The 113,283-nt window shown below is 34.6% G+C and overlaps 7 protein-coding genes and 2 long non-coding RNA genes across 10 annotated transcripts; 5 read left to right on the plus strand and 4 right to left on the minus strand.

Moving 5' to 3' along the window:
- Positions 1-4,850: 4,850 nt before the first annotated feature.
- On the minus strand, positions 4,851-10,608 carry LOC128557732 (uncharacterized). Its single transcript, XR_008371350.1, has 3 exons — positions 10,484-10,608; positions 7,063-7,148; positions 4,851-5,131 (listed from the first exon to the last, which is right to left on the minus strand). It is a non-coding gene; the product is annotated as an uncharacterized LOC128557732 (long non-coding RNA).
- A 4,651-nt stretch (positions 10,609-15,259) lies between these two features.
- Positions 15,260-29,961, minus strand: LOC123540588 (lysyl oxidase homolog 3-like). The gene is made up of 13 exons (XM_045325740.2): positions 29,821-29,961; positions 28,128-28,272; positions 23,073-23,242; positions 22,813-22,969; positions 22,447-22,616; positions 21,881-22,055; positions 21,430-21,620; positions 20,848-21,162; positions 19,944-20,258; positions 18,283-18,477; positions 17,684-17,702; positions 17,089-17,234; positions 15,260-16,834 (listed from the first exon to the last, which is right to left on the minus strand). Exons 1-13 carry the CDS (start codon positions 29,867-29,869, stop codon positions 16,767-16,769), a joined length of 2,115 nt encoding a protein of 704 aa, XP_045181675.1. The 5' UTR covers positions 29,870-29,961; the 3' UTR covers positions 15,260-16,766.
- Positions 29,962-32,440: 2,479 nt separating this feature from the next.
- LOC123540585 (lysocardiolipin acyltransferase 1-like) lies at positions 32,441-48,712 on the minus strand. Of its 2 annotated transcripts, none has more exons than XM_045325724.2 (5): positions 48,368-48,701; positions 46,559-46,757; positions 44,390-44,502; positions 36,776-36,926; positions 32,441-35,940 (listed from the first exon to the last, which is right to left on the minus strand). In XM_045325724.2, the coding sequence occupies exons 1-5, from the start codon at positions 48,590-48,592 to the stop codon at positions 35,489-35,491; spliced, it is 1,140 nt and encodes a 379-aa protein (XP_045181659.2). In that variant the 5' UTR covers positions 48,593-48,701; the 3' UTR covers positions 32,441-35,488. The 2 variants fall into 2 exon arrangements, with proteins under 2 accessions (XP_045181659.2, XP_053401840.1); XM_053545865.1 differs by having other exon boundaries at positions 35,809-35,940; positions 36,841-36,926; positions 48,368-48,712.
- Positions 48,713-51,798: 3,086 nt separating this feature from the next.
- On the plus strand, positions 51,799-64,525 carry LOC123540577 (protein dpy-30 homolog). The gene is made up of 4 exons (XM_045325712.2): positions 51,799-51,872; positions 58,943-59,019; positions 60,395-60,540; positions 63,898-64,525. The coding sequence occupies exons 1-4, from the start codon at positions 51,863-51,865 to the stop codon at positions 63,959-63,961; spliced, it is 297 nt and encodes a 98-aa protein (XP_045181647.1). The 5' UTR covers positions 51,799-51,862; the 3' UTR covers positions 63,962-64,525.
- Positions 64,526-75,875: 11,350 nt separating this feature from the next.
- LOC123545637 (neuroligin-4, Y-linked-like) lies at positions 75,876-80,151 on the plus strand. The gene is made up of 2 exons (XM_045331956.2): positions 75,876-77,545; positions 79,843-80,151. The coding sequence occupies exons 1-2, from the start codon at positions 75,981-75,983 to the stop codon at positions 80,030-80,032; spliced, it is 1,755 nt and encodes a 584-aa protein (XP_045187891.2). The 5' UTR covers positions 75,876-75,980; the 3' UTR covers positions 80,033-80,151.
- Positions 80,152-92,729: 12,578 nt separating this feature from the next.
- On the plus strand, positions 92,730-93,639 carry LOC128555198 (cholinesterase-like). Its single transcript, XM_053536817.1, has one exon. The coding sequence runs from the start codon at positions 92,783-92,785 to the stop codon at positions 93,302-93,304; it is 522 nt and encodes a 173-aa protein (XP_053392792.1). The 5' UTR covers positions 92,730-92,782; the 3' UTR covers positions 93,305-93,639.
- LOC123523087 (neuroligin-4, X-linked-like) lies at positions 93,334-94,720 on the plus strand. The gene is made up of 2 exons (XM_045300717.2): positions 93,334-94,148; positions 94,525-94,720. The coding sequence occupies exons 1-2, from the start codon at positions 93,334-93,336 to the stop codon at positions 94,718-94,720; spliced, it is 1,011 nt and encodes a 336-aa protein (XP_045156652.2).
- Positions 94,721-95,496: 776 nt separating this feature from the next.
- On the minus strand, positions 95,497-98,248 carry LOC123540570 (uncharacterized). Its single transcript, XM_045325690.2, has 3 exons — positions 98,089-98,248; positions 97,305-97,407; positions 95,497-96,118 (listed from the first exon to the last, which is right to left on the minus strand). The coding sequence occupies exons 1-3, from the start codon at positions 98,246-98,248 to the stop codon at positions 96,013-96,015; spliced, it is 369 nt and encodes a 122-aa protein (XP_045181625.2). The 3' UTR covers positions 95,497-96,012.
- A 5,882-nt stretch (positions 98,249-104,130) lies between these two features.
- Positions 104,131-107,571, plus strand: LOC123540571 (uncharacterized). The gene is made up of 3 exons (XR_006684208.2): positions 104,131-104,233; positions 104,765-104,955; positions 106,253-107,571. It is a non-coding gene; the product is annotated as an uncharacterized LOC123540571 (long non-coding RNA).
- Positions 107,572-113,283: the final 5,712 nt, after the last annotated feature.

Raw genomic sequence — 113,283 nt, forward strand, 5'->3', positions numbered from 1 at the left:
AACTTTTAATAACAGTACTGGATGCTTTTGTCAGGCTTTGAAAAAGGTATTGTCAAAATAAAGAAAATGTGACTTGCTGTAATCTGTATTCTACAATGTACTATTTCTCTTGCAACAAGAACAAATAAACAAGAGGGCCATGAAGGCCCTGTATCGCTCACCTGACCTACTGACCTAAAGATCATCAACATCAACATCAACATCAACATCCTGACCAAGTTTCATTAAGATATGATCATAAATGTAGCCTCTAAAGTGTTAACTAGCTTTTCCTTTGATTTGACCCGGTGACCTAGTTTTTGACCCAACATGACCAAGATTTAAACTTGACTTAAAGATCATCAAGAGTAACATTCTGATTAAGTTTCATAAAGATATAGTCATAAATGTGGCCTCTAGAGTGTTAACAAGCTCTTCCTTTGATTCCACCTAGTGACCTAATTTTTAATTCCACCTGACCCAAATTTAAATTTGACCTATAGATCATCAAGATTAACATTCTGACCAAGTTTCATTACGATATGATCATAAATGTTGCCACTACAGTGTTAACAAGCCTTTCCCTTGATTTGACCTGGTGACCTAGTTTTTAAACCTAGATGACCCAATATCAAACTCGTCCAAGATTTTATTAAGGGTAACATTCTGACCAAGTTTCATTAAGATTGGATCAAAATTGTGACCTCTAAAGTGTTAACAAGCTTTTCACTTGATTTAACCTGGTGCCCTAGTTTTTGATCCCACCTGACCCAGATTTAAACTTGACCTATGGATCATCAAGTTTAACATTTTGACCTAGTTTCTTTAAGAAATGGTCATAAATGTGGCCTCTAGAGTGTTAATTAGCTTTTCTTTGATTTAACCTAGTGACCTAGTTTTTGACCCTACATGACCCAGATTCAAACTGGACATTGAGATCATCAAGATTAACATTCTGACCAAGTTTCATAAAGATATGGTTTTAAATGTGACCTCTACAGTGTTAACAATCTTTTCCTTTGATTTGACCTGGTGACCTAGTTTTTAAACCCAGATGACCCAATACTGAACTTGTCCAAGATTTTATTGAGGGTAACATTCTGACTAAGTTTCATTAAGATTGGGCCAAAATTGTGACCTCCAGAGTGTTAACAAGCTTTTCCTTTGTCCTGAACTGGTGACCTAGTTTTTAATCCCAGATAACCCAATATCAAACTCGTCCAAGATTTTATTGAGGGTAACATTCTGACCAAGTTCATTAAGATTGGGCCAAAATTGTGATGTCTAGAATGTTAACAAGTTTTTCCTTTGATTTGGCCTAGTGACCTAGTTTTTGACCCCAGATGACCCAATATTAAACTCGTCCAAGATTTTATCAAGGGTAACATTCTGACGAAGTTTCATTAAGATTGGGCCAAAATTGTGACGTTTAGAGTGTTAACAAGGTTTTCTTTTGATTTGACCTGGTGACCTAGTTTTTGACCCCAGATGACCCAATATCAAACTCGTCTAAGATTTTATTAAGGGTAACATTCTGACCAAGTTTCATTAAGATTGGGCAAAAATTGTGACGTCTAGAGTGTTAACAAGCTTTTCCTTTGATCTGACCTGGTAACCTAGTTTTTGACCCCAGATGACTCAATATCGAACTGTCCAAGATTTTACTGAGGGTAACATTCTGACCAAGTTTCATTAAGATTAGGTCAAAATTGTCACTCTAGAGTGTCAACAGTCAAATTGTTGACGACGGACAGATGAACAGACGATGACGGACACAGGGCGATCAGAAAAGCTCACCTTGAGCACTTTGTGCTCAGGTGAGCTAAACACTAGAGTTGTCACAGGAGTGACGAATTATACCCCCATGATATGGCCTTATCACAGAACTAAGCCAATGCCAAAGCTGCACTTTCTTGAGCTTGACCTAATGACCTCAATTCAATACAGATCAATCTGCTGTCAGATCAATCTCCATATGAATTTCATGAACTCCGCCCAATGTCTCAATTGTTTAATGGGTGGTTTCAAATAATGAAGCAAAGTGTGACATAGGGTTGAAAATTCAACTTATTTCTATGGTGGTCACCTATTTTTTATTATTGCAAATACTGTCAATTTGAAGGAATATCTTTGGGAATGTTGTAAATGCCAATCAGAAATATGACACTTAATTCAATAGTTCATGAATTTCCAGTAGGTGTTGATAAATGTTGCATGTGTTATGACAAGGAAAAAATGTAAACACGAAATTTTTTCAACATAAATTAAATAATGGTGTATGTGTATGGTTTATAACTTATTTAATCATATGTTTGTGGACATTGGTTTTTAAAATCACCCTTTCGCAAAATTTGACATGAAAATAAAACTTTACCTAGAAAGTTGTTGCTGAATGCAAAATAACTATCATATAATGTATAAAACCACTTTTTTCTGACATGTTGCAAGTTTATAAACAACATCCAAATTTCAAGAATGTCCAGTATTCTAATTTCTAAATTGTCTACTCAAATTGAGTTATTTTAAAGATGCACAGGGACACATTCTGAGATACATGTAATATTCATCATTATTAGTTTTCTATCAATAAAAAGACTACTGGTAATAAGTTCAGACAAACACTATCAAAAATGTTTATTTCACAAATATACTACTAAATTGATAATTTTATCACTACAAAACATGAAAATTCAACAAATGTAATGCTTTAAATGAAAATAAGTGACTTTATACATAACTAACAAATTGAAATCATTTAATTCATGACTGCTTATCAATTAGAATAATGACAAAATACCATGCATGATAAAATGGAATGTAAAATTCATACATACTTAAATGTTACTAAAAAGGGTGCACAGGGGACAAATTGTATCAAAATATTTATTCATAGAAATGTTCATGGTAATTAAACATTCTTTTAACTAACATATTTACTATAAACATTTAAATTTAGGTAACTTAAGAGCTTAAGAAGCAATAAAATGATTTTCACTTTAAAACTTGAAAATTGGCAACTTCGGTAAAAAATGCAAACAATGAATTTTTTAATTGTCCAGGTTTCTAATAATGCTAAATTATCAGTAATGCCTAAATTTTGCATACACAACTGCTAAGAAATAGAAATGCACCACAATTACAGTAATGCTATGATAATTGATATATGTCAAACAAAAGGTGCACAGGACATCACTTTGCCTTTGGAATGTTTAACAGTCGTAATATTGAAGTTGAGGCTGCTTTTGTATCTGTTCTAACTTCCTTTCAAGAAAATAAAGTATAATCCCATTTTATTTAAGAATAAAAGAAATCTGACACTTAACAACTGAAAAGGGCACAGGACATTTTAGGAGTATAGACATTCATCAAGTTTCTGAGAAAGTCGATTTATTAAGAAAAAAATCATACTGTGCTTTCACAGCTGAAGGTAATACATCTTAGAAAAACTTAGACTTTAGAAAAAGTATGGTTATGAAATTGTAGTGTTCAAACATTTAAATTTAGTATTTTTTTCACTATTTCGTGAAAAGGTTCCATCACAAGATGTGGAAAATTGGTAACATAAGATGTGTTGAAAAGAGTATTTTATTAAATGTGCAGTTTTAAGTTACATTAAACGCCAAAGCTGTAACAATAAATCATGGTTTATAAAAGTAAACCTCAGTTGAAACTAATTTCATGTAAAATGTCACACTTTTTGGGCACAGGGACAAAATAGCTATATAATTTATATAACTTTAAACTGCTTGACCCAAATCAGATAAAATTGCACACATTTATTGAAGTACATTGATTTGGATTATTTATGCTCCAAAAAAACATTCTAACTGAACTGAATTCAAGTAAGTGGAGAGAATAAAAAGCTTCATTAGTTTTGAAAACCACCCTTATGGAAAAGGTTTAAATGTTCCGTGTCATCCTGACCTTTGGAACTCAAAATCAATACGGGTCATCTGCTGGTCAAGACCAACCTTGTACTAAATTTTGTGATCCTCATCCCAAGCGTTCTGAAGTTATTGTCCAAAAACAGTTTTAAAGAACTGTTATTTATTTTGTTGGATTTAACATGACACTGACACATTATAGGTCATATGGCGACTTTCCAGCTTTAATGGTGGAGGAAGACCCCAGGTGCCCCTCCATGCATTATTTTAAAGAACCGGGTCAGTGTGACCTTGACCTGTGACCTACTGACCTCAACATCATTAGGGGTCACCTTCTGGTCATAATCAACCTCCGTAACAATTTTCATGATCCTAGGCTCAAGCATTCTTAAGTTATAATCTGAAAAATATTTCACTGTTTTGCCTTATTGTGACCTTGACCTACTGACCTCAAAGTAAAACTTGACCTGTATTTCATGATGTGTCACCTGTGTACCAAACTTTATCATCCTAGGCTCAAGGTCTCAAGCTATCATTTGGAAACGGTTCAACTGTTCAGGGTCACTGTGACATTGACCTTTGATCTACTGACCTCAAATTCAAACAACCTGTATTTTATCATGTTACACCTGTGTTACAAAAGCTATGATCCTAGGCCAAAGCGTTCGCAAGTTATCATCCAGAAACCATTTACCTGTTCAGGGTCACAGTGACCTTGACCTTTGACCTACTGACCCCAAAGTCGAACTTCACCTGTATTTTCTGATGTTACACCTGTGTACCAAAAAATATTTAAATCGGTCAAGCTTTTCATTAGTTATCATCCGGAAACCATGAAAACAAACTGACTGAAAGACAGACAAGCTTACTACACTGGGGTATAACAAAACATTCTCTTTAAAATTTCATGGGAAATATTACTTAAATATAACTATGTTAATTAGTAGACAACCTTTACAAAATAAACCAGAAAACAATTATCTAAAATAAGATTAATGAAACTTTAGTATGTTTTATGAGCATAACAAAACCAATGTGATAATAGTACTTTATCTCTTAAAGTAACAGAGCTTAGTCAATCACTGCTGTTCTCAAAATAGATTTAGTTTCCAAGTAAATCCTGAATTCCTATCTTTAAAAGATTTGTTTTATTCAGGTTCACTTGTTCTTCTGTCTTTTCATATTTTCTGGTGTTTCTTTCTTGCTTTTCAAGTATACTGGTTTTGTTGACCTTCCATTTTGTAGCTGCCTGCTCCCAAGAAGTAAACCTGTAAAACACAAATCAAACAATGTAAATTGATAAAAAGAGGCCCCAACAAAAAAGATATGTTTTCATACTCAAAGCTTTCAGAAAGCAGGCAAATAAATATAAAATTTCTATTTCAATTTGGACATTATTCTGAACAATTTGAAATATTTTCATCTGTTTCAATACAGAGTTGGCCAAAGTTTTTCCTAAACAAGTCTGTGTAAACCATATAACCAAATGGCAGGGCCATATTTGACCCAAGGGGGATAATCTGAACTAACTTGGTAGAGGAACTTGCTTTTAACCGAAACAGAATGGCTAAGGCAATTTTGGTAGAGGGTCACCTAGAGATCACTTCCATAAAATATTTTTGAAATCCAGCCAGGGCTTTTCACGAGCAAACTGGATAGAGGCTCAGGCCTTTAAAATTTGGAAATTTATGTGCGATAACTGTCCAGTTTGGGAAGAAATGCTATTCATGGAAAGATGGTGTTAGTGTATAAATTTGAACAGTAATAAATATTTTCAACTCTAATTTTTACTGTAATAGACTAGAATACAGCATTTTTCAGACTTCAAGTTTTACAAATCTAATCACAGGCCGTTTCTTCAGTGGTATTATTACCCGTACCCTCAAAGTTACGCCTTTTTACCCCACGGTCGAAAGATTACCTCCAATTTCTTTTGATACTGCCACGTGTTTAATAGATTTGCAGTAATATTTCCCGTTATATGACATTTTGTCAGGAAAATAATCAACCAGAAGTAAACACCGAAAGACAAATTAAATTTATCTCCCCTGAAGCACGGACTAAAATATAAATTCCGGGGACATGGAACGTAACGGATTATACTGGTATTTAAATGCATATAACACGCAGTACTGTGCGCTATAGTAAGACAAAAAATCGATACCCGAGAACCGCTTCTTCCGGTAATACTAAAACGTAAACAAAATTAAACCATTTGTTGATGTGATTTTGGGGAAATGTTACCTTGCATTTTGGGATGTTTCTCTGCCAAAGTTCGGAAAAAATGCAATATTTTTGGATTGGGAAGTGGCCGAATATAGGCATCTGTCATATAAGGATGAAAAGCCATGCCGGCAAACAATTTCTTACAAGAAATCATTTTCAAAGTTTTTCTTTCGGTTGCCATGGCAACCAGAGTTCTACATGGAATTAAATTCTTTGGGCAATTTTGAAAGAGAACCACCCAATGATCATTCCTGTGAAGTTTGGTGTAAATCTGCCCAGTGGTTCTGAAGAAGAAGATTTTTTACAAATTGTTGACACATGACAGACATCAACTCACCTTGTCACCCTGTGACAGGTGAGCTAATAATTGTTTAAATTTGCATACATGTATAAAATTTTATGGCTTTGTCCAGAAATGCTTTTTCATTCAGATACCATATCATGGATTTTCACATCAAGAAAATGAAATGAGTCTTAACTAAGGCCTAAAAAAAAATCTTTGTTTCCGGTAACATGCTAAAAAAATTAGGGTAGGTAGGTCGGAAAAACCTTTTTTGGGGATTTTTTTTTATTAATTAAGGGAGACTTTTGGAAATTATTTTTGTGTCAAAAAATGAATACAAATAGGGGGGTTATGCCTCTAGAGCATCAGTAAGTTGATTTATAACATCACTGACCATGTTAAAGCATAAAAAGTGCAGTTTTGCAACTTTTTGTCAAAAAGTTGAAAAAAATGTTCTCCAAGGCCATAAAAACATTTAGGGTCGGGCCAAATATTTAGGGTAGGATACCGGAAACAATTCTTTTTTTTAACGCCTAATGTTCCTTGATATTTGATTCTGTGCACTGACTCAACCACAAAAATCTATGCACACAAATACTAATGATTTTACAGTATACCATGCTTTTTGAATGATTGAAACTGTTTCCCACAGCTGCAACAATAAAGAAATAGAAAGATAGAAACAAATACCTTATGAGCTGCAAGCAAGTGGTTTCAGTCTGTCAACAAGCACATTGGAGCAGTACAACAATACTCTGTATAATAGACCAAGATGTCTGAAAATAGTGAGAAGTGAGCAAATTAAGAAAATGTGGACAACCAGCTGTTTTGAAATTTTTAAGGTCTAAGGGCTAACATCTGTTTCGAAAAAGCTGGGTTTTTTTTTAATTTTCATGCCAATAAGATGACCCCTGGATTTATATCATTGGCATGGCGGGAGAAATTTGTTAAATAAAACTTTTTTCAATGAAAATAAAACAGTAGCAAATTTTGTCAAAATGTATAATGAAACAATGTACATTATTGTACATTATTGTAAATGCGGTTAAAAATTTCAGTTTTGAAAAAAAAAATCACTGTATGAGTGGGTTTGTTTACACGACTGACCAGCCAGAACGGCCAAACATTACTTTAACCCAGTGAATTCCATGTACCTTTTTGACTTGGTGGTCTATGACCTTCACTTTGCTCGATATCATTAAAAGGCAAAAACAGACTGGTAAAGCAGCTAGAAGAACTAAATGTTCTACCTTCCTCAATTTAGTATGAACATAGGAGTCGACAAAATGCTACAATTGTTTATTGGTATCTGACGGCCATAATTCATAAACGTATAACTTTAAACGTATTTGAGTATGCGTGCAGTCTACAAAATTCAGATTTCAACTAACCCATTCTGGCAACCAGAAAGAAAATTGTCCAAGCCTGACACCAATTTCACATGCCTAAACTTAAAGCACCATAAAATATCTTAATTTTGCACCATAAAACAACTGGTCTCATACCCTCAAAATACTTCATCATATTGTTTAGGACATGCTCGATTAGGAATTCCTAGGAGAACAGGAATTGAATTCATCGGAACAGTCTTCCAACAAGTAATGTGAGCGGCTTCGGTTTGCATTTGCAGAGCTCAAATTTAACTTTTTTGACCAATTGTAAATTTTAGCACGTAGCTTTTTTTTCTTGTTGCTAAATCTGAAAATCTACTTGCAAATTTAGACTTTCAATTAAAGATGTTAGAATATCCTAAAAAAATCATGATAGAACATCAATATTGTTTGCACAATTTTCCTTGACGTACAATTTTGTGCGTTATAGCTCAAAATGACCCTCAAAGGAATTCGGAACGCATCATTGATGGCGTAACTTAACTACTGGCTGAAACTACGGCAAGGCAAATTGTCGTACCTAATATCATAAGTACCAATTCAACCGTATGTACGAAGTAGTCAGGTAGCCTGCGTTCTAGATTTAATCATCAGATAGACCTCTACATCTCTTTATAATCAGTAATTCATTCAACAAAAAATGGCTAACCAACAAAAGATGTTGTGTTTTCTGTTATCTGCACGTGGGGAAAACACTGTCACTGCCTTGTCCTCAAATGAAAGCGAATCTACAAACGTTAACAAAAACCGCAAAAATTTTGACTATTATTTGTATTTGCAAAATAAATTGTGTGAAATTTTTATCTTAACTCGCATTCCATGAAACCGTCTTGCATTTAGCGAGTGCAAAATTTGAGCTCTGTGATTTGTGAAAGTAATTACATCTTCTGCATGATTGTGGTTCTAACTCTTAAACTCTTGCATTTATGGAACAGTTTGTCAATGAATTCAATTCCTTCATAATTCTGACCAACTAATCGAGCATGCTTGTACAGTTTCAGTAAATCAATAAGTGTTCCTCAACCTGTACATTGTGCAATGCATTCTTGAAAAAAAAAAAGTTTTATAAATGGAAATCATATTAAATCACCATGATTTACGCATTTAACTAGCATGCTTTTTCAATCACATTAGGAAATAAATGGTAGCCTGGTCGAGGTTGTATCTGCGGCAAATCAGTAGCATGAGCTGAAATTCTGTAGTCATTGGCTATTGAACTACCTCTAATTTCGAACAATGTGCATTCACGGTTACGGGTAAAAGCATGTATATGCCTGGGACTCACTGACCTATTTTTAAATCAGATGTGTGAAATTACTGGTTTAAATGATTTCTTATAGAAAAGCTGATTAACAAGGTCAAATGTGTGTCCAGTCATGAAAAATAATGCAGTATATGCAAAATTCTGAGAACATGAAAAACATCTTTTAAAATCTATATTTTTTTCTATAAGCCAAAGAAGTAAAAAATACACAGAATGGCAACTGGCTGTAATCTCGCATGATCTCGTGTCAGAGCGTGAATCGGCGTTATTTTAGTAAAAACAAACATCGGCGAGCATGGAGTCACAATTTGTACCTTTAAAACTACATTTAAGATACATGTTAGCTTCTAAAACAACATTAGTTTAATGTGAAATAGTCTTAAGACACAGAGTACACGTTTCTTACCATCAAAAGAAGCGTGGTCATGCGGTGATAATTAATTTACCGATGAATAATTGCTTTTGCATACAAAATGGCGCGTGGAGAACGCGTCACTTCCGTTAAACGAGATCTCATTCAGTTGTCACGTTTGTTTGCGGAGATTTGCTCTATATGCCTTTCAAGTTGCCGATCTATTTATTTATATAGCTCCTTGTATAAGCCGATCCGATTCCCTATATTTAGGCTGAGCACAGGTTATGGGCAGAATCATTAGCTCAACTTAATTACTGTGTATGCAGTGAGCCTTAAGAAATAGTAAAGGCCCATTTCAAATTTATGAATAAACAAGAGCTGTCAGTGGACAGCACGCTCGACTATTCTCAGTACTTGATAGTATAATATAAGCAATGAGTAAAACTTTAACATTACAATAAGCATATTCTAAGTCAAAAAGGGGTCATAATTCAGTCAAAATGCTTGATAGAGTTGCCTCCTCCTTTTCACAGACTGGGGTCATGATGGTAAACAAGTATGCAAAATATAAAAGCAATATCTCAATGGACTTTGAAAATATTTGGGGTTGTACGCAAACTTAAACATTTATTCTAAGTCGAAAAGGGGCCATAATTCAGTCAAAATGCTTGAAAGAGTTGCCTCCTCCTTTTCACAGACTGGGGTCATGATGGTAAACAAGTATACAAAATATAAAAGCTATATCTCAATGGACTTTGAAAATATTTGGGGTGGTACGCAAACTTTAACATTTATTCTAAGTCGAAAAGGGGCCATAATTCAGTCAAAATGCTTGACAGAGTTGCCTCCTCCTTTTCACAGACCTGGGTCATGATGGTAAACAAGTATGCAATATATGAAAGCAATATCTCAATGGACTTTGAAAATATTTGGGGTGGTACGCAAACTTTAACATTTGTGTGACGCTCACGCTCACGCCGGGGCGAGTAGGATAGCTCCCCTATTCTTCGAATAGTCCAGCTAATAAAAATGTAAAAATAAGGAATTTCTATGCTTTTTATGGGTGGGGTATTTGTTTACATTGGAAAGTTAGTTACTCACGTTTCTAAAAATGTCAACAGGTCCAACCATGTACATGCTGTACTGGAGTGCCATCCATATTCTATATAAAAGTAAAATAATTCCATTAATCAGTCATGCCTGCAAGTAAAATCACAGATTTCTTAATTTTTAAAAGCCAATATAGGTTTAGTGAGTAACAGAGACGTTCCAAGGAATTAAAGTACCGAAAAGGAATTAAAATACGAATTGAAAAGCGACACCAAGGTTAATCTATTCTCTCATTCCCCGAGCTAAAGAACTCGTTGGAGAAAGTTTTTGTTTTCTCAAATTTTCAAAATGTCGGCGCCAGTGTAACTGTATCTACTCTCACTGTAAATCAATGTAAAGCTAAAAATGTTCAAAATGTCGCCGTTTAAAAATGCTACTCAGTAATGAATAAAACATGTTTGTATCACAAATTCCATCAGTGTAGTCATGTTACCGGCTGATTAGCTTGTGACGCAACAAAATTAACAGCTTACTTCGAATATTCTTTCGTGTCGCAGACATCTTATTGTGCGGATATTGCGTTTGGCCTACTGATCTGACGGACGCTTATTAACATTAACGAAGACCGTGATATCCCGAATTTCATCGGGGTCGTCGCACGCCCATGGTCTAAACCGGAACTCCATATTTTTTTATTTGGATAGTATGTGTTGTTTGGATAACCTCGTATGTTACCGTAGTGGGATTCGATCCCGATTTTCGTCGCTTCGCGACGAAAATCGATAGGATCGATTCCCTATAAGTATTAGCTTTTATTAGAGAGGGATTCAGAACCTTATGTACTTTATGTCAATTAGCAGTGTTTTTTCTAGCTAATTTTGCTAAACGGTACTTTGCATTTGGTTTAAAACATCACACTTATTACGGACATGTATAACTAAACACAGTATATAATTTGTACTAGCACTAAAATGCTGGAAGTTTTTATAACAAAATTGATTGCATGTCATTTAGTTTTTAATGTAACTCGACATACATAATTACTTTATATATCTAGTTTAGATAAATACATTTGCATAAGACTTTCTACATTTCAAGTAAATATCTCAAGATAAAATTCTTTAGTGAAAGATGAGCACTGGATATCTTAATGCAAAACTTAATACATTAGGAACATGGGTATTACTCCAAACTTCATTGCGGCACATTGCGGAGAGCATGCTGTCAGTTGCAAAGCGGGTCTTATTATAGGTGCTACTGCTGTATTTAATGAACAATATACCTAATGTTTTGTTTAAGCCCTATGTCCACAAAATATTTTTCGGTCTCAGCTGAGTTTGAGATTGAAACTTTGATTTCAAATTTTACAATAACTTCAAGATTAAATTCCAACTGAAACTGACTCTCAAAGCTGGGTAGTCAATTGAAAATAGTAAAGAATTTAACATATATTTATAAACATGCAGGGGCCTCCGTGGCCCTCTCATCGATGTGGGTTCAAGCCTCACTCGGGGCGTTGAATTCTTCATGTGAGGAAGCCGTCTAGCTAGCTTGCGGAAGGTCGGTGGTTCTACCCAGGTGCCCGCTCGTGATGAAATAATGCACGGAGAGGTACCTAGGGTCTTCCTCCCCCATCAAAGCTGAGAGGTTGCCATATGACCTATAATTGTGTCGGTGCAACGTTAAACCCAACGAACAAATAAATATAAACCTACAATTTTTATATAAATGACAAATAAAGTTTCATTATCAAACTCAACTGAGACTGAAATTGTTTTGTGAACACGGGGACTGTGACATTGCATTATGATATACCCTGTATGTGAAAAAAATTAACGTCTTGGACTGAAAACTACCTGTGAATATTAATAATAGAAATAATATAAATGATACTTTTTCTACTCATATAGTGACTACAAAACTACCTTATTGAGATAAATATAATTACCTTTGCAATAAAGAAATAAATCTGTGAAAATTAAAATAATTCCAAGCATTTTGAGTTTTAAACGGAAAAATGTAAAAAACGGAAGTTTAAAAGCTTGTTATCTACATTTGATAAGTGTTCTCAAGCTTCCTCCATCAAAGATAAATTTTGTTGCAAACAAAACAAGACTTAAATTAGTAATTTACGTACGCGATGATAAAATTTCATTGCAAAGTGATGATAACGATCACACGGATTTGTGTGTGTGTTTTTTTTCTGTTTGGCGACGCAGTTAAGGCCGCACAACATCTTTTAAGAGTTAAGATCCAGCAAATCAGGTAAGGATAGACAACTACGTTACATATTTTATGTTTGTCTTCAAAATTTAGTTCCTTTTATGAGATAATTTTGTCTGGTATCTTATTTCTATTTACTTTTTAAAAAGTGCAACAAACCGCTCAGCAACCAACGTTACAATTACAATTTTATTTCGTATATATGAGTTTTCTGTTATTTGAAATACTTTATACAGTGAACTGGTATATTTAACTCTCATCTCAAATCATCTTGAATAATTAAACAACGAACTTTCAGATTTTCAAGCAATGGATATAAAGTTTAGTATGAATAAAATGTAAAGTACTCTAGACGTGTACTTGAAATGTCAGTATGTATGAAAACAGAGCATTTACACTCACATACACGCCAAGGATACGAACAAAGTCATTAGAAAAGCTATTTTTTTTTTTCAAATAATCTGTAAAGCATACCTCATTTGCTTTTCATTTACTGCAGAATAAAGACATAGTATAGTATCTACTAATTATCTGAAAATACCAAACCCTATCCCGTTGTACATTTTACATCAATTTTAGGCAAATGCGAGCCAAGAAAAAGGGTGAAAGATTTTTTTGCATCTAGAAGAATCTGTTTGGTTAATTATTAGCCATATTTTAATTATTTAGCATTAATTTTGGCATAACTTTTTTCAGAAAGAGATACCCGAAAACATTTTTCAAAATGGATATCCTAGGGAAAAAACGCTCGTACATCCCACTGGCACCAGACCAGAATGAATATACCTCTGTACATGTTATACCCTACCCCCTAGGTATTCTATAAGAACCATGGTCATGAACGGGAAAGTGCACTAACCCATTTCAATCGTAAATTTCTCACCTAAAACGCGAGTTCGGTAAATGGATACCCAGCATATTGAACAAGCGGTAATTTATCTTTCATCATGCACCAGTCTCATTGTCTCAATATTTCATATTGCAGAGATACTCACTATATTTTATGCTTTCGTTACCGTTACAGAAAAATTTGCGTGAACTCCCCTAATGAACATCCGGTCTAGAGGTCACAGCAGTGTCCACATGTTAGGCGAAATGTAAACAAACAAAAACAGAATGCAAAATATTCACCGTCATACAATAAAACTCGAAATGATGAATGAAATTCATCTTGTATATGATTTTGAATTTGAAATCATACATTGCTAAACATCTGTTCTGTTTATTTCATTCATTTTTGCACATTTATGCTGCATATACACATTTTAGCGTACACGTGTAGTAAAATGACGACTGACATACATTTTCACATCAGCCAATCAGAATGGTTAAGTATTCTAGACCGGAACTTCACCAGGGAAGTTCAAGCAAGTCTTTTCGTGTAACGTTGAAAAACTATAAACTACGCGTTGTTTTTCTAAGACAAGAAGTATTGAAGAAATGTGACCGGTACAAAATTGAAGATAAATTATCGCGTATTTAATATCCATAGTACACATTTACCGAACTGCGTGTTTTAGGTATGAAATGCGCGATTGAAATGGGTTAGTATATTTTCCCGTTCATGACCATGGTTCTTATAGAATACCTAGGGATAGGGTATAACAAGTACATGGGCATTTTCTTTCTGGTCTGGTGCTAGTGGTACATCCTGAAAGCATACAATTTGCTTACATGAGTACACGCTATTGTTCTTTAAACGTTTTCCTATTCATAAAATGTACCATTTCCTATTAGAAGTAACGTGGACAAGCAGCAATCGAGAAGATATTGCTAAATTTTCCTATATGTAACTTGACTTTTATTATTCATGCTGCGGGAAGTCGTGATTTGAACGACTGAGTATAGTGCGAGGTAGGAAAATCTAAAATGGTAAATGAGCTGAGATATAACACTTAATTAAGCTGATTACCAAATAATCGTTATAAAATTGGGTTAGAGTGTATGCTGAATTCTGAAAAACATTACAAAAGCGAGTAGTGTGGCCAAACCTACGGGAATTACACTCATTGTTCGTAAGATCTACAACAATTAATCAACAAACATAAAGAACGATGTCATCCAAGGTAAGAGATTCTCTTGGAACATTAAGCTGTGTTTTGCTCAGAATTTAGGTTCCAAGTTACGGAGAATCGCAAGGCTCATCAGCTCAACGCTACACAAATCAACTAAAAGGTATATGTAGTTGTGCTACATAAGAAAACTTAAAATCTTTGGCGAGAGACTGAAGATCATTATAGTGTTTCTGTGCAGCAGGATTTATTAGTTTGGCTAGAGTCTCATTTCAAGGCAGTAGTATGAGTCGAAGTATCAACAAATAAACTGAACCGACCCAACATTCTTATATAGAAAATGCTTTCTATTTATGCGTAATCTGTTTCCAGAAGATTTCGCATAATAACACTGATGAAGAAAGTCATTTTTATAAATACCGAAAAATGGATTCCAAAGCCTCTGTACGCAACCCTATTAGCATGTGATATATAAGGAATCCTATAGAGTCAACTGCTGGAAACGCACTATAAAGACCCCTAAGATGACTTGAAAGTACTTTCTAAGACATATATAAGACACTGGATCAAAAACTTTTAACATAACTCTAAATATTGGATAATGATTTATTACTGTAAGGTATCCCATATCGAACATTTCTTTCAATAACATATAGCTCAGTAAACATATATTCATAGTTGTAGATTGAGTGTACAAAATAAATCTTTATGATCAGGATTCGATGTATTGGGTTTATTTCCGTTTTTTTTTTTTTTGTTTTTTTTTTTTTTTTTTTTTTTTTGTCAAGAATAAAGGTAGTAGTCTTCTAATACCTTTCCTTTGTGGTTTCTATAAAAGCAAAAGCAACAAAATACACTAGAAATAAAATGTCAGAGATTTGATTTCTAACATTGTCGTCTACATATGGTTTCCACGTAGCATAATACAAAAAGTATTAGACTCTGCCAAACAAACATTATGGAGCAAGTATGATAAAATTCCATACACAAATATTTCGTTTGGACTGTTTGGTGTAACACATGTATACACGAAAGGAGATCCGTGGTAGCGATATTGTCAAATCTACCTAAGTATTAGAAATGACCAAAATTGTATTATTAAGTTTTGATAACAGCAGCTTCAAATGACATGTTGATTTGCACATTTGTTTGGTAGCATTATGTTTAAAAAATCAGTTAATACATCACCCAAAACTACGTGTATTGTTTTCGTTGCTAAGCGACGCAGTCGTTTGTAAAAGTATCACATTTTGTATTCAATTTGTTTTCTTTTCGAAAGTGAGAATTATTTCAGGGGTGTGGCTATTTGAATGCAAACGTTCATATTTAACCTATTTATGAGCAGGTTTAACTTCTGCATTTAACTTCTGATTTGCCCACGATTGTTAAGAATTTACAGCAATGTGTACATTATATATCGACTGACCCTTGTGTATCTTCCACGAAGAAGCGACAAAAGACAATGTTTAATTTTATATCATGTTACCTGTTTAAACAGAAGAGATATAAAATATGCAAAAGGATATACGGATCTGTGTCAAAGTTTATAAAAATGGGACGTCTCGGAATTGAATCTTGCCATTTATCTATTTCGAAATTAAAACTCAGAATACAAAATCAATTTCTAGAGTTCTGAGAGTGAATTTAATGTCAACATTATCAGTTTTATATATACAATGGACCAAGTTTTCATTACGCAAGTGATGCATTTAATCATCTGTCTCAAATCTTCAAACGAAAATCAGTTACCTAACCAAAATTACAAAAATATTAACAATAAAGCGCTACGGGAGTACGCAGCTCATAATAATTATTATACAATAACAATGATATGGCGTCCCGTCAAAGGACTGGTGTCTGAATAAAGATTGATTATGTGATAAACAGAATGTTTTGAAACTTTATTATATATAATAGATATATTCTAATATAGATATATTCTAATATAAACATATGTAACAGCAATAATGTCCTTCATTTATTGAATACTTCTCATTCTTCTGCAGAAAGTGTCTTGTGATTTTTCAGTGAAGAAAGCAAGCCTCAGTGTTGTTCGTAATGTCTTCAAAATAACATATATTTTACAATAGAGGCATCAGTTAATTTCTGAAAGCAGTATTCACATAAAGTTCCTCTTCACTTTTTCCTGCTCTGTTTTTCTTTCCATCTGCGAAAATAAAATTGAAACACATATTAAAGTGAAAACAAAACGAAGGCACATGTGGAGGTGTTTGTTGTAATCGTAAGTAACAACAGTACCGAGTGACAGTACCGTCTCTTCTAATAACACCACTAACATATGTGTTTGATACCCATGTGTATAGACATTTACGTTTGTTGCAATAATGATTCACAATAATCATCAGCAAATTTATGGTCATTCAATGTGTTTATGGATAAAACAATATCTATTATACTTACCAACGTCTCTAAATTCCAGAACTTCGTAGCGTTCTTGGTTGTCGGATATATTTTCAATTGACATACCAGAATTTTCATACGTCTCTTCTTCGAATGTCTTATCTAAAGGTGGAGGCAAGCGCCGTCTTTTATCATTGTCCACTGAACTGAGATGTAAATCAGACGATTACACATTTAATATATACTAGAGTATTTACTTTCCTTCTTACATATCTAGATTCTTTCTTTCTTCAACATTATGTTCCTGCATGAGATTACCTCATTTCAATTTACTAATTTAAAAGTGTAAGAAATTCGTCTGCAAACAACGTTTCAGTTACAAAATAGACAATACAATTCATTTCGTATATGAAATTTCAGTAATTTGAAATACTTAAAGATAAAAAATGTGACGATGTTGTTTATAGTATTAATAAAATCTAAAATACGCAAGACGTGTACTTGACATACAAAAAAAACATATGTACGAAAAACAGAGTTTTGTATGCGAGCACAGATGTACGCATGCATGTACACACCTGCTAAAAATATGAACATTACTATAAGCAAAGCTATTAAATAGTTGCATTTTGTCAAATAATCATTGAATGCTTACCTATTTTGCCTCTGATTTCCTGCAAGAAAAATAAGATATCATGTGGTTTCTACTACTGACCCTGTATCAACAGAAAAGATATAAACACTATATTCTTGAGCCTACGAACTAAGTTACACAGGATATGTTGTGTAAACCATCATTTATGACCATAATTTTGTAGCTAAACTATTTGGCATGCTATCTGAATTTCGTCCAAATTTCAGTTGTTTTTGATGTAAGCTGCAAAACAAAACAGCACGAAAGTACGCTATATATATATATATATATATATATATATATATATATATATATATATATAGCTGATTGCTAATTTTAGAAAATACAAAGCATCAATCACTGAAAAACAAATTCTACATTGAATATATGTTACACAGACTTTCAAAGTAGTTTCTCAATTCGAAAACTTCTTGACCAGTAATTTAACCCTGGGTCTTAAAATTTTCGGTTTAAGATGAAAATAATACCAGTTTATGTTAAAACATTTAAAGAAATCAAGAACCTTGGCCTGCAGCATCTATGTCATACATATAGAAACAGTAAAGAGTACCATACTCTGTTTCATTACATGTATCAACGATCACAATGATCAGACTTACCGGCCTGTATTCTTTTAATCCTCAAGACTAAGGCTACTATGATAACAACACATATGAAGAAGACCGCTGAGCCAAGAGAGATTGTTAAGTATGTATATATTGGTATGTCTCTTGCTTCAGACATGTCTCCGGTTGATAGTAATGTGGAATTATCTGCCATTGAGTTATCTGTAGTTGTACTTTCTACTGAGGACGCTGAATTTAATGAAACGGAAATTAACTTGCATTCAGAAATATAAGTATAAATTAAATGAGAAATTAAATTTAATAATATACAAAAAAAAACATAATAGCATATTATTTTTAAGGCATTGAAAGCTATGGATTTATTCTGTTGACTAGTTTTTCCAGGCAAAACATAAACATATACCATTTCGAACTTAAAGAGATACTTATATGGGCTCCCTCCACTCACAATTTCATTTGTAACAGCCATCAGGATATCTTTGCAAAATCAGGATTTTGGCAAACTTCCCTACAATTTCTAAGTGACTTAGGAACTTCTGTTTCGGTTTGGATGGTAGTTTAGAGACCATGGAGCAATGAATGACTGAGTTTTGTAATATTTCAACATTATTTATGCACAAAAATATCAAATAAAAAATGTTGTCCCATTTTCCAAAATCCGATTGGATATATGGTGCGCCAAGATTTTATGAAAATATAGTCGGACTTTTTTCCAACATTTCGGCGTGCTGGATCTTTTTCCGTTCAGGAAAAAAATCAGATTTATTGTTGGCGGTGGTTATAAATATGATAAAATAGATACCCTTATACATAAAACGTTAACTATAATACTCTGTGGGCAGAACAAATTGTTTTTAAAAAATTTAAAATCCAATTGGATTTTTTCCCAATATAAATGCTGGACCTTTTTCCAACTTCAAAAATTATAAAAAAAAGTGGGTCTTTTTTCCAATTTTAAATGTGTATTTAATTCTAATGCCAAATATGTGACTTTCTGAAATACATACATATATATATATTAAGCTGGATGCAAATTTTAGCGCCGTTACCATGTATGTTGTTCTTAAATAAGTAAACAAATAAATTTACCATTTTTGTCTTCATTTTTGAACTGAATTTTTATAAAATTGCTGATCAGTGAGCCACAGGATATGGTTTGATACTCCCAGAAAGTAAGCTAATGTGATTTTCTTCCATTATATACTGCGGATTTACATCATTTTATCATATAAATGTATACAAGCTGCTCATACTGCTGATGATGATATATGGTAATAATTAATGGAAATAATAATGACTGAATAATATGTTTGACTATGAATACTTATGATGACTTATAATCATAAAGATGAGTAACAACTATGACGATGTTGGTTAATATTTATAATGATGGCTGATGATAATAACGGTGAGTATGTTTATAATGGATAAGACAGATCATGACTGATGATTGGATAGACGGCGATGATGTTTGATGATATACTTAACGTTTAACAAAATTATCTACACAAACCTTTAGTCAACCACCTTTCAAAATTTCAGATGAATATAACTCACTTTTAATCCTTTTGAAAGTGCAAAACACAGCTGTGCTAAAGTCGTCTTGCACGACATTTTATTACTGTGGCGACGCGGTTCTGGTGCCTTTTGTCAAACACGCCCTTTATCTATTGTAACAAGTATTTAAAACTTACGTGTGATTAAAATGACGACCACTGAAGATTCCACGCTGTTCACTGAAGGAATATTAAAAGCCTCACAGTGGAAACCAACAGATGTTGACGAGGTATCATTTACAGTAAAATTCAGTTCGCTAACAATCTGGGAGAGATTTGTCTGTCTGTCAGTGAACACAGTTTCCCTTGAAGACGACATCGAATGGTTGTTATTGATAAACCACTGAACTGTTGGAACAGGGTCACTGAACGAAGTGATACAAGACAAATTTATCGTATCTCCAAACGATACACTTTGTCGGCTATTGTGTATGGACACTTCCGTCACAGCAACTATAACAAAACACAATTATTTCACTCTTTTGATATAGATCTACACATAGTTTTATGAGCTATTTCGTTTTACAAAATGTACTAAAGTGTAGTTTAACAGCTCCATTGACTACGCTCTGTCGAACGAAGTAACTTGTTTTATATGTGAAGAATAAAGTGCCTTTTGCTCGTTTGGCTTATTGATTTACACTAGAGAAACATTTCTGTAACACAAATATTTTTAAAAATAGTGGGAAGGTTTTATAAAAACGAAATAATAGAAGTGTCTCATGTTTATTACAAGTACAATATTCACTCATATTTACACACTATGAAATTGTTTAGCTAACTTTGGCTTCAGATTGAAGTCAAAACGTATGACCTTTATTGTCATGAAGTCACGATTAAATTGTTAATATTATAACTGACATCTCATTTCTGTAGAACAGAAATGACGATGAAAGTAAGAAGAAAGTTGTCCCACTGGGAAAAGCCTTAGAACTTCAGTACTGTACAATTACACTGCCAAATAAAATGATGCGAGTCTATTACGTATTTGTATAGAAAGGTGTTCAAAATAATGAAAAATGTATACAAAATACAACTCTACCTCCAACGAAGATTCTTACACTTTCCGATACAAATCTGAGGGCACCATATGTAGATTGAAGATGACAAGATATAGTTGAACCATTATGTTTTCCGACATCAGGGATAAAGGTTAATGTAGATATTGTCAAAAATTTCCCTATATTACTCATCTGATAGGTTTCGGTGACATTGGATTCAGAAATAAGATTCCATCTGATGGCCTGTCTTGGTATTGATGGACCGGCAACACAAACAAGATCTGCTGGAACACCGCTTTTGACAATAACTTGGTCAACTGTTTGGGAACTATTGAGGAATTTCAATTTACCCATTCCTGCAATACAATACTGACTATTCAGATATTTTTAAAGTTAATATTTTGGTTGTTCTATTTTCCTGTTTTTACGTAATAATGCGCCTCAAATAAGAGTTTTGAAATTTTTGTTAATATACTGAAATATTTAAAATTTTACACTGAATTTCTGGCACATGTTGTTTTCGTTGTGGCGGACATATATTCATTCCGAATACTGTATTTTTAACGATACTAAGAATATTTAAGGTGACAAAAGTATATACCCTACAAAATTATCAAATTTACCGGTTTCTCCGCAAACAAGGTATGTTGCGGTATTAGCGTCATTGAAACCTGATGGATTATAAACTACACCCGAATCTGTCACAGTGAATTGACAGTGACCAACGTTTGTCTCATTTCCGTTACATTTGACAGACGTTACCATTTGTGCGTTCTTGAAAAACACACTCTCATTTTTCACTTTGTAAACATTTCTGCAATATTAAAGAATATCATTTAAAGAAAACATACATGTTAGTAAAACAAATAAATGTAAATAATTCTTGTAAGCGCTTTCAGAAAAAGACGTCATAAAATATTCCCGTTTAAATGATATAATTATATTTTAGATAATGATATACGATCTTGAAGGAATAACATTTATACTTTTCCTAAATACTAAAATTACATAAAAGTTCTTTTTAATTTATGCAAATATATTGTGATGTCTATGATAATGAAATAGATATATTTCCTTGATGTATTTGTAGTTTTGAATCCAAGTTGTCGACAGAGAACTGCTTGTTCATTTGTAGTAAGTGCTCCAAATCTGACGTTGACCCAATGGCCTTTAAACTTAATTTGAATCATCCCGTCTCTGTTGTTGTTTCCGATGACCTCTATATTTTTTAAGCGAACTTTGAGATCATCTGAAAATTAAGCATGTTCTTCAAGAAATATTTTTTCAGTTTGTTCATTCGTGAATGAAATGTTCTTGATCAAATTTAAAGAGCATGGGTGAGTAACATAGAGGCGTTTGCAACAAACTTATACAAACAAGAGACATTCCTATATTGTTCAGGACGCACGACAATATTGGCATATATGGTCTAGATATTATCATACCTTCAGCTTAACTATAATATTGATACATTATCATAAAAATAAAACAGACTTTACATACTTTTATCATTTTGTCTCTCTTGAAACCAACGGTCACATTTGGTATATGGAATTGCACGAGTGCACTCATACTATAATCTCCAAAAATGTCTAAGAACTTAAAACATTGTAAATCAAATTGTATAGAATGTTACTTACATCCACATATTACACCAGCGTCCTCTTTATGTCCACAGTCATGATGTCCCAAACTATTTTTAGAACACGAGTACAAATTTGCTTCAGTGCCTCTACAGTTAACATTGTCCAGCCATATAAGTCCCGTTCCAATACCAAAGTATGCACCTGACATTGGCCTCGCGTTTAACCTGTTTAGGATTGAAAAACAAGATTGGAGTAGACGGTTTTTGTCTTGGGAACATACACATATTTTTTTTTAATTTCAGGGCATAAGAAAATGATCCTTATTTAAGAAAAAGCATTGTAACACTCAATCTATCAAACATTTGAAAAGTGTGTAAATGAGTATGAGTCAAAATATGAGAAAATCAGGTAATGCTTTACGTAGGATGTCCAAGTTGTCGACAAACAACAGCTGCATCTTGTTCGTCCCATTCATCGTCACACACTGTACCGATTGACGTATTTCTTCCAGTTACTATCTGAACCCTTCCAAAGTTTGTTCCATGGTTACCGCCGAAATATATGGAAATATAAGTCCCTGCGAAAAGAAAATGGCAACGGGTTTTTATTGAAGTCCATTGATATGCTCCAGTAAAAGAATCACGAGTGATACAGGTTGGTCTCTATTTTAGGGACTTTACCTTGGCATAAAACGGCAGCATCTTCGCCATGACCACAGTTGTGTTTTCCATATCCTGGAAAGCTGCAGGATTCAATTTTGCTTTCTGTTCCACGACACTTTACATCATCCATCCAGATTGGCCCAGAGCCTTGACCCAACTTGGCAGAACTCAAGGCTGTAGCATAGGACCTATAAAATGAAGTAATGGCTGAGAAGCACGAACGGGGAAGATTATTAGAATTAAAACAATTTATGCTATAAAATAAATGGACTCAAGTATTAGCGTGTACAATAAATATGAATAACCATTTATGATAGGTTTTTTTTGCTATATATAAAATGGCATTGTATTGGTCGGCTGTTCAGTGTATTACTTCTTGCTGTGGCGTAAAGTGAACCTATCATCTACAAAGATATTTACCGACCAATACAATACTTCAATTTGTACCTTTTGTATGCTTACGTAATTTGCTGATTTTCATTACAGGTCCATTTCCTTAAATAATTACATGGCTATAGTTAGTCGGTCCTATTACGATAAATCCTGTCCGTACATTTTGTTACCAGTATACACTACATATGTACTATATAGATATGTATTTTACTTAGCAGTTATGATTTTCTTATATATCGCATCTAGTTTTATGGTGCTAAAACATCAAAAATATATATATAACTTTTCCAGCTGAGACAAGTTCAAAGACAATGAAATAACCAGTATGCCAAATGCCAGTTATCTACCTAACCTAAAATTACAGTATGCACAAAATATTTTTGCATATAAAGGTTCTACAATATGTACCTTCATAGAAACTGGATGATGCAACTTTGGCATCATTGAGCTTTTTGAAATATTCAAGATGGCCGCCAAGATGGCCGCTAAAATGCAAAATTGACTTATCTCCTAAATTATAGAAGATTTGGACTGGATTATTAATGTATATATTATTTTTGTTGTAAGAGGTAATAAAAGAAACATTAAATGTATATTTCAAAAAAGAAAATCATTTGAAAAAATCAAAATGGCGATCAAAATGGCCGCCAAAACGGAAAATCCCTTTATTTTACATTAGACACTCTAAATGTGCAGGTTTTCTTACTGTGTATAATTACTTCTAATAACTGAAAATGTTTATACATGTTACACTTTAACTTCAGTAATTTTATAACAAAGAGGTGGATAAAACGGATGTTCTTATTCAAAAGCATTACAATTTGAACACAAAACATATATATGATAATGTGGTATGATTTGTGATCAGTTTGCTACAAATAACAGTAAGGATACACCCAAGGACTTTAAAACGCCCAATCTATGCATTCAAGAAGATTTCCGTAATGCACAATTACAATGGTGGAAATGTGTCTGTGCGTGACTACTGTTCATAAAGCTCATATTCGGATAAGAATTATTCGGATATAGGTTGCTGTCGCTGGATAGGAATAGCAAATAACTGTCTTTAGATTGATAAAAGATAAACAAATTGGCCGTTTTGTCCAATGATAAAAGGGTTAATTTATTTTTTACGTTGACGTAATGTAAAACGTTAACATGGTGGTATTAAACAAGAAATCCTAAAGCCGCAGCCTGTTCAATATAATTTTGGTGACTGACTCTCCCATCGATTTGTAGCGTTTAAATAAAACTTTGGAAAACACCTTTAAATAAAAGTCGGGAAATTTTGATGAAAACGTTGCTTATGATCTCAGTATCGACACCAACATAATAATAACATTTAATTATTATAGATGCGTGGTGTGAACTTTGTATGTGAGATACAACACAGGCTACACATGCATAGGCGGCAATGGGCATGCTTCAGGTCTCACAGAAGGAACCACAATATTATATCAGATTTAATGATTATTAATAGGCAAGTACAAAACTACTTGAATACATCTTGCAAGAATGATATTGGACACAGGATATAGACTGACTCAGTTCACTACATTCAGTCATAAAAATGTAAAATGATATATCATAGTCCAGGAGCTAGTCTTTAGTAGCATTCCTGCAATATATTGAAAGATTCAGGTTTTATGACAGTTACAGAATATTGTGTAGCGAGGTGAGCTCCGGGATGTTGCAAATGGTTATTCAGATGCAAAATTACAACTGATTTGGGGGAGGAATGTTGTCTTCCGGGATTGTCGTCAGTACAAGCCTCTAAGAATTTGGATCATTGCTCCATCAAAAAGGGATGGCATCAAAGGTTGAAGGGTCTGGGTCCAAAGCACTCCTCCATATGCGCGTCTGTATGTGTTTCCTTAAACGTTATCATAGAAGAGTGGTGTGTGTGAGAATGATTGTAGCTTGAGCATCATATAGTAATTAGCCAAAAGTCATATCTGATATACTGTCAGCTCCTGTCTTACCCTAACAGGCTGCATTTAAACAGCTTCTTCAAAAACCGTGTTCATATCTGCGTATACATGTCCACTTTTGTTCAGATTGAACTCTGTTGTCAGCTGTTTGGCAACGGCTGTCTTTCCAATGCCACTTAGCTTGGATACATTATCGCATCCAGACAGACAGGGCATGAGCAGCTAATAACTAGGGCAAAATAGCTGAATTTTCTATGTACCTTACAGGTTGCTGCAGATTCCTCTATCATCCACTAAGCACCGGTTCCTTCCGTCCGTATTAATATTCTGCTCCCTGAATCCTGTGTTTGTCAGGACCATATGTGATGCCTGTAATTATGTCATGGTATTCAGTTTATGATTAACAAGGTTCAACTGAAAGAGCACCACAAAGACAAGGCCATGGGGTTACCTGCAAGCTTAAGTCACAAGTTGACAAACACAGGCTTCTTAAAGATACAAATGGGAGTTTTCATTGGTAGAGTAGATTTAAGGACTAGCAAGGAGGAAGCTGATGTCATAATTCCACAACAGTTGGTGTGTGAGCAGAATTTGTGACAGTGACATAATTATGATGACACATTCAGATTTGTTTTGACGATGCACTTTCATATTTTGTTGATGCACGTTTATGCACTGAAGGATTTGTCATGCTCTCTGCTGATGGAGGGAACTGTGTTCAGCAGACAATATTGTAGCAACATGTAAGACTATAAGGATGTTATATGACTGCCTGTGTAAGACAGGGTTCTCCGGAACCTTAGGGGCAGCGTGGTATGGAAAACCGAGCACCAGCAACGGTTTTTAACCACGCTGTCCCGAAAGTTTTGAATCACCTGCCTTACTCAGGCAATCATGTGAGATCAATTTTCTTGCCTACTGTTGATATAACGGAAACCTTTTCAAAGGTTTATACATTAAAAATTGCTCAGACACAAGGTCATCATAATACGACGTCACAATATGTTCTCCAGCCTGTCTTTCCCCGCGTGGTGGCAAGAAACGTTTGAAGTTATTACATTCCAGCTCTTAGCATATGATACCCTGTCAATTAAATGCTCTATGTTGCACTTGAAATGCAACCGTTGTTAAACAGGTGAAACGAGAATGCATTCTAGACAAACTTGGAGATGTAGATGGGATATGAACATGGTCTTTGGAGAAAGTATCAGTTGTTGTCGCCTGTTACGAAATGATTGGACCTAGAAGGCTTTACGATATCAGGAATGATATCTGGACAAGTAAAATGAGAAACAAAACTGTTAAAACAACAATCGTTACCACTTGTATTGAAATCGTTCAATGAGAATATTCAGAGCACACATACATACATGCATATGATGGAAAGGTTTTGGACCATGACACCCTTTAAATTCTGAAGCTATCAGTTTTAAATGGAGCAAGGATACAACTCTTAAGAGGCTTGTACCACCGACAATCTTTGAAGTCAACCCCCACCCCGGCACCATCATTGTCCTTAAATTTCTTCCATTCTGGATCAGAACAACCATGTGCAACATCCCTCTTTCGTACTGCAGCTCACCTCGCCTGTACAATATTATGTAACTGCTGTTAAAACAGTAGCTGTCAAAAAAAGATTAGCGAATGGTGTAGATGAAATACTCAGTGATGCAGATGGTGAATCTTACGTTATTCTGACGGAGAATACGAAAAGTTTACAAATACATACATGCCAATCGTTCAATAGCTCTTTGGGAAGTTATACACAATATATACTATATAGCTAACAGTGTACTTTTTTAACATACATGATACGAAGAAAGAACAAGGATCAGTAAATTTTATACAGTAACATTGCAATGACACTCGATATATAATTGCTGGCATTTATAGCAAATTATTTTGCAAATCATACCTACTTCCTATATACATTTTATGTTCAAATTGTTATGCTGTTGAATCCATAATTGCCGAAAAACATTTAAAGTGTTGTAAACATTTCTGATTATTAGAAGTACCTATATACGGTCGAAAAATATGCACATTTAGAGTGTTTAATGCAATATATAGGAATTTTCCGTTTTGGCGGCCATTTTGACCGCCATTTTGGACTTTTCAGATGAATTTCTTCTTTGAATTATACATTTGATGTTTATCATGTTATCTCTAGCAATAAAAATAATATATACATTGCAATCCTGTCCTAATCTACTGTAATTTAGGATATATGACGTTTTTGCATTTTTGGCGGCCATCTTGGCGGCCATCTTGGCGGCCATCTTGAATATTTCAAAATGCGCAATGATGACAAAGTTGCATCATCCAGTTTCTATGAAGGTACATGTTGTAGAACCTTTTCATGTAAAAACATTTTGTGCATACTCCAATTTTGGGTTTTTTGGTTGGCATACTGACTAAAACGTGAAATCGTGAATATTATTTCTTTCGAAAAGCGACCGTATGATAAAACTGTGTTTCCACTTTGATCCTACAATAGAGTTTTGCTTTCAGCTTGTGACCTCAACCAAATACGACTCGATGACAGGGTCGTAGATAAAATATACATTCATTAACATTATAATAAAACCAGTGAACTGCAGTCGTATAGAATCCCTTATTTGCGCATTGTATTTTCTTTCTTAACATTTCTAGGACAGACCTTAAACAATTTAATATTCGTAAATATATAAAAACAAAGAAGGTTCTTTTTTCTTAACACGAGAATTTCACCTTTATTTTTGTCACTTACGTCGGAAGACCAAGCTGTCTGCAAACTACTCTTGCATCGGCATTGTCCCAGCTATCGTCACAGATTGTCCCTCTCATATTATTTGTATATATTTCCACTCTGCCGTAATTTCTAGCATGATACCCGGCTAAGTAAACATTGATACCTGCGAGTATTATTAAAGTCATTTATAATTTTACACTAAACAAAGAGCACTACGAGAGCCATTCTAAACACTCACAATATTTCTGGAATATTGAGCAATGTCTATCTACAGACTGCAAATTTAGTTGACCCCTTCAAAGTGTTCGCCCTTGACTTCCATTCACTTCCACAGTCAGAAATAAATGTGGTGAACGCTGCAGAGTAGTCTTCCCCTAATAGGGTCTTAAGTAACTGAAAAAAATACCACTGCCAAGTGCTTTATTTGATAAATATTTTCGCCCAGCCAGCATCTTTTTCAGCCTTGGAAAGAGGAAATTGTCAAAAGAACTTAGATCGGATGAATAAGCGGGATGATTGATTTGTACCACTTTTTCATCTCTCAGAAGCTTTTGAACGATGGCACTTTTGTAAGCCACAGCGTTGTCATGGATCAACTGGAGACCGCAAAGACCAGTCTTTGGACGCATTTCTTTTGTAATTTCGTTAAACAGCTTTCAGTACTTTGTTTCTTTAAAACTTTCTAGTAACTGACTGTAGGAATTTGTACAGCAGTAACCCCCTGAGTTAAAGATGATGAAATACAAAAACCATTTGGACACTTAGTTCCTTTAGCAAGTAAAGGTCTACTGTCATCTTTTCGCAGCCACTGTCTGTTGTCAAAGCAACGCTGTGACTCATAAAAAGTATATCCAGGTGTTGTAGAAGCTGTGACATTGTGCAGTCATGTAAAGTCGAGAACTTTTTCAGCGTTTCTTTCGCACTTAAAATTTACCCTTTCTGCACAAGCCTTTCTAAAACCAATGTTCGCTTTTATAGCTACATGTAATTTGCTTAGTGCGCATGACTTCATCTTACACAAAACTAATACAACATGTATCTCCGAAAGTGTACCTAGAGTTTTTAATAAAACTTTGTAGGATTACAAATGAGTCATTCATGTATCATCCATGCAAAACACGGGTCTCTTGCGTGTCAAACTTCTACGGAAGTGCGCGCTTGTCAATATTGTTAGAATGGCTCTGGTGTGTACCTAGGTAGCGCAGTCACTAAAGAGCAAGAGGTATTGCAAGATGTTACTGTTGCTTCTAAAGTATTATATGCTTAACCCTTACCCTGCTAAATGTCTATAATGAACTGGTCCATCTTTAGATTTGGACAGTACCAATAACTGTTAAAGGGGTGCATACCAAATAGCTACTGACTGAATGGCGAACAGTGCACGAATGTGCAGGCTGATCTTGGTCTGCACTGGTCGCAAAGGCAGAATCACTTGTTGCAAGCAGGCTAAGGGTTAATGTTTAAACCTGAATAATAGGTAACACATAATAGTTAACACAATTTCATTGAGTTAATATTGGTTTAACAATATCTGTTTCAAAGACATGAATGACGTTGCCTTAAGCTGTACTGTTTCATAAAAATGAATGAAATTAACGTATTGAACTGAAAAACTACATATGAATAAAAAATATTAGAAATAATATAACTGATACTCTTTGTACTCATATAGTGATTACAAAATTACATGTATTGAGATAAATATATATACCTTTGCAATAAAGAAATATATCTATGAAAATTAAAATACTTCCAAGCATTTTCAGTTTTAAACGGAAAAGTGTAAAAACGGAAGTTTAAAAGCTTATTATCTACATTTGATAAGTGTTTTCAAACTTCCTCCAAAAACAGATAAAATTTGTTCAAATAAAACTAGACTTAATGATTTACGTAAGTTTATCAGTAAGTGATGATAGCATTCATTTGTATCCTTTTTTTTTTTTGTTTGTTTAGCGACACGATTACGGTCATATATAAACATTCAAGCGTTAAGATTGGAGAAAGCCCACAGTGGCTCCTCCATACATTTCAGGTACGGACGGACACCTAGGTAGAACCAGGGTCTTACCGCAAGCCAGCATGAAAGCTTTCTCATATGGCGGGAAAGTACTGCGTTGTACCTGTTGATATTTGTTTATTGCTCATTAAAAAGTTCTTTCTTGTTTAGATGTGTTTAATGAATCCTATATGTATTTCTTAAGCACTCTGTTTCATTTCCTCTGAGTAGTCTCTGGTGAAAATAATATTCCATACTTGTTTCTTGTTTTCCTAAAGCATCTGTTTCATTTCATCCGAGTAGTATCTGATGAAAAACGAAGCGGCTTTATGCATCTATGTCATAAATGCGCCATTTGAAGAGGGGGAGACTATAAAATCAACATTTTTTGAACGTCAAGAATAATGAGCGGGATTATTTAAGATATCTTAAGACTTTTTGAAATATACCGACGTTTTTTGTGTTGAGTGATCATGATACTTTGTTGACAATGGTTGTCCATAATTTATGGCTGGTGTAGATAAAACCTGTAACGATAATATATTGTAAAATCGACTATTTTAGCTTTTTTGCTTTCTATGATTGACATTGTATATCTGTTTAGTTTTTAATATATAACATCGTGTCTTTGACTTTTCTTTAAATTAAGTACAGTTTCTTGTAACAGGTATTAAAAAGTATTTCAGCAAACGAATTTACTTTTTTTGAAATCTGTGTAACATCTGTTGATAAGGACCAAACATTTTGCAAAAGCATGTGTAATTTTCACTTTAGTCGGAAGACTGTGATGCCTGCAAGCTACACTTGCATTGCTATTGTCCCTACTGCCATCATAAATTGTCCTTCTCGTGTATATATTTCCACTATACCATTATTTCCATCATGATAACCGGCTAAATAAAGACTGTCACCTGCGTATTTTACCATAAAAAATGAAGAAAATGTATCTAGGGAACTTTGCCAAAACTGTGTTCCGAGGTCGAATACATTTTTCTTAAACATATGACAACCGCGAATACATTATACGGGAAAGTGTAGTACACCTGTGATAGATAGATAGTGATTTATATGATTAAATCTCCTTAATGATACTGATGATAACAATAACGAAATAAGTTATAAATTAAGATTCTGAATTTTCAATTTTGAAACTGTTCCGTAACAGTTCTGACATTTTCATGTTCCAGTAGTCATTAGTGTGGAATAGTCAATATATATATATATAAATGTTCAAATAATTCATAAGTTCCTCAAAGAAATATTACTAAACTTTAAAGTCACTGAATATAGTAAAATAATAAAAACTTATCAGTATATTCCTAAAGCTGTTTGTAAATTTCTATTGAAGTATAAATAAACAATATTTTAAACATTTATTAGCAAAACAAAATGATAAGAACTTACAATTAAATCAATCTGACTAAAGTACTTGATCTTCTAAACGAAGATCTGAGAACGACCCATTCACATTCGTCTTCTGTATATTTTGGATTTCCACTATTGCTATTTTTATGTTATCCAGTCAGACGACTTGTTCGATTGTCAAAGAGTAAGAAAAATATGCAGTTATCCCAGGACTCGAACCCGGGACCCCTCGCTTACAAAGCAAGTGGCCTACCGACTGAGCTTACCGGCTATCTGATACATTACGACATAAGAATTGTAAATATCGAAAGTCAATGCTACAGGTAGATTTGCAAGATGTTGTAAGCTAGCCTCTGATTGGCTAGTGAAAGGGCCGTCAGAACGAGGCAATGAATAGGTCGTTTTCAGATCCTATGCGTAGCGTAATAGGAGATGTACTTTAGTCAGATTGCAATTAAATTAAAACATATTTTTAACTACTGAAAACTTATTGTCAAATCTGTACTGTCTTCCTATCAACTATAACAAATGCTGATGTGATCTTATAGCTAATTGTCTTCCAAGTTAGCTTATGACCTTATATGTTGGAACTAAACTGTACAAACGGCTTAGCCCTGAAGCTGCAATTAAGTCCTTGGCCCTCTCTTTGTTTGTTTTAGTTTATTTATAATCGCCATCGATAACTCATATAACTCATATTATAGTTGATTCTTCTAGAAGTGTGTTAGTGGAAGGATAGTCATGATACTCAAGAAACTTCCCTGTTTTTAGCGTGCCAGTTGTACAGCACCTATACACGGGACCCTTTTCCCAATGTTAGTTCTTCTTTATAGTTAGAGGAGCGCGGACTCAAACTCACTATCTCTGGTTCTACGACTGGACCACTGTTCAAGCTCTTGTATGCGATTCTCTAAATAAAAAACAAATAAAGGGAGACGTGCAGATAAAGTCATTATTTGTGATAAGTCTAGTTGTTGTTGTTTTTTTTTTTTGTAATGTTAATGTAAACGAATGTAAAACTTATCACAAGAGGAAATACAACTAGATTTGATTAATGCTTTAGTGATAAAACAATGTGCAATTTTATCTTTTTAAAATTAATGATAACATTCACGTAGGTTTTTGTGGTTTGTGTTTTTGTAGACGTCGGCACAATTTAGTTGACAATATAAGCTGGGGAAATTTTCAACATTTCAGCTTTTTCAAGCAACATTTTTCATAGTATCCGTCATATAAAATGCCAAAACCTTCGGTACACGCACTACTTTGTACTAGTTCATGCTTGTATATTTACATGTAGTGGGATCCCACACTTGCTATACATATCCTGGTTCCTGTTGTCTAAGAATTTATTACTATTTCTCATAACCTCTTATCTGTCTTTGAAGTAAGACCCACGTAATTTATTTAGCAAACTATTCGGGCAAGTGTTATTCGGAAAAAAACAATCATTTATAAACTCCGATAAATTACAGTAGAAAATGAAACTTGTAGCTGTGCAGCGCAGTGCCGCTCGGTTCGTCAAGGGGGATTACCACACTACAAGCAGCTCCATGCAGATGACTGCTGACCTAGGCTGGCCTTCCCTACAACATCGACGGCAACAGGCAAAGCTTTGTATGATGTACCGTATAGTACATGGGCACATTGACGTTACAGTTCCACAGAACTTGCACCATACATCGGCAACTACAAGAGGACATACCCTCCGTTCCATCGTGCCATTCTGTAGAACAGACTATTAGTACCTCATACACTCTTTCTTTCCCTCAGCTGTACGCCTGTGGAACCAGATGCCAGAGCACCTTGCCATTGCACCCAGCTTGGTGGCCTTCAAGAATGGTTTGGTGACAAGCTAGCACCCCGCAGATATTGTAAATAGTTTTATAATGCACATCAATTGCGCGTACGTCACATCTACTTTGTACATTCACTATGTACAACAATGCTCCAGAGTGAGCCCCGTACATTAACGGAAGAAGAAATGTATATGCGTATGTAATATGAGCCGCACCATGCAATTAGAGAAACCGTTAGCGAACAGCATGGATCCTGACCGGACTGCTCGGATGCGCAGGCTGGTCTGGATCCATGCTGGTCGCAAAGCCACTATCTTGGTTTTCTCATGGCGCGGCTCATATAAAAAAAGTTTTGATCTGCATTAAGAAATATGCAATTGTTCTTTCGCGGAATGATATTGCGCTCCTAAAGTCGCGCAATATTTCCGCTGTAGAACTCATGCATATTTCTCGGTACAGACCTAATAACCTACAAGTATCAGCTATTATTAGAGACAGGATTCAGAGCTTGTGTAATTTTTGTCATATAGCATGTCATATTTAAAATATACAAGAAAATAGAGCGAGCAAATTTTAGATTTTAGATATTTACAAAACTGCGAAACAGTCAACGTGTGTACCAAACTTTTTTTCATGAATATCCAAAATATACCTGGTTACAAAGCTTCTTTTTAAATTTTCATGTGGCGATTGTAGAGAGTCTATGAAACCAGCTAAGTTCGGTCTGTACATTCTGTATGTTGGAAACAACGTGTACTAGTATATTATTTCTTTGAACGAGTCTTCACAATGTTATATCATAATAAATGTTACTATTATACGTTGCTTACTGACGTGAATGGTGTTGCAAAATCAACAGGCTAACAGAACGAACTGCAGCAAAGAAAAATTGATAATTACAGAAAACTTTGCACTTTTAAATTTTATGATTAGCTTCTAGCAATGTTTTGTTTACAAAAAATACATAAACCCAAAGAGGTAGATTATTTAACCCGCTGTATCAATTTTGTAGAAAATGTATTTTAGTTAAAGACAAATATCTGCTAGGTGTAAGTCTTGTCAAATTCTGTTATTTTCCATTATTGTCACGGTTTAAGTGGACATCTTTACAATTTTATGCAATGTAAAATATGAATAAAAAGAATACGTTACATGTTTGGGACTGTCCTTGTTATACATTAAAACAAAAAACATAAATATAACAACAAATATGTCAAAATATATTAAAGTAGCTTGTAATAAATCTTGTAACAAACTATATTTAATTGACATATTACTGTGAATTTAAAGAGACAGATAATATAAGTTCTACTTCTCTTAAATTATGCACTTCTCTAATATTATTCATTTCTCTAATAGTTATACACTTGTCCAATATTTATTCTTCAGTAACTTATAAGACGTGAAAGTATATGTGTGTATTACAATGGTTAAGTACATCAGTCTTTTACCATTTATATAATCTGGAACATGCTATAAAGTGTTTAAGGATCATATTTAAATAATTCACATATAATTTCAACAAATATACAGCTTTTTAATAAGTACATGAGTAAATGAAACGCCTGAGAAAATAAGTACCTCAGTCAATGAATTCTGTATAAACAGTATTCAAATAAAGAGAATGTTGAGGTAATTAAGGGCTGACTGGTGGTAGACCAGTTGAATTACCTGATATTTTCTCCGTAAAATGCTGAAAATTTCCATAACATAGTAACAACTTCTTTACGTCTTTACATGAACACCTGAAAACACTGGAGGATCCTAAACTATAGAATACAAGAAAAACAGTGTATTATTATTGTTCAAATACAGAAAAGTGTAAAGAACACTACAAGTCATTGATAAAAATCACCAAAAGTCTAACATTTTAACCCGTCATGTTATGGTCAAAAATAGTCTTTAGTAATGATCACAAATGGGAAAGTAATCGGGAAAAAATCTTGGATTGAAATAAACATTTCATAGTCTAACAATTTGGTCAGCTGTAACTATAAAGCGGGTCGTTAAAAAATCAAATATATAATAGCTGCACGCAAAAATAGACCAACAGAATGCATACATACACATTTATCAAAGGCTGCATTTCCATTGTTTAATACATGTTTATGCATAACGAACATGCGTCCAATACAGCCACGAGAATGTATAAGAATTACCATCAATACGTTCACGTACAAACATAAAGGGTAGCTTAGGTAGTTAATACATAGATTTTATCAAATATTCATTGTTTTAGCAATAAGCAAGTTAAATCCGTGCGTGTATTTTGATACACAGACATACATTATGGTACACACAATAACATATAACCATAACACAGGGTAACACCACAGCATATACGTAATAAATACATGCCATATTGTCCAAATCGTCCAACTATAAAAAGACAATGCTGCGATTAAACTTTCATTTGTATAAAGCTCCTCCCCGGCTCTCTCAAATGACTTCTTTTCATAAAATTCTCTTAGGACTGCCTCCTTTTTACTCCATTTTTCTTTACACCAATTGTCAAGGTCATCCTTGTGCATTGGTATTTCTTTATTAGGATACCAGTCAATCAAGAAACAAATTTCCGACGGAAAGTTGCCCTTGATTATGTCTATTTCACTGTGCGGAATTATTCCAGGATAAGCTATAGTTATATCTGTGATACAGTCCAGTATTTCATCTGAAATAAAAACGAAACTGATTTTTGTATTCACACACACATCGGAGCTACTTTTGGGTTCAATGACAGTGTACAATGACAGTGACTCTTTCAGATATCTAATGCTTAATACACAGTCATTGAACCCAAAAGTAGCTCTGATGTGTGTGTGAATGAGTTAAAAGGTAACAGACATAAAAGTATTGAATATTTACCTATAGAGTACTCTAGTGATCGCATGGAAATGAAAGAATTGTTCACTTTATTTTGAAACTTCTTATTTGACGCTGATCATTGCCTTTTTCTGTGAGTTCTGGCCAAGATTTGAACCTTAAATACCTCAAGTTAAAATATCAACAATGTAATATATGGCAATTTTGGCCAATTCAAGATCGAAATTTTGTTCGTTATCTCACTTTCTAACAAGACCTGATATATTGTCCTATTAAACAAAGTCGGGAACTATATAATGTGTTATCATGAAACAAAATCAGTGTTTGTGCGTCACAGTTATGACGTCATAGCGTCAAACGTCTTAGCGGCGCATTTGAAATGAAAACCTTACAGAAAAGGCAAATATTTGCTGGATATGGTCAAGAATGTAGAACCTAAATAACGTGTTTTAGAATCTAAACAACGTATCACAAACAGTAATTTTCTCTTGAATATTGTTGACGTTCAGATGCATATTATTATATCACTCGTGATATAATTCCTTCGCTTCTGAATTCAAAACAATGATTTTATTCAACGATAAATCGCTGTTGGGCCGTATTATTTCTTAATTCATATGCTCTTTGTTTCACTACGATGTTTCCTCCTTTTAATCTTTAATCTCAGCCATTTTTAAGCAAACCTTTTTTCATTTCTTGTACAAAATGTGTAAATCCTGTGGTTCTTGGATGCAGCACAAAGTCATACTTTGGTAGGTTATATTTTTCAGCGTAGGCGTCACTGCGCTTCTTTGTAGTCTCGGTTAGATCCGTACCCTCTGGAAACAGCAAGATCTGAAAATGACAAAGGTTTTATATAAAACAGAAATCATTCTATAAAGTTATATTTCTGCACTTAAAACTATTTCAGACAAGATCACCCGAGACAAAATCATGTAAAAAGAAATGTTTGTCGCAATTAAAGAGGTTGGTATTTATACATTTAATTAATTACAGCATATGCAAAACTTCTCCTCTGATCTGAACTGCTTAGTTCGATAATACTTGTTGCAAAATTTGTATTTAAAAATCAACACTTTGCAATGTTATCTTATTTCACTAATTTCAAGTTTCTTTTAATAATCTCACATGCTGTGACTGTAAGAGGAGGTTCTGATCTGAAAAAGGCAAAATTAATGAAAAGAGTATAACTGTTTGTTTCAGTTTAAGATCTAAATATCATTCAAAGTGTGAACAATAAGTGAAATTATTATTATTATTATTATTATTATTATTATTATTATTATACCACATTCATATAGCACTCTTTTCATGCACATGTACACGTTCAAAAGTGCTTTACGAAATGTTTGTACGAATAACATAACAACGAGTAAAAATGTAAATATGCTGATATCTTATTTCACATGTAGAACAAACTAATTTATTCTATATCATCTCCTGTCAATGTTTTATTGTTAAAAGGTTATTGCACTACATTGCATTCCGTCGTTATGATATTTTGAGTATTTCGGGCTGTCCATGTGATATTTGCTCAAAACACATTTTACTGTCACACTCCTTAACGTTTAAAGTCCGCAATTCAGACGAATACTTTATATGTTGAATTTTCGTTTTGATCTGTAATTCTTATATCTCTGCATGAATGTGCATTCTGCCGCTACAGACAATTTTGCCGCTACAGACTATTCCGCCGCTGTAGACAAAATTGCCGCTACAGACAATTCCAATTCCGCCGCTACAGACAATTCTACTGCTACAGACAATTCCAATTCAGCCACTACAGACAATTCTGCCGCTACAGACAATTCCAATTCCGCCGCTATAGACAATTCCAATTCCGCCGCTACAGACAATTCCGATTCTGCCGCTACAGACAATTCCAATTCTGCTGCTACAGACAATTCCAATTCTGCCGCTACAGACAATTCCAATTCAGCCACTACAGACGATTCTGCCGCTACAGACAATTTCAATTCCGCCGCTACAGACAATTCCAATTCTGCCGCTACAGACAATTCCAATTCTGCCGCTACAGACACTTCCAATTCTGCTGCTACAGACAATTCTAATTCCGCCGCTACAGACAATTCCAATTTGCCGCTACAGACAATTTCAATTCCGCCGCTAGAGACAATTCCAATTCTGCCGCTACAGACAATTCCAATTTGCCGCTACAGACAATTCCACTTCTGCTGCTACAGACAATTCCGATTCAGTCACTACAGACGATTCTGCCGCTACACACAATTCCAGTTCTGCCGCTTCAGAAAATTCCAATTCTGCCGCGACAATTCCACAGAATACCATCAGTACATAAACTAAACATGAATTTATAGCAATCTGAATACTTGCGGTCTAAATGACAAACTTTAAACGTTGTTGAATACGGGTCTAGGTCATTTGAACATGGTGCAGAGCTTTCAAGTATTTATCTGTATCGACTTAAACTATATAACAGTGGCTGTTATACAGCGGAACGCCTCTAAACCAGAACCGCTGAAAAGGGTTACCTTTTCAAAGCTTAATATAAATTCTTTGTATCTAAAAATACCTCTCTAAACTGGAAACTGAAAGTTTTCTTTGATTTCAGTGCTGTTCGGTTTAGAGGGGTTCTATGTACTCTATACAGAACCGAATTTTTATGCAGTGATTTGATTTACTTTTACTTAAAAATCATTCATGTAAATAGGGTTATATTTAAACAAAACACACATCTATACGTTCCGACAGCTATTCTATTGTTTGTGGGGGAAAGTACAGTGAGTGCACAGAGGTTTCTTCCTTAATTTAAAAGACAATGCATTTGAGAAGAACCGAATCTATATTCAGTATTTTCCATGTATTTCTATAACATATTTCAAATGTTTCCGGTATTTTGGCAGGAAGAAAACCCTCCCAAATTAAAATAAGCCACATCATGTGATAAGTGAGACCCATATTCAAAAAGACCCCGCTATTTGGCGGAGTTTAATATTTTACATGAGTGCCGCCTACAGGGCAATAACAAGCCCAAGGAATGTGTTTTCTGTGTGAGGGCAGTAACTATAGAAACAAACAAAAAATGCAAAGTGCACAGACCACAGGAATCATAATGCGCCAATTTATTCCAAAAGCAAAGAAATATAATTCCCAATATGTGATTTAGTCTAAACAATATATAAAATGTGAGTTTGCACACAACGGAAGTATTTCTAAGCCAACTAATGGGAATGAATGGGTAACAGGTATATTATACAGGAAAGGAAAATGAATGCATACATACCTCAATGATTTCCACATCTTAAAATGTTACAATATCAAAATGAGCCGTGCCATGAGATAACCAACATAGTGGCTTTGCGACCAGCATGGATCCAGACCAGCCTGCGCATCCGCGCAGTATGGTCAGGATCCATGCTGTTCGCTATAATGGTTTCTCTCATTGCAATAGGCTTTGAAAGCGAACAGTATTGATCCTGACCAGACTGCGCCGATGCGCAGGCTGGTCTGGATCCATGCTGGTCGCAAAGCCACTATGTTGGATTTCTCATGGCGCGGATCAAAATAATTCAGGCTGGTAGTACAGCCGTACTGATAATCGGAAACGTCCTTTAGACAACGTGTTCTATGAAAACTGTTTAGACTTTCTCGGCTGGTTCAGGAATGAGCTAAACTAACGTTCCGAGAATGTCACAAAAGCAAGATACAAAAACACGTTATCACACAAAAATTGCTGAGTATAACAACAAAAAACATTACCATTTATACTTAAGTTTTGTCTTAATTTTATGAATTATTTACAATATTTTCTATACTTTCTATACCATTAGCAGTATCTTCAGGTGTTTTTTATTTTTTGCAAAATATTTTTTTATAAATATTTTTCTCTTTAAAACATATAGAACTATTAATACCACTTTCGACAAGTTTCTGATATATTTTGGGGTCACGTGCTGGCCCAGTATATTTCATATGGTGTTAGTTATTGCATTCCCGGCTAGTGGTCATCCAAACCGAATTTTAGATATATAGTTGCGTTAGTAATGTCCAAATGCAGTAAATACTCGTACGTATCTAAAGCGTAGTCGACAAGTATCGCATACGGTGAATCATGTACCCGTTCAAAAACAAATGAGACTAATGTGATTATCATATAATCATGCCCTTCCCGTTGTTGGCTCGGCTCCGAACCATATATTGTTTTCGGTTGTTTAGCACCCCTGTGTAAAAGGAGAAGCTAGGAAACAAAATCCAAACATGGAGGAATATGTTAAGACTCCAGCGATTGGTCAACGCTTCCTGTTTCAGTCCAACGGGTGGTTCGCTTTCAACCAGACTCCCTGTGATGTCTAAAAATAGCACAGTATTTGGTTTTGTTTTTTCGTTTGTTTTGTTGTTGTTGTTTTTTTACTGTCCGTCGTTGACGTTCGATATTTAGTGCTTCCTGATAGTGTTCGCTGACTTGTGTTATCAAAATGAATATCAAAACAGACGACAGTAACATAAAAATATGAGATTTGCCTCTTTATCAAATGTAGGGAAAAGTAAAATCTTAAATGAAAGGGTCCGCAAGCTTCCGATACGAAAGAGTAACTAGATATACTTATGACTATTTTAACTACTACATTTGATACTACATTTGATCAAATATTGATTCTACTATTTTGCCTAAAAAGAAATTTGATATAATGAAATAATTGTTGACTCTTCAGCCACTGAATATGATGTGATATTCTACAAGAAGACAATATTGACCGAAGAGGTGAAATAATGTAATCTGCTAAACAGGTATCGTGAAGAAACTTTTGACAAACAAACATCATGTACATCATGAGAAAAAATAGGTAACAAAAAATATATATATTTTTTCAGGATATCGTGTACATATACTACATTTTCAAACACCACACTAACTAGCCTAAAACAATTCCTTTCTCTGGACTCTATTTCCTCTAGCCAAGCCATTCCTTTTTAGGTCAAAGGGAACTAAGTCAATTTCCATAGGCCCACATTGTAATGTTTCCTGTCATTGACCTTTCCTTACATTTAAACTTTTGATGCCACCTACTCAGGATGAAAGAACTGTCCAAGAGCTATCGAAAAACTGCAGGAAGTGTGACCGTTACCAGGCGCGTAGCTAGTGCATTTTTCATAGTACGCAGAGGTAATTGGGGTTGGGGTATCCTCCCCTTGATTCTTAATTAATGTGAGAACGGCAAATGATGAATGTTAGCATGTACTAGTATTTGAAGCAAAACGATTGCACGAAAACCGTATTCTTTGTGGTTTATATATATATATATAAAAGTTTTATTTTACTAGGTATGTGCGTAATATTGGAGTTCAATCTTTGGTTTAGTGATTCAAAACAAATGGCTAGTGGTGACACACTTTGAAAATATCATTATGGTTGGATATATCATTCAAAAGATGTGTCTGTTAATATATATACGATAGCTGTTACAAGGAATTTGCCGTTACTCAAAGCTCAATACTAGACTAGTCAACAAAGACATGCTAAGTTTCATGATACTGATAAAAATGTACCAAATCTGAAACTGATACCTTGCATAGGAAAGGCATTCCGGCAAAGGTCAGCGTCGTCTACATTACGTCAACTTCGTTATAGGTATTTCACTTATCTTTTTTCAACTAAACCCGTTTTCTGCAAAATGTTTCTTACACCTTTTAAATTATTTCGCGATCTCGTGCTTCTCGCTTCATACATCGCTTTCTCAAGCGATATGCAAAGCGCGAGATAACGATGGCGAACTGCAAGATCGCGAAACTTCAGCAATTTCGCGTTTTGCCATTATGATCTCTTCGCGTATCACCTGCGCATGTGAGCGAATCGTGAAGCGCAAAATCACGAAGGCAATGCGAAAAAGTACGAAAATTCTCGATTTCACTCTTCGTCATCGTGATCTCACCCTTCGCCAACATAATTTCGCGCTTTGCCATCGTGATCCCGAGCTTCGCGTATCGCCTGCTCATGATGGAGAAGGGTGAAACGCGAAATCACAATGGCGAAGCGCGAAAGTACGAAAAAATCACGCTTTAACATTAGCATTGGGTAGACATTTTACTAACAATATTGAATCATAAAAAATACTAAAACCATAACCATAGCGTGATTGTTGATATATCTCAACGACATATTACTCAACGACATATTAAACCAAGTATTACACTGAAATCCTGATTTGACAATTTATTAGAACGTTGTTTAAGGTCTTCTGAAATATAATACATATAATCTAGTTACCATTTATGTCACTGAAAAAACTGTAATCACCAATTGTAAAGAAAGAACATATTTATCATAATTATTATCTCGCTGTGAATGTAATATCGTATGACTTGTACCAGTGTCAGACCTGGGCAATACATACGCGTAGGATTTAACTAGGTGTAATTATTTGATTTCTATTATATTTTATTTTCTACAACATTGGGACCATGGAATAACTGATAAGTACAATTATAAGATATATCTATGATATCTGAAAATAGCGTAATAATTATTATGCGTGAAAATTACGTCTGCAGTGTTATACAAAATATCCTAAAAGCTTTTAGGCTTGGAAATGTCTCTTAATCGATTTCTCAACCAACATTTTATCAATTTTTGACATTGTATTATAATTTTATTATAGAATTTTGCCTCTTTAAACCGTTAGCATAGAGGGCATATGATTGTAATATTTCACAAAATTACAAAATAAGCAATCAAATAGTAGGATAATGAACTAAATTGCAAAACTTTGCCTAAATTGTTATAAAACTACAAAGACAATTGGTGAATTTCAATGTACGTTAAATCAACTAATTACATAAAAAAGTTTTCTATACACATAATTCCTAGATAAGGAACATGTTCGCTATATGTTTATAACAAACTCAGGCTATGTCGAACACATTTTGCTTGTCCCGATGAGTTCGTTATAGCCGGAGTTTACTGTACTTCAAACAAATATGAAGTAAGCAATGATTGCGTATACGGCAATCTCCGTTGCATGATATAGACCTCTTTTTGCAACCAAATAAATTAGTCAGTTTAATTGTGTATGTTTGCCAGATTTTCACTACGCAACTGCGTATCTGCATAAAGGCAGCTACGCACCTGGTCACTTCTGGGCACTTTTTTTCTCTTTGAACTCGGTTACCCATAGTCCGGCAGTATTTTTTTTATTATTTTTCATGAAAATGCCCTATTGGTAAAACATGCATATTTCTCATACAAAATGCATCATTCCATATAATTTTAGCCAGTAGTCATGAAATAATTAAGATAGTTTTCAAACACATCCAACGTATTTTACTCCAATGAGAGATCACTTTACATGGTAAATATACAACGCGTAATACCATATACTTTTTCAAAAGGTCAAAGTGAGTTGCTTCCATTTAACCTAAAAGGATTTTTATTTTTATTTACCACAGTTCAGAGGTCAGGTGCGTAGGAACTGAACCGCGCGGACGTTAATTAGTCTGAGTGGTTATATAACGGTGGACCGTGGTAAATCATACATCAAACAATAATAAGGTCTTGCTTAATTTCATTCTGAAATGCTCATTGAAATATTATGATAAAAAGATATGATGAACTCCATCCGTCCGAGTAGTAATGCACGAGACGTCATGCGGCAATTTGACATCATGGTGTTCTCTCAGCGAATGCATGTCAACGGTTGTTTATTGCAAACTTTAACACGCTTGACTTACTTTTCTGTTTAAGAAAGTTCTGCACGATTGGAACAAATAACAAATATTGTATCATTGTATCCGCAGGAAATTCAGCCATGAAAAGGATAGGGTCGTGTGCTTGATACTTGAAAATACTGGTGTTTTTCCGTCAATTTTTCCAATGGGCTTCTAAGGGAAAATCGCACTTTTGATGTAATATTCGCAGGTTTTAATGAAACTTTTCATAGTTATATATCAACCTATTTTCCATCATATACTAGTAACCAAATAAACGGATTGGTCCATGTGCTTAATTAATATTTCACATTTCGCCAAATGTCAGTTGTATTCCTTACATTGCTGCTTATTTGATGTTCATGGAATAGTTTAAATCAAACCTGTCTATTGTCAAAAGTAACATTACGAAAGAAACTAGCAGTGACTGTTTAACACTTAATACACGGCATATAACAGATTCCCGGCAACATTTATGCTACCCGTAAAACGGCTACCAGGCATTATTCTAGGTCAGACGTAATGCCGATCAAACACCACCATTTTATAAACAAAACGTGTAAAGCTATCTTAAAGCACTATGTTATAATGAAAACATAATTTTACCACCCTACCTGGGGTTTGTAATTGATGTGTTCGAAGACTCCCAGACATTTGGATATGGTTCTCTGATCATCTTCCCATTTCCTGTCCAGAAAAATAAAACCGCCAATTTGCCCTGCCCAGCCTGACAAAAATGAATGAAAATATTACACAAAATATTCAAACTGTAGTATAACTTAATGTTTTCATGCACTTTTCCAACAGTATTTCATACCAGTACTTACTTGTTTTATGTTATACTAATGCGACTGACGACCATACACGCTTTTCACGAATATCACTGTCTTCATACTTACTAATTTCTGTCAACTCATTTCAGTGACCCTTCGCCTTAAAGCCCTGCTCCGCGACTATTCAAATTCTATTGTGTGTATGCAACCCATGATTACAATAGGTAACAGTTAACGGTCACGCGCCACACTTTAGCACGCAAAACCACAGGTATTTTGTATAGAATTTTATATAAAATAGACTCTATTTTGACAGGCGTCACTGTTCATAGTCAGGATTTTCATGCTTTTTCAGTGACAATTTAAGGTTAAAAGGTAGGACTGGAGCAGGTCTTTAGCAGGAATGGATAAATGATGCATAACTAAGAGACAACAGATCAGAATCAGTATACCAGTATACATAAGGATACCGGCAACTATACAATTGTGTTAACTTATTAATATGTCCCTGTAATATTTCGAAATAAATTTTACACCACGGCCATTTTCTTTGAGCGATAACTTGACAACTTGAAATAATAATTGTTAAAAATGAATTATTTCTACAAAGGTCATGCATTTAAAATATTGATAATCTTTTTGTAATACTATAATACTGAATTTCGATATGGCATTAAAGCTATTCATATGTTTGTTTAGATTACCTTGAATAAAATGAATAGTCAAATTAACACTCGTGGTAGGATGAGACGCGGGTTGTTAATGTGTGACAAGATGCATACCTATATTCTGTAATATCTAAACTGTTGAAACACCAACGTCTTCGAATGTCTTGTCAATAATTATACAGGAATTGTGTCAATAAGTATACAGGAATTGTATACTTTGTTTGAACTTTCAGTGTTTCAAACGATTTAGGAATCCACCTACCGGCTCTGTAAAGCAATTTCAGCATCTGTCATCAGGTGGATACCTATATGCTGCATATGAGCCGCGCCATGAGAAAACCAACATAGTGGGTTTGCGACCAGCATGGATCCAGACCAGCCTGCGCATCCGCGCAGTCTGGTCAGGATCCATGCTGTTCGCTTTCAAAGCCTATTGCAATTAGAGAAACTGTTAGCGAACAGCATGGATCCTGACCAGACTGCGCGGATGCGCAGGCTGGTCTGGATCCATGCTGGTCGCAAACCCACTATGTTGGTTTTCTCATGGTGCGGCTCATATAATTGCTTGGTTTGAACGCCACGACGTCTTGTATAGTTGGTGCCGATTTTGTGAACATAATCAATTAAGTATGATTGATGAATACACTGACAGTACAAAATAGCCACCTAACGTTCAAAATTAACTAGGAATACGCCGTATTAAATCAATTATTATTAAGTGAAAACAGAAAATAAAATCAAGCACCATTGATTTCTAAGATGCTTATATATTAAAGAATATGGACAGATAATTTGTGCAATATGTTTACAACTTCTCATCCCACCAAGGGTGTAAACTTGAACAGTCTTTTCATTCAAGACCATCGAAAAAAGAAACATTTCTGATTGGCCTCAATGCCATATTAATATTTACAATTTCGTCATAACTTAACATACAATGAGAAGATAAATACTTAAGAGCTGTATCACTTTTGCAGAAATTATTCATTTTTAGCATTTTCTTTTTCTCGTTGTGCAGTTATCGCTATTAGAATATTGTCGTGGTTTGCAATATATTTCTAAATGTTATGGAGGTATATCAATAGTTAACGCAGCAGAACTGTAAGTAGTGCAGTAAACTTTGCTTTGGGAATCTCTACAAATCCGTTTCTAAAACTCCTACCTCTATGTAGATCTCTGAATTCTACTAAATCATATGTATCTTTTTATATGTGATGACAATTATGTTTAGAAATGTATTACTATATACCAATGCCATTCTGTTCTGAAATACTCAACCTGTTTAGCGATACTAAAAATGCTATACGTGTATATTTGCACTATAAATTGTATTTATACTAACCTATACCAGGCAAAAACTTTAGAATATTTTTCATGCTGATGATGTAGCGCCTGACCGAGGCGTGTCTCACTTGGTATGAAAACAGGTAGAGCCAGTCAAGCCTTGTACGGTGATTCATTATCATCAGATTTGCTGCTTCATTACTTGGAACTTTTCCATATATTCTGAACTTTGTCTGGAAAATTACTTCTAAAAGGGACTGAAAATGAAACAGACAGGTAAATAAAAGAAAGTATGACTGAGTGGATTTATAATACAGATTTTGACAAATTATATAAACAAATAGAAAACGAACGCATTACAGTAAATATGTGCAAAGATATCTCCCTTTCGTAAAGCTACCCTTCTGTTTGAACTCAAACATTTTATTACACAGTTAGAAAGCAAAGACTCAAATACTCGTTTATCTGAAGACTGAAAAAGTAATGCTATTATTTTTATAATATTCGGGAAAGACCACCCTTCTAATGGTGTTACAGCTAATGTGCCCGGCCCTTTTGCTTTTTTATATATAATTTTGATACCAATGCATTTATTGTTTTACTCATTTCACCATTTGCATGCATGTTTTATAAATTTGTTTCGCTATGTGAAGAAAACAGTAAAATATTCCTTTTGTTATTTTAACACCTTCCCTCATCCCTGAAAATAGTTTTAAGGCTCTACTCTTTTTCCTTTTCCAGTTTCTTGTATTTATTGACATTTGACTACGTATCCCTCTCCGTCCCCACCCTTCTAATGTTTAATTGTTTATGAATCTGTCTGTGTTGACGACGCACATAGATATTAGTTTAAACATTTTCATTTTTCATATCAGTTGTGCTCTTAATAAAAGTTTTAGTTAAGAGTTTTCGCTGGATTGCACAAGAGTAAAAAAACCATTCTAGTAGTATTTCAATACAGTCATTATTAAATGTTACGAGGAACTGCTTTTAACTTAAGCAGGAAATGCTCTTTAAAATTTCTATATTGTATTCATTTGCATGCATGATACTGTGCGAAAGTTTTTTATTCATAATTTAGAATACGTTTACTGATATGTCTCAGTATAGTGTAAAAGTTATGAAAATTTAGTTTCTATTTCGAAATATACAATTACTTTGGTTAAATTATTGGCTTAAAATCATTTTATGTAGACAAATTATATGTTTAGAATAGAACTGACGAAGCTGTAGGTAATATTAATTTATTTAAGCGCATCGGTGATATCTATTGGAGTGCAAACTTGTGATGTTGAAATAGACATTCGTGAATAAGATGAAGCATGAACTGCAAGCAAGGGGCTCATCTCAACATAATTCAGTTGTATTATTTGTGGTTGGTTAAACGAACCTATCATTGTAAAAAGGTTAGGCTATTAAAGCTCCCACTTTTCTGTGGAGCTGATATAGATTTGCATTTGTTGGTCAATCCGTTTGTCGTTCCTTCTGTCCCTCAGAGATAAATTCGTATCTCAAAAAGTATTTGACCTACCGTCATTACACTTTACTGGAATGTGTTTCAACATTAGGAGTTGTACGTGACCCTGAGACAATGCTTTCAACGTGAGGTAGTGTGAGATGAGCCCTTTTTTGAAATATCGATCTTCCAAGCAGAACGCGCCACCAAATATCTATCTTTACTACCATTTTACTAGTTTATTGTTTAGTATAGTTTTGAAATCAATAATTGTATACGTGTATATGGTGTCATATATAATAAGTGCTTCAGATAGTTTAAATTTGTAGTCCTGTTTGGCGCCATATAACCTATACTGTGTTGGTGTGCCGTAAAACCCAAATAAATAAATAAATAAGTTTAAACACTTACCACTAAATATAGTTTCCAACACCAGATAATCTTATCTGTTATATTCCTTGTAAATACCGGTGCAACAAAGAATAGTGGGAGGAATGGTGTCAAAAGAAAAATGGTTCCAAAATAAGTTGAATAAAATACTAAAAAGGCAAAACTGACTCCCCTAAAACACCGCCAGTAATTTATGTTAGCCATGACACTCACACATTTATTTAAACGTATTTTCAATTTATTCATTGACAATGTAAAATATCATAACTTAAACTCGCCAACCACGCGTTCCAAAACCAATGAAGCGGGTGTAGCTTTATATTTGTGTACATTGATTATTCAAATTACTTCATTGTCGTATAGTAAATATGAATGTTTACTTGTTTATTCCTTATAGCTCTCGTAAGTTTCAAATAAAAACCATGATAATATGGGTCAGAAACCATCAATTCAAAATAAGTATTGGGTATACTTTACTGCTAAATACCCGCTTAGTCCACTTTTATTGATCAACAAGTGATCTTTTGCAAAGTTTAAACTTTTAACTGCGTTTACAGTATTTTATTATTACGCTTTTCTGTCGCCATGCCAACGATGTAAAACAGGGGTCGTATCATTCACTGAAGTATTAATAAAGTATCACTATTCATATGCGGTTCATTTAGTGTGTGTATGTGCGTGTGTGTGTGTGTGCATGTGGGACTAAACTAGTTATCAAGAGAACATGTTTCGATTTATAGAGGGCCGTACACCCTGTATGTTATGATGGGAGTTTATGAGAAACAACTTGTGGCCTTTAAAATTAATACCGACACGCCTACTAACCAAAATCCTATTCCCTACGCACAATCTTCAACAAATGTCCAATAAACTGGGAACTTTTTTTTTAAAAAAAAACCTACTGCTTTTAAAACCAGATCCTGTAGTATCATATTTCTTCAAACTCAAGGTCTCAATATCATATGTCAGGTTACCTAGGAAAGAAATAATGATAACAAATATGATTTACAGGATATAAAATGTAAAAGGGTTAAACACCCATCAATGCATTAAAATACCTATTCGGGAAAAGCACAAAGTGGAAATTGTTGTACTTTCTTTCAACTACAGAGACAAATTCCTTCTGCCATAGACTGAACTTTGCAGAAACTACAAAACACATCAGATTGAAAACTAATCAATTCATCAGAAGTGCAAATCAGTAAATAAAAACATTTATCTTAATAAAATGCAACTCCCTTCGTAAAGCAAAGGCTGTACTGGCCCCTCTCACCTTCTCCGAGGGGCAATCATATCACATATGCGACATTCTGGTATGTTCTCTTCTGATCAAAGCGGCTCAGTCTCTTATGAATAATAATCAATAATCATATTTTTAAATAATATCATCAACTAATGCTCTTAAATAAAATCAAACACATTCGCGTTGCAGAGGCTATCATCAATTCTCATCCGAGGGCAGTTCATTTTCATTCCAATCTGCAGACAGTTTGCAGGTTCAAAAATCATTCAGCTGCTTTTGGACATCTGCTTATGGTGGCAGACTCTGGACATTCTGCATATTCTCTAAGTCAACGGAATGAAAAGAGTGTAATGTAGTGTTCTGGGATTTTAGAACAGTCAATCCCCCACTCCTCCAACAACTAAAATTACTGATATTTGGATATGAGATGTATGGGGTGTAAAAACATCTGGCACATTAAAGAACCAGCAAAGCTTCTGGAATTGGAGCGTCCTGTGTATCTTGCACTATACCCCCACCCCATAAAAAACACTAAAGATCTTCTAGAGGAGCGCTTATATGTGTAAACGGTGTCGACATATAGATAAGCTTAATCACACACAAAATGTGCCCAGAACAGAGCAGACGCAGTGGTCCAGTGGAAAATAATGTTGGACTACGAAAGCAGGGGTCGAGGGTTCGAGACCTCAAGCAATATTACTTACATTTGGATATGAGTACCCTGTATAGATGCTTTAAACCTGGTACGCTAAAGAACCAGGAAAGCGTCTACAATCTGAACGCCTTCTGTATCTTGCACTATATTCTCCAACTAAAACTTATATTCCCCTGAGGAGTCGGCCACATTGGTTAGTGTTAGCAGAAGCCTTTATTTCAGAAAATTTGACTGGTTCTCTTTGGATTGGAAAATTACGGCAAAAAAGTAATGGATTTTATTCTGAAAAGTGTTCGATTTTATTAAGTTAAATTAAATCTTGGTGATTAAGCGAATTAAAGAAATCATTCAACGAATATCATAATTAATGATTACCTGAACATAGCTTAACTTTATATCAACTTCTAATTTCAGCTTTATATCCCACGCTTTGTTGTGTGTGAACGTGTGTGATAGCGTGCGTGTTTGTGTATAGGTTAAAATTGCCACTGGTATCCCATATAGTCTCCTGTAGATGATTAGCTGTTATTAATTTCAGTGAGGCGATAGCGCAACTCCTATTCCCGGAAGAGCTTCTCTGTTGGAAAATATAAAGTACAAGATACAAAAGACGATACAATTCCACTGTTACTTTTCAGGTTTAATTAAGTTTTATTCATCGAATAAATGTCTTCATACTCTTTTCCTGGGTGCATTTTCAGAGGATGTTGTTATGTTGTTTATAATAATCAGATCATATTCTTATATGTAACACAGCATCTCAAATGTTGTGGCAAAAACACCTGTTACAGCTAACTGGCTATAGATCTATACATGGTTTTCATATCATCAAATAGCTCTAAAGTACTGGAAGTGATGTCTCAACATTTATTCGTTTCTATATGACAAAATGTGACCCGGAAATGCAAGAGTAAGGAAAATAATTACGTACACGAAAATGAACATATCGACCAATGAATGGCAATGATTAATAACAGAAGACAAGTAACAAACCAATTGATAAAGGGTAACCTCAAGTTGAAAACCTAAAAGGTTATTTCCTGGAGTCATTTAATTATAAACCACAAGTCTATCACAAGTAGTCCAAATATAAATAGTGCTAATCTTTTTTTCCTTCCTAATGCCTTTTTTCAATAGCAACGTGTTTACTTTTACTCTACCGCGTTTCAGTATGTATGTGTAGCATTCTTTCGAAATCGGCATGTTCCTACCGCATGCTAGGTAGAAATGGCGGCGTAAGAATTTTATATCTCGAAAAGAGACATTAAAAGAAGTGAAAATGGAGTAAATTCAGGGGGCTGTATTTATCCAACTGTAGTTTTCTTATATAAAAGATAACATCCATTTTTTCTTTTTGGTTTTCTAGAGTAGCGATATAGTTCTTCATAAGAATATAAGTCTCTAAAAATCTGATATGCTAGAAAATGTCGAAAAGGCGTTATAAAGTAAGTGGATTTTATATGAAATAAAAGAACAGCCAGATTTAGTGGTGTTTAGCCTATAGCCGATACCGGATACTGGGAGTTATCAATCTGCTGACGGGTGCACGTTATGAATGATAATAAATATATTTTATGCTAACAAACGGTGAACCAGTCATTAGCCCTTAGCTACCGTAATGGCGGACGGTAAGTGAATGGAAAGGAAAATTAATCTTTACATTCTAAGTGTATGAATAAAAGTACACATTAAGAATAATAGTAGATTCTTTAAGCTTTTAAACGTTTAGACTGTTGTTCAAAATATCATGATGGCTTTAAACTAAAAATCTTACCTGAATACCGCCGGCCCGAGGGGCACCTGCTTGTTTACTTTTTTGTTCTACATGAAATCAAAGAGTAATGTATTTTATACTTCTTTGATGAATATCTCCATACTCATAGAAATTAGGCGTATGACATTAGAATTTGCATTAATTATCTGTTATGAGTGTTATTCCAAAGCAAAAGTGGCATAAAATTGGGCCCGATAGAATTTTTTTTCCTTTAACAAAATATGCCAATGGTTTGTTGAAAGTGATTTACTGTCGGCTCGATCATCCACTAGTCAACTCCTCACCTGGTCAGATAGTGCCCATTTTTGTCATATCATCCCCCATTTGTCGCCCCCTCCAGCAGCCTCAATCAGCCCAATATATTGTTAACAATTAACACCTTTCAATCACTGAATCAGTCCTAGCTGTAAGAGATTAATCATCATTAACACCTTTTTAAGTACCCCTTGTAAAACCAAATAAGTGTTAAAGCAGCATGGTATCATGATTGACCGGTAAATTTTTTGGAATTGGCACAAATGTTATAATTAAAGGAAGAAAACCAGCCAAACTTGTGTTTAACTTTATATAAATTTATAAAAATGGATATTATAACTTAGTAAACGCTACAACTTCTTTAATATAACCTGGAACAACTGATACGGGGACTGGAAAGCGGCATTTATCAGTCAGGGGTGTAACTGTTTCAAGTTATCACATTTTATAACCCATTTGAGTTACTGCGTTTACTTTCATAACTTGTTTTAGTTATCATAAAATATTACAAAGCCCTCCTGTGTCAATTCCTCATTTTGAATGTGACTAATGCAATCATTTCCTGAATCCTTGGCCTTTTATCTTTCCAGCTGTGCAGTAAATTTTTTTACGCAAGGCTGATAAAGTCTTACGCAAATGGTTTTTAAGCTATAAAACTCTTAACATCCCATTATGCTCATCAGGTCATTATCAGACTAAAAGAGAATTTGATTAACCACAGTTTGCTACTAATTGCATTTTAAAGCTCACTTTGTGAGAACAGTAAAAAGGCTTTTTTTGAATAACTTACCTGGGTTATCCTTATTTTATAACTAATACAGGTTATAAAATTCTTGAAAAAGTAACTGAAATAGGTTACATAACCTAAAACAGTTACACCCCTGACTGTTTATTTTATCTTATGCTGTCGTCCAATCGAAGCATATACCGTAGGTTATTCTGCTATTACTCACACACTTACGCCTTACAGTTTAACTTGTCCTTTTGGTGAAAATCTGGGAAAGCATTTGTTGAATTTTTTGTTGAAAACAAAAGTTCTGCCATGAAATTATTGCCTGCATCTGTTTTTAAATGGAAAATATCTACATTAATGTTACTTTTCGCCCTGTGAAAATGACTAAATCTAGGCTTGTCTTACCCAGAGAGAAAGATGTCGTTTTTTACATGATGTTTGCCTTGTTGATTCAGAGTATTTAGAACAATAAAATTAGGACATATTTTAATGAAAATAGCAAGTCGCAACTGTAAACTGTTGCCTGAAAATATTTGTTTATGATATTGCTTTGTTCTTCACCATTTAAATGCGTGTTAAACCTAGATGATTTTCTGAAGTTTTATCTAGAAGTTCAGAATACTAAATGTAACATCGTTTTCGACCTTTTTTTAAATTTCATTGTTTTTTTTTTAATTTAAATACATTGTATTTTTCACACATGATCAGTTTTAAGATTATATTAATTAAACTAATTTTTGGAGTTTAAACAACAATTTCGTTTGAAACATTCTCTGCGTTCAAGAAGAATGTTTGTTTCCATACATTTATGTAGAAATCTGACATTATAAACAATAATTATAATTATGGCTCTACAAGATTAAGAAAAGTGTCAGCTTTCTTTTTTTTTTCATTTTATTTATTCAAATCCAACTAAAATCGGTCCTTTGATAAAGGTTTGAAGTTACGTGGTAAAATATTTCTTCAGGGAAGTGAGCTCAAGTTAATTCATAATAATTAAGAATATCACCACATGCAGCCGCATGCTGTTTTTCCTTCAGAATCCCTTTAGATGAATCTCTGATCATCTAATTATCGCCACTTAAGATGTGACTGGTAAACCCTTTGAACAAAAAGTGTTATAGCTCCATGATTAACATGAGGTAATATGACACGCTAATCGATAGTGGCGAAAACAAAATATCGATCGCTAACGACTGGTCGATATTTACAGGTATGGACGACAGCATAATACAGATAAATGTATTGATTTATACGGAGTGTCTACTCCCCGTATTAGACCTTCCTGATTTAACATATAAAAGTATAAAGTACCGACGAATTAACGTGTTTACCGCAGTCAAAGTAACCTTTACTTGCTCTTCATTTTATGTTTCTGTTGCTTATCCGTTAATTGATAAACAGTTGATATGCTGTTATAAATCTTTTTTCATTCTTATTATTAATTGGTAATACTATTTAATTACCGCATCATCTATTTTCTACAGTTTTAATTTACAAGTTATTCATCCTTTTTATTTTACATTATCCCGCCTTTCCCCATATAACACTCATTTTTTAAAGATTTAATTGTATTTAGTTAATAGAAGCGATTCCAATATCACTATTTCTAAAATAAAGTGAGTAAATAAATGATTTCAAAGTAAAAAGATCGTGGACTAAATTAAATAAAATATGCATGGGGGACGGAATGACCAAAATGGGGACGAGTTGACAGAATTTTTCATTTTTTCAAGAAGGAGGACGAAATGACCAAATTTGGGGGGACGTAATAACCAAAACTGGGACAACTTGACCGGGGACGAGTTGACTTAATATCAAAATTTGTTTCTGGTTAACTCAAAGGTTAATGTAAGGTTTGTTTTAACATCTGTATGTTCAACAGACAACAAGACCTACAAAGCCTATCATGCCAATTACAAGTGGCAGTCTTACAATAATGACAAACCTTCAGTACTTATACATTATGGCTATGCATGAGGGGTTTAGAAAAAGTAAAAGACAGGTTTCCTAGGCTGCTCAGTCTACCTACCGCATTTTGGGGCGTATAGGTAGCACTTTTTTTACTCATTTTCTGCCTTAAAAAGTTCCTGCGACTTATACGACAGAACATTGCCAGGAGAATTTTTCGGGCCAATTTTCTGGCTGCGGCACTTGCAAAATTAGGTTCATCTGTTATGAACGAACAAAACATTTCGGCGGCCTTTCAAGGAATATCGGCTATTTTCAATAAAGCATATCATAATTATCCCATACAGGCCATTAAAATTATGAATGACTACAATTGAAAGCCATACTTGCAGTTTGAATTACGTTTGTATCTACTTTCGTTTTACTGGACGCCATTGACAGGCCGCCGCCATATTTGCCGGTAAAATTTTAAATTGTTGGGAAAACTCCGGAATTTAAAATAGCGACTTACATGCTGGAACTTAATTTTCTGACCATTTCGATCCATAGCAGAAATTAGATGCGTACTATACATTACAGCGACCAATACACACCAAAATATGGTAGTACTTCCTGTCAGTTGTGATACATAAAAAGGTGCAAAAATTAAGCTTCTTAAATCCCGTAACTGCAAAATATACACATTTTTTTTTTTTGCACAGTAGCTCAGCTATTGCCGGTAGCTAAAGCATATTTCTACATTTAATTTTCCATGCCCAGATTTCAGAGAAAACAAGAAAAACAAGGAGATAGTAATGGAATATGCATTAAGTAATGATATCAGTTAATCAGTAGGAAGACACGGGTTTCAGTAAAACAATAAAAACAGATTTCTGATAGGGATCTAACTCTCTTTTCTTACAAGTAAAATACAACTAAACTAAAAAACTATATTTTGATATAATTTAAGCCTTTCAGCTGAATTAAATGAATTTTTGTCAAAATATGCAGATGTGATAAAATGTTGCTTTAATGAGATTGACCACCTTTGAATCCACTTATTTTCTAATCAAAGTTTACTATACTTCTATTTATATTTGACAAATCATATTACGGTAATATTTTACTGACTGTTGCCCCGTTCTCAAAATGGCAACAAAAATATTTAACACAATGGTAACAAGTAAATTTATGAATAACAGTATTGGTTTATGTTGATATTTATTGAAAGAACAGGTTAGAAATTCAAAAATGAATAATCAAGAAAAAGTTTTTGGAGAATGTTTGTGATTCAGCAATATTCTAATATATACATGTGTGCAACGATTTTGTACAGAATTTCAAGTGATACGGGGTTTCTCAATTTTAGTTCAGACATAAATTTTGTCAGGAACTTTACAATTTTATGTAACAGAGGCAAATTTTCAGCCACATCTCAGTGAAGAGAAAGGTTCTTTTTCCCAGTTGTGACCTGTAGATAAACTTCCAGGAATAAAAAAGATGTTTTCTTTTGAAATCGGACATCATTCTGTAACTCACAAATCAGTAAATAATCAGTTAGGCAAGACACCAGGTTTTGACTTCTGCTACAGACATGTGACTTCCATAAGTATAAAATGCCATGTTTCAGTAAAATTCTCTTTACCCAAAATGGGCAGTTATCATGTTTTGAAAGGCTAGGGCTGCAAAATATGTACATGCACTGAACTGCTTAAAAGATGCAACATTTTAGCTGGGAATAACTTGGATATATATTAGCAGGGGCTCAATAGCCCATGGCCCCTAGATTTTGGGCTGGGCTCCAAAATCGTTGGAGAAAATGCCCATAATGCCATTTATTACATAGTCGTTTCTATTCCCCGTTAAGTTACACTGGTACCGGAAACGTCAATATTTTTCCATACACTGACGCCTGAATTTCATATCGGGTGCGTTACATAATTCAGTGTGTGTTGTTGCACTATTTTTATGCCCCCAAAGGGAGGCATATTAGTTTTCAACTGTCCGTTCCTTCGTTAGTTCGTTCGTTCGTCACAACGTTAACTTTTTGCATGATGGCACTTTACTCGCGAACCACTGCACCCAGGACCTTCAAACTTCACATGCTGATAGTACTTATTGAGTACACGACCCTTACTGACTTTGGGGTCACCAGGTTATAGGTCAAGGTCACCAGGTCAAAGGTCAAGTCGCTGCGGGGGCATTTGTTACCATTAGTGACAGCTCTTGTTTTCTATTTAGTTCAGTATTGTCGATCCTATTCAGGCTATTGAACATATTTATGATATTTACATAATATTTATACGTGTAGATGCGTATGTAATAAAAAGGTTATTATCTTTGCATCGGGAAATATGCACTCGTTCTTCAGCGGAAGAATATTGCGCTCCTAAAGTCGCGCAATATTTCCGCTGAAGAACTCGTGCATATTTCCCGATACAAAGCTAATAACCTATAAATACCTAATGTTAAACATTTATTTTTTGACAGTCTGGGCCCCTGAATAGAAATAGCTAGTTTATATTAATGGATATCTGTACGCGCCCACCGTTGAGGTAAATTTTTTTCAACATATTCATTTCCACCAAGTTTGGCATACATGTACATATAGAACTTACATATGACACTGAAAAATGCCATTGTTTCAGTAAAATTCCCTTTACCCAAAATGGGCAGTTATGTTTTGAAAGGCTAGATAAAGTGGGTGAAAATAAAAGTTAGATATTGGTAAAAATGCTAGAAGTATGTAAATTTCCTGCATTGTTAAAAGCATTGCCATGGTTTACTACCTTCTGCACAATATTTTTGGTTATTTGTAAGAATATCTTGGAAAAATCTTATGTCAATAAGTTTGTACCACTAGTTGCTTTCAGAGTACTCACTTTTTATGGATGTTTTGAGAGAAATTCATATTTCATCTAAAATGTGTGGGTTAGTCTCTTTAAGGTATTTGTTTTGATTCAAAGTTTCCAAGAACATTGAATGAAATTCATACTTGACAATAATTTGATTAAATATGAAGAAATGCTTATTAGCTCGACTATTCGAAGAATAGGGGAGCTACCCTACTCGCCCCGGCATGAGCGTTAGCGTGAGCGTCGCACAAATGTTAAAGTTTGCGTACCACCCCAAATATTTTCAAAGTCCATTGAGATATTGCTTTCATATTTTGCATACTTGTTTACCATCATGACCCCAGTCTGTAAAAAGGAGGAGGCAACTCTATCAAGCATTTTGACTGAATTATGGCCCCTTTTCGACTTAAAATATGCTTATTGTAATGTTAAAGTTTTACTCATTGCTTATATTATACTATCAAGCACTGAGAATAGTCGAGCGCGCTTTCCACTGACAGCTCTTGTTCTCATACCCTTGTGCCCCACAAGACATACTACAAAAGTCTTAAAATGACTCAGAATTTGTTCAGATAGGGACCTCAGGCTGATTAAATCAGCAAATAGTTATCCAAATGATTTTTTGTTTACTTTTCAATGCTTATTGGAAAAATTTTAATATCAAAACAGCCTGTACTCGTAAGCACTGATTTTCAGATGTGAACAGAAAAGCTCTCCTTTAAAAGGCAGTTTCTATATCAGTTTTGAAAATGAGCCAGAACTTCAGTATACCCTGAAATAATTTACCAGAATAACATGTTTCACTTCTGAAGATGTATTCGTGTCAACCATTTAGAGCATGGTACTTCAGAATATCTGTTTTAACAGTGTTGTTAAATAACATTATGATTTAGTAACATGCATTGTGATGAAAAAAAAGTTAAAAGAACATTTTTTAGGACCTACAATGAATTAAAATTGAAGGAATTTTGTTATTATTGAGCTTACTTAGGTCTATTGCATGAAAGTATCACAGCTCCGAAAACCCAAGATTATTGACTACATTTTCACACATGAATGATTTAAAAAGTATACATTAGAAATTACACGTATTTTCCACAGGATTAGTGTTTATTATGGCACTCTTTTAGTCTTGGCCAAAATTTTAGGGTTTTATGCAAGTCCTCATACTTTTTTCTTTACTGTTTTCAGATCAAGATAAGAATTCGCTGACAGGCGGAGAGACGGGAGAAGAAAATCAGCAGCCCGAAATTCCAGAAAATGTCCAGGTTTGTATGATCAGAGAAAATTTACTGCCCGGTAATAAATGGATATTCCTTCTGATGTGCATAGCCGTAGCGAAATTTGTAAAACAGGATGAGATAGAGAATTAGTGACATTGCCACATTGGATGATCAAAATCATTTTATAAAACTGGGCTGTTTTCTTGTATATTTTCTTCTTTCCCCATAGTAAACACCCCCTAAAATACATATTTTAAGTTGATATGATCTGAGATATATTTATTTTATATGTAAAATTTTAATACGACTCACATTCATTGCTGTATAAAGATATAGCAAACGGCCTATAAAAATTATTATGAATTTTCGATAAAATATGATTGGCTGATACATTTTGCCCCCTACGATTGTAACATAAGAGATTCTACTGTTCCATTACATACAAATTATTTCAGGACCAAATGGTTGAAAACAACATTTCAAAAACATAATTATGATAAAAAGCCATACTGACCATGTGTAGGGCCGTAAAACATGTTTTGATTTGTACAAACTCAATTATTATTCAGCGGTGACGTCATAAATATATGACATAAAGGTTGTCGTCATTATGATGTGACGTCGTACAAAAGTTAAGCTCGTAACACAGGGTCAACTAACCTAATTCGATGATTCTGTTCATAAGTAGTTTGCGAGCTGTTAGATTACTAGTTTATAAATGCGTCTCAAAATTCTGATAAAAAAGAAACAAATATCTGTAAGTTCCATTGGCTATACAACACTTACTAACCTGGTGGGGGTAAATTGTAACAGCATACATGTATGACCCGAATGACATATTACGCTGAAAATGTAGTACTGTAAAATGCGAATTATTTGCGTTGTTAGAATTGAAATAGTAAATACGTACTCGTGATTTCATTAATACGCATTCTAACTCCTGGCCATATTTTATTAACTGATAAAATATAGGAACAAATTTATTATTTCTTAAATAAAATTAGAAAACTCAGGACTGCTGAGGCATGTCCCGTCAGTTGAAAATTTAATTAAAGAATTTATATGAGCTTCAAGTGATATTTTGAAAGAGTTTGTGTTTTGTTCAATTTATTAGTGAACTTTAAGAGATCTTTGGAATCTAAGAGCCATGGGTAATCTATCAGCCATGGGTATGAATCTTAGGTGATTTGACCTTTGGCTTTATAATCTAGGCCATCTGTACCCAGGTTTCATTCGAAGAAGTTGAGAGCTACATGCAAATAGCAAGATAGTACTGCCAACCATTTTCAGTTCTCATGAACACTGTTAAAATAATAAGACAGTAGTTTAAAAAATGCATACTGACAGTTTTTCTGTGTTGATCTCTGCTAAAATTTTAATATGAAATGTGCAAATTAAGAATTTTTGATATCTTTTATAGAAAATTATCAATGCAGAGAAGGAAGCGGAGGGCTTGCCTGCTAAGCGGCCGAAGGTTGACCTACAGTCCCTGCCAACACGAGCATACCTAGACCAAACTGTAGTTCCAATACTATTACAGGGAATGTCTGTGTTAGCAAAAGAAAGGTATAGTTGGCTTAAGGTATTCCATCCACAGATACCAACAGTTGTTCCCTGGCCCGCAGACAGTAGATTTTCATGGAGGCCTACAAACCCTGAAATCAGTGCAAGCTGTATTCAGAATTGAATACTTTAAATCAATATATGAAGACACTTTTCTGCAACACACTATAACTCTATGTAAACTACAAGTAAAGGTACCATTAAAAATGATTAATTGAATAATATTTTTTGTTTGAGCTTTTATAAATGAGTTTAATTAGGTTTTTCTACAGTTATTCAATTATGCAACATCAGCCGGTCTGCTGGTGGGGTTCTGTTCAAGTAGTGATTTTTCTTCATTCCCAAAATTACTCCGAGGTTAAGGACAAATTACTTCAGACATACTGTATTCTGTCAAATTGTCATTGAGAACTTACCTGGGCTTGCAATCAAACACAAGTCTGCAGTTTGTTTTGTACTGTGCCCATCTGTTTAGCTCAGGAGAGAGCAGATCTACGGATCACAGAGTTGTAAGTTTGATCCCCGGGTGAGGCGTATGTTCTCTGTGACAATTTGATCATTCATCCTCCACCTCTGATTCATGTGGGGAAGTTGGCAGTTACTTGCGGAGAACAGGTTTGTACTCGGGTACAGAATCCAAGAATACTGGTCAGGTTAACTGCCCGCCATTACGTAACTGAAATACTATTGAAAAACGGTGTTAAACCCAAAACAAATAAACAAACAATTTGTACAGTACTGTAAAAGCACATATTTTCACTGGGTCAAAACTTACAGAATTTGAAATAACGGTATTGAGAAGGTTCGTGAGGTTTTATATTTACAAGATTGTAAAAAGGTTATCCCGCTTGTTTCGACTTACTAGTTAGTTGGGTGTCCATAAAAGTTACACATTGTAAAGCGTTACCTATGGACAGATATGTTTTGAATATCTGCTGTGAAGATCGATAGATATTAATTGTATGGATGTTTTAACACCTCTATTTACCTGTAAACCTTGAAGGCTGTATAGGCTTACAAGTAATTAATATCCAGGGGGCATAGATGTCAATATTTGTTTGATTAAGCACACTGTTGACATTAATGTTATAATATTACAATATCGGTTCTAAACTATACATTTATGTGGCTTGATCTATTCGCCTTAAAATAATACTATCTTGCAGGTGTTAGGGAAACACCAAATGTATCCAGTTTTTAGCTCGACTATTCGAAGAATAGTCTAGCTATTCTACTCACCCTGGCGTCAGCGTCGGCGTCGGCGTCACACCTTGGTTAAGTTTTTGCATGCAAGTACATACAGCTATCATTTAAAGGCATATAGCTTTGAAACTTATTTATTCTTTTTCTAGGTCAATTACCAACCTCACTGGGTCAAGTTCCGTAACTCTAACATGTATTTTGAGCAAATTATGCCCCCTTTTGGACTTAGAAAATTCTGGTTAAAGTTTTACATGCAAGTTACTATCTCCAAAACTAATGCAGACATTGAATTGAAACTTCACATGTGTCTTCGGGGTTATAAAACTAGTTGATAGCATCAAGTCCCATAACTCTGACCTTCATTTTGGCCAAATTATGCCCCCTTTTGGACTTAGAAAATTCTGGTTAAAGTTTTGCGTGCAAGTACATACAGCTATTACTAAAAGGCATATAGATTTGAAACTTATTTTTTCTTTTTCTAGATCAATTACCTACCTCACTGGGTCAAGTCCCATAACTCTGACATGTATTTTGAGCAAATTATGCCCCCTTTTGGACTTAGAAAATCCTGGTTAAAGTTTTACATGCAAGTAACTATCTCCAAAACTACTGCAGATATTAAATTGAAAGTTCACATGTGTCTTCCGTGTTATAAAACTAGTTGATAGCACCAAGTCCCATAACTCTGACATGTATTTTGGGCAAATTATGCCCCCTTTTGGACTTAGAAAATCCTGGTTAAAGTTTTGCGTGCAAGTTCATACAGCTATTACTAAAAGGCATATAGATTTGAAACTTATTTTTTCTTTTTCTAGATCAATTACCTACCTCACTGGGTCAAGTTCCATAACTCTGACATGTATTTTGGGCAAATTATGCCCCCTTTTGGACTTAGAAAATTCTGGTTAAAGTTTTACATGCAAGTAACTATCTCCAAAACTACTGCAGATATTAAATTGAAACTTCACATGTGTCTTCGGGGTTATAAAACTAGTTGATAGCACCAAGTCCAATAACTCTGACATGTATTTTGGGCAAATTATGCCCCCTTTTGGACTTAGAAAATCCTGGTTAAAGTTTTGCGTGCAAGTACATACAGCTATCATTTAAAGGCATATAGCTTTGAAACTTATTTATTCTTTTCCTAGGTCAATTACCAACCTCACTGGGTCAAGTTCCATAACTCTTAACATGTATTTTGAGCAAATTATGCCCCCTTTTGGACTTAGAAAATTCTGGTTAAAGTTTTACATGCAAGTTACTATCCCCAAAACTAATGCAGATATTGAATTGAAACTTAACATGTTTCTTCGGGGTTATAAAACTAGTTGATAACATCAAGTCCCATAACTCTGATATGTATTTTGGTCAAATTATGTCCCCTTTCGAACTTAACTCTTTTGATATTTAACATTTTGGGTAATAATTTCCTGCTTCTGTGACAATATTTCGAATAGTCAAGCTGAGCTGTCTTACGGACAGCTCTTGTTGTAAATATGGCCATTTCTACTTGTTATCTTGAGGAAGGTTTGTGTGATGACAATAATTTTCTTCATTTGCATTATACCTATGGTTAATATTCTACACAAGGATTAATGTTCGCAAGATGAGGGGCCTCACAAATATAGTGAAAATTAAAGGCGTACACTAGAATTCCCTGTATGTGAGATGGGTGAAAATTTTCCCAATAACAGAATTTCTTTAAACTTTGGATATTGAAGGACAATCATCTAAGAAACAAAAATATGCAATAAAAATCATAGGTCACCGGTACAAAAAAAGAGTTATCTGCCCTTGAAACGTCATTTTGGGGAAAATGCCGTTTTCAAGGGCGGATAACTCTCTTTCGATACCGGTGACCTATGATTTTTATTGCATTTTTTTGTTTCTTAGATGATTGTCCTTCGATATCCAAAGTTTGAAGAAATTCTGTTATTGGAAAAATTTTTGCACCAAATTCTAGCATACGTCCTTAAACCCCTACAAAAATTTCTGCTTTTACAGTAGTTTTTGGCTTTATCTGCTGAACTAACAAGGTGGGCTCCTGTGTTTTAGTTTATATTTCAGGTTCAGAATATTTTCTCTGAGATACATGTACATTTATGTTTCTTTCAAATAGGATAAGATAAACATGATATTCTGTTTATTATTTTTCAGACCGCCTAATGCAATAGAGTTCCTGGCAGCTTACTTATTGAAGAATAAGAATTCATTCGAATGACCTATGCACCAATCAGTGATATTTCAATAGACGTTCCAGTGTATAACTGTATTGTCGTACATTTTGTATATATTGAATGAAGACAAACTTTTTTCATCATCATCAACATCGGGTTATTGTTTATTCTAAGAGACTTGATAATTGTTTGTAAACTATTAGTGCTGTTGTACTGGATGAGGATTCAGGGCTTTGGTTCTTTTCTTTTACGTAAAAAGACGTTCCGAATTATTGTAACTTGTTAAGTTTTAAACTGTCGCAAATACTGGTTCAGATCTGTAGAAAGAAAGCAATTTGTTCATTTGCAGTCTTTAGTTCCATAAGGTAAATCATAATACAGTTGTTACAAAAAAAAAAAAAAAAGAGTTGATATTAAACACACCCCGGTACTTGTTATATCCGTATATGTATTATTAAAGGGAGACAATCTAGTCTTACATTTAAATTAATCTTTTTGTTCTTAAGTTTCTTGTTTAAATAAAATTCAGTATTTTTTTACCAATTTAGATAATTACATTTACAATTGACAAATGTAGAGAAAAGAACCAATTGATTGCCTTAAATTGGCTTTACTGTGATTACATGGGTTGGGGAGTGGGGGTGGGGGGAGGTGGGGGAGGAGTAATCATTTTGATATTCAGGGATCATGAATGAGAGATATTTGTTAGAATGAAAGAAAGATTTTCTTAATGGTTATTTATATTCTTGTACTCTAAATGCTCTGAAATGAAATAAAGCTCATTCAATTTTTTTCAAACAAAGTGTTAAGTCGTCTATGGCTTTAAGGCATAATGACCTTTAAGAGATAAAGGTCAGATTTTGTATAGCACTGTTTTGCTGCATTTTGTGTTGCTTATTTTTGTCTAGAATTATCCTCCTTTGTACTTAGAATTTCAGGTTTAAGTTTCAGTGCACTTTAATTGATTTGATTCAGACTTAATACAGTTGTTCCACATCATCACTCACATCATATGACACAAGGTCTGTAACTCTGACACCAATATTTCATGAATTATGCCACCTTTTTACTTAGAATTTTAAGTTCATTTTGATGTATTTTCACTATATTGCTCTTATTACAGAAGGGATTTGATTCAAACACAAAATAATTGTTCCTCATCAGCATCCACAACATTTTACAAAAGGGCCATAATTATGCCCCTTTTTACTTAAAATTCTGTGTTTTGATGCACTTTCATTCTGGTACTGTTATTACTAAACAGATTTGATTCAAACTTAAAATAGTTATAACCACATCATCAGTGACATCATATTACAAAAGGGCCATAACACTTGCACCAGTATTTCATGAAATATGCCCCCCTTGTTACTTAGAATTTCAGGTTTATGTTGGGGCACTTCCACTATATCTTTGTTAATACTTAATGAGTTTGATTCAAACTTAAAATAGTTATTGCACAACATTGTCCTCATCATATGACACAAGTTCCATAACTCTGGCACAAATATTTTGTGAATTAAGTCCCCTTTTTACTAAGAATTTCAGTTTAATTTTGATACTTTTTTAGCTCGACTATACGAAGTATAAGGAGAGCTATCCTACTCGCTCTGGCGTCGGCGTCTTTCCGTGTCCCCACCTTGGTTAAAGTTTTGGTGCACTTTCTCTTTTTTCAACTTACCTCTGTAATTACTTGATGGATTTGATTCAAACTTGAAATACTTATTCCGCATCATCATCCACATCATCTGACATAAGGGCCATAACTCTGGCACCAACATTTCATGAATTATCCCCACTTTTCACTTAGATTTTCAGGTTAAAGTTTTGATGCACTTTCACTCTATCTCTGTTATTACTGAATGGATTTGATTCAAACTAAAAATAGTTGTTCAACATCATCACCCACATCATATGACACAAGGTGCATAACTCTGGCACCCTTTTTTCATGAATTATTCCCCCTTTTTACTTAGAATTTCAGGTTAAAGTTTTGGTGCACTTTCACTCTACCTCTGTTATTACTGAATGGATTTGATTCAAACTTAAAATAGTTGTTCAGCATCATCACCCACATCATATGACACAAGATGCATAACTCTGGCACAATTTTTCATGAATTATTCCCCTTTTTACTTAGAATTTAAGGATAAAGTTTTATTCACTTTCACTCTATCTCTGTATTACTGAATGGATCTGATTCAAACTTAAAATAGTTGTTCAGCATCATCACCCACACCATATGACGCAAGGTGCATAACTCTGGCACCAATTTTTCATTAATTATTCCCCCCTTTTACTTAGAATTTTAGGTTAAAGTTTTGATGCACTTTCACTCTGTCTCTGTTATTACTGAATGGATATGATTCAAACTTAAAATAGTTGTTCAACATCATCAACCACACTATATATGTATATATATATGACACAAGCTGCATAACTCTGGCACCAATATTTAATGAATTATGCCCCTTTTTGCTTAGGATATACTTATATAGTGTTTTGATACATTTTATCTTTACCTCTCTTATTACTTTAAGTTGATATTTTTGACATAGACTCAGGCTATTGTGCAATATCATCATCCACAATTGGAGTCATTAAACACTCCAGTGACAGCTCTAGTTTCCTCAGATGTGCCCAGTTCACTATCCAGCATCGAAATAGTCGAGCGTGCTGTCTCCTGTGACAGCTCTTGTTTCACCATGTCTCTGTTGTTAATTGATTTGATTCAAACTTGAAATTGTTACTAAACTGTATCACCCACATCATATGACACAAGGTTCATAATGCTGGCACCAAAATGATATGAGTTATGCCCCCCTTTTTACAAGAATTTCAGGTTCAAGTTTTGATGCACTTACGCTGTATCTCGGTTATTACTGAATAGATTAGATTCAAACTTAAAACTTATAATTGTTCCACATTATTAGCCGCATGATATGACTCGTGGTGCATTACTTTAATTTGCAGAATTTATTGCTAAATACATTTGACACAGACCTAAGTTATTGTCCAATATCTTTATCCAGTCCTTAAACACTCCAGAGACAGCTCCAGCTTCCTCAGATGTGTCCAATTTCGCCATCCAGCACAAAAATAGACAAGTGCGTTGCCTCCTGGGACAGCTCTTGTTATGCATCTGTTTGAAAAAGGAGAGATTTATTATGTTAATATATTGTTATGGCAGTGTTTGTCCACCTGCTTTTGAGCTCTCATTCAATTTTTTAGGTGGTAGGATGAATAAAAAAAACTATGACCATGAAACGGTGGCAGACATTGAAAAACCTGGTATTTACATTTTTTCAAAAAATATTTTTCAGTCATTAAGAATTAAGTTATAATGCCTCATAGTTTGCGAAAGTGCTGGATATCCTATCCAATCAGAATGCAGCAAAATTGTCAGGAGACAGTGTTTATTCATTGGACTATTTTTGTACTTCGAAAGCCTCGTATATTTCTAGCTCACCTGAAATGGAGATTCAGGGTGAGCTGTTAGTATAGGTGATTGGTCCGGACTCTTTCATTCGCAATTTACATCAACATCTCCTCTGAAACTACTGGTCAGAATTACTCCAGAATTGGTCTGTAGCATCCTCGCAACAAACTCTCAACTTTGTTCAAATGGTTCTGCTTTACCATTTTTAGGGGATGCAGTGATTTATTATTGTCTTTTCAAATGTACAGCATTATGAGCATTGTATATAAATTTTTTATACAACTACCAAAAAAGAAACAAAATAATGCCCTTAAAAGAAGCTATAAAATATATCAGTAAAACGCTCTACAGTAAAAATTGTAAGAAAGATAACTCTGCAACCCTTCTCTTTTCTTTACAAAAAAAATGCTCTTCTGATATGCAACTTTGGTAAAACAATATTCAACTGGAAAAAAAGTAAAGAAAAGAAAGGTATCTCTGCAGATCTTCCCTTTCCTTTATAAATACCATAAAAAAAAACAGAAATCACTTTACAAATACCATTCAAACAGAAGTGATAAGCAATTTAAACTCAAAATTTCATATATACTGATGACATCTGTTACAGCAATGTCATTATGAAATATTTTCAAAATATTGATCAAACAGCTGAATGGGTCTGTAAAATTCGTATTCATAACATGGAGTATGGTAAAATTTAAATATGAGCCATGCCATGAGAAAACCAACATAGTGGCTTTGCGACCAGCATGGATCCAGACCAGCCTGCGCATCCACGCAGTCTGGTCAGGATCCATGCTGTTCGCTAATGGTTTCTCTAATAATAATAGTCTTTGAAAGCGAACAACATGGATCCTGACAAGACTGCGCGGATGCGCAGGCTGGTCTGGATCCATGCTGGTCGCAAAGCCACTATGTTGGTTTTCCCATGGCGCGGCTCATATCATCTTAAGTAACAAAATATTGATTCCCTATGAACTGATCTGTATTTACATGCATAAAATGAAATATTGTAAGGTTTCACTGATTTTATAAGATATATTTGAAATGGTCTGTTGATACTGTTTGTATGTAAAACATAAAATATTGTACATTATTGTACGTTTTATTTGACCTGGTTGTGCGGAGTTAATCTCTGACTTACGCAAATAATGGTAATCTCAAATAACGAGAAAAATAGGTAGAGCAATGTTATTGTTTAAATCGTTTAAATCCGTAATCTTTTGATAACCAACGACTAAAATTCAACGCTGCATTGGTTACAATGTAAGGTAGATAGCCACTGATTAAGAAATCTGGTTGCCAAATGTACTAATATCCTACACAATAATGCATTGGACCGTCACTAAACCACGTCCGCTGAGTTTTGTCCACTTTAAGGTAAAAGCAATTAATGATATATATCTCAGTACTTAACTAAAAACAAGTCTGTGGATGTTACCTTTAGTTTGCTAACAGCAAGTGATTTTGTCTTTGCAACCAGCGCAGACCAAGATCAGCCTGCAGGGATCTTGGTCTGCCCTGGGATCTTGGTCTGCCCGGTTAGCTATTCAGACAGTAAATTTTTAGTGGACAAGCATTCGAATAATAAATGGAACTGCTCAAATTGAATGATGGAATAGTCCATTTCCCTATGCCCTTTTTGAAAACATGGGACATATTACCGTATATGTTGGCGTGCGTGTCCTACAGTCTGTCTGTCAAACTTCATGTCCAGAGCATAGTTTTATGCCCATTGAAGATATTGACTTTTAAACTTGGCGTTTAGGTAGATGGCGATGAGACAACGTGCAGAGCTTTTGAATCTGTAGTTTAAAGGCCAAGGTCACAAATTGAGCTAAAATGTCAAAACTCTCTATCATATTTTGTGTTCAGAGCATAACCAAATAACCATGCAAGGTTTTTGACTTTAAACTCGGAATGTAGGTAGGTGGCGATGAGACTATGTGCAGAGCATGAATCGTGTATGTAGGTCAAAGGTCAAGGTCACAATTTGAGCTCAAAGATCAATTCTGTCTGTCATATTATTGTCTGGAGCATATCTTTTTAGCCCACCATCATCAGATGGTGGGCTAGATTCAAATCACTCTGCGTCCGTGGTCCGTCGTCCTTCCGTCCGTTAACAATTTCTCGGTATCGCATCTCCTCAGAAACTACAAGGGGGATTTTGACCAAACTTTGTCAGAATGATGTATTTTACCCTAGTTGTGTCCCCCTGAAAATCAGACTGGTTCAACAATTTTTGAGTTGAGTTATGGCCCTTTGTTTATTTTTATAATTTACATAGATTTATACAGGGAAAAACTTCTTCTTGTTCAAAACAACAGGGCCTAGGGCTTTGATATTTGGTATGAACCATCATCTAGTGGTTCTCTACCAAGATTGTTCAGATTATTTCCCTGGGGTCAAGTATGGCCCCGCCCCAGGGGTCACATGGTTTACGTAGACTTATATAGGGAAAAACTTTGCTCGAAAATCTTCTTGTCCAAACCACAAAGCCTAGGGCTTTGATATTTGTAATGAAGCATCATCTAGTGGTCCTCTACCAAGTTTATTCAAATTATCCCCCTAGGGTCAAATATAGCCCTGCCCGGGGGTCACATCGTTTATGTATAATTATATAGGGAAAAAAATTGAAAAACCTTTTGTCCAAAACCACAGGGCCTAGAGCTTTGATATTTTGTATGTGACATCATCTAGTGGTTCTCTACTAAGATATTGAAATGATTCCCCTAGGGTCAAATATGACCCCGCCCTCGGGGTCACATGGTTCATATACATGTAGACTTATATTGGGAAAAGCTTTTAAAATCTTCTTGTCAATAACCTACAACATTCAAATTTGGACCACATGTATGGTTTTGTGTGGCAAGATGAACCTTGACATGAGTTGACCTTGATTTTGACCTAGTGACCTACTTTCACATTTCTGTAGCTACAGCTTTCAAATTTGGACCACTTGCATAGTTTTGTGCACTGAAAAAAACTTTGACCTTGACATTGACCTAGTGACCTACTTTCACATTTTTGAAGGTACAGGCTTCAAATTTGGACCACATGCATAGTTTTGTGTTCTGAAATGAAATTTGACCTAGTGACCTACTTTCACATTTCTCAAGCTACAGCCTTCAAATTTGGACCGCATGCATAGTTTTGTGTACCGAAACAAACTTTGACCTTTACATTGACCTAGTGACCTACTTTCACATTTTTGAAGGTACAGGCTTCAAATTTGGACCACATGCATAGTTTCGTGTTCTGAAATGAAATTTGACCTTGATTTTGACCTAGTGACCTACTTTCACATTTCTCAAGCTACAGCCTTCAAATTTGGACCACTTGCATAGTTTTGTGTAATGAAATGAACTTTGACCTTAAGATTGACCTAGTGACCTACTTTCACATTTCTGTAGCTACAGGCTTCAAATTTAGACCACATGCATAGGATTGTGTACCGAAACAAACTTTGACCTTGACATTGACCTAGTGACCTACTTTCACATTTTTTAAGGTACAGGCTTCAAATTTGGCCCTCATGCATAGATTTGTGCTCTGAAGTGAAATTTGACCATGATTTTGACCTAGTGACCTACTTTCACATTTCTCAAGATACAGCCTTCAAGTTTGGACCACTTGCGTAGTTTTGTGTACCGAAATAAACTTTGACCTTAAGATTGACCTAGTGACCTACTTTCAAATTTCTCAAACTACAGCCTTCAAACTTGATGCACATGCATAGTTTTGTGTACAAAGAACTTCGTCCTTGAAATTGATCTAGTGACTTACTTTCACATTTCTCAAGCTACAGCTTTCGAATTTGGACCACATGCACAGTGTTGTGTACGGAAATGAAAATTTGACCTTGAGCTAGTCAATAAGTCTTGAAATTTAGAACACTCAAAAATGACACATTGGTGGGCGCCAAGATCACTCTGTGATCTCTTGTTATACGTCCGTCTCTGAAAGAGTGGGGTGTGGTTGGTGTCCAAAGCATGTCCGCTCTCTAAGTTGAACAGTTTTCATCCGATCTTTACTAAACTTGCTGAAAATGTGTGTGGGAATAATATCGGCCAAGTTCGATAACCAGCCAATCGCCCTAGGCACTTTTGGATTATGGCCCTTGAATTACTCTAAAAACTGCGAATTTAGCCTTGTCCGCTAAACAGTTGTCATCTGATCTTCAACAAACTTGCTGACAATGTTTGTGGGCATAATATATCGGCCAAGTTCGATAAACACCCAAATCGCCCCAGGCACTCTTGGATTATGGCCCTTGAATTCGGCCAAGTTTTGTGACAGTCTGGCACTCTTGTTAACCATTCAAATTATTGACTTCAATCTTCAGGTGTAGGTAGGTGATGATGAGATAATGTACAGAGTGCATGAACCAGGGTGGTAGGTCAAAGGTAGTTTCAACAAAGTCAAACCTTCCTATCATATTTTGTGTCCAGAACATAACTTAAGAAGTATTGAATTTATTGACTTGGAATATAGACAGGTAGTGATGAGACGATGTGCAGACTGCAACAATCTAATTAAAACCCCCTCTCCCACCCATAACCCCCCCCCCCCTCCCTTCCCCAAAAAATAGTTTTTTGCCCTTTCTTTGTATCCTGTCGCTGCAACAATCTACTAGTATGTTAAGCCCCCAGCTGCCATTACCCCCTTTGCCCCCACCTCCCAAGAAATAAATTCTGTTAGTTTCTTAACCAGCGGATGTGCAGCTGGTCTGGATCCATACTGGTCGCAAATGCACTATGTTGGTTTTCTCATGGTGCGGCTCATTTACTCATGAATGCTTTAGCTATTACACTTTCTAACTTTAAGCTTTGAAACAAAAGGTAATAGGTAAGGGTAGTTTCTCGGAAGCACAGAGCACCACTAACACAGCCTCAGAGCCACGCATTTGCAAAGTAGGCCCACAACAAAAAAGAGACTGTAACGGAAAAATATTACAGACGGGTTGCTTCAAAAATCCAACAAGTGCATTTTATTGTTATGCAAAATATAGATAGAGGCGGGGAGGAAGGGGTAGAAAGGTGTTTGTGTGTTGGGAGGGGGCGGGGGTGGGGAACAAGGAAGAATATTCAAAAAGGAATGCTACGTTCCTTAATCACAGTTACACTACAACGTAAACCTCAGCAGCGCAGACACACATGTACAAAAGACAAGCCCGCGCGCGCACACGCACACGCACACACACACACGCACGCACGCAGGCACACACGCACGAAACAATGTCATATGCACTTTGACCCCTAAGTGTGACCTTGACCTTGAAGCGAGCCATCCAAAAATGCGCTCTGCACGTTTTCTCGATGTGGTGAACATTTGTGTCAAGTTTCTTCGATATCCTTTAAAGGCCTAGATTTTGGCAGTGGGCCAAGGGATTTTTGTTTTCACCAGCACAGTTGGGAGCTAATGACCATCACAGTATGGCTCCAATAAACAAGGGTCAATGTTTATTGGAGAGTCAGTCTACCTTACAAGTGTATTATCTATTAGTGAGAAGGGGAAACGGATGTAATATATTTCAAATTAATGAATAATTGATAACTTTTAAAGTTATACTAGTTTTTTTTTGCCATTTCTATGTAAAGAAAAATATTTGTTGATCAAGCACAATAATAAAATAATCAGAAACTTATTTTCACAATAATGAAATAATGAGAAACTTACTTAAAGAAACATGCAAGTTTTTATTTTTTCAAATTCTGTCCGGAGAATTGTGATATTTCTGAAAAATGTGACTTTCACTCATCTAAAGCTTGCAGAATACTGTAAATAATATTTATCTAAATTGAACAGAATATGAATTTCAAAGTTACAAAGCAAAGCATGAAAAAGTCCCTTTTGGCAACATACTGAAGATGAAAATTGAGTATAGATGGAACGCAATAATTTTATATTCAAATAATGTTGATTACATGAAAAGGCCTATATGAAAATCAATTTCCAAATCGAAAAATATTGTTTGTCAGCACAAAGAACTCAGGAAGTTTTCACAATAGTTGTGTTTTATTATCATTATTATTTTCAATATTATTACTGTATCTTTTATCTTCCTTTATGTAATATAATAATAATAATAATGATAATAATAATACTTATGATTATGATTATTTCTATAATTATTATTATCATTATTATAACATTAAAGTAATAGTTATTATCATCTACATAATATCAAAATAATAATTATTATTATCATTCCACATTTACTGAAGAAAAATTAATTTCTTTCAACTCCACTGCACACATCTTCATGGTCTAGTTGGGGTTCCTGCTGTGCTAATTGCCCTCTAATCAGTTGCTATTACATAATCGCTGATAAGTAGCAGATAAGATGGGAGTTGTATATTGGATTTGAGGGGGGGACACTTATATAGTAGTGAATCTAGGCCTTTAAGGGGTTCACAAGTTACAGAGCGGACAATTGCTAACGGACGGACGGACTGACGAACGGACAGATGGACACCGAAGTCATAACATAATACGACCCTTCAGACGTATAAAAAGCGAGTGGCTTTTATCAAATATATAGGCTAAACCAGCCCAGCCGAGCCTAATCTGTTTCATTTCAGTAAAAGTAAACATATTTTTGTAATGAGAAAATTTAAGATATATGCGACATTAAAAATGCCTTGTTACCAAAGGATCGGATCCCGATAGGTTGAAAGACATTCAATCGCAGTCTGATGCACATACAAGTAATGTGAACTGCACCGATCTTGTTAAGCCAGTTCATATAAAAGGATACACACGAGAGACTTAAACCTGTCTGTGTCACTTATTATATACCCGCAGCCAGTTAACCTAAACAGCGTTACTGTGTTTTGTACCAGTGTAGCTGTAGGAAACGAAGATTTTCTATTAATCAGTCATGGGTTCTATTTCTTTGTTGCAGGTTAACAATTAAGGTCATAAGGCGATTAGCCAGCTTCAATGGCGGAGGAATATCCTATGTGTCCCTCTGTACATTATTTCAGGTATGAGCGGACATTTTGATTTTTTTTACATTAAGTTTCTTAAAATTGTCTGGCTTAGTCTCATTCTCCCTGCCCACATTATCCTCTTTCTCCGCCACCCACCTCCACACATCCATACCCAACCTTGACAAATATACAACGCCATTACCAATCCTTATTTAGTTAGTAGAAGCTTCATAATATTTCTGTTCTTCCAAAACATTGGCCCTATAACAAAATAATTTCACAGATATTTTCTTGTATGACTATTCAAGCAAGGTGTGGAACTCAGGTGAGCAACCTAGGGCTACCAAAGCCCTCCTGTTTCTATACGTAACAGGACTTATTATTAAGATAATTATTTGTATAACATAAACCTGTTAATTCTTCTTCCCTCGAAAAAGTATACAAGAATGTATGAGTATAACTTCCGTCGGGCTTAAAGCTTACACCACATTATTTTTTATTGAAGATTCACGTTAGTTTTTGAAATATACACAATGAATTGTTTATATATGTCGTAGTGCAAACAGGAAGTGCGACATTTAGCGCTGGTGTTGCGACATATAACGGTGGGCAAATGTTTGCGTCATTTAACGTTAAAGGTGCGACATATAGTGGCAGATGACTTTGCGACATTTAGCGGTGGTTGCGACATTTAGCGTCAACCTTGCGACATTTAACGGTGGTTGCGACAATAAGCGGTGTTGCATCATTTAACGGTGCCACACCGCTTAAGCCGGAGTTAGTGGGCCCGAGAAATTACCTTACATGATGACAACTATCAAACCGAGTCTGCTATGATTTTGCTTTGTTGCTTCTATGCTTCCAATGGTGTCTTTTCAGCGCTTTAAAATCATTCTCCTTACTTGGACTCAGTGTTGTTATATGAGCCGTGCCTTGAGAAAACCAACAGAGTGACTTTGCGCACATCCGCGCAGTCTGTTGCTATTAGAGAAACTGTTAGCAAAGGCTGGTCTGGATTCATGCGGGTCGCTAAGCCACTATGTTGGTTTTCTCATGGCACGACTCAATTATCTTCTTGTCCTACTGAACCGTGGACAACATTCAGTTTATATAATAGAATTCCGTTTAAGTAGGCCCGAGAGGTGCTGCACATTTTAGTGCCTTTTTTTTAAAAAAGACTCGATTAAACCGAGTCTATATTTCTCTATGCTTACAAAAGATTTTCTTATCGAATATTTACGTGCAAATGAGCAACTGATTGAAATTTCACTATCATGTTATTTTTAAAGCTGAATCTAGAAATTTTATCAAAATAAATATTCTAGCATAAACTACTGTACATGTTAATTTTGTTGACAAGAAAATTATTGGCTATCAAATTCTATCTTTTATATATTCCATTACAAGTAACCATTTAGCACATAATCAAAATGCGCTTTTTAGCGAAATATTTATTCAGTAAATAACATTTTATTGCTAGCATCAGCAGAATTCCAAGCCCTGACAAAACAATCCAAGGCGATATTCTAGCTGTTATAATATGAACATGATAAGTGCGCTATCTTTACATGGAAAGACGCAGTTTTCATAAAATATGATGTCTGACATGTGTGCAGATATGAGTAATTTAAAGACACGTGTGCGGCAGATTGCCTATATATGTAATTTAGCGCAGACGGTTGAAGTAGTATGATGTGGAACGTGGCAATGTTTTCAAACATTCTGTATTTTCTTATTTTCATTGTGAGCATCGAAGGAGTTCCTGTAGCTAAAACTAAGTATGGTTTAATTAAAGGACAAAAAGTTACTGTACAGTTCGAGGAAAAGAAGTTCAAAATCGTAAAGTTTTTGGGAATTCCGTATGCAAAGCCACCAGTTGGTGATCTCCGATTTCGGAAACCAGAAATGATATCTTCGCTTCCAACAAATCCGTTTGAGGCAACAACAATGGGAGCTATTTGCCCACAAACAAACATCGGTGTGAGTAGCTCTGAGGATTGTCTGTTTTTGAATATTTATGCGCCACTGACGGCCTCAAAAGGTAATCGTAAGCCGGTAATGATATATATCCATGGAGGCGGTTTTATAGTAGGATTTTCGGATTTATACGATGGCAGTATACTTAGTGCCTATGGTGATGTCATTTTGGTTTCAATGAATTATCGCCTTGGTCCTTTAGGTTTTTTTCATACGAAGGATAATGAATCACTGGGCAATTATGGTTTATGGGATCAGCAGTTGGCTATACAATGGGTATCTGAGCATATTGAAGCATTCGGGGGAGACAACACAAGAATCACAATATTTGGTCATTCAGCGGGCGGAAGCAGCGTTGTTTATCAGGCTTTGTACCCTGGAAACGATGGGTTGTTTAAACGTGCTATTGCACAGAGTGGTACCGTCGCTTCATGGGCAGTAAACAGGTTTGATTCAAACTTCCAAGCATCCATGAATTTCGCAACGTATGCTGGTTGTGGCGGTTTAAACAGCACATTGATGCTTCAGTGTCTTCGGAACATAACATCGGCTGATATGACGTCTACGACAGAAGCCTACCAAGCTTTAAATCCTTTAACTTTGGTAAATAAAGCATGGAATCCAGTTCTCGACAATGAGTTTGTTTTAACAGCAACAGTTGAACTCTTGCAGGAAATAGGTGATACAACCAGAAATTCCAAATTTACTACTTTCAAAAATGTTGACTTGATGATAGGCGCAACCAATCTAGACGGAAATGTTTTTTTACCGAATTGGTTGCATTCGATCAATACGTCATCGTACGCACCTACGACAGGTTTCTTTGGTGTCACATCGGAACAGTTCGAAAAAGTTATAGTTCCCATGGCTGCAGCAATGTTTCTGGGAGAACAGCCGTGTAATGTGACACTTGATGCTGTTAAAGCTGAGTATACAGCTCCTGACAATCTAACACGTCGATTGCAGAATCTAATTGATATAGGTACAGATTCTGCATTGAATGCTCCTTCTGTTGCGACGGCAAGAGCGCACAGGAACAATAGCACATCAACATATATGTACCAGTTTGCAACGGCCTTTGTAAATCAGCTCTTTCCCGTACCACCTGTTCTTCTTAACGAGGAAAGCGCCGGCCATGCAGACGATCTTGGATTCGTGTTTGGATTTCCTGGCACATTGCTGCTTCTATTTGGAGTGAATCCAGTCAACGTCACAGACGAGCAAAAGAAGGTATCGAAAGCAATTATGACCATGTGGACCAACTTTGCCAAAACTGGGTAAAAAGTTTATGATTATTTAGATTTCTGTCTTCAAATTTTACTTTTTGATTGTTGAATTTCTAACTATTTACTTAGTCGTCGAAAAATATTTTTTCAAGGAAATATAAGATCATATTCAATACATAAAATAAAAAATGTGTAAAAATATCCACTCATTTATTTTCAAGACAAAATATTCACACAAAGATAAAGCAAAACTGATTTGTAATATATTTTTTATACTGAATTTAATTGCTTTAGGTACTGGTACCTTCACAAATGTACCAGCTCTTTTAAAGGAGTTCATCACAATATTTTGTGCGCAGCTCAATCGCGCAGCAAGCGATATCTACTGTAAAGTTCAGAATTCGCCGCCGAAAGTGCATAATTGTCGGATATGCAGTGCACTCGTGCAAAATATATCGTATGTACTGACAATATAGGTCGTACATCCATATTTTACCCTTAAAAGTGATGGTGTTTTATTGGAGGAGTAGTTGTAGGAAGTGCTGGAATCGAATACATTGTGGACAGCCAATTTGAAAGTAAACTATTCCGTCCAGTAATGATGCAGCCGACTCCAAGCCAAATAAAATTGCAGAAAATCTTAACGTAGATATATCTCCTTCAAGTTCAAATGTGACTTCCTAAAAATGTTGTTATACTTGTTGTGTCCCATCCCGCATTTCACGTTATAAGACCAGAGTTATGGCCCTTGATAGTCAAATTGTACATAAAGTGTCTAAACATTTGTGTCGCATGTACCTCAAAATTATATGTGCCAAGAGTCATGAAACCACACAAGAATTAAATTCAGCATGCGAAGTTGTGCACCAGTGCTTTTATTTGAGGTTTCACTCAATAAAAACAGATTTATGTCCCTTGACGTGGTCAAATATATACGTAAATGGGATGTGAAAGCTTGTGTAGCACGTATCTCAAAAAGTATTTGACCTAGAGGCATGCAACCTTAAAGGAGCATTATTCCGCATGTGAGTAAGAATATTGGTTAAGGAACTGATAATAACATTGTGCAATTTGTTTTGTAAGAAAAAAAAATGTTCATAATTTTTAGGTGGGTGGGGTAATGAAAAAATACTTTTGTGGGTGGAGTGAATATTTTTTAATTTTTCTTGAAAACAAGCACAAGTCGATATTATTTTTTTGGTTTAGATTTTTTTGTCTTAGTTCTAGCTTACATAATATAAAATATGGAAAAATTCTGTCCGCTAGATTTTTCATATCATTAAGAAATACTTCGTGTTTTTCTCAGTTTCAGGTACTTTCGACATCTGTCAAGAGTAATTTTTCTGAGTTATTATATCTATATGTTGACATTTTATGCATAGTTATAGTGGTGTTATAAATTCGGATGCATAAACAGTAACATCAGAGTGAAACTTCGAATAAATAATTGTTTGCAGTAGTTTTATTATGACATGTATGTACTGTTTCTTCGGACAAAAATACCGATTTGGTGTTCTTAATATACTTTGAGTATTGAAAAAAGAAGCACGGGTACCTATTATTTTTATTTTTTATTTTAACTTGTCATACATCAATCTATGAATATGCAGAGTTACAAAAAAATCTGTCCGCTAGAAATAATAGTGAAAAACATCTTTAAAATCCAGCATTTGTATATTACATTGTATATTTTCAGTCGGTATATTTAACATTCTGTCTGTTGATGTATCCGAAAATTCTGAACGAATCATTTGAGAAAATAATGTAGAACAGCGTATATGATCGGAATATAATTGAAATTACCTAAAATTAAAAATAAAAGTCCATGTTCTTTAAAAAGTATATTTTAAGCAAATTCAAGAAACCACTATTTAATGCAGGTAATTATTTCTAGTGTAAAATCTAATGTATTATTAAAACCCCAGCGTATTCGGCCAGCCAGATACTACGCGGTCTAAGGGAAATAACTGTGTCAAGCATAAATTTTTAAGTGTTATATTAATATAAAAATGTCACTTTGGAAGGGCTGTAAGTCCCACAGGTAAAATTTGGTAAAAAAAGATAATTTACTTTTTCCATCATACTGGTATAAATATTTTTAATGATAATTTTGAACACATTTTCGCCTTGTGAAAAAAAATAGTAGCCATTAATACCAACAACATATAGAGGAACTCCTTCAAATATTAATAGTTCTAGTCTGCTGCTATAATTGACCTTTAAAACTTTAATATCAGTTTTATTCCAATTGTTTTCAGTCAGGAAATGATGCAATGATTTACATGCCATTAGCGTTTTCAGACATTTTTTGATAACCTTATTTATGCCAAAATTTAATTTTATTCCAGAAATCCAAACGCACCGGTGGACCTGCAGTCTATTTATAGCGGTCTACAATGGCCGTTATACGAAACACTGACAGAGGCCTACCTTAAAATCACACCGAACATGAATGCAGATTCCGTAAAGACAAAACTTGCTGAACGTGCAGTTGAATTCTGGAATGATGAGCTACCCGGCATTCAGTCTTCTTGTTAACAATAGATTTGTCATAATATCATTCTTATTGCACACGCTGACGAAATTAGTAAACAATATAATCCTGAAATAAAAGGCACGACAACTTGATAATCTTGATGAATAAATTGCAAGCATAACATTGTCTTTTGTTTGTTTATTTGGTTTTTGGTTTTGTACTCCTTAACATGTTTTTTTTTCTGACACTTAGATTTGCCCTTTTCCTAAAGTCGACCGTCCGTCAAGATTTCCTTCCGTTCAAATTTGTGTCACGCATATCTCAAAACGTATATGACCTAGAGCCATCAAACCTCACAAGATTATACAGTATATCAAATTGCGCAGCTTGTTTTCAACTTGGCTTCCACTCAGCCTGGGAAGGGCCCTCGATAATGTTGTCATAACTTTTGGCCCAACCCATTTGTATACATGACATATTTGATGTATGTGATTGTTGTTTGTGTTTCTGTATATATGTACAATAAAATACGATTAAACTAAAACTCAGCCAGACCTGGGTTGTGACCTTTAACTTAGTTAAAATATACAGAAAAGATACTAAAAGTTTGTGTCTCATCTCTCTCAAAAAGTATTTGACATATTATTATAAAACAGTGGAGAGAACTATTATATTAACATGTGAAGTTGTGCATCTCTTGACCTAGAGACATGATATATACCATGTAGAAATATTGTTCAGCATGTGAATTTGTGCACCTGGGTTCTGTTCAAGAGACCATTATCCTCGCCTGGGGAAGGAAGTCACGACCAGGCGGTCTGCAGATCTGCGCTCTCCATGCCTACTAAGCTACGCGGGCGTGTTGTTTTGTGTTTTGAGATTAATTATTATGTGACATATTATTTGGGTTCAAAGCACATCATATCAGCACATCATATTTAACGACAAATTGATCGCCAATACCGTATTTGTACTTATAATATGAATAAACTCGTCAAGTGCTTAATTCAAACATCAATATCTATCTTTGACTAAGCTGTACGAAAAGTATGAAATACTTTCAATGTTATTTTTTTAATTGTTACATTCCCTGGTCCTTTTGGACCGTAGAGAACATTCATTTCTACTGTAATAGATTAATTAAGCCCGTGTTAGGGGACGTGAGGGGGTGCACATTTCATTACTTCCCATAAACTGACTAGCCCGCCCGCTTAGCTCAGTAGGTAAGAGCGTTGGTCTACGGATCACGGGGTCGTGAGTTCGATCCTCGGGCGGGGCGTATGTTCTCCGTGACTATTTGATAAACGACATTGTGTCTGCAATCATTAGTCCTCCACCTCTGATTCATGTGGGGAAGTTGGCAGTTACTTGCGGAGAACAGGTTTGTACTGGTACAGAATCCAGGAACACTGGTTAGGTTAACTGCCCGCCGTTACATGACTGAAATACTGTTGAAAAACGGCGTTAAACCCAAAACAAACAAAAACATAAACTGACTCGATCAAACCGAGTCTGCTATTATGTTACTTTAATTAGTATAGGGATCACATGCGATATTTGATTTAGCAGACCCCTTAGTAAACCAGATCTCTAAACTTATTACATGATAGTAAATATTGCACAATCGAGTGGAATCGTTTACATGATTGTTTGATTAAAGGAGAAAGGCTTTTCTCTTCATTTTCTCACCTTTAAAGAACAATGGACACCAGGGGCGTTCATTAAGCTATACAGAGTAAAAACATTTCTACCGTGTATTTAAAGAAAAATGCAATCAGTCGGTAAACAAACAAACATTCATTTATTATTTCTAAATGATGTACTAGCATGAAAACATCGTTTCTCATGAATTAATTCTAAAAATGTTTACTTGTACTTTGAAATGGGGATAATAGAGCAATAAATGAGCCGCACCATGAGAAAAACCATCCTAGTGCGTTTGCGACCAGCATGGATCCAGACCAACTTGCGCATCCGCGCAGTCTGGTCAGGATCCATGCTGTTCGCTTTCAAAGCCTTTCGCAATTAGAGAAACTGTAAGTGAACAGCACGGATCCTGACCAGACTGGACGGATGCGCAGGCTGGTCTTGATCTATGCTGGTCGCAAACGCACTGTGTTGGTTTTCTCATGGCGCGGCTCAGATATGCTACAAAACCTCTCACACGTGAATACGCTGAATAAAGGCTAGTGGCGGAGTGTTTGTTTGACTTTTAAAGAAATACAATAAAATAAACACACACCAAAAAACCTTATTATCTATATATCTTTTTGTACATATTGACCAACTTATTAAAATCATGTTATGGCTAATGAAGAAGGCTGCAATTCTTATCAATTAACTCGTCTCCTTCTATAACCTTCATATAGATTTCAGAGATTCAGAAAAAAAACATGAGTTAAGAACCAGACGACATTTTATTGCCGATTTTCCTACCGAATCGTGGCAGTGTCATTATCATAGCTGATGGCATCTTCTAAAGATAAAGAACGCTGGCTTATTCTTCTTGATACACACTGCAGTTTTGTTTCCGGACCTTTGTCATTTACCTAAACAGCACAGGGTGCCACCGGCCCTGTAGCAAGAAACTGGCTGAAATCTCACAACAGACCAGACGCTGCCAGGAATACTTTTAGGCCAACCGGTACATCTACGAAGAAGTCTGAAAACTGAATTTTGATGTATGCTAAATAAAGACTTATTAGCAATACTTGAAACAGTATGCATTAGTACTTTTAAGGTTTTGATCTTTAGATACCTCGATTTCATATATTGACAGTTAAAACTTACAACAATCATACTGTCCACAGTCCACAGGTCGCTAGGCATGGCTGCTGGCCATACGAAAAAGAATAATGAAGCTGCCTATGGAATCATATGTACATTAATCGTTCGTGTGTGTGCGCGCGCGCGCGTACGTGCGTGTGTACCTACCTGCTTATGCGTGAACGTATGTGTTCATGTTTAGTTTTTTCCCAACAATTCATAGTTGTATCATTGAGCGCAATACCCAACTTTATAGTGCCGCCTCACTGGCATATCACTCCGTAGCCACCCGGTTACATTATATTGACATCGAAGTCACCAGTTCGAAGTCACCAGTTCTAAGTATAATCCTATTAATGCTGTGCATAGTACCATTTTTTACGTCTTGAGTATGACTCGGCTGTGGAGCGAACCCACGACCCCCGCATACCTGTATAAACATAGTACAGATTCAATCGCTTTAATTCGTGTGGGTCAGACCAGACGCACGTTGGAGCGTAGTTTTTACCAAAAATCTTCAGAACAGTTATTCAAAATTAAAGACAGATTTTTAAAAAAGAAACATTCCTGTGCACATTCAAGAAGATTTGCAATACGTTCCTGTTATAGGAGCATTCTGTACATCTGAACCTCAGCCAGTATCAAAATCGGAGAACTGTCTGTTTACAATAGAAAAAAATAAAATATCGGTGTAAGGGAAGTAATCGCGAAGTTTTAGTTCGTTGGCTTTTCATTCTTGCATTCTGTATTCTTTTGTAAAGGATACATAAACAAACACATCTTAAAGCTACAGTCACACATACGGATATGTCCGTGCGTTGAGGTGCGATGCGGATGGGACTTGTCTGTGGTGGGGGCGGACACGGATAAGTACGGAGCAGTACGTCTTACTTGGAAGGAACTGGTGAGAAATGAGGAACAAAATAATATATATAAAATACAGGACGCGAATAAGTTCTACGTTGAACTACGTTTTACTACGCGTGGCTACTTGCCCAGAGCGGGTCTGCGGTGAACTACGTTTAACTACGCTTTAGTACGGGCAGCCTCGGATAACTACGTTCAGCTACGAATCAATACGACAAAGTATGTTTCAGAACGGATAACTACGTTTTAGTACGTTTAACTACGGATGCACCAAGTTGGACTAAAGTAACGCTCAAATGACTACGGATCGCTCAAACTTTTGTGTATGTTCAAAAGTTGGAGAAACTTGAAAGTTTGGGATAAGTATTGAATACGTTTTGACCAAGTGTTGGTACGGATTGATACGGATTACTACGTTTCTATCCGTGGCTAGACGTAGCTATCAGCGCCGTATGTGTGACTGGGGTAATAAGCACAATACACTTGTACATTTAATACCCCAGTCATAGTGTTATGTTCTGGCCGCGCCGTTCCCGTTTCTGACAAACACGGTTTGGAAATTTTAGCCGGGTATCACGATGTGCCAGTTGTCGCCATGCGCTATAGCCAAGGTTATACCACAGTCACACATACGGCGCGGATAGGTACGTTTAGCTACGGACAGAAACGTAGTAATTCGTACCAATCCGTACCTGAGCCGTACGGATCAGGTACGGATCACTACGTTTCTATCCGTGGCTAGACGTAGCTATCCGCGCCGTATGTGTGACTGGGGTATTAGCCACGCCGCCACGCTGTCGCCTTGTTTTCGCTACGTTGTTCTGCGCTGTTCTTCGTTATGCCTTGCTGCCGCCACGCTGCAACCAAGTGCAGCTAAAACTCGCCACGCATTGGCTATACGTGGCGGCCAAAACGTGGCATTACGACTGCAAGGCTATATCAACCGACCGGACGCGCTATGTTCACGTTCTGATACGTTTTTCTACGTTATACTACGTTTTCGCCTTGTTGTTGCCACGTTGTAGTACGTTGTCGGAAAACTAAAGCGAATTTTAAACCTGTCCGAAATTATTTTTCAGTTCAAGTTTTGTCACGTTTGATCACGTTTCAGTCACGTTGTTCTACGTTGGCTCACGTTGTAGCCACGTTTCCCTTCTTAGCTATACGTGGCGACCAAAAAGTGACGCTATCACTGTGGCATAAAAGACTGTTTACTATTGGATTAAAGTGTCTAGCCATGTAATGTCTTAAACAAAATATTACAATTACACACATCTTTTCGTTATTAGATATTACCTTTGGCTTACACTTTTTGACGATTCATAATAATTATTATAAATATATTGCCGTGATTTTGTATATTTAATGATCAAAAACTTCTACAGCTACAAACAATTTGTGCATACCTGCACCTTTAAAATTTGGGGCGATTTATATTAGAGAACAGTAGCTCGTTATAGTAAAACATAATTTGGTTTTCAATGAGAAAAACAGGCCGTCAGAAACAAAGAAAAAATCAACAACTTATCCGTTCTCAAACTGACAATCCTACACATTCAAGGGTATCAAACGAACCCAGAACCGTGAATGTTATTTCTCCAACTGAACAAATTTAACAGTTCAGCATGTTCAGCAGGGTGAAAATGTAATGGAATATTCAAAATCTCGAAATCTACTTAAAAGATTATTCAGTAGAGAAAACAGAACAACTTCAAAGTTAGGGAGAAACAAGAAGCAAAATGTGCTAATACAAAGAAATTTAAAGGGTATTAATTTAAAAAGAAAAAAGAGCTTAAGCGTTAAAAAAACTGAGGGACGTTTTAAGCAAAAAATATAATATTATATATAATTATATACTTCAACATGCTTGTTTTCACTAGATTCCAAACGTGACGTTTCTTCACAGGTATTAGATTTGCTTTCGGTCCCTCTCAATCAGGGTGCATGCTTAGCTATAGTGTTGTATAATGACTTTAAGAATTCATTATACATGTACTTATTAGGTAAGCATTATTCATCTTGTTGTTCGGTCAGTTATAGGTCATACTTAAAAGAATTCCGGGATGCTACATAATAAAATAATTTCAACATTGGTCATAACAGAAAGTGACAGGTCGTGATATCTCACCTAGGTTAACTACCCTCTGGCCACGTTATGATTCTTGTTTTGTCATGTTCTAATTGCTTTGACAAGACGACTAATGGAAATAATGAAAATAATGTTTATTTTATAATGGTCACCTTGCGTGCCCTTTTGAGAAAAACAATTTAGTCGTCACTCATATGGTATACTATGAAATGATACAGTTTATTCCACATCGTTGAGGTCGGATCCAGACTTTTCACTGCACGAAAGCTGGTACGGCCAGATTGGTAACAGGTGGGATCCCGCCGGCTTCTCAACCTTTTGGAGGAGCACTGCCCGAAATACCGCTTCATAATTAGCGCAGTCCTCCATCGTGGCATGTAGTGTGGTGTCATTTAATTCGGTACGTATGCAATGTGTGCATACGTACTGGTGTCTGCTTCTGGAAAGGTCCAGGACTCGACGATCAGCCTTTTTTATGAAAAGATTCCTGGCTAGTTGGTCTTCAGCTAGGGTCTTTACAACGGCCGTGTACGCACTGTCAAACCGCTGGATGACATCGGTGACCCTAAAGTTATGAGCACACTAGCATTCGTCGCAATCAGCCCTCGCCTGGTCCCGAACCAAGTGCCATACTTTGCACACCAGGTACTCCAGTGTGAAAGAAATGAAAATCCTAGCAATGGAGAATTTCCTCATACAATATTACACAAAGGTAAAATTTGTAAAGCAAATGTTAGTCTCTATTCTCTGAGAACGAGTGGACCGCACAAGTCATTTTAATTGCTTATATAGTAGATGTATCCGTCACCCAAATTACGAATATATATATAGTCATAACTCAGAATAGTAGAATTTTTTGACACTGATGTGCACTTAAAGTTTCGGGTATAAGGCAGATAGGATACTGCCTTCGGCAACGTTGGTTATCTTCATTGATCGGTGCAGTAGCCTGTAATGGTCCAGATTTGACAGCAGGAGTAATTGTTCCGTCTTTCCCAGGTACAAATTTGTAGCGAATAACCTCCGTACCTGAATTTCGTGACTTCATGACAGATCGTTGCTTAGAATTTCGTAATTTACATTTACAATAAATAAAAATCCCAATTCCTAGAGTAATTGAGCAACCAGCAGCTATAAGTACTATAATCCAAGTGGGGAAAATCGAATCATCAATTAGTTTAGAGTGACTTAGATTCTCTAATTTGTTAATGAGAATGTGTAGCGCAATTTGCTTAATTGTTTTTAATTCATGGGGCAGTTTGACATTTGTAAATTTTCCAAGTTTGTAATGAAATTGTTTCCAAAGGTGATTTGTAGAAATATTAGGGGGAAGTAGAGGGGGAAGTAGAGGGTTATAATCAAGATGATGTGTTTTCGTTGAAATTTGAGAATACCAGGGACTTAGGTTCAAATGTTCATTAAAGGCCTGACAGTTCATCTCAAGTTGAACTAAACTGAGAGGGGCTTTAACAACTAATTCATAGTTAGATTTAGTGTCAGAATGGCACACGATGACGAATCTTAAATCAATTAAGGTGGTGACTGCCCAAAGACCATTATCTATATTCTCGACGTAAGGTAACTTGGTGTTGGGTTTAATAATAATGTTAGAGTTTTGTGTAACTTTAGCCGGATTGCGTAGAAATAAAGCCGTAACGCATAGTTCAGACATACTTGCTTGATAAAATGGAGATTTGACTTGACAAAATTGCGTAAAGCTACTTTTGCAAGATTCTAATTCACTGGGCAGAATGACAGCGAATTTTGTGCGTTCTCGATTAAAAAGTAGAGCTGAAATTTCTAAATCGCACTTAGCGACTAGATGTACTTTAGGTGCCTGTGGTATCGATGACCGATAGGGCAGTTCGAAATTATGAATACGGTAGACATCAAATCGGCTATTAAAACCAATTAGGGGAACATGAATATTAATGATAATCTTGTCCTCAGCAATCATAGTCGAGCTGGGTAAGAATTAATAATATTTCCACAGATCAGTGTTAGGGTCCGCCGGCAGGGCGCAAGTTTTAGGCGCTTGGTTCTGAATTTCTACTAGCTAGTAATACTCTTAGATGAAAAGATGATAATAACCCAGGGAAAACCCTGCCAGCACTTAATATATCGAGCTGGGATTTTAATTCTGATAGATGAGTCTTAGCATAGAAAACAGTCTGTTTGATTTCATCAATGATAAGCTAAAGGTTGTTATAATTAATAGTATAACCTTGAATTTGTTCAATCTGTTTTTCCATGCGACCTTGCCATTTTTTAAATATTTTTTTCATCGACCTGTTGTAAAGCTTGTATTAATTCGTTAATAGACTGCCTGTTATCCGATATGTGAGAACGTGAAATGTTTAAAATTGACAAGTTGTTTTCCAGTATGTGTATAATGGATTTTTGTGTATTAGCTAATCTAACTACGTTATGTTTAAATACTTGAACTTCATCATTATCAGCAGTGCCAAAAAGAAATTTGAAGACAGACCCTAATCCCAGAATGCTTCTTTTGTTTCTAACGTGCAACGATAGGTAGTCAGAGTAACTATTAAGTATTTTCGCATAAGAGTTCCGAACGTATTGTAATTCCAGTTTTACATTTGAGATAGATTGAAGATAGGGTAATAAGTCTAGGTTCTTAGGACTGTTTTTAAGGTGGTTGCTCACATTCTCCGTGGTAGAATTAACAGTTTCTATTTCTTGGTCAATTTGATCCAAAAAGGAACTAAAAATCGAAGTGTCTAAAACTAGAGCCACGCTCCAATGCGAACGTGTGGTAGAGACTTCATTTATCTTTTGAAAAATAACATTATCATAAGTTTCCGTAGCACCGACCAATGTAAAAGAGCACAAGAATAGCAGGTAACGCATCCTTACTGAAACAAAAAGAACAATAACAAAAAAATCAATTAGCAAAAAGATTTCATAAGTCACTGTGGGTCAAGCTGTCAAGAGCAGATGCCTATCATTCTTTTGTGTTTGTTTTACAATGTATTATAATATTGTGTTGTTTATTATGAATGACGATGTACTATGTACAAGTCTTTAATAAAATTCTGTTCTGTTCTGTTCTGTTTTACAACACGGTAGCAAGACACTTTAAAAGCATGTGATTGATATTTTTATGTTTTTTTACCCGACGTCTGTATGTTTAACCGTATGTTTACGACTAGTGCGTCGACGTTTGGTCGGGTTGATAGTAATGGCATTGAGCTGCATTTTATCACTGTCGGATAAGCTAAGGGCGATGTCAGAGTCTGAATCATATTTTTATCAACACACATTTTTACAACAATTTTCCTAGTATTTTGATTCAAATGGTTCCTAAAGATTTTCCATTAAGGATTTAAAATAAATTAAGCTTACTTGTTGTTGTTCTTCTCTAGTCGTCTTGCCGAATGATGTTTAATCAAAAATTTTATGTCTATTTATTGTAACTTTTGGCGGAAATTATCGGTCTCAATTAACTTATTCAGCGAGTAAAATTTATTTTCTCATAATGTCAATCCTACTAATTGTCAGTTTTTCCTTTCATATTGCGGAAGTTTTTCCTGTAAATTCTACTTTAATTACCATACTTAAACCATTACTTATCATGTTGTTAAACCATTGTTCTTATTCTTTCTATTTCAGTCACATTCTTGAAGGCAAAACCCCTCTGGGCAAGGTAGGAAAATGTAAAACTAGCTTGGACTTTTAAAATTGTGAAAATTATTGTGATAATTGTGTTCGCTAGTAATGCAGTGTTTTATATAAAGGTTTAGAGTAATTAAATGGGGTTCTGACTTCAAAACGCAAGAAAACAATCTAGGACTGAAGCAAAAATGAAAACAAATCGATTATTCTAGGACTGAATCAAAAATCCGTGATGTTGTGAAAATTAAATCTATGTATGCCTGTGATTTCCTATTCATTGATTATGTATATTATGTCATGTGTTGAAACTATATATTCTTGATTTTGTGTATTCAGTTGTGTTCTATTCTTCTTAAAGACATTAATCTTCAGAACTATATATTCTTGATTTTATTTTGTGTTTTCAGTTGTGTTCTATTCTTCTTAAAGACATTAATCTTCAGAACTACGGCTAAAACATTTAAAATAAAATTTACGTATTAATTATAAAAATTAGTCGGTTTTATGCATTGCTTTATGTTAATTTGTTAATTGCCTCACGTGAATTTTTGTTTTTATTTTTATTCTCTTATAGATAATTAAAAGAAAAACTCACAAGAAAGGGGCGAGTGTTGTATAATGACTTTAAGAATTCATTATACTTATTAGATAAGCATTATTCATCTTGTTTTTCGGTCAGTTATAGGTCATACTTAAAAGAATTCCGGGATGCTACATAATAAAATAATTTCAACATTGGTCATAACAGAAAGTGACAGGTCGTGATATCTCACTTAGGTTAACTACTCTCTGGCCACGTTATGATTGTTGTTTTGTCATGTTCTAATTGCTTTGACAAGATGACTAAAGTAAATGGAAATAATGACATGTTTATTTTATAATGGTCACCTTGCGTGCCCTTTTGAGAAAAACAATTTAGTCACTCATATGGTCGGTTTACCTTAAATACCGCTAATATTTAGGTAGAATTTTAGTATCAAACTTGCTCGTCCGAATGTTAGTTACATATGCTGATACTCCATACGATATAAGTTAGATTAGGACCGAGGCAATTAATGATGAAATATTATTGTTAAAGTTTAGAGATTATTTGAAATAATAGAGTTTATGTTAGAGACTATGGATTATTCACAAGGAACAGAATGACAAGATCATCTCAGCTGTTTGAAATGTCTGGCCCTATTCTGAGTGACTGTCTCATGCTTGACAGATATTTGCTAATCTTTAGCCTGCTGGTGGCAAGTGATTCTGCCTTTGCGACAAGTACAGACAAGTACAGACCAAGACCAGCCTGCACATCAGTGCAGACTCGTCTTGGTCTGCACTGTTCGCTATTTAGTCAGAAAATTTTTAGTAAACATACCTGCAATTAAGAAATGGTACAACGGAAAATGTTGCATAGGTAAATTATACGAAGACACGTTAGTTCATTTTAATGCAGCTTTGCTGAAAAAAATGTATAGAAGAAAGGCTGTACAACATCTTAATACACTTACATATTTATATCACTTGTTTTAAATTTGCGGTTTTTTTAATTATATGAACATAATCATAGCAACCTTAATTTACAAATAAACAATGTCATTTTTTAAACAAAATGGGCTATTTGGAAATACCGAATAATACCGAAATAAGTGCAAATTCAATAATAAGATTCAATCAAGAACAAGATTTTATAGAAAACGTTTTGCAAATGTTCGTGATCAGATTCATCTAAACTTTTCTGATAAAGAGGACAACATTGTTCTATGATTTTTAGATTTTTTTCAGATTGTGAAAGGGAAGTAATTCAACACTTATTATATTTCTCTCAGTCGTATTATCTACCATGTCATTTTTGCTTTCGGACAAGCTTTTTGTTGAAATTAGGTTTATATATACTTACTTCTTAAAGTTTGAAAAGCTGATACCTTATGATTGTTACACATCAATGACATAGATTTTTACTGGAGAAATGAAATTATATGTGTTTCATTTTATTTAAGATGTAATTCTATATTGCTTGCATTACAAATTGATTTATTTGTTGTCGGTCACTTTCAAATCAAGGAACACATTAAGATATTAGACTATTGTAATGATGACAATGAATATGGAGACGTTTTTGAAAAAGCGAAATGGAAGAATGTGGCACTTAATTGTATTAATTTGGTGCACGTGAAGACTATATATATGTGTCATTAATAAGGCAGATAAGTCGATTGATTCCTTTCTTTTTAACAAAGAGAAACCATTTCAGAAGTATTAATAGATGTTCTGGAAAAAAAGAAAATGTAAAAATTGAGTTTCTGTCAATTCAGAGTCGCGGCCGGGAAAATTCCAGACTTGTAACATGTATGTCATTTCTAGATTTAATAAAATGATTTAATGCAGATGGTGTTCAGCAGTTTAGATATGTATAGTAGCCGTGTAATAATAAAAAGCTTGACAGAACCTCGTATTTTATCATTTTATTAAGCTCGTTCACTAATTTTAAATTTAAAATTCAATATGATAAGTAACTCATGTAGTACCCTGTATATATGCTCAGTACATCTAGAAATGCAACGTTTTTACCCTCGATTTTTTTCACACTTTCCTTTATAATTTCCTTGTACATGTATATTTGAATTATACCAAGGGTCCAAATTCACGTTTGAACAAGCACACAGTTAATAAGGTTTAAAACCGCCATTTGCATTTTACCAATGCAAGGCATCGTCGGTTTAAAAAATATTGACAGTAGACCAAAGTGTTGCGTTTCTAGATGTACTCAGTATATTAAGATATTGCTGATTATAATAGCAAGTAACTTTCGATATGAAATTATACTCTGATATTAAGTACATGTACTGGTATTAATGATGTTTTGCTGATATGAATTATTAGCTTGAAAAAAAATCCTATTGCTAATGTGAAGTAACTTATAATTTAACAGTACAACACTAAGACAAAAACTTTCATATTTCTGATATAACGTTATTTTTTATTGTAAAAAATGATAATAAAAAAAATAATAATATGACAGTGAAGACGTCCTGACATGTACAAAACAAGTACAATTATAGTTATTCAAGGTTGCATCAAACATAAACGTGAACTTGTAACAATGACCTTTCATTAAATGTAGATCTCACAGAAAAAAGTAGAACTTAGAGGAGTCATTATATATGTTGTTCCTGAAAAAGACATAAAATCAGTCAGCACGTTTTATCTCTATCTACAGGATTTGTTCTAAAAAGAGGGGGAAATGTTGAAAGTGTTGCTGTTTTATAGCGTGTTTTGCTTATTTTACATTGAAGTGTACCCGTTTCTTGTTACTGACGGAACTCCAAGTGTTCATACGAAGTATGGCGACATTCACGGCCAACTAGTCCGGGTAAATTTTGATGGAAAGCACCACAACGTTCGTAAGGTTTTGGGAATTCCGTATGCAAAGGCACCAGTTGGTAATTTGCGATTTCGGAAACCAGAAATGATAACTTCACTTCCGGCGTCACCATTTATGGTAAGAAAATTAGGCCCTGTTTGCCCACAACCAAATATCAAATTGTTTGGTTTGACAAGTTCGGAAGATTGTTTATTTTTAAATATATATGCACCAATGACACCTTCATCAGCACAGTTAAAGTCTGTGATGATATACATCCACGGAGGGGGATTCAATCTAGGATTTTCAGATATCTACGACGGTAGTATACTCAGTGCCTATACCGATGTTGTAGTTGTGGCGATGAATTATCGAATCGGTCCTTTGGGATTTTTCAGTACCAAAGATGCCGAATCACCTGGCAATTTCGGTTTATGGGATCAACGCTTGGCAATACAGTGGGTTTCAGAGAATATTGCAGTATTTGGGGGAGACAACTCTAAAATTACGATATTTGGTGAATCTGCCGGTGGAAGCAGTGTCGTGTATCAAACTCTATATCCTGGAAAAATGGGTTGTTTCAACGTGCTATTGCAGAGAGCGGTACTATCGCCGCCTGGGGAGTAAATCGATTTGATTCAAACTACAAGGCGTCTATGGATTTCGCACAGTATGCTGGTTGTGGCGGCTTAAGCCACGTATTAACGCTCCAGTGTCTTCGAAACAAATCATCAGGTGATATTCGCACGGCGACCGAAGCGTATGAAGCTTCGGAGCCTGTTAATTTAGTGAACAAAACATGGGTTCCTGTTTACGACGGGGACTTTGTTTTAACAAAAACAGACCAGCTTCTAGAGGAAATGGGCAGCACACCCGGTAATTCAAAATTTACAACATTCCATGATGTGGACTTGATGATAGGTGCAACAAAAATGGACGGGAATGTTTTTCTCGGGAATTGGCTGACTTACATTAACGAATCGTCATATGGTCCTATGACAGATTTCTTTAATGTCACGGCGGAACAATTTGAAAATGTTGTCATTCCTATGGCTGCAGCAATATCACTGAGAGAAAAACCTTGTTTGCCTTCTCTCGAAGCTATAAAAATTGAGTATACAGATTGGGAGAATCCGGGAAATCTGACATACCGGCTTCAAAACCTTATTAATATAGGTACAGATTTCGGTTTGAATGCCCCTTCTGTCGCCACAGCTAGAGCTCATACAAACAGCAACACATCAACGTACATGTATCAATTTGCAACTGCCTCCCCTAGAACATTCCTACCCATACCACCTATGCTTCTGAGTGAACAAAGTGCTGGTCATGCTGACGAGGTTGGCTTCGTGTTTGGATTTCCACTAGCCTTGTTGGTGCCATTCGGAGCCAGTCTTTCCAGTGTTACGGCGGAACAAATGAAAGTGTCTAAAGCAGTTATGGCTATGTGGAGCAATTTTGCCAAAACAAGGTGAGATTTTAAACGTTTGAATATTTATTTACAAGTTCCTGGCATCATCATTAACTTTGTAATATTGAGCTACATTAAAATCTAAACATTGTATAAACATAGTATCTACGATTTTCAAATACGGTCGTTGATGTTGTGTTTAGCTATTTTCGATTCTTGTGCCATTGAAGACGCGAAAACTTTACCCAAGCAGAGCGATCTTCCGTCTGCCGTTGTTATTTGAAGTTTAAGGTAATATCATCATCTACTTACAATAACCTCGAACATTTTACTCACTCGATTGCCAAAAAAAGTGTATGAGGTTTTTTATTTAATAAAAGGAAGAATATACGTTTCCGTGTTGATAGAAGTCTTTGTAAACTATTTTTACTTGCAGGAATCCAAACACACCGATGGACCTACAGTCTATTTATAGTAATCTACAATGGCCGTCCTATGACATAGTGACAGAATCCTACCTAAAAATTACCTCGAATATGGGCGCAAACTCTGCAGGAACAAGACTTGCAGCAAGAGCAGTTGAATTCTGGAACGACTTATTACCATCACTTCAGTCTCTTGGAAAACAATAAAACTTAAATTTGTTTTTATTACTATATGTTTTATTTATAATTTGCTGCATACACATTTAAATGTATGAAATTTACAACATTAAACGGCCACGGAACATACTCAGTCTGGGTAGACAGAAGTCTGTTAAAAAGAATTTATCAAAGATTTATGAAGCCTGTCTATCTCCGCATTTTTATTGTGCCACTTTTTTCTATTCCGTTCGCTAAGAAGCAAATTAAGTATCAATGAATCTATATTTATTGCAGTCTTTTGGCAAGAAAATATATTTTTGAAACCGGCTATTCTTCGGCAGCACTGAGAGAACAACTGTATTTCTTAATCGCGTATCCATGAACTATACTTTGAGCGGTAGAATATAATGCTATGAAACCGGAGGTTTGCTTTTTTGATTTTATATAAAAATTTAACAACTAGCAAAACTTTTACTATAAAAGGCATCAAAAGGTTTCTATATCTTGAAAACTGATCTTTATAATCTTAGATTGTAATGATTGAACGAAGGAATTAATGGATAATCAGTTATTTTTTATAAAATAAATGTATGTTAATTGAAGTGTTTCATCAAAAAATAATCTTCCTAAAGTAGCCGCTATCTTACAATGTAAAAAGTCACAAAAACGTGTGAAAAATCATCAAATCAAGAACTTGATCATCAAATTTTTTTTTTCCTAAGTAGATGGTATAACGTTATATGTATGATTTAAAAAGGAAAAAACTAAATTTCATATTTTATAACAATTTACAAAATTTGCAGAAATGTATCAACTTGGCAAACGAAAGTTAGAAAAGCGAAATATAGATAATCGCACATGTAGATCGTCAGAAAAAAGAATTTTTATGTTTATCTTACATTCTTATTTAAATAAAATGGTAAAGGAACTATTTCTATTACAGTTACAAATGATTTCTAAAGTTGTGTCCACTACTCGCCCTGCATATCACTTAAAATTGTTTTGCAAAAGTAGCAGTCAAAATGTATGCCTGAGTATCGGTTTAGCTTGTTTTTACAAAAATAACACAGTCTAGTAAACAGTCAAAATGTATGTCTGTATATCACTTTAAATTGTTTTTATAAAAGTAACATTATCTAATAAAGAGTTTTGATAGATGTCTGCATATCACTTTAACCTACTTTACAAAAAGTAACATACACTGATAAACAGTCTTGATATGTACATTTGCGGTTTTAAAATGACCTTAAGATAGCAATATTTGCCAGCTGAAACAGTAGCCATGCCAGGTGTGTACTTTGGATTCTAATTGCCGAAGACACACCACAATCTGATGGAATTCATTTGAAGATCAACGCTGCGTTTCTTACATAGAACATAGCCTTTTCCTCTCCACAAGCTGGTTTAACAATCTCTTCGAAGCAATTTTGATTTGCAGTGTATACGCTGAAAGTATAAAAATTATTAATAAGTTATTCATCATAATCCTCATAACCATGACCATCATCATTATTTTAATCGTCATTGTCATCGACATCATCATGCTTGACATCATCACTATCATCACCATTTATATTTTCATCGTCGTATCGTCAGCATCATCATTATGCTCGTCCTCGTCGTCGTCGTCATCATCACCATCATCATCATCAATACTCGGTTCAAGATATAAACTAAATTAAAAAACCTTTACTTTTTGCGTCACTTTTACTGTAAAAATGAATATAATCCCGGCCAACTTTATGTTCAGTACACTATGATTACAATTGCAAGTATCATTCATCGTAAGTATGAAATATATAGCAAAAGAGAAGAGTTATAATGATGAAAATCATTCTTTTTCTATAAAAATGGATGAAGAACGATACATATTTGAACTTTTCAAAATATATACCTTCAAAATAGCTAACTGTAATGGAAAGCTCTGTTGTCACTTTATAGACCAGATACGAATAATTGTGAATACAAACATAATTCGTCCCATTTACTTAAGACAAATTACACCGTGTCGCAAAATGTCTTTAGATAAGCATGTCAGTCTTATATAAAAGAAATGAAGGTACATGGTATTTGTTGAAAAGTAAAGAGTTATAATATTTAGAGAACGTTAAATGTATATACATGTACACTGCAATCCTGTTAATTACCTTTAAACTTCTTCTTTATAGCGATGCGGTCTTAATATCAAATAAAATTTCACGAACTTGTGAATTAAAAGAATTAACCACCTGCATCTACAGGTGATATTTTGCTTAAACAAACAAAACTCTGCTGATGAAGATTTCGAAAAAAAAAATTACATTGACACTCGTAAAAAAGTAATTTTACAAAGTTTGTATGTTTCCATTGTAACTTTATGATATGTTGTTGAAACATTTTTACAGCACTTATTCTTATCTCCTTACAGAAAACAAATGGAAGTTATGATTTGGAAAAAGTAACACTATAAATTTCAATATACCGATAAAATGGTGCATTTGAATTTTGCGATTATTTGGATTTTTGCCATGTAAATGGAACCGTAGTAAACAAAAGAACACTTGAAATATTCATGCGCATTCTGATTCAATTGGTGTATGCAAATTATGGTGAACATGATATAGTTCCCAGTTTAAACGGAAATATTACTCACTCGCATGTTTTTGATGTCGCATAAATGTTGCTTACGTTCTGATAGCATCTAGTAAAACTATGTGTTTGTATGGCATCATTAACACAAGTGTCCTGTGTCACATCTATAAAGCAAAAGAAAAACTTGTTAAATATTTTAAATGATTCACGCTTTTATTTGCCATATTGGCTCTCGGTAGAAAGATAATCTGAGTTTGTCATTTTTCAAACTATTAGAACTACTCTGTACTTATCAAAATAATACCGCCTCAATAGCTAAATGATAAAAGGTCGCTCTAAATGCAGGAGGTCGGGGTTCGATCCTGGCCGCGTCGTATCAAAGACGCCAGAGAACGCTCCTGGAAGATCTTTTGCTTTGAATTCAGCTCTTTAAGATTTGAACCAGGAGGTAAATATCTATTACTGATTGCCCAGCTTGTCACACAGAAGCTTCGCAGGTCATGTTTGTGATCTTAAATCAAGCTTATCGTTAGCATTACCGTTATAATGAACTTATCAATTTGCCTTGATGCCGATTGAATAAAAAGGAAAAGTGTATGATTTTTCCATATCCTGATTATAATGATTGTTACGTCAGTATTCGTTCATTTTTATTTCATGGCGTCGCTTTTTATAAACTGACCACCCGGAAATCAGCCAGTTGTCTTTGTGTCTTCTTTCAGAACTCAACTTCAATAAGGCGCGTATAGACAATTATTAAGAGAAATTAGTATAGACCATATAGACATCAGAGGTGACAACATTTATGTTTGATACAGACTTTAAAAAATGAAAACAAAACTCGCCGCTTTGTACGTGTTGACATTGGTCAGCTACGAACGTGCGTGTTGTATCGAAGTCTGTGATATTATTCCCCAATGCCTTTTCAAAGTACTGTCGGATTTCGATTTTGATATTTTGTGGGCAATGGTCAATATGTTGTGAGACACAGTTTATATCCTTCATTATTGTCTGAAAAAAAAGCATTCGTGTGCTCTCGATTTTGCATTTTCTTTATAACATATGCATTAAAGATGATTATGTAAAGATACATATGCATATTATTAAAACAGATCAGAACAGATCAGAACAGAAAATATATTTTAATTTGTATATGCTACACTATCAAGATCGAACACAGATTCTAATGTACAAAAATAATAAAAAGGCACACAACCTCTTGAAACAATGCAATGTGTTGCCTAAAAGCATTCTAATTTCTTGATACAACATGGTAGGTGAAGATATAGAGTGCCTCTATAAATAGGGAATCCCCGTTATTTGAATCGTAAACAGGACAGCTCTACATAGCAATACATTCTAGTTAAAGCCAGGTATTATAATAGTAAAACAATTACCAATACATTAGATTTTATCATAATGTCAAACATTCGTTAGGGTGAAAGGTCGAGTTTATGAACAGAACGAGCATCAAAATTCATAGAATTAAGCTTACCCATTGCACATCTTTTTAGCTTCGGACTGAAACTGGTTGTAAACATTTCCATAACTAGCTCTTCGTTTTCTCCCGATGTCATCGTTGTGAATTTGCTGATTCAAACTACTTCTGTAGCATTTCAATGCTTTACTGCAAGGGCCTTAAATACACAGGAAATTTGAGAATGAATGAATTAAAGGAGGACGCTCAAAAATAACCAGCAGCGAAAACGTCAGTTGTAATAGATACACACCCATGGTTTTAATTGTAAACAAATTCGCCGCTTAAGAAATTCATGCAAGTTTTAAAATCTAATAGAAAATTGACATTGTTTCAATTTCTGATGAGCTGCATATAGAAGTGGTTCTGTCCGTTTCATGATGTGGCGAACAAGAGCTTGTATGCAGCGTTTAGATAAAGTTTTCCTTCTTTCCTTCACCTTTGTAACGAGCTCCTTTAACCTGCTAAATTACTAAAATGGACTGGTCAGTCATTCAATTTGAGCAGTACCACTTGATATTCAAAAGAATGTTCAATGAAAATTTACTGACTGAACAGCGAACAGTGCAGACCATGATGCGCAGGCTGATGGTGGTCTGCACCGGTCGCAAATGCAAAACCACTAGCAGCTCTAAGGTTATTTTGTATTATTGTCGCTTACATGACACGAATAATGCCTAATTCTTCTATATCGGCAATATTCGTTTTTTTTTCTTCTGTTTTTTAATAATCTCAGACTACTGAGGAGGTATATAATCTAGATGGTAAAAGTGGGTCAGTAATTTGAAGTATCTGTAAGAGGAGGATTGTCAGGCTTTTAATCGTAAACCTTTGTATAGCTGGTACTTGGTAGTACGTTATCTGTCACAAAAAAAAATCTGATAAAAGATAAAAGTTTAAAAATTATATACTGCCTCTAACTGTTTAACCAAATACTTCATTAAAGCGATACGGCGACTACAAGCTTAATTAAAGACCCACCACAACCTAGTGACCTAATTTTCCCCCTGCAAGAATTTTGTGAAAAATAATATGATAATACTTGTATAATACTGCTATATTACAAGGCTAAAAGTGGACAATTTAGTCCCTTCATGAATAAATGTTTGTTTACAACTTCATCTACAAACTTGATCAGTCAATCACTTTTCAGTACATGTTTAAAAACAAAGATAAATAACAACCTTCTTCTGTAGAAACAAAACTGGGGTCTTAGCTCACCTTAATACACAGGATACTGTACATATATTGCTTCATTTATTTAATAAAATGCTATGACATTAAAACATTGTTTTACCTGATATATGTAATTGTCACTTTGTAACTAGATATTTGATTTTTAGTTAAAATCACAATTTGTACCTACATTTATCTAGGTTTAAAAAGTCAAAGCACTGAAAAGACTGATAGCCATGACATTTTTATCCCAAATGACACAAGCCTCGATTTCGGTAAAATGACGTTGAAATTGACGTCACTTAATTAGATATTTGTTTTCATTAATTTGTTTTTAAAGCAACAGCCAACAGTGTTAAAATCAATAATATCGGACGAAGATTTTTAAGTTTAAACGTTTCAACATTTAGTTATCCCACTAGTAGTGAAATATCACAAATAATGAGTGATTAGCGAATTGCTTCCCTTTGAAATCTACACGCCATTAACGGTGTATGGGTCAGAGAAAACATGCAGTTATTGCTCTGAATATACGCGGATATTTTACGTGCCTGGCGGATTTATTGATTGTTATGGCAAGTGTTTATTTTCATTATAAATTTATTCGTAATTTAAGTAAAAAAATGGACAGACCGTTTCGTTTGTTATGTTTCGAAGATACAACTTTGCAGCGAAAAATGGCCGTGTTGACATTTCGATTCGACTGTCTGCAGTCAAATACTTTTAACAGTTTAAAATCTTTGATGTATATTTGTTAATTTTCATGTTGGCAGAATATACTTGTATTCAAGACAGTCGGGCATCTATAATATATTAAATACATTCTGTATGAAATTTTCTGTCTAGAAATTGTAAATGAACAGGAATATTGTAAGATATGTTTTAACTGTCACATATGTACACTGAACTGGTGAATAATTAGAATGTGTCACTTTATGTACCAGACACTTTATGTACCAGCACTTTATGTACCACTTTGGACACCTTATGTACCACATATATGATACATAGTGGATGATCATTTTTGTATTAATTTGATGAAAATGTTACATTTTATGTTACTTGAAATGTTTTTTACTAAATTTAAATGTTAATTTTCATAAATAATAAGGTAAATTGTATTTAAATTTAACTCTTTCCCAAAATGTCAACAACATTCTATGGCCTTGAGCTGATTAAATCAAAGTTGTTTTCACAGGTAAGTATCACATATTCACAGTGCTACACTATGAGATACAATTACTGTATAATATATCACAAATAAAGGTGATAAATACTTCAAACAAAATGTTACTGTTAAAACAGTAGAATTCGCATCTGTAGACAAAAACAGGCAAAAATGGTATAATGACGAATGTAAAGATAAATGTCAGTTATATAAAAATGCTGTATTTGAGTATAATATATGTAAAAAAAAACTTAACAAGACAAACATTGTTAGACAAGAAGAAAGATTATAAATATTGCTGTAGAAAATATAAAAAGGAATTTAATAGGCAATTAAGTAAGAAAATGAATGATATGCGTCGAAACAGTCCCAGAAATTTCTGGAAAATGTTCAAGAAAAAGACTAGTAGTCAACCCGCGGATAATATTGAATTAAGTGAGTTCTTCCAGCATTTCCAAAATTTAGCGCAAATGGATGATGTGACAGAAAACGAAAAATGTATGGAATTCCTTAGGCAATTTGATAGTAACGGCATAAACGAGAGTACATTTTCCGAACTTGACTCACAGATCACGAAAGAGGAAATTTTAAAAGCAGTGAAATCACTGTCTACAAATAAAGCATCTTCATTTGATAATATCATATATGAATATTTTAAATCAAGTATAGAAGTAATCGGTGAACCGATTCGGCTTTTATTCAATTATATTTTACAGCAAGGGAAATTTCCGCCTAGCTGGTCGAAAGGAGTTGTTATACCATTATACAAAAAAGGTGACTCCAGTGATCCAAACAATTATAGAGGTATAACTCTGATTAGCTGTTTTTCTAAGCTTTTTACTGTTATATTAAATAACAGGCTAAAGAAGTGGGTAGATGAAAACGATATACTTACCGATGCTCAGTTTGGATTTCGATCCAATTACAGTACTGTCGACGCTATTTTCATATTGAATTCTCTTATTGAAAAGCAATTGAAAGATAAATCCTATTTAATGTGCTGTTTTATAGATTATAAGAAGGCTTATGATTTAATAGACAGGAACTGTCTATGGTATAAACTGATAAAATCTGGTATTGATGGAAAATTATTGTCCGTTATTCGCTCAATGTACGAAAATATCAAGTTATGTGTACGACACATGAATACGTTGTCAGACTTTTTCAATTGTAATCTTGGTTTATTACAAGGGGAGATAACCTCTCCGATTTTGTTCTCGCTGTTTTTAAACGACATTGAAGTCAATCTGCAACAAAACTTAGATGCCGGCATTACATTAGATCAGTTGTCAATTTATTTACTATTATTTGCAGACGACGCGGTGTTATTTTCTTTTACTAGAGAGGGGTTACAACAGTCATTGGACAATTTAGAAACTTATTGTAAGAAATGGAATTTAAATGTGAACGTGGAGAAAACAAAAATTGTCGTCTTCAGAAAAGGGGGCAGATTAACGGAAAACTTTATATGGTATTATGCTGGTACGGAAATAGAAATTGTTAGTACTTTTAGTTATTTAGGGGTTGTTTTTTCAAGCGGTGGGTCTTTTATTCATGCCACGAGAACATTAGCCGGAAAAGGTTTACGCGCTATGAATTCTCTATTTAGTGTTACTAGAAATATGGAAGTACCTGTAAATATAATGTTTAACTTGTTTGATTCATATGTTTTATCTGTGTTAAACTATGGTTGTGAAATATGGGGATTTTTAAAAGCAGACAACATAGAACGCATCCATAAAAAATTTTGCAAATGGCTGTTAAATGTAAAAAGATCAACTAATACATTGTCTTTATATGCTGAATTAGGTAGATTTCCACTATATGTTAATCGTTTGACTAGAATTATAAAATACTGGTTGAAACTATATGGTTGCAAACAAAATAATTGTATCATAAAAACTATTGTAGATAAACAAAGAATGGAAATACTTTCCGACCATAATATTACAAATTGGTCGTCAAAGTTACGAAATATTTTGCAAACCTCAGGGTTTACAGATGTGTGGTTATTTCCAGAATCAGTTAATATGAATGTCTTTATACCCTTGTTTAATACTCGACTGAAAGATATATATCAAACAGAATGGCACGTTGGAGTGGAAGCTTGTTCTTCATTGTTTCTTTATAGACATATCAGTACTGGCATATCCCGTGCTTATTACCTAAATATTATAGAAATCCCAAAGTTTAGAAATATTATTGCAAAAATAAGATTAAATTCTCATAACTTAAATATTGAAACTGGGCGCCATAGAAATATAGAAAGGAACCAACGAATATGTATTTTATGCAATTTAAATGCTTTGGAAGATGAGTATCACTTCATATTAGAATGTCCATTGTATACTCAGATTAGAAATATGTATATTCCGAGGTTTTATACAACTCGACCTAGTATGTACAAATTGGTATCTTTGTTAAACTCAGAAAACAAAAGTTTGTTGACAAAACTGGCACTATATTGTATCAAAAGCTTTAAACTCAGAAATGATACTTTGAATACGTAAGAAAGCTTGACTTATGTTTGTTCTGTATAGAATCACTCTCGATATGTATTATTTATTATCATTTATAATGTGATTGTAATTATTACATGCACCTATATTTATGATTTATACATGATTTATTGTGACTGTCATATTGATGTTATGATGATGAGCTTGTATGCTTAAATCAATAAATTCTGTTCTGTTCTGTTCTGTTCTTTATAATATATAGGTGGTACACTAAGTGTCAAAGTGGTACATAAAGTGTCTGGTACATAAAGTGACTGGTACATAAGGTGTCGCACCCGAATAATTACATGGTCATTGTGCACATACAATAGAATCTATGACAATTGGAAAAGAAAAGTACAATAACACAGGAACAGTGGTGTTTTAAATTGTTACTTTTTGTTGTATAAATAGAAACTAATTAAAATAGACATGAAAATTTATAAAAAAAATCTACATGCAATTTACAATAAAAACTACTTTTTTCATTCTCACTGCTGCCAGTACTGGTAGACAGCATGCTGGTAGGCTACTGAATAAATGAAAAACTCTTTGTTTATATTTTTCAGGGCAACCTCCAGCAGTAAGAGATATAAAGGTTCACTGCAGTTTTGACTATGCTCAACAAGTACTGTACACATACTATGCTCAGCAAGTGGATTCTCATGCAGGTATAAGATTTTAAAATTAGTGTTTACATTCATATCAATGTCAGTATCCTCAAATGCATTTTTTTTCAATATCAATTTTAACTAGATCTATGAAATTTCATATATCACTAAATTAAATTCCACATTCTTCCAAAAAAATAATGACTCTATGAATAAAAGCTACAGGCCTACAGTGCACATTTTACCTTGGAATTTACAGTGACACCTTAAAACAGAAATTTGGTTAAGTGAAATTATCTAAAGGAAGTTGTGTTTTGTTAAGACTTGATTTTACTAATTTCTTTGTGTGTTTTTTTTTCTCAGAACTTTTTGTAAATCCCTGAAATGGGAATGAAAATACTGCATTGCTTTATAATAAATATGCTATAAATAATAAGCACTGTAAATTGGAATTCAATTAAATTTTGATAAATGCAAGTTGTTGTGAAGTATTATCTATATGAAATGATGGACTGTTTTGGTCAGTGCTGATTCACTCCATTTTTGATGAGAACTTTAATACATTTCTTATAAACTGTTTTTATTTTTAAGGCTCTCAGATTTTCTACCTAGTGTATGAAAAGTACAGTACTGTTGTCTGGTGGAAGAGGAGCAAACAGTGTGGTATCTATGGTCCTTATTTTAGTTCTGGAATGTGCCTTGTTATGATGGGTCTACATGATGACTTGGAGTACAACCTGATGGAGGCTAGGCATACAGAATTCGGTCCTGAACATGTTTAGGTATATTTGGCTTGAGCCTCTTTAAGCAAATATGTTCTTAAATAATTATCAAGTATTGATAAAACTTGCTGCAGAGGTCATGTCTGTAAAGAGGCCACTTATATTAAGATACCACATTTTCTGTTTCTTTTTTATGTTGTTAAAGAGTGTCTAGCTCAATGCAAGCCAGTTCAACAGAAACAACATAATTATAATACAGTAACTGTTTTTCTTTAGCAGGTTAAAGAACTATTTGTTAAAATGAGATCAAAACCATGGTCCTTACTTGATGTAGAATATGAAATTTTTCATGAAAAGAGGTTAACAATTGTCATTACTGTAATAAAATTCTAAAATGTAATTTAGTGTAATTATGTGTGGGCTGTCTTATGGAATGCTGTTTTTCAGGATTGAAAAAAAGGTTATTAGTAGGGGTGTAACGATACATCGAACTATCGATGCATTGCGATACTAAGTGTCCCGATAGCATGCATCGATAGAAAAGTCACGATCCAATAACAATCGCCGATAGTTCCTTCAACAATCGATAGTTTCGATAGTTTTGAAATTTTAGTAAGTACAGAAATAATTTATAATTTATAAACAAAGAAACAGAGTCAGCTTTCATTTGCGCCTCGGAAAATGTTTACGTCTCCATTACAATAATTACCCTCACGGAATTAAACTACCATAAAGGACTGAGAAGTCTGGGAGATAATTAATAAATTTAGTTTCTTAGAATTAAATATGTTTAAATAACCTGTTAATTTTAGATGAGAAAATGTACTATGGACATGGAGAAAGAAGGCTATTTGTATTATACAGCAAACTGTTCGGTAGGGCCCTTCATTTAGTGATGGTACACCTTAATCCGATCCGTTCATTTTCGTCTTTTTCGATGCTTTGGGTTATTAAACATGTTGACATTCGCAACAAAATGGCCGATTCGTTTGAGTATACCTTGCATAGGTTTATTGTTTTACTTATTGTTCCAAAGCCTAGGAAGGCAAGAAATATTTAATGTTAGAATTATTTCTGTCCGTTTCAGTTATACAAACATCTCAATGTGTGTTAACAGCAATAATAAACAGTGCCATATGTTACACTGTGTAACAATGCCAGTTGGTAGCTTTACTGTATAAAATATGATGGCCGATAACTATTGCAATAGTATCGCAATAGTAACCTGCAATAGAATAGTATCGCAATAGTTTTTAAGCAATATCAATAGTATTGCAATAGTCAAAATTGGCCTCAATAGTCACCCCTAGTTATTAGTGTTCTTTGTCTTAAATATTTGATACATTTATCATTACAGAATGTCTTCTGCATGACCTGGTGTAGTATTCTTGAAGGATTATAACTTCAACCCAGAGACGGAGATTAATATTTTAGGCAGGGGGTTGTCATGACAGGCAAATTCTCCAACCGTATTACCATTCCTGAGCTGGATGCCTGTCGACAGTGGTACCTGTATAATGAAATAGCACCCCATTCCAGCAACATCAGTGTATGCTCAAAACCAGCAGTACCAAAGCCATTAAAATTGAGAACTCAGTCATTTAAAACGAAGAATGAGTGGAAAATAGTGTTTAACATTTAAAGTAATACAGAGAAAGAGCTCAGCTCATTTGGTATTTTCTGAGATTTTAATTAAATTGAAAATGTTTTTGATTTCTTAAAGATGTACTAAACCCAAATTCCATACATTTGAATATGAACAAATGCTACATATAGCTTATTTTAACATTGAATTATCAAGTTTATGGTGTAAGCAGTACTATGTATTGGTTAAATATAGACACACTGTATGTATGTAAGGCTGAACACAGTATAAATATGAAAATTCTTTAAAACACTGGAAGATTTTTCAGCAATCTACTGTTTAGTACTGCATGACATAAAATCATGAATGTAGTTCTACATACACAGTTGATTTATACATTAAGCAAAGTTAAATATATTTATTGATGATTTTCTACAAGTAAGTAAGTAATTACCTAAATATTAAATATTTTAATGAAGATATATTTTATACAACTATATAAGTTGAAAAAAGCTACCCTCCAGGAAGAATATTTTGAAATGATACTATTACTTGAACATTTATGTAAATAATGAAGGAAATAAAAAATGTTGTTGCCATGGAAACAGAACTTGAGTATTAAGTATATCTGCTTTCATAGCAGAGTCATATGACTTTTGAATATAATTATGTAAACAATTTAATGTTATATAATCATCACTGACACAATATTAAATTGACACTGTCATTGAGCAATGCATCTTACATTTGAAGTTGAATCATTATGACCCATTACAAATATTAGATATTTATGGAATTGCTTTTAGATATTTTTGAGATGAATATAAATCAGATGTTTTTTAGAGAACTAATAATATTATATATTTTATAAATTTACATTTTTTTTTGCATCAAATGTAGGCTAAAATTTTTGTTGAATTGACATTTAAAGGAATTGTTGTATTTTGTTGCTATGGAAACTTGAATTATGATATTTTTTTAAATATGAAATAGCATATTTATAGCAAGTAGGCATTATCAACTGTGCTAATCATGTTAAATACTTTTGATATTGATGGCAAAATATGATATTAAAATACATGATAAAAGTACATGATTTTAGTATTTGTCATTATTATTAAACAAAAAGTGCAAGTTTGCGATGGGGAGTTGTTGTACAAAAAATGCTGTAATTTTGTTATTTTAAAACATGCAGGTCTAAAATTTTGAATTTATGTTAAGGACACATCTACAGTTCAGAATATGTGAAAAACTTAGTTTCCATAAAAATGTCATTTGGGACCATTTTGTCATGGCTTGTCACATATAGGTAAATGGATGACAGAGAGATCATTCAGTATCCAGCGATAGAAGAAGACACATCGAGGATTTAAATAATGATTTATCCCAGTACCTTGATGAGGAAGTTATTGCAACTACAGTCGGGGCGGATAAATTATTAAAATGAAAACATTTGGTGTTCATAGACTAAAGAAGAGTTGCAGAATTTCAACAAGGTTTCGAGCTATAAGGCCGGCGCATAGGAGTTTTACCTTAAGGGTAGTTGAATGCTATAGACGATAGCAAATATAGGCTGAGCATTGGAAAGCTGAGGTAGAGATATAGGTTTTGGTGATCTACTGGAAAAGTAGGAGAGTTCCAGCTTATAGACGACGTCCAGCGCTATTGGCGAAGTCAACCAAGTCATAAGGATTATACCTTTATGTTAGTTGAATGCGATAAGTGATAGCATATAGGCGCTGAGCATCAAGGAGTCAGAGCAATCTTACTGAGTTGCAGCTTTAATTAAGAGAACATAGGCTGAGCATCTATGCGATAGGACTCGTACGTTGTTGTTCAAAGACATTGTCTGACGGGAACTTCGACACAAAGACCAGTCAAGTATAGTATCTCCAGCCCATAGGAGTTTAAGCTGCTGATTTTGAGTTGAAGGGTGATAGTTTAAACATTGAATGATTTTTGCCTGATCCCTGAAATTATCTAGCTCATAATTGAAATCATTTACGAATCATTGGTACAGAAATAATTTAGGCAAGGTAGCCAGAGGAAAATTATATTTGGTCTCACCAGCTATACGTTTTAACAAAGGACATTCTATTTCGTTTGTTAGCTAGACTGAGACATAGTCACCTTAGCGATTGGACCCATTTCATTGTTCAAGATATTAAAGGCGTAGGCACTTCCCTGGGTCATATAATTCGTATCCTGACTCAAAATTATTTTCACGAATTTCATGTGGAAGGAAAGGTATGTCAGTTGATTGTGGTGGGTATTTAACGGTGAATTTCTATTTTTGTTTATTTGGCTTTAAGTCGCACCTACATGATTATAGGTCGTTATGGCAAGTTTCCAGTTGAAAGTGAGGGTGGACGACCCCGGGTGCCATCTGGGAATTGTTTCATGAATGAGCGAACACGTTGGTAGAACTACCAAGCCAGCTGCATGGCTTCCCTGCATGTAAGAATTCTTTTACCAAAAAGAGTTTCCGAACCTATATCAGCTACTTGCAAGATTGAAGTCAACTACTTTAACCACTAGGCCAGGGAAGCCCTTATGTCATGTGTATAGCACAAGGAGACAGAAGCAAGATGTAGGCAACTTAGTGGAATAAAATGGGGAAATGGGTATCTTAATTTGACTGGTATTTACGAATGATAAGTATATAATATGTTTATATAATTTAAATGTAAAATGACAAATATCACATTACTAAGATTGCTCTAAAATTATTATGATTAACCCCAATACAATCAACGAGAATGTAAAGGAACATGACTGCTAAAATCTTTACAAACTCGAATAAGCATTTATGGTCATGCGTTTTTTTTAAGAATATGTGATGTATAGCGAGCCCGATCTTGACTTGATTTCAGTGCTATGTTTGAATAGTAAGTGATAAAACTAAAAGCTATTTTTAAATGTGTTTCATCAAAACTGTGTAACAAACTAGATAATATACCAGAGATATTTTGGAAGTGTTATCTTTTTCGTGCGTTATTCGGTCTGTTTACATATATTGAGATAAATTAAATATTGGTACACAAAAACTACTTAATATCAGTCGAACTAGATAGATAACGCATTTTTTCTCTATCGGGGCGTTATATAGGACAATTTATACTTGAGAGCTACTTTACATTGCTATATCAACAAAAATGACACCATACTGAAAATACGTCCTCTAGTTATTATTTAAGGAAGGAGCGAGCATTTGAGTAGGACCACTAGCTTTCCATAAGACAGCTGGGCGGCTTCTTAACATGAAATAATTCTACACGCCAAACAAGGTTTCGAACCCACTGTTGTGTGGCGAGGATGGGGAATAATTTGAAGTCAGCGATACTATAGCAATTGCTAAAACGTGAGCTCCCGTCGAGGCAGGAATCACTTTTAGACAGTTTGACGTCAAGTACTGAAAGTAAAGAAAACAAGGTCTAGACAGGATTTCGTGTCCCGCTTCGGACATGAATGCAACTCCGCAATGGTATTGCCATACTCTACAATAGAGCAAATTATTTGTGATTCATGTGTGGTAAACTTGTTTACAGATCGTTTATAGGTACAGATTCAATGAGTACATATGCATTTTATTTTAGGGATGTACATTATTATAAGTGCTTTTATTCCTTTCCTGTTAAATCATGTAATCATGTGAATCATTGTGTTCAACTATGAAATATATTTTGGTCTTACATGTAAAACAAACCAATTTCCTTTTTATTGCATGTTTCGACTAAATCTACCAATTTTCCGTTTCTTACTAGTGAAAAATATATTTGATATTTTTCACTGTGAAAATAGCAGGTACAGTTCACTCTAATATTTCGATAATTCACTGAAAAACATGTAATAAAAGATGATATGCTGACACAATATAACTTACACTTATTTACCATAGAATTCATTCGCAATGAAAATAAAATCTATTCGCATTATATGTCGACGTTTCAGCAATTTTTGAACAGTCGATTTACGCTTTTTATGACGTACCAAATTATATTTTTATGTCTAACCAGATAAACATGATTATTTTACTCACATATAATAATAAAAAGATATGCACATGCATATTTTCCAGCAATTTTTATGACAATGTGGTTTGGAAAATGAATAAAACGAAAATGCTTTGTTTTATCAAAATAGTTTTTATCAGAAAAAGGGGCATTATCCTCACCTTTGTTGAAGTGCTTCAGTCACATACTTCAAGCTGTTTTTCTCCGTATTAAACCAAGATTACATCGAACTGTTTTATAATTAGTCCAAGGACGTACTGTATTTAACCGAAGTAGGCTGAAAAACAACTCGTGTATTTCATCAGTAGTTAAAAGTTTAAAGCTTGATCAAATGTCATTTTGCGTTATTACATTTAAATTAAATCATTTTTAATTAGTAGTTTCATCCAATCTATGCAATTATGACTATCGTCTTTTTTTCTAACCACCATACTGCGAACTTGAGTTGAAAGCCAGGAAATTCAAAAGTCGAAGAAAAGATCCAATAAATGTCATTTTGCGTTATTACCATTTTCAGTCCCCGTTCTATGCTGTTCCGTTTGGGCCATCGCGTTTTCTATTTCTAAACCCCATACCTCGAAAGTAGGTCACAAAAACACGATGGTGAAAGTCGAAATTTCGATAGAGAATATTCAAAACTAAGATGATGAAACTACTGCGGCGAAAGTCGAAACCACGATAATGAAAGTCGAAACCACAATTATGAAATATAAGGTCGAAATGACGAAGCTGAAAGAAACCACAATTATGAAATATAAGGTCGAAATGACGAAGCTGAAAGTCGAAACCACGATAGTGCAAACGCGAATTCATGTCGCTGTTTCACCATCGCAGTTTCGTGACTTTTTGTAATCATAATCGTGGTTTGTTTCGTTTTTTCATCATAATGATTTCGACTTTCCCCATCGTAGTTTCGTCTTTGAATACAAATTGTACGAGAGTAAAGTTTTTAAAGTTTAAGAAAAGTGTGAACACCACTGTCCAAATGTATATGCTCTTAAATTGTGACATGCTAGTAAGCGTTCCTATCGGCTGATTTCTGTCCTTTTTGTTTTTCTTGTTAATCTAGATGCATTCGGCCTGACTCAATATCAGCTGTTGATACTTCCGAAAAGTATAGCTGATAACCATGGTGTCTGATATAAATTATTGTATAAATTCGCCCCGAACAACGAAGATCAACTAAAGGTCAAAATCTCTATAGTTTATTTTTGTAAACGATTGGATTTTATACTGGTACTCTCTTGGTCAACTATCGGTGAGTTTTTATTCCAGAATTCATCTGCACTTGCAGCAAATCTTCACGGAGTCTGCACCCATGTTCGATGTGATTTTAAGGTAAAACTCTGCCTTTATTTCGAATGACGACCATTGAAGGTTATTATAAATAGTCTACAGAGATAGGGAAATATAAAGGAATTAGTTTCTTTTTGACAAACTTTTCTTGCCTTATAACGGAATTCGCTCGTTTGTAAACTTTATCCATCTGCATGCATTTTTACTACTTTTGAAAACTAAGTTGAGGCCGTAAAATAATTAAAACGATGCCAGTTTCTAACATATTTTGCTACATATGTGAGAAATGTCAAAACTGTACTTTTAGTAATATGAAATATGTTAACAAAGATATCGATGGGCGTCAAAAGTTTTGTTCAGTGTGTATGATGTTTTATTTTAAATCACCGGAAGCTAAATTACTCCACCCACTTTATCAGAAGTATTCATTTTACGAAGCAATGCCGAGATCTGCCGGCTCTCCCTCTCTCTCTATATATATATCTGATCCTTTTGGATCAAGGATTCCCATAGGACGGAGCAAGCGGTATTGAGGTGTGTTGCACATATTTCATTACCAGCTTTTAGCTCGACTATTCAAAGAATAGGATGAGCTATTGAACTCGCTCGTGCGTCGGCGTCCCGATTTGGTTAAGTTTTTGTATGTAAGCTGGTGTCTCAGTAACCACTTGTGGGAATGGATTGAAACTTCACACTCCCGTTAACTTATTGAACTGACTTACATTGCACAGGTTCCATAACTCTATGTTTCTTTTTTACAAAATCATGCTCCTTTTTCGACTTAGCAGTTTTTGGTTTAGCTTTTGTATGTAAGCTGATATCTCAATATCCACTAATGGGAATGGATTGAAACTTCACACTCTCGTTCACTGTTATGATATGACATGCAGTGCATAGATTCAATAACTCTATTTTGCATTTTTACAAAATTATACCCCTTTTTAAACTTAGTAGTTTTTGGTTAAGTTTTTATATGTAAGCTGGTATTTCAGTATCCGCTAATAGGAATGGATTGAAACTTGTCTACTGTCATGAACTGATAAGCACTGTACACTCCAGGTACCTTAACCTTGTTTTGTATTTTTACAAAATTATGCCCCATTTTTTACTTTTGTATTCATTCAATTGACAAGGCTGTTGAATAGTCGAGCGTTTCTGTCCTCGAACAGCTTTTGTTTTTATATATCAGCAGTTTTTGTCTAACCATGTGTGTTAACATGCTAATCGCATTGTAAAGATCAAAGGAAATTTGCCGCACCGCGGGATAATCTTGTAGGAAATATGTATTATGACGTAGTATATAACGTTTACGCTGTATAGTACCAAATTAGAAATTAAATGTCTTACTAAGATTCTTTTTTGCAATTAAAATGACACCATAATTTGTGTTCAAATGGAAATAACTGAAATAAATATATATATATATATATATATATTCAATTCTGTCCAAGAAGCATGTAACACTCATTTTTTTTGTCAAAGTGGCATTAGGTA

The sequence above is a fragment of the Mercenaria mercenaria genome, chromosome 1 (genome assembly GCF_021730395.1).
Source record: "Mercenaria mercenaria strain notata chromosome 1, MADL_Memer_1, whole genome shotgun sequence".
NCBI classification, from domain to species: Eukaryota; Metazoa; Mollusca; class Bivalvia; order Venerida; family Veneridae; genus Mercenaria; species Mercenaria mercenaria.

What these genes read in the sequence shown, in the direction of transcription:
- LOC128555198 (XM_053536817.1), top strand. Translation starts at nt 92,783, where the DNA reads ATGATAACTTCACTTCCGGCGTCACCATTTATGGTAAGAAAATTAGGC.
- LOC123540570 (XM_045325690.2), bottom strand. Translation starts at nt 98,248, where the DNA reads ATGAAGGATATAAACTGTGTCTCACAACATATTGACCATTGCCCACAA. An exon ending in ATGTCAACACGTACAAAGCG is followed by an intron (nt 97,408 to 98,088) that starts GCGAGTTTTGTT and finishes TTTGCTTTATAG; the next exon opens with ATGTGACACAGGACACTTGT. An exon ending in GCGACATCAAAAACATGCGA is followed by an intron (nt 96,119 to 97,304) that starts GTGAGTAATATT and finishes TTATACTTTCAG; the next exon opens with CGTATACACTGCAAATCAAA.
- LOC123540577 (XM_045325712.2), top strand. An exon ending in AAATTCCAGAAAATGTCCAG is followed by an intron (nt 59,020 to 60,394) that starts GTTTGTATGATC and finishes TATCTTTTATAG; the next exon opens with AAAATTATCAATGCAGAGAA. An exon ending in TCTGTGTTAGCAAAAGAAAG is followed by an intron (nt 60,541 to 63,897) that starts GTATAGTTGGCT and finishes ATTATTTTTCAG; the next exon opens with ACCGCCTAATGCAATAGAGT.
- LOC123540588 (XM_045325740.2), bottom strand. Translation starts at nt 29,869, where the DNA reads ATGCTTGGAAGTATTTTAATTTTCATAGATATATTTCTTTATTGCAAA. An exon ending in CGCTGGTGTAATATGTGGAT is followed by an intron (nt 22,056 to 22,446) that starts GTAAGTAACATT and finishes CTTAATTTTCAG; the next exon opens with ATGATCTCAAAGTTCGCTTA. An exon ending in AAAACTACAAATACATCAAG is followed by an intron (nt 21,621 to 21,880) that starts GAAATATATCTA and finishes TTAATATTGCAG; the next exon opens with AAATGTTTACAAAGTGAAAA.
- LOC123523087 (XM_045300717.2), top strand. Translation starts at nt 93,334, where the DNA reads ATGGATTTCGCACAGTATGCTGGTTGTGGCGGCTTAAGCCACGTATTA. An exon ending in AGCAATTTTGCCAAAACAAG is followed by an intron (nt 94,149 to 94,524) that starts GTGAGATTTTAA and finishes TTTTACTTGCAG; the next exon opens with GAATCCAAACACACCGATGG.
- LOC123545637 (XM_045331956.2), top strand. Translation starts at nt 75,981, where the DNA reads ATGATGTGGAACGTGGCAATGTTTTCAAACATTCTGTATTTTCTTATT. An exon ending in ACCAACTTTGCCAAAACTGG is followed by an intron (nt 77,546 to 79,842) that starts GTAAAAAGTTTA and finishes ATTTTATTCCAG; the next exon opens with AAATCCAAACGCACCGGTGG.
- LOC123540585 (XM_045325724.2), bottom strand. Translation starts at nt 48,592, where the DNA reads ATGAATAAATTGAAAATACGTTTAAATAAATGTGTGAGTGTCATGGCT. An exon ending in AAAGTTTTTGCCTGGTATAG is followed by an intron (nt 44,503 to 46,558) that starts GTTAGTATAAAT and finishes CATTTTTGTCAG; the next exon opens with GCTGGGCAGGGCAAATTGGC. An exon ending in ACATCAATTACAAACCCCAG is followed by an intron (nt 36,927 to 44,389) that starts GTAGGGTGGTAA and finishes TGTCATTTTCAG; the next exon opens with ATCTTGCTGTTTCCAGAGGG.